Source organism: Leuresthes tenuis, unplaced genomic scaffold (assembly GCF_036924035.1).
Source record: "Leuresthes tenuis unplaced genomic scaffold, fLeuTen1.0.hap1 SCAF_4, whole genome shotgun sequence".
In the NCBI taxonomy this organism is placed as follows: domain Eukaryota; kingdom Metazoa; phylum Chordata; class Actinopteri; order Atheriniformes; family Atherinopsidae; genus Leuresthes; species Leuresthes tenuis.
In genome coordinates this window covers 35,792,652-35,936,830 of record NW_027325358.1, presented here as the reverse complement: position 1 = coordinate 35,936,830, position 144,179 = coordinate 35,792,652, and the positions used below count along the sequence as shown (strand labels likewise).

The 144,179-nt window shown below is 40.7% G+C and overlaps 4 protein-coding genes and 1 long non-coding RNA gene across 6 annotated transcripts; 2 read left to right on the top strand and 3 right to left on the bottom strand.

Annotated features, from left to right (window-relative positions):
* Nucleotides 1–7,024: 7,024 nt before the first annotated feature.
* Nucleotides 7,025–9,612, bottom strand: LOC140304843 (homeobox protein Nkx-2.5-like). The gene is made up of 2 exons (XM_072383633.1): nt 8,955–9,612; nt 7,025–7,777 (listed from the first exon to the last, which is right to left on the bottom strand). Exons 1-2 carry the CDS (start codon nt 9,379–9,381, stop codon nt 7,137–7,139), a joined length of 1,068 nt encoding a protein of 355 aa, XP_072239734.1. The 5' UTR covers nt 9,382–9,612; the 3' UTR covers nt 7,025–7,136.
* A 33,458-nt stretch (nt 9,613–43,070) lies between these two features.
* Nucleotides 43,071–50,190, top strand: LOC140304840 (aspartate aminotransferase, cytoplasmic-like). Its single transcript, XM_072383631.1, has 9 exons — nt 43,071–43,314; nt 44,986–45,167; nt 46,514–46,637; nt 46,776–46,888; nt 47,097–47,201; nt 47,333–47,483; nt 47,925–48,090; nt 48,396–48,538; nt 49,126–50,190. The coding sequence occupies exons 1-9, from the start codon at nt 43,206–43,208 to the stop codon at nt 49,263–49,265; spliced, it is 1,233 nt and encodes a 410-aa protein (XP_072239732.1). The 5' UTR covers nt 43,071–43,205; the 3' UTR covers nt 49,266–50,190.
* A 4,072-nt stretch (nt 50,191–54,262) lies between these two features.
* Nucleotides 54,263–77,230, bottom strand: LOC140304829 (metal transporter CNNM1-like). Of its 2 annotated transcripts, none has more exons than XM_072383610.1 (10): nt 75,653–77,230; nt 68,400–68,543; nt 68,150–68,290; nt 67,784–67,953; nt 67,577–67,667; nt 66,624–66,769; nt 63,698–63,977; nt 62,884–62,988; nt 59,889–59,993; nt 54,263–56,745 (listed from the first exon to the last, which is right to left on the bottom strand). In XM_072383610.1, the coding sequence occupies exons 1-10, from the start codon at nt 77,091–77,093 to the stop codon at nt 56,666–56,668; spliced, it is 2,703 nt and encodes a 900-aa protein (XP_072239711.1). In that variant the 5' UTR covers nt 77,094–77,230; the 3' UTR covers nt 54,263–56,665. The 2 variants fall into 2 exon arrangements, with proteins under 2 accessions (XP_072239711.1, XP_072239712.1); XM_072383611.1 differs by having other exon boundaries at nt 68,150–68,215.
* A 2,568-nt stretch (nt 77,231–79,798) lies between these two features.
* LOC140304846 (uncharacterized) lies at nt 79,799–85,494 on the bottom strand. Its single transcript, XR_011915297.1, has 4 exons — nt 81,547–85,494; nt 81,231–81,328; nt 80,928–81,135; nt 79,799–80,692 (listed from the first exon to the last, which is right to left on the bottom strand). It is a non-coding gene; the product is annotated as an uncharacterized lncRNA (long non-coding RNA).
* Nucleotides 85,495–91,939: 6,445 nt separating this feature from the next.
* Nucleotides 91,940–126,189, top strand: hoga1 (4-hydroxy-2-oxoglutarate aldolase 1). Its single transcript, XM_072383634.1, has 7 exons — nt 91,940–92,357; nt 93,440–93,568; nt 98,687–98,814; nt 99,506–99,640; nt 106,524–106,620; nt 124,626–124,759; nt 125,735–126,189. Exons 1-7 carry the CDS (start codon nt 92,144–92,146, stop codon nt 125,882–125,884), a joined length of 987 nt encoding a protein of 328 aa, XP_072239735.1. The 5' UTR covers nt 91,940–92,143; the 3' UTR covers nt 125,885–126,189.
* The last annotated feature ends 17,990 nt before the right edge of the window (nt 126,190–144,179 follow it).

Here is a 144,179-nt window from a genome sequence, read left to right as displayed (position 1 = left end):
CACAGAATTGCTTTGTCCATCCAAGCGTTAACTGCATTAATCACACTGAAATTAACTGATTTTGTGACAGAATGTCTCAGTGCTGTGTAAAAAAAATGCAGCCTTCAGTCATTTAGGAGGACCAGAGGTGCAGCTGTGGGGGTAAAAAAAAAAAAAAATAGAAGGCAAAAATTTGAAGTAGGTCAAATGTTTGAAATAGGGCTGAGGAAGTTTAGCCGTTATCTACCAATCTAAAAGCCTGTGAAGTGACCCCAGGCTTCCCCAGTATCAAGTGTCTTTGTGCAAGACACTGAGCCCAGGGAACACCTCGGATAAAAGCATGTTCCAATTTAATAAAGCTGCAGTAACTATATGTTGTATCACTCTACAAAACATCTTACACATTTCAATAATGCTGGTAGCTGAAATAACTGTAACATAAATTTCCAGGGTAAAAAAGAACTGTTTTTGCAAAAAGTACGCTACTGTGCAGTGTCCTGGCATCTGTCACACCTACAGAACTGAACTCGATCACATATCAAGTCTCATCAGTACATGGAGTAATGCGCTCTTGTCTGTGTATGCCTCCCTTTGTTATTGACTCATGTTGGTCTGAACAACCTTTGAGATACATATTACTGAGGTGTTGATCCCTGAGTCAGTTTTCTGCTGTTGCATATTCCTAAATTCACTTTGTTTTTTACAAAAAAATCTGTGTTCTGTCTCAAGTTAAAAATTATGTTAAAAGAGGATCAGGAGATCCTCTAGTGTGAGAAATGCTCTCCACCTCATAAATGTCCCAAAATAATCTCATTGTTTTTTGGTTATGTTTTCTTACACTTAGGGAAACCTTTATCATCAATGCAGCAGCACAAAGCAAATGTATCAATTTTAAACAACATCCAGAAGTAACATGATGCTCCAGTTAAACAAAAGACAAATCAGTTTTCCACAATAGGCCATATTTACCAAGGTTATCCACATGTTCAAAGACTTATGGCTTATTGATAAGTCAGCATGACTCATGATCACCTTGATGCTTATGTTTCTGATGTATTGTGTAAAACATATAAAAAACAGAATGAAATTATATCCTAAACCCATAGACTAATATTTTATTCACAATAAAACACAGAAAACATTTCAAATGCTGAAAGTCAGACATTTCTCATCTTACTATTTCATGGAAAGATTAACTCGTCCTACATTTAATGTCAGCAACACTTCTCCAAAACACATGTTCCAACTAATTAGGTTAGTTGGCAACTTCTGGATTAGTAACACGATTTTGAAATGGACAATTATGATGATGGATGATGAAATCAAAGATGGATGATGAAATCTTTTTGGAAATCATGTTTGCTGTGTCCTCCAGACTAGCAAGTCTTTCAAATGAAATGGTGATGAGTTGTTAGTTCAAACTCGTCCATATGGCCCATAACGATGTCCTGTAAAGAACTGTCCTCAGGTCGCACATCCTTGTAAAGTAATTATTGACTGAATCTGCTTACATCAACAAACAGAACTTTTTTGGGAAGGACAGTCTTGGACTAAAGAGGAGAGGGACCATCCAGCTTGTCGTCACCTTTCAATTCAAAGCCTGAATCTCTGATGGAATGCATGCTTATGGAACTGGAAATCTGCACATTTGGAGTCCCTCTATTGATATGAGCATATTGGTCATTTGTTCATGACCTACAAAAGCGTTTTAGTAAAGTGTTTCATGTTGATAACTGAATGTCACTCAGAAGTGAAACAGACATCGTCGTATCTCGGTCTTACACTTGTGTCATGAACACATCAGTGATAAAAAGCACTGTGTGTTATTGCACCATTCATTTCCCCCTCCTACATTTCTCCTTATGAGCATTTTCTGGTTTCATAATGGAAATACTTAAGGATGATGTATGCTGTAATGAGTTAATGCTCAAATGACTTGTTCTATCCTCCTAGCGCTTGCAGGGGCCTTACTTTACAGGGCGCTGTTATGGCTCATATTTAAGAGTAGGAATAGACTACTTAAATGATCTATTCAGTTGATCTAAGTATTTTTTTGGTTGGACTGATCTGCCTACTGTCCAGATCTTTCACCAACTGAAAACATTTCAAATACAACAAAGAAGACACAGGACTGCTGAGCGGCTAGAATACTTTATCAGACAAGAATGTGAGAATATTGCTCTCCCAAAGGTCCAGCAGCTGGTCTCCTCAGTTCCCAGATGTTCCCAGATGATGTTAAAAGAACAGTGGGAAACATGGACCTGTCCCAACTTTGAGATGTGATGCTGCCATCAAATTCCCACTGAGTTAATGGTTTTCATGAAATAGTAAAATGTCTCATTTGGTATATTTTCTTTCTTTGATTGTTGATAAAATGTTGATTTATAAGATTTGAAAATAATTGTATTCTGCTTTTATCTGCATTTCACAACATCTCCCAACTTTTTTGGAATTGGGGTTGTATAGGCTCACTACCCAATACTGTTTCACCACTCTGTGTCTGGGAGAGCATACTCTGTAACAGCCACTAATCAGTGGAATAGATTAACTGTTAATGGTCTCTAAAGTAGGTCTTTAAGCATTTTCAAAACTGACATCAAAGTCTCCTGAAGGAGGCTCAGTTCTGCACTCACCGACATGTTGTCCTCAGTGTTTGCTTTGTTTGACAAGGATATCCTTTTTTGTTCATTTTTGTATTGTTCTCTGTGTGTTGTGTATTTTCTTTCTCTTTCCCCCCTAATTTGTGATTGGTGTTTGCTTCGACAGCCATTTTGCTGTAATCTGGTATGTGTATGCATACATGCAACAAATGGTAACATTTATGTTTAAACTCTATGGTGCCCCTTTAAGCAAGCAAGTTTAAGTTTAAGTGAGAAAAATAATTAGATGGATAACATTGAATAGCTTCTGTGTGAAGATAAGAGTGACAAAAATACTGTATTTTGTTTGTGCAAAAAGACTCTATCTTCATGATGACTGCATCTACCCTCTGAGTACTGATGTGTAAATGCCAGCTGTGAATGTTTCAGGCATCAGAGTAATCTCCAAATGACAAATTCTACTTCTGCCTAATTATAAGCATTTATTGATATCCTGATCAAAGAGCAGAAATGTTAAAACAGACAAACAAAAAACAGACTTCTTGTGTTAGTAGAAGTTAGATCACTTCCAAACAGGAAAACTGAACTGGCAACCATGTGGAAAGTATTTATCACACATATGCACACAGTGCATGCTGCATGCAAACTTATAACTGGTGTGTGTGGTGAGCCAGAGTCATATGCATTGAGCTGTTTACTGGAAACTTAACAAATGAACAGTCTAGAACAAATAATGCACTTTGTAAACAAGAGTGGATTTGTGTGTGTGTGAAGGCTTTTAGACCTTCCAATTCTGCTGTCAGTCATGGTTCTGCTCAGGCAGTCGTTGTGCCTCCATTGTATAATCAGCAGATGGAGAGTTAAAAGAGAACCAAAGGAATTTATGTATTTCACTCCATGTTAAGTGCCTTTAAACAATGTCCCCTGTGAACTGAATTAAACTGCATTGTAGTGTAACAAAGTGTACTCCTGTAAACATGGTTTAATGCCGGTTTCACTTCACTCATGTTTAGCTCAGTTTTAGAACGTGGAATAAGATTTTACATCTAAAATGGGACCATCCCACCCGTTTCATTACAGAATATAAAGCAGGTGATATTATTTGTACAATGAGTAGATTTTCTTCCAGTATTTTCATTATTTATAATCCTTTTAACAGTGACAGTCAGAATGCTGGACATTTACTGAAGTATCGTTCATGTATGTTTTACTTAAAAATAAAGCGAGGACAAAAGATTTCCTCCACCACTAATCATGACTTATATGAGCTTTACTTTATTCAGACACTTCAAGTGGTATCTATATAGTTGTATTAATTATTTCGCACTGTACTAATTAAAGTACGACCTTAGTCTTACTGTGACTGCCTGAATGTTAAAGTTATGAATAGGTGTGACGGAAATCTCAAAATATTTAAGAACGTCATTTTAATGTGAATCATTGTCATTGTGGTGATTGTTGTGTGGTGACCCAGCAGTGACGCGTTTACCTGCCTGACGCCTCTATGTCTCGTCTTTATTTGCGTCCATCAGTGTGTGTCCCGCGGCCCGGCGGCTCTTCAGGGCGCAGAGCTTATCAGCTCTCCTTGTTTACCTCTCAGTGAATCCCCATTAGTGAGGTTCGCTGTGGTGGACTTTAAAGCTGTTTTGCCCCAAAACGGGGATCAGTGGGTACAGCCAAGGGCGTAAGTTTGGTCTTAGCTTTGGTAGGGTCACTTTTTTTTTTTTTTTTACCATCAATCCAGCATCTTACAGCAACTCTGCCACACAGCGCGTCTCTTCGTCTGGAGCGATGACGAGAGGGGCTTTAATACCATCATGTGCTGACCCTTCAGCCGACCAAATGGCAGCATATCCAACCTTGTTGCAGTACAGGTTACTCTGAACAATGCGACGAGACAGCACGTCGGAAAATAGTTCTCTACAAATGCTTCATGCTACGAATGAGTTTGTGAAAATGTTTATATTTAATGCATTTTTTAAAAATGTTAAATTAGGATATTATCAAAAATATTGGTAGGGACAACTCTGTCTTTCCCAAACTTTAGTTGTGACTTGTGCCTGTGGTCCCTATGCAAACTTACGCCCTTGCTCGGGCGGACACGTCCCAGTCTGACCGCAGAGACCGACAGACTCACCGCAAAACAGCACCTACCTGCATGGCTTTTTAAAAATCTTGTTGAACTTTTGACCGTTTGTGCAGATTTTAATTAGGCTGAGAAGAGTTAAAACGTGCATGTAAAATTATAAGAGATGAGGGTCAAACAATATTTCCTCTCTTTCAAATGTGTCCTAATGTTCTTTCCGAAGGAAAATTGATTATCATGTTTTTAAACGAGTGAAGTCATCCATCAGCTGCTGTTTAACCCATGTGAGCGCACAGTTCATGTCTGCAGGTTTCGGTGGTAAATGCTCCTGCTGTTTGCTCTAAGTCTTAGCTGCTGTTTCTCATAGGACATGAGTGTGTGGGTGTAATTATACAAGAATGATTTTGGGAAACCACTGTTCTCAGACCGGAGGAACAATTACGCGCAGAGAAAAACAGCAATTGCTGCTCTCTCAGTCCAATTTTCACACAACTTTCAGAACAATTTATCTTCTGAAGACTTATTTTAGCAAATAGCTGGACAGGTGTTTGGCCCATAAACGAGGAAGCGCGTGTTTGAGTTGAGTTTAGAATGAAATTGACTACAGTCGTCGTCTGCATTCTCACTTGTGCGTAATGGTTAATTACTGTAAAACCTGGGAGTTTTTTTTTCTCGGTGAACCATCATTGGAAGCCTTTCTAGAATAAAATATATTATCCTGTCAGTAATTTAAGGGACAATCAGCCTTCTTGATGATAAATCTATCGGATCATCGCAAAGTCCAGAGCGCAGACGGTGACGTTAATGCTTTTATTTATTTGTTTAGATTTTTTCCTTTTTTTAAGTAGTGAAATCCGTCAATGTCAGTAATAAGTCAGTTGTATGATTGTATCGACGATTTCTGATTTAACCCCTCTAAAAACAGAAAAATCCTCAAAATTTAGAGGCTGGACACTTTGGATATTTTGCTGTGTAAATTAGTGTTCATCAAATCATTTTCTGAACTAGATCAAGTTATTACTTTGGTGATAAATAATCTGAGGGTTAAATGCAAATTAAATTCAGGCCTTGTGCTCTTCTGAACAGAGCAAAAAAACTGGATATTTCTAAGATTTGTGTACACCTACTTTGACAAATAGGCCTGTGTCTTGACAAGGATACATGTTTTTTATTTGTTTTGAAACAATCTTCTCGAGACCTGTAAGACTTCTAGTGGATTTTCCGATGACCTGAAAGTAACGTGGGTTTGGGATAAAAATAACACCCTCACTCTGAAATAATAGGCAACAGGACACGAAGCTTATTCCCTTGTGCCTCTCAGGGCTCCCCTGTCCATTTTCCTCATCAGTATAAATGGTGAAACTTGTAGCAATAATACCCCCTTCTTTCAGACAAATGCCTCCCCGCTGCCAGCACCTCAAACCCGACAGCCCCTGAAGCCTCGCGGCTGGGGATCTTGCAGAGCTTTTCTCCCCGAACAAAAACAAAAAGAAAAGAAAAAAAAACTCCTGAAGGGGAACAAAAGTGTCCACATTTTTCCTGCGTGTCCCCTTCTATGCTCAGAATAACCCGCTGCCTGTCCCTCAAATGGGAATATTAGGACGTCAATCTAACGGCCCCTGTGAGCTTTTGTCTTTGCTGAGTACCCGGTTCTGCCTACCACACACCTTTTGTCCAACAATCCAATAAAAGCCATTATTCCAGCTCCCTAGCTCGGCTACAGCTCGTTCTTCGGGGGTATTTTAGGTGCTTAATCGTGTCCTTTAAAGGACGTCAAATAGAGAAAAACTTCCGCCTTTCACGTCGCCTGGCAGAGGGACAAAGAGTCCCTGTGGCCTGGCCTCCTCCACCAGTCTCCCTTAAAATGTTTATCTACGGAATTTATCTCAGAATTTTGTAAGGTGCATCTGATTAACAGGTAAATGTATTGTAATAATTTGGTTACAGTTCTGTGTCTGAGTATTTTATTTGATTTGCATTTGCACTAGTATCGTTCTTTCTCAACACCACACTGAATGTGTAACATGTAAAACAGAACTAAGTTAGAATCAACATGCACCGTCTTCATTTTATTTGGATAAATGTGAAATAGACTAAAACAACTCCCCGTTGAACAAAAAACATTTCAAAGCAACTCTGTCTCTCTAAAAACGTTGAACACAATCATTTAAAAAACAACGAACTGTCAAATGAAGGAGCGCACACACGTTTGATTTTTACGCTTCAGACAAAAATTAGCGCAAAAACATTGGACCAGAAAACGAAATTCTATCGGCCAGCGGCTGTGTTCAACAGACTATTCTGTCCATGATTCTTCCGAACGTGTCTGTAAGAAACACTGTTTTCTTTTTCCTTTTAATTTGATTTGTTTAGATATTTGGAGTAAGTGAACACACACTTCTAAAAAGGTTGAGGGTTGACCAAAAGTCATATAAGTCCGCGAAAATTAGTCTCGTTCGGTTTTGGTGAAGCTACCAGGCTCGGATCCCCTGCAAGGAGCCCTGGCAGGCTGTAACCGCTGTCCCCTGGTGTGTTTGGGCCTGCTGGGAGCCGCTGAGGCCGCTCACATTTCCCAAGTTCATGTTCATGAAGCCGTTGGGGTTGCTGGACGGAGGAAGAGCGGGTATGCTGGTGTACGTGCAGCTGTAGTTGGTATTATAAGCAGGGCTGCTATAAGTATAACCCGGGTATCCGTTATAACTGTACGGGCTGGAGCCGTACGGAGCACCGGCTGCGTAACTTTGCGATCCGCCCAGACACGGCTTCCCATCTCGAACCAGCACCGGCACGGCAACGCGCCGAGGCGGCGGAGGATGGTGCTGTCCTGCCGCTTCCAGAGACTTGTCCTGCCGCTGCCGTTTGCACTTATAGCGGCGGTTCTGGAACCAGATTTTCACCTGGTTCGAAGTGAGTTTGAGGGTGGTCGCCAGGTGCTCTCGCTCCGGGGCTGATAAGTAGCGCTGCTGCTTGAAACGCCGCTCCAACTCGAAGACCTGCGCTTGGGAGAAGAGCACCCTGGGTCTACGCCGACTTCTCTGCTTTTGCACCGGCCTCTCCGAGTCACCCTGCCCGCCCTCCGCTGCCTCCTCCCTCGGCACCAGCCCGCAGCTCTCTAGGCAGATTGGGAGAGTCAGATAAAAAAGGTTGATAAAAGAAAAAGGTAAAAGTAAATAAATCCACCTTTTTCTTAAATCTGTACATAACATTGAGGAAGTGTCATGCTTGAAGGGTTGGTTGTTTCAGTCATTTTGTGTCTCTGTTTCTGACTCCGGTAAAAGCTGAGATACAAACATCAAAGCAGGCTGACCTAAAGGGTAAAAAGATTTTGGTGAATGCATGTTTAATGTGTGTTGAGTTGTTGAACTTAGAAGGGCAAAGCAGCTCAGACGCTTATTCTTTGAGCAGTTTATGAATAATTATGTGTACCCTGTAGAGAAGAGTCGGGTCGCTGCCTCTGTTTATTAGCGCTACTTCTCGGTGTCACTTCTTTTACAAGCCTCTTTAAACTAATTGTCGGTTTATGGTCCACACATCATAACAGAACTTCCAAAAGCAGGCGCGCAGCTGAACCACTAGAAAGTGTTTGACATCTCCAGACTTTACTGGATTCGTCTCAGGCTTCCACCATTTGATAGCTTTTTATTGGAATAAAGTGGAGGAGAAGGAGCCGAGAACGGGCCTCCAGGGACCGATGGGCTCCTGAAAGAAATATCTGAAAATAATTTCTTACTTTGTTTAATACGATAACATTACACGCATTTACACTTTTGTTTTATTAAATTTTATTGAAATTTATTACATTTTTTAAATTTATCTTCAGCTTCAGCGAAACGATGAAAAAAAGACACTGAAAAAGTCGACAGAAAAAATACATAAATAACAAGAAACGTGTTCCTGCACGCTCACACTGTGCTTGAAGCTTTAATCTGTTCATTTTAGGCCACAAAGCTCCTTAAATTTGTATTTTTTTCATATCTAAAAGTAAACCTCAAACTGCGTAACAGCTGCATGACCTCAGTTTGACGAGTTCCTTTTGCGGCCAAGCAGGCATATCATTTAGTGACCGCTAAAAAAGAAGAAGAACAAGAAAACAACAGGAGGCCAACATGCAAAACAGTCAGTTGTATTTGTTACAATTGCACTTTACTTCATAATTCTTTTTCTGTTTTTGACCTTTCCTCTCATTTTGGATACAACGACGCCCTCTCCCTGAAACTCTCCCTCTCCGTTAAGCTCGCTCCCTGCGACCCTTTGTCCATCGCAGTATAGTAGCATGTGTATCAACTCACTGCTCTCTTGCTCCTCCATGTCGGCGGCCTCCAACTTGGTTCCCTGTAGACCAGGATGAACGTACATGTCCGGCGACAGGCTGGTGTCCCCGCGGTCCTCTTCCCGCACCGCCAGCGCGCTGAGGTAAGCCAGGTTGTCCTCACCATCCGAGAAAGAAGGGCTGTCCCGAGGCCCAGCGAGCATGCAAGACGGCGGGGTTTGGAAAAGCTGCTGCGGCTGCTGACTGGGAGGAGACCGAGCTAAGTGCTGCTGGGTGTGCAACCGGTGCGTGAGCACCAGGGACCCAGCCTGCTGCTGCTGCTGCTGCTGCTCCAGCTTGAGGATATCCTTGACAGAAAACGGCGTGGAGGTGAGCGGACTCTGCAGCATCATGTCATCCAGCTCCAGCTCTGCAGCTTCGAGGAAATGAAGCCCGCCGAGTAACATGCACTCCCCCTCTCCTTTTCCACTCTTCTTGTTAACAAATAATTCAGCTAGGAAGCCCTTTCTTTGGTAATTGGAGGTGCGTTAAGCCTCTGGAATCCCTCATTGCCATAAATCGCAGGGGAACATGGGTATTAGTGCCGGGTTTGTCCATGCAGGTCTCCTATCTGAAAGACAGAATGTGGGGCTCTGTAAGTGGAGTTTGGACCGGGCGAAGGAGCGCCTCAGCCTCTTTTGGTGTCGGGGGGAGGGGTGTGTGTGAAATGGAAAGTCGGTGTGGGCTGGAGGGGAAGCACTGGGAGAGAGAGGGGGAAGGTGGAGAGTCTGTGACGTAACTCCGTGAGTATTCATTTTATTTTTTGACATGTTATGCTATGGTGGACGGAGAACTGTCTGGATCCTTCACCCCCCCACTTTGTTTACTTGTTTGCTCTTTGCTTAAAACACCTTTTTCGAAGCAGAATTGCTGCAGGAAACGGTTCAACTGTCTTGTGTGACGGCAGATAAATGATTATTTACGTTACTTTAGCCTTTTTTGAAATTATGTTCATTATAGTTGTCATTATATCACTCTGGACACACTCTGTGTGGCGCTTGTATGATTTTTGTGCATAAATCCTTGTGCTGTCTGGAGAAGCATGCTGTGCCAGAGGTGACAACATGTCAGGGCAAAAGGCCAGGTCAAGTCAGAGGGGGATCCAGGGGTCTCGTGTTTTGGTAAAACCAGGTGTATTTTTTCCTGATTAATCATATAAGGAAACGCTTTGACTTGGGAACAGGGGGGTAAAATGTTCTACACACATTTGTGTTAAAGTGAACCAAGTTGATGAAAAAGACACGACATGTTGGATTTGAATCGGTTTATTACATTTCAAGTGCCTCGTAACCAAATGAAAATCTAAATTACAGAACGACGGCCGTTTACAGGCTTTTCTGGAACATCCCACAACACTGAACGTCTGAGCCTTTTCCTACTTTAAGGAGGAGGAGGAAAGTTTCCACAAATACTTGACGTCTGTCAGATGTTCATCTGTGTGTAGGATACAGAAATCTGTCCCATTAGCAGAGCTATAAAAATGTCTGCAGGACTTGTAAATCTGTCAGTCACTTCTGAATGACAAAGCTCCACCGCAGCACCAGAACCCTGCCCTGCTGTTTATTGCTGAGACCTCAGCAGCTATAAACCCTTCAGACCCAGAAGTCTACGTTGGGCTCACGCTCTCACACTGTCCCTGAACGGCTCGCTCTGCTGCAGCTGTGCTCGGTGTCCCTCGGTCCTCTTTATCTCGGGTGTTGTATTAATACCCGCTGTGGGCCGATAAGCAGGGCCCCCCGGGGCAATTAAAATTCCTCCAGGCAAACTGACTGACGTTTTTAGCGCGGCCTAATCTGCTCCTATCAGTTCCCCTTTCCGTTTTGCTGCGAGACCCCTCGCCTCCGTCACCCCTCCGCTCGTCCTGCAGGTTTTTCCTCTGTGGACACACGGCAGGTGCACGGTGCTCCGCACGGTGCTGGCTTTTTGCGCGTTCCCGGCAAAAAGCCAGTATCAGGTCATTGACTCGTTGGGCTAACGCTATTTTTCAGTCACATGACGCTACTTCACGGTGCTGTGAAAAAGTATTTGCCCCATTACAGATTTAATCTGTTTTTCCTTTTTTTTGTTAAACTTAAATGTTTCGAATAATCAAACAAAATTTGATATCAGAAAAAGATAACCTGAGTAAATACAAATATCGGGTTTCAAATGATGACTTTATTCATTAAGGGAAAAGCTATCCAAACTGACTTGGCCCTATAGTTTCCTCCTGAACCTAATAACTGCCATCAAACTCTTAGTGAGTCTTTTACATCGAGGAAATTGGCCCACTCTTCTTTGCAGATTCTTTGCAGATCTACATTTGAGTCCAAACTTTGACCACTCCATCACCATCGTTTTTTTTTTTTTGCCATTCAGGTGGACTTGCTGGTGTGCTTCGGATCTTTGTTCCTTTGTATAACCCAAGTGCGCTTGGGCTTCAGGTCAGGAACTGAGGCGCGGACATTCTCCCCCAGGATTTTCTGGTGAGCAGAATTAGTTACATCAGTTACGACACGTCGTCTTGGCGCTGAAGCAGCAAAGCAGCCTCAGACAATCACACTACCACCACCATGTTTGACTGTGATGTTTTTCTGAAATGCTTGTTTTTTTTTTTCGCCAGATGTAACGGGACGCATTTCCGAAAAGTTCCACTTTTATCTCGTCAGTCCACATAATATTTCTCCAAAGTCTTGGGGATCATCAAGATGTTTTTGTTTTTTTAACAAATGTGAAACGAGCCTTTGTGTTATTTTTGGTCAGCAGCAGTTTTCACTCTCCTGACGCCCAGTTTATTGTTGAATCATGAACACAAACCTTAACCGACGCAAGTGAGGCCTGCTGTGCTTTAGATGTTGTTCTGGGTTCTTTTGTGATCTTCTGGATGAGTCGTCGATGTGTTCGTGGAGTAATTCTGGCCCCTCGTGTTTTCTCCATATGTGGATGATGACTCTCACAATGGCTTTGAAACCCTTTCCAGACTGACAGATGTTCATGACTTTGTTTCTAATCTGTTCTTGAATTTCTTTACATTGAGATCTTTTATCTGACTTCGTGTTGTCAAACAGGTTCTATTTAAGTGATTTCTTGATTCTACGAGTCAGAACTGGACGTGGCTAGTGAAATTAAACTCAGCTTTCCAAAAAATGTGGTTAATCACATGTAGTTCATGATTTAACACGGAGGCAATTCTATTTTCACACGGCCAGTCTGGATAGCTTTTTTTCCGAATAAATGAAATCATCATTTGAAAACTGCTTTTTGACTTTACTCAGGTTTAACATGTTCAGCAGTTCGTCAGGTAAACGTATGCATATTATGCTACATCATATTGAACGTGTTCATTTGACGCTTAGAAACATTTGCGCGCCCACAGATCTTCATTAGCTGACATCCGCTGTGCTAAAAATAATGAAAAAGGGGCTAAAATGGTTAGTTTACGTGATAGTAATGACACTTAGCTGTATATCAACTGTATTTGTGCACTTTTCATGCAGTTCACTTACTAAATGTAACTGAAAATGGCTCTTTACAGACCTGGGCCCGGTCTGTAAGCAGCAGGTAGTAAACATCCTGCTGTGCAGCTCTGTGCTGGGAGCTGCAAACAGATAGATATATGTGAGGATGTCTCTGTAGACTCCACGGCGACTTTCTCCAATTGACTTTATATCATCATCAGCGCGTCCTCGTAAAAAAAGGCCAAGCAAGGCTGGATAGTGTTTAGACTGGTCCACTGCCGCCTCCATTCACTTTAAATAAGCATTAAATCCAATGACGCCAGACTGAGCGTTGTACAGAAGCCAACATTTCAGACGGAAAGAAAATAAATTCAATCGTGATAGAACATGGGTTGGTGGTTAGCACCGTTGCCTCACAGCAGAGGGTTCCAGGTTCAACTCCCGGCTGGTTCTTTCTGTGTATGCGCGGGTTCTCTCCGGGTACTCCGGCTTCCTCCTACATGCATGTCAGGTTAATTGGTGTCTCTAAGATTGTCCTTAGGAGTGTGTGTGTGTGTGTGTGGTCGTTGGTCTCGTTTGGCCCTGTGATGGACTGGCGACCTCTCCCCCCATGACTGCTGGGATAGGCTCCAGCCCGACCCGACCGACGGGTTAAGCGGGTATGGATTGGATAGCCATGTTGAAATTGAATAAATAAATAAAATGAAACCTTTTTCATGGAGCTGGAAGTCTGCAGTTCACGTTTAACCCGGTATGATTAGAGCGAGAACAGACTTTCAGGACTTAAGCACAGACAATAAAATGTTCAACCCAGAGCCCCTCGAATAAAGCAACATCTCGTGCTTATTCACCTCAAACGTTAGAATAAATTTAAAATAAATGTCATACAATACATTTCTTCAGCAGCAAACCACACAATTTGATTTTTAAAGATCCTGATTTAGCGGCAACTCCCAGATTAACAAACGTGCATGAATGCTTTACTTTTAATTTCGAAAAAAATCTCTGCAGTAGTATTTGGAAACTTTTTTTTCAATGTTCTACTAGATGTGGGGTCAGACAAAGATGCAGCTGTTTTCAGAAAATAAGCTCCCATAAATCTACGGCACTATGACCGGCAGCACTCAGTGCGAAGGAGCTCAGTACAGCAGATAATTGCAATCTTAGCAGAGTTGTAAGAGTGTGTTGGGTTAGGGTTAGGAAGGATTATTGCTTGTACACCCCGGGATTCCTGAGCTTTGATTTTCATGTGTGAAGATGTGCAGAAAATCCAATCTACTGCAATGTGAGTAAGATTCATGTCCATCTGGAGAAAGGAGGCTGAAAGGAAGACTTAGGCCTTTTAAGGGAGCTTCAGACTGGACGGAGGTCCCTTCCAGGGTGAATGAAAGCTTACATAATTTCATTACCCGTTTAAATGTTTTTTTTTTAATAGATAGAAAAGTCATTTGATCTCTGACAATGAGCAGAATTCAGCTTTTCTCTTTTCTGTACAGGAATCAGAGGATATTTACGGCCTCTCTGACAGTACTCATGTGCACAATTCACCAGAATGTACTGGGAACGAAATTGATCATGGACATTTGTTAGACTGCACACACACCACCGCCTGTCTTTGTGTTTGAATGTGTGTGTGTGTGTGTGTGTTACGTGGGGGTGACAAAAGGAAATGCTACACCTCTTGTCTGCTGTCAGTTGCGGCCCAGCGGAGGCGCCAGGCGGCTCTGGCTGGTTGGATGAAGAGAGAAAAGAGGAAAAGATAACCACAGCCTTCCCTTTCAATACGTTGTATTTCTACATGTGTATGAGTGCGTGCGTGCGCTTTCACGTGTTTGAAGGTTTTTAGACGGTTTCATGTGATGGCAGTGAATTACAGAAAAATGCTTTTAGTTTGATAAATTCAGACATAATTTTTACAGTTTCGACAGAAGAGGAATTTCTCAGAAACAAAGACCGCAAACTCCCATCAGCTGTAGCTGCAGGAGCCAGAATATGAAGGTTCAAAGTAAAAATCTTAATCTTTAATCTCTACGGACACAATATCTGCTCCCGATGTTCTATAAATAAACCAAAGCAGGCAATGAGATGAATTATCCCGGAAAATGTGAAGCAGTGGCAGGGATCTATGACTCAGGTAAATATTTCTCACAGCTCAATTTCACCTCATGAAAGGCGCTTTAAATTATTGCAGGTGCACTTTTGAATTGAACTTTTTTGTAAGATGATTTATCAAAAACAAATGACGCAAAGTTCTGCCGCCCCCTCAGATCCACTTCTTTTAAATGTGAAGACTGGATATAAAATCACACCTGCACCTAAATACACACACATCTAATGGATCTTCTCGCAGTTTGATCATTATAATGCTGTGATCTCACGTTGTGGCCGAAAAACTCAATACCTACAACTCTGCTGACTGCTGCAAGGGGCCGACATGAACTCAGTCCCATTTATCCGAAACTCTCAGAGGATCTTTATTTTTGGAGCGATAAGGAAAATGACAGCAGTCTTCTGTCTGCTCATAGAATTCTTTAAAGGGTGAAATAATTTTAAACACACACATGCACACAAAGAAATGTATAAATCTTTGTAGTGGACCTGATTGTCCCCTGATCGCATCCGACAGCGGTGCGTAAAAATTGGCGCGTCCAGGAGCCCTTGGCTTGGAAGTTGTTGGTGAGCGTGTGCACTCGCGCGTGCATGGTGTGTTTAGATAGCAGAGGCCTGCACTCAGTAATAGCTCCATTAAGCAGAGTGGAGGGACGCTATCTCAGTGATCCGTAACGTCTATGTCCGCCCGGCAGAACACAGCCAGTGGCTACACATCTCCCCAAAAACACGCCTGGATTTACCGTGCAAATAAACGGGGAAAACTCAAGCCCTCCACTACATTTTCTTCACCATGTCCAACATTTACAAGTAAAAACAAAAGAAAGACAGAAAGAACGCGCATTTGTTAATCGAAGCCCAATTTTTGCGCTAAAAAGTTATTTCTTGTGTGTGATAGTGATTCTAAACGTTGGACCTCCTCCCTGCAGATGTGTTTGGAACTCATTCAGGGCTCTGAGTCGTAAAAAGTGCGAGACAGGACTCTAAATCTCTCACACACGAGCCCAGATACCACGCATGACGCAACCGGCTGTGTTTAGGAACCCGCCCGGTCTGCTGTATAAATTGCGGCGTTGAATAGTTTACCTAATAGGACTTCTGTTTCTCGTTTTCTGTCACCCACCACGCCAGACTCCGCTGACAAACGACCAAGTTTTACCGGCAGAGGAATTTCTGATTAATGTGGGAAATGAAACAAGAGCGCAACTTATTTTTCCTCATAGCATGCAAATAGAGTAAATGCGCTCCACCCGTGACCATTAAGGCCGAGAGATTTGTATATAAACGCGTCAGGGCAGAGCGGGCGATGTCCTCTAGTGATATATGTGTGTTTTGTTATTTTGTTTCTCATATTGTTGCAGCATGAAGAAGGAATAAACCTGAGGGGGCGCAGGGAGAGAGACCCTCCGCCCCATAAGCTTTATCTACTCCTAAGCCTCCACTTCCATTGTTTTGCTGTGAAGGAAACAAGTCGTTACAGTCACGGTACTCTGATTTATTACTGTGTTGTTTCTCACCTCAAGTAGAAATTTCCAGAGAAGCTTCTGAGTCTAATTTAATATGAGGACCATGTAGATCCACAAACGCGGAACAATAAATGAGCTTTAAAGACTCTTTAGTCTTATCACACCGCAGGGATTCGTTTTGTCAGAGCTTTCAATGAGTGGAGCAGTTTTATGATGAATAATTTCCCCAGATAAACTCAGGTCATGTGATGATTCTTCTCGCCTCCTCTCAGAAGTCTGTCTTGTCTGTGTGTATAAACTGGGGGGCATTAGTGCCTCCATGAGGGGAGACAGACCATTCCATCATGTTGCAGACAGTCCGGATTCCCCTCCTGCACCATTAGACGCTCTTCAGCCCTTTTTCTCTCAGAGCTTCTCTTTTATCAGCTCTCTATCGGCTAAACAGCGTCCAGTCGGGCTGCTTAACAAACTGCCGAGGGTTTAAGCCATCAATCACCGCGGGCGGACTTCAGCCAGGTCGGCCTAGTCTCCGTCTCTCCGTCCGGGGAGTTCACGGACCAGGATTTCTGGACTGCGGCTTAAACTGTCACTTTCCTTAAGAAAGAAAAGTCTGAACTTTTCAGAACTTTATTAAACAAAATAGTTGAAACATAACTTTAAATGTCATCCTGACATGAACAAAGATGAACAAACATATTTTCAGAAATACATTTCAAGTCAGTTTTAAGCAGATCATTTCACCAACGTCTGTCCCATTCTCTGAAATAAAACTCTTCATGGAAGAATAGTTTCTTTTCGATCACTTAAACTGAGTCAGTTTATTAACACAACATACTTTTTTTACCTGATGTCCTCCAGGTCCGCAGCATCTCAGAATATGTCGTGAAGATTTTGTCTCTATAACAATAATTTCGGGGCCATGAACTCATGCAAGGGCGTAAGTTTGCATAGGGACCACAGGCACAAGCCACAACCAAAGTTTGGGAGAGACAGAGTTGCCCCTACCAATATTTTTTATAATATCCTAATATAACATTTAAAAAATGCATTAAATATAAAATTTTTCACAAACTCATTCGTAGTATTAAGCATTTGTAGAGAACTATTTTTCCGACGTGGCCTCTGGTCGCAGTGTTCAGAGTAACCTGTACTGCAGCAAGGTTGGATATGCTGCCATTTGATTGGCTGAAGGGTCAGCACATGACGGCATTAAAGCCTCTGTGTGGCACAGTTGCTGTAAAATGCTGGAGTGACAATAAAATATCAGATTGGCTGTTGCAGACAGGCTTAACGTCACAAAATCATGAAAGTAAATCCTCACATTAATATTTCATTTGGTCTCAACATTTTTGCAAGTGTTTCTGCTTTGTAAATAGAAAATGTCAATGAAAAAGAGAAGAACCGAGAAGTGTCCCTTGAACTCATCGCAGGTTTATTTCTTAAATAAAAAAGATCTCAAATACAAACACATTCCTTTCTCTGAAAAGGAGGTGAAATAAAACCATTGAACAACTGCTGAAACGTCTGTTTCAGATTTTAAAATCCTGGATGCAAAACGAATATTACAAAATTCATCAAAGTAGTGTCAGCTGTGGCCAAACGTTCCTGCCCTTTTTATGCGCTTTGATATCCTGTGCCTTTTTAAAAAAATCCTTGTAATGTGCCATTTAAAAACATTATTTATTTGATTTTCAAGCAAAAAGAAAGAAAGATTGGACGGAGGGCCTTCAGGGGTTTCGGGCCCCTCCGATATCTCCTGCTTTCTTGCAGGAGCTCCTGTTCAAAGATGCAGAGAAAGTTCCCTCTCACACGAGCTCGCCTGTCAGCCCTCATGAATTCACTCTGAATGAAAACAGAAAGAATTCTCTGCTACTTCTCAACCTAACCTGATCTCCGCTAATGCGCTGCTTTTTCGCGTGTCAGTCTAACGCATTTGAAAGCTGTCCCGTTGTTTTACTCTCACCCACAAACTGAAATACGTTTCTGTGGTTAAAGTTTCAAATATCACCAACATCTCCCATAATTTACATGTTTTTAACTCTAAATAAAATGAAACGCATCGCATTTGTTGCTAAAATAATCCAGAAATGCTGAGAATAAAAGTAGCACCTGTGTCTCAGCGTGTTTTATGTGTACAACATCAACTGGAACTCGGATCTCGTGAGGCAAAGTAGTGCTCATAAAGATCACATCATTCTCGCTGACCTGTCAGTTACCCCAGATCTGGTGGAAGACCAACTTGATTCCCAGCAGCGTCTTGGTGTTTAGTTGGAGGAAGAGTCTGTTTCCTGCAGGCCAAACACTGGCCGCCGCAGCCTGCGACATCCGGTGGGACGGACCTTCATCTGGCCGGACGGACACCGACTATAGATCATCAGGCCCCTGGACCGGGACGAGAGGCTCACATGTGGGTAGGGTCTGGTCCAGGGAGGAGGAGGGGGCTGCGGAGCAAGGGCCCCCTGCACCCCAGCCGCTTGGGAGTTTGTCATCATTTTACTCCCTTAAGGTGACAGCAGGGTTTGAGGATTGGGGGATGTTTATTGCCTATTTCCTAGGGAAGCTTTCTGCCACCAACTTTCACTTTCATTTTAACAGCACTGCTAAGACATCAGTGTGATCTCCTCACAAACGCCTCACCCACATTATGATGAAGGGGAGATAAAAAGCAAAAACAAATGCAGAAATGAAATGAGAATGAAAAGTGAACTGAATAAGTAACCAACTTTCTGGAGATCCTGAAATAATTCCCCCCAAACATGATTGCCAATATTATACTATCATTAATAGGCAATAAAGTTACAATGGAATCCAACAATATCATTTTTTAAAAGACACATTGCTTTGATATTTTTACATGCACACCACAAACCATAAAGACAGTCCATCACCTTTCATATTAAGGCTGTGATGTTACAGAAAACAAAATGTATCCAATGTGTCTATCATATCTACTCAAATGATAAAATAGAAAAGATGTTTTTGATGTGAGAAGAAGTGAAGAAACAGGTTCAGATGAAACTCTGTCTCAGTTAGAAGCGTCTCTCTGTGTGTGTTTGGATATTTAATTGTATGCACCTCAGTACCTTGGACTGGGTTAACCATGTATAATGTCTGTACAGTACGTGCATGTGTGTGTGTCAGCACATGTATGTGTGTTAGTCAGGGGTTGTGGGATAGAGTTTCCTCTGAAGTGAACTTGATGCTGTAACTCAGTCCAGCAAATCAGCTAATGAGCCAGTTGGACATGTAATTAGCTTTGGAAGACATGTAATGATACATACAGCCCTCCATCTGACACGTTATGTGTGCGCACGTGTGTGTGGTACATTGGTGTTTAACTGCAGGGAGACTTTTGGCAGTATCTTAGTGTTTGACCCCAGTACTCATTAGAATTAACAGGTGATTCTAAATTAACCACAGGAGTGAGTGGGAGTGTTGTTTGTCTCGTTGTGGCCCTGTGATGGACTGGCTAACTGTCCAGGCTCCTTAACATTACAATGCATTCATTTAGGAGATGCTTTTATCCTAAGGGGCTCAAAAACTTGTCAAGGGATATGCAGACTGGAGAAGTTGCGCATCAAAGCAGTGGCCTATGGATAGTGAAAAATTCTTGGTGCCAACATTTGGCCTTTCCTCATGACAATGTTGGACATTCAGTCTTAGTGAAATTAATTTAGAGGTACTATGTCTTTTTGGTGACCAAACTTTGGCATGGTGATTTTAAAAAAAAATATTTATTTGAAGATTTGTACAAAAAAGCTTATTCTGGCTTAAAATGGCAATAATGTTACCTTGTCTTGTATTGCTTTCACTTAAATATGAACAGCAAAGTTTTCAAGTGATTTTATCCATGATCAGAATGCATGTTGGCATTTGTGCATTTAAAATAATTGCATGGTATAGCAGTGAATAATTATCTATCTGATTAATTAAAGTTTTTATTTGTGACTATTTCCAAAAAACGATTCATGCCAGACCTGCACATTATGAAACTCCCCCAAGTAATTCACATACAAAACTGCCTCAGAGTGAGTTTATGTTTAGATAAACCTAGATATATATACTAGTAAAGTATTTTTAAAAAGTTGATTTTGATTTCTTTCAGTTCACGTCTTTACCTGTAAATTACCTCATCATGTTCTGTTTGGCTCTGGCTCAAACATGCGAAAAGTCATTTAAATGTAGATAGTCACATGTGATTTTTCTCTTCTATTTTCCTCTTTCAAGTTGTGCATGCAATGAGAAAGCATGAATTTCACTGTACTGCCTTGTGTACATGTGTGCACACATCCTCATCAGGCAACAGGCTGCCTGTGTGACCTTGTTGACCGGCGCTGGATTAAGCAGCTAATGTATCTTTGGCATGATTCTGCAGGTCTAATCATAGCAGAACTGAAGTGTCTGCTGCTGCGTACTCACGTACATCATTTGGATTTCTATCTTTGTGAGAACTCTTATGAAGATGGTAAAATTCCAAGTTCCAAGTCCTACAATCTAATAATAGCTTATTCATATACTTTTAAAATAATGTTTTAATTGCCTGACCTGCGGATTAGCCAAATTGTGCTCACTTCCCATGAAAGCCCTCACTGCCTTTGTCTAAAACTGAAATTGCTCCTCATGGTGACAGACATGCATGCATATTTTGAATGCAGTTTGAAGCTAGACAGGAGCCAGTAGTCTTGCTGTTCTGACGACCTGACATGTTTACCAGCAGTCAGTTGGTGGGACTTAAAGCGCACATTCATTGACATGATGCATTCCCCACAGGCCCAAACACTAATTTATCTGTAGATCCTTACATTGGTTTGTCCACACATGCATTGAGGGATACACAAACAAACAAACACATGCCATACTTCTGTCAATTCAGAGGATTCATCTCCTGATAAGTACCTCCACGATAACTATTACACGTCTAAACCTAAACAATACCCTAACTGTAACCCAATCCCAACCTCACCTTAACCCTTAACCCAGGCCTCAACCAGAAAATGAAGGATTTATGGGGACTAGCTTTTTGTCCCCAAAAGGAAGCTGGGTCCTTAGCATGTGACAGTGACAACAGATTGATATCCCCACATCATGAGTCAGACAACCACACAAAGTAACATTCCTCACAGTGAGTTCATCATCCACACCTTGAAATAGTCCCTGGCCTGACAAAGAAAGAATGACACACAAACCTCAGCAATGCAGCAGGGCTCACATCATGTACAGGCCTGTCCTCACTGCACCGTGTGTGGATGTGTGTGTGTGTGAGTGCTGGGCAACAGATCATAGGGCTGGGATAACCAACAACATTCTGTCTCTCGCTGCATCTTAGTGCCGACAGGAATGTCAGGAAGTGTTTGCTACCTTCTGATGCTATGATGTGACGGTATGTGGCACCCACAGTCACATTTTGTTCTGCCGCTCCGCTGTGATTTTGTAATCATCAATTTGCAGGATAGAAGAGGGTAAACATGTGAAGAGACAGTGGTTCTTGTTCACCACGCAGGCTGAGGTTTTCTTTAACCATCAGACCATCATGCTGTCAAAAGAGAGAACTTGGTTCTCATAGTTACGTCACATCATAGAAAGACTCTGAAGTGTACAAAAACAGAACAAGCTTCAATAACAAATATTTCAAAATGACAACCACCATTAAAACAGACATAACTACATTACTGTACTCTTTGAAATATTTTGTGTATTTGTGAGAACATTTTCCAGGGCAGCAAGCATCCAACATCCTGCTGTGTCCTTGAGCAAGACACCAAACCCTCTCAAAGACTACTAGTCCTGACCTCTGATCGTCATCTGGGGAAAACTCAGAATCCCCCCACAAGGCCAGCAAAAAATATCCCACTACTGTATGAATCTAACTCCTCCAGCAAATTCCACAGAAAAATATGCAATCACCCCCCTTGATCATCTGACTCAAACCCTCTCTCAGCATGTGTTCTTGTATTCTTCTGTATCATTTCACTGCCAACTTTCTGCTGTAGGAGAAACAAGTTGCAGAGTTTCCTGCTCCTCTGGACAAAGCATGAGTACCTGAGAGCTCAGCTGTTGCAGGATGTGGGAAACCGCAAGCCTCCCACAGGACCAAGGAGACACTCAGCCAGCAGGTGTGTTGCAGCAGGAAGGCTTTAGTGTTGATAGTATCCACGGTGTTTGTGCTGCTGCTCTTGAGATCAAGGAAGCATTTAAATTTTCTTCCCCCACATGGAATTTCACATGTGCTGCGTGCTGTACCAGTTATTTCTGAAACAAATCTGCAGTGGCGGTAAATATATCTTGTGAGGTCAAGGCTACAACAAGCAAATATTTTCTTTAATCTTAAAAGTTTTACTCAGTCTGTCTTTTTGATTATCACTCACTAGGATTAGCTGATGATTGGATGGATAGAAATGTATTTTTCTGTACTGATGAGTACAGAGTTGTCACAAAGTCTTGACATGTGGATGTATATGAAGATGAAAAAAAAAACATTTTAAGGAAATTGTATTTGTAACTAAATAACATATTTTGCATTTTGGGCCCAAACACTCCTTTGTACGAGGAGCTTGTTAAAAAGTCTTAAACATTGTTTGATTTATTTCTAATCATGACAACCTTATTTTTCCCTGTCATAAAATATCACTCAATGTGCACATTCTGCATTCCAGGGCAAGGAAAAAGCTCTGGATTACACAAATATAAGATATTTGTGTAATCCAGAGCTTTTTCCTATTTCACAAGGTCAGAACACCACAAACAGTAGCACGACAGGCATATGGAGGTGAAGGATGAAGAGTTTCCCTGATGTACCTGAAGTGCACACCGGGTGATTTCCGCTTGTGGTTTCAGATCAGGTTGTTTGTTATGATTCAAGCTTTGCTTCACAAGTTAAGAGTGATGTACTAATTATTCCACACAAAAAGAAATCTGTCTTACTTTTATCTTAAATCTCTGATTCTCCATTTCTGTCAGTGGAGATTTGAATGGAAAATCCAGGGTGGAGGGAGAATGAAGAAACAAACTTTCTCTGCAGACTTGTTGTGTGATAAGCAGGAAAGTAGCAACTAAATCTGGGCCTTCTCAAGCTTGTTTTGGGATATGAGAACATAAACACCAGTGATCAGTGGCGTGCTCCAGGATGTCTGTTATTATTTGTTGGCTTGACACAATTTAGATTTAGTTTGATGTTTATATTATGGGATCATTGAAAAAAATACGAGGCTAATCATAGAAATTGAAAATTAAGTAGATTTTTCAGTCTAAACTAAGTAACTTTCCAAAACATGTAGAACTGTTACTGTAGCTTTGACCTAACTCTAGTACAGTCTCACACAGCAACATATTTCCTGTTCGTCCCATGTCATCATGACTGTCTGGATATTTTTCTTCATATATGAGTTACTCTCTTTCTACATGGTTAACAGGTGACTTCCTGCAACATCTCTGCTGGACTGATGCTGTTCGTTCTGGTAAGAAACCCTTTTAAAGTTGTCTATTTACAGCCTTGTTGGTGTGAATGAAACCAGAAGCGTTGTGGTGCGCCCCCACGACCAGGACTGAGAGGTCAGGGAAGGGGTGCCTCTGTCACCAGCACAGAGATGGGAAACTATTATTGGAGCTATTGTGGAGTAGCTATAACTCATGTGAAAGGAAGTTGTCTTGTTGTGTATGTGTGTGTCTGCATGTACTAATGACTGTACGTTTACACAAATCTATCTATAGAGCCCATGTTTTTTGTGATTTATAGTGCTGCAGAGGCACTTTAAAACTCCCATGTATCCTCACTGCAGCAGCCTGAAACACACAAGTATGAGCTGAGACAAAAAATAATAATGATGTATAACTTCAGTTTCCTTTGTCCGATTGTTTTATTGGGTTCATCTTGAGCTTTAAAAGCTGTTAGTATCAATCTTTTAATGGGAAATGAAAGTATTAGCCACAAACATGAATGTGCATATAGAAAACGTATTAGCTTTCAGGCGTGTATTTAAGTGTTCACATGTAAGAGTGTGTGTGTGTGTGTGTGTGTGTATGCTCTTTTGTGGCCTTGTGACCTGCCAAGAAGTAAACAGTGTTTCAGAAGGATGAACTCAGGCTGTTGCTCTCTCCCCGTGTGGCGTCGTCATCAAAATGACAATCTGTTATTGGGATGAACTGCGTGGCTCCTCCATCACACGGCAGTGCTGTAAATAAAGAGCTGCCAGAGCAGAACTTTGGTCTCAGAGTGCTGTGGCTTTTTGACTAAAGATGCTTTTCCCAGTGATGTTTAAGGAGAGTAAACCACAAATTAAAAATGGGGAGTTTGAGACCATCATGTCTTGGAATAAACACACATATACATAAGGGCACATGCAGATTCACTGCAGAAACAAATCCTCTTCAAGTGCTCAGCAAAAGCATCACATCAGGCTCGTGTGGTAAACAGACCTTCAACCCAGAAAATTTACAATTGTGATCTTGTGCCATTGTGTATAAATAATACTCCACTTCAGGCCCAGTTAAGGAACCATTTATTTGCATTTTACATTTGCAATTCCATATTTCATTATGACATGCAATCATCCTTTAAATTGTCAGGGCTTAAACTCAAAGTTTGAGAGAATATAGGACAAAATCACTGTAGAAATAAAGAATACAAACAAATTCTCAGTAACAAGAGTATATACAGACATCTCTGGTGGTGATGTTTTAAAGTCCTTATAGTGCATGCGAACAAGAGTGAGATGACTTTTGCTGAATAACAGTGTTTCAGGTTTAGAGACATTTACACACATGCTTGAACACATACACTTATACACTAAGTTGCCGTCAGCAACTGGGAGATGCCTTGTCAGTTCCTCTAAGAAAGTCGACCTTAAGACCTAAAAATAGGAGCTGCTGTTCCAAGACTTCAGCCATCTTACACCACTGTAACCTTGATGACAACAGCCGGTTGACAAGGCAAGAATGAGGCCACAGACTTCATGCCAGTATCATATTCAATATGACATCTGCTCTTTTGTGGTGTAGATTTAATATATATATATATAAAGGCCTTTCTATGTGGAGTTTGGATCTTTCCCCAGTGTATTCTCTCCGGGTACTCCAGCTTTCTCACACTGCCAACAGCCTGGTTAATTGGGGACTCTAAAATTTAGTCTAAATTGACCCCAAGAGTGAGCGTGAGCATGGATGGTTGTCTCGTTTGCCTCTGTGTGGCCCTGAGATGGACTAGCGACCTGTCTAGGGTGTACAAGGCCTCTCGTCCAACAACAGCTGGGATAGGCTCCAGCCCCCCTACAACCATGAGTTAGATTAAGCAGGTATAGAAAATGGATGTATGGATGGAATAAACTGTTTAGTTTTGTAAGGAGTTTCAAACTGCAAAACTTTACTTAAAAAAAAATAAAAAAATCTTTCCCCACTCACCACATTCACCCCAGCCACACAGCCAACAATCCATCCTTGTCTCTTTTTTTCCCTTCCTGTCTCGTCTTTACTTTCAGGCTGAGGCCTGATGACAGCACAAGCCTCTGGTCAAACAAAGAGCAGACATGTTGCAGGTATCGGCTGTCAGTCAAGTTTCCTCCTACTTTGACCCCTGACCCTGTCTGCCACCTCAACCAGCACAGCTACCACCTCCTCCTCATGCTCACAGGTCCAGGTCTTGTTTGTTGTTTGTGTATGCAGTGACCTTCCTGTCAGAGGTTCTGCCAGACTTAAAGCATACAGAGAGGGAGGGCTGGCTGGCTATGAGACGTACAGCACATACACTTGCATGCAAACTCCAGCCTACACTTTTCATAAAGTCAGCTTTACAGTTTAGATTACTGTGTTGACAAGTTGTTGTGCGCACAAGGGACAGAGGAAGACAAGAGACATAGAATGCAGATGAACCAAATCCCATTAGCTGTCAATACAAGCCACAGACAGTCCAGGATGTGATCACCACATGTTTACACAGACATGCAGAGGCTTAGCCAGTTCACAAACATGTCACAGGCAGCTCTCTGTTTTCTATTAATTTGCAAGTTTTTTTCTATTTGTCTGACAGCAGAATCATCCGCATTTCTAATGAATAAACTATTACACAAATTAATATCTCAACTCTGAACATGACCATATTCAGGAAAAGGTTGGTTGACAATACTATTTACATGGCAGTGTCTTATTCGCAACATTTCTTAACTGGGGGAATATTAGAATATTGCTTAGCATGCAAAAAAAGTTTTTAAAAGTATAATTTTTCATGTAAAGGTCACCAAGGTAGCAGGAGTTGCATTTGAAAGTAAAAGGTTTTAGCTTAGCATCAGTCAACAAGGTAAATACAAGTGTAATAAAGATGTATAAAGAATTTGAAAGGTTCTGGCATTTAAAGGGGAAGTTCGTTTTTTTTAACCTGGACCTTATTTCTGGCATAAAATGCATTCATCTACTCACTGATAAGAGTTTGGTGAAAGTAGGTGTCCCTTCGGAAGATATTTAGATTACTCAAGATATCCATATAATGGCAGAAGGCATTGACAATACAGCTTCTAAATAATCAATCAATCAACATTTATTTATATAGCACCTTACAACAACCAGAGATTGACCAAAGTGCTTCACAATTCCAGAAATATATTTAAAAGTAGATAACATATAACACAAGACAACAAAAAGGTGAGCCACAGCTTCAGTGAAAAGCCTGTTTAAATAAGTATGTTTTTAATTTGACTCTGAGCTGAGGTAGGTCAGTGGTTGTAGTAAATCAGAGGGCAGTGTATTCCAAGATTTCGGACCTGCCGCTGCGAAAGATCGGTCACCCCACTGCTTACACCTGGACTGGGGAACCTTCAGTAGATGTTGACCAGCAGAGCGGAGAGCTCTGCCAGATTGGTGAAGCCTCAGGGTTTCACTTATGTAGGGGATGCAAAGCCATTAACTGCGTTAAAAACAAATAAGGTTTTAAACTGGATCCTAAATTTTACAGGTCGCCAGTGGAGGGAGTAAAGTACAGGTGTGTAATTTTTGGCTAAGTGCAATGTACAGTGTATTGCAGTAATCTAACCTTGAGCTAACGGCTTCACTCCGGTAAGGACGTCCATCGTACTCAAAGTTGTCGTCTATGTCATCAAAATCTGATAAATATCCTGCCATGTTGCTCAAAACTATCAGCAGCAAACTACATGCAAAATTAGCCGACTGTAACAGAGCACAGAGTAAATAAGCTGTGCTGCAGTAGCGCACGTCAATGACATTATCCCAGTAGACAAGTGTATAGAAAGCCCTCTATAAGCCCCCTGATAGCCGCCAATAACAACACAGCAGCTATGAGCTAACAGTGCAATAGTACACGTTCATTCATTAATTTATTTGTCTTGAAGTATTGGTGAAATAAAGACATAATGCCTTATTTAGAGGCTGTATTGTCAATGCCCTGTTCTCTCCCATTATGTGGATATACACGGATCTCAAGTAATCTAAATATCTTCCGAAGGACGTCAACTTTCACGAAATTGTTATCGGTGAGTAGATTAATGTATTTCGTCAGAAATAAGGGCCAGGTTTTAAAAAAAACAAAAAAAACAACAACTTCCCCTTTAAACCAACTGTGGTGCTACAAGTTGAATAAACTTGTAAAAATAACATCATACAGAAATGTAATGATTTGTGTTTATTCTTGGTTTAGCTTTTATGTTGGTGTCAAGGACAATTCAGATGAAATAAACCACTCCAAACCTTCAGCAAGGCTTTTTTTATTTGACTGGATTCTAGACTTCAGCTCCTCCCTATTGTCCAGATATGGTCCTTTCTGGTTTAAAGAAAAAAAAAAAAGCTATATGTTAAAAAGCAGCAGTCTAAAAGAGAAGTGATTTCACATTAGCTACATCTTACATGCAGTCCATGAGATGTTAATGCTTTTAAACAAATATAGTAACTGTTCTGGAGGCAACCAGGTAAACGGTAAGCAAGTTTTATTCTTAAAAACAAAAACCCAAAATATTACTGAAGTCCTCGCTTGACAACAGACTCAAAAACTTGGTCAGTGAGAAGACAAGATTGGCAAGTATCCAGGAGTTTCAGCGATCTAAAGATGCAAGAGTCAGATAAGGGATTTATACTCACCAGACCAGTGTAAAATGGGAGATTAGACTGTCCTTCCTGGTTCCTTCTAGGATCGGTGATTCAACTCCGGCTTGTCGAAGTGTCCTTGGGCAAGATGAACTGAATGTCTGTTGTCTACCTACTGTTGTCTACCTACGATGCATCCATTGTATGAATCTGTGAGAATGTAATAGGAATCACATAGCTGTATAGACAAAGACGTGCTGTGTGAGTAAATGGGTGAATGTGGCATGTAACGTTAAAAGCACTTTGAATGGTCAGCTAGATTAGAAAATCACTAAACAAGTACAGTCCAATTTACTATTTAAAGAAGACATACTTAGTAATCTCAATATTTCAATTTGAGAATCATAAACCTTAACAAAATAGTTAGCCAGTTGTACCACTGAGGACTACAAATGATCTTGTGGTGAGGAGACTGGAGCTTAATGCCAGGCACCACTACAGGTGAGTAGAATGAGCAATTAGCCACCAGCAGCCACACCAGGAAGCAGCACCGAAATCGGAAGCAACAAAATAAAAGCATTAATCAAAAACAGCAAATCCTGACAACAACAGAACTGCGGGACATATCATTATTCACTTTAACCCTTGAACTGTGGGCAGCATGGCTACTCAAGTGGCTGTGTATCTCTTTGTGACAGAATCTTGGCTCTGAAAAGACATAAAATAAGACAAAAATAAAAGTAAATAAGTCTTCATGATATGATGGATATGGGGACTCACTGTTGTCTCATGTCATCACTTGTGTTTAAACTTAAACTAGAATGGTCACCAAGGGCTAGAAGCTATCCAGTAAATAAACGAGATAAATAAGACAATAAATGCTGGAGTTGGAGGAGTGGGGAAAATGATGGTTTTTCCCTGTGGCTTTGGTGACAAAAAAAACAACAAATTTGAGTAAAACTTGAAAAAGAAATAAGTGAAGCCCTTCAGGACAGAAGTATTTGAGAATTTGATAGTTCTCATCACAGCTGTCTCAGTTTTATTCTGCACATGCTTTAGGAGCCACTTTGATCAGGGGGCTTAATAAAGTCCTGGTACACATATTCAATTCCTGGGATGTTAGAATTAGCAGTGAAGTAGCTCAACTAGTATGAGGTGAATCTGCCTTTTTTCATTCTCTCCATGTTGATCTCTTTCCTCCCCCCTCTCCTTTTCATGCTCACTGGGAAGAAATAATTTAACTTGGGATAATACAGCTGTCTTGACATAAAAATGTGAATCTGCCTGTTTCCTTGCTGCATCTGTTGAGCGTTTACATCTGTCTACATCTCTGTATGCATTTTCTTGCAGTATGGTACATTTGTAAAAGTGTTGTCAAGATGTTCGTGTGTCCTTTTGTGTTTCTTCAGGTGTGCATCAGAGCTTGTTTAAGAATGTGTTTGAATGTGTGTTTCTGAGCATGAGCAGAAAGAATCTAACACTAAGTAGCTGTCAGAGGAGCGCTGGTTATCATCTACCTCTGGGAGTCGGCTTGTCAACTTGTCCCACTGACTGCTCTCTCTCAGCCTAGCTTTGACTGGCCTAGGGCTGATTTACATTGGTGGGTGTGTGTGAGGGTGTGCGTGCATGTTTGTGTGTCCCGCTCCTGCTGGAGGCTCAACATATCTGATAATTACTGATCTGACAACAAATCCGCCTGATCCCTCAAATACCCACTGACCCCCTTCTCAGACATCCCCCACAGACACCGAAGAGCCTTCACTGCTAGCCACGTAATACATTACTATGGAAACACACGAGACCATGTTAGACCCCATCTCAACTTTTCCATACATGCACACACACTGACAGTCCCCCCTACCCCAGTTGTTGCCCATGTGAAACATCTGATGCTTTTAAAAGGTCTTTGAGGAACATTGTGTCTGCCTCCTATACACCCCTGTTAAATGCACAAACACACACACACACACACACGCACGCACAAACACACACACACACACACACACACACACACGCACGCACGCACAAACACACACACACACACACGCACACACACACGCATGCACACACACAACATCTGTCACTGCTATCCTTGGTGCAGGATAACAGTTGTTGACTGAGAATATGCAACTGTAGCAACTTTTGTTACTCCAGCTGGAGGAAATCAGATTATCTAACTGGTTGCCTTTCACTAATTATCATTATCATTTCCTTGTGTGGATGGCTTTAGGTGTTCAGTTTGTTTACGTGGGAAATGAGGTAGAGCTTTAAACAATGGGCAACTTATCACTCTTTACTCACAGTAAAGACAGTGTGACAGCTCCACCTGTTTAACCTGCTACATAACCTGCTATTTACACACATTGTTGCATGAAGGATGTGTTCTCATGTCATGACTAAACTAAAATTGATTCCAGTGTTACAACTCTTCAGCTGTGCATCCTATAAAAAGTAGCTGTACCTTTTCATTTATCGTCCTTTTGCTGACTTCTGTACTATATTCAAGTGTTATTTTCAAATTCAGGAATTCTTCACCATGTTACTGCTGCTCTTGCTCAAATAAGTAAAGATTTAGTTTACTTCACCACTTCTGATAAAGATGGATTAAGAAAGATGAACAAATTATTTCAGTAATTCTGTGAATAATTGTAATCTACAAATCTGAAAAAAGTAGATTACGTGGAAAATTCAGAGGTAAAAAACAGACAATGGAAAAGGGATTTCTGAAAGTTTACAGACATCAAATAAATGAGTTGCTGTGAGCAGTCTGGATGCTCCTTGTGCTCTTTGGTCCAGAGCACACATTCTTCCAACAAAGATCTGGAATACTGATGGGTCTGACCACAGTGCACGTTTCCACCGTGTGACGGTCCATCCCAGATGCCTCCGAGCCCAGAGAAGTGGACGCCGCCTCTGGACGAGGTTAACATCAGGCTTCTTTTCTGCACAGTAAAGCTTGTGAATGGAACTCTATATTGTAGTGCTTGACAAAGGTTTCCCACAGTAATCCCTATCAGTCCATGTGCTTCTATCAGCTGTTGATGAATGACGGTTCTTGATGCAGCGCCGTCTGAGGGGTCAGAGGTCACGGGGTCCAGCTTAGGCTTGTGCTCCTTGTCTGTCCTTTACACACTGAAATTCCTGGTTTAAAGATATTCTGCACTGTAGATGACAAATCTGCAAATTGCTTTTAAAATGTTTTCTTTTTTTGGATTTGTTGACAAACTGAAGATCCTCTTCACATCTTTGCTACTCAAAGACTCAGCCTTTCATGGATGTTGCTTTTGGACTGAATCAAGATAGCAATCACCTGTTGAAATTATATTATCATTTTGTTCTACCACATTATCAGTGTAAAACGTGCTCCTTCCAAATGCTTATGAAATGTGTTGCACCCTGAAATGTTAAAATTGATGTGTGTCATGAAAGGAAATATAGCTGACTAAACAAAACATGCAATACCTTGGGTTCATGCTGTCAGAGAATTACTGTGCTTTTTCCCAAAAGTTAATTTGCCTATTCCAAACCTGATTTAGATACAGATTTTAAATTGTTCACTATTGGTCTGTCCAGTAGGTATCTCCTGTTACTTGGTGTGCATCGAAACAGCTTTTCTTACTTTCAACACACCCTTGAAATATCTGAAAAGCCTCTGCTTGTAGTCAGCAGACGAGCAGCAGCAGAAGCCACAAAACGTCCATCATGTCAACAAATTGACTCAATCAGCTTCATCCAAGAGCTTTTGCACCTCACTCCTTTGAAATATAACACTGTTGGTGGTTCAGTGGGGTGTTTAAGTTTTTCTGACAGATTTTTTTTTCCAATCAAGAATAGAAGTAGGTGCAAGAGTGTGTTAGAGAGTCACACTTAAGCTGACACAAAAACATGCTACTTTAAGTACAACAGGGCTGGAAGTGGATGCTATACAGTAAAGTTGTGGCTATTCATCAAACACTTTAGATCTAACACAGAGTAAAGAGAGAAGGAAAGAGACACACCTGGATTTCTGCACATAGTTCAACAGCAAAAAGAGTGGAGTGGAGGCTGTCTATGTGTGTGTTTGAAAGAGTCACTATAACTGTATAAGTTCCAGATCTGACTTCAGGGTGATGAATATATATTGAGAGTAACTAAGTGCCCTCTAAAAATTATGAGGCACACATACATAACATTTACATTTACACTTGCGTTTAGTCATTTAGCAGATGCTTTTATCAAACGTGACTTACAAGTGAAGAACACCATTCAAGTTTCAGGTTAGTAAGAGTCCACAGCAGATATATGAACTACTAAATCTACAATTCTGTACAAAAGGGATGAGCAAACAAATTTTAATTCAGTTTTGTTTATACAGTGCCAAATCACGATAAATTCAATTAAATTCAATTCAATTTTATTTATATAGCGCCAGATTACAACAATTGTCATCTCAAGGCACTTAAGTAATATAGTCCAATTCAAGCCAATTGGAATTAAATTCATTGTAATCATAATCCAATTAATTCATATAGAGCCAATTCAAAAATTAATATCCTAGCTAAGGAAACCAACAGATTGCACCGAAACTTGTCTTCAGTCCAATCTCCCGTCCTGAGCGTGCCTGTGGCGACTGTGGAAAGGAACGACTCCCTTTTAACAGGAAGAAACCTCTGGCAGAACCAGACTCAGGAAGGGTGGCCATCCGCCTCGACCAGCTGGGGTTTGAGAAGACAGAAAAGAGGGAAAAGAGGGGGGAAAAAACACCGCAATGCCATTCAAAGGATATCTGTTGGAACAGGGAAACACAAGTTAATAACCACAATAATGTCACATGTACATAATTCAATTCAATTCAATTCAATTTTATTTATATAGCGCCAGATTACAACAATTGTCATCTCAAGGCACTTAAGTAATATAGTCCAATTCAAGCCAATTGGAATTCAATTCATTGTAATCATAATCCAATTAATTCATATAGAGCCAATTCAAAAAATTAATATCCTAGCTAAGGAAACCAACAGATTGCACCGAAGCGTGTCTTCAGTCCAATCTCCCGTCCTGAGAGTGCCTGAGGCAACTGTGGAAAGGAACGACTCCCTTTTAACAGGAAGAAACCTCTGGCAGAACCAGACTCAGGAAGGGTGGCCATCCGCCTCGACCAGCTGGGGTTAGAGAAGACAGAAAAGAGGGAAAAGAGGGGGGAAAAACACCATAATGCCATTCAAAGGATATCTGTTGGAACAGGGAAACATACGTTAATAATCACAATAATGTCACATGTACATAAAATCAATTGTGAAATTAAACAGGGGGAAAAAGAGAGCAAAGTGAGGAAAGATGTGACAGATGTCCCCCAGCAGTCTAAGCCTATAGCAGCTTAACTATGGGATGTTTCAGGATTACCTGAGCCATCCCTAACTATAAGCTTTATCGAAAAGGAAAGTTTTAAGCCTAATCTTAAAAGTGGAAAGGGTGTCTGCTTCCCGGACATTTAGTGGCAGCTTATTCCACAAGAGAGGCGCCTGATAACTGAAGGCTCTACCTCCCATTCTACTTTTAGAACCTCTGGGAACAACAAGTAAACCTGCAATTTGGGAGCAAAGTGCTCTGTTAGGAAAATATCTTACAATTAAATCTTTAAGATATGATGGAGCTCGGTCATTAAGAGCTTTATATGTGAGGAGAAGAATCTTAAATTCTATTCTGAATTTAACAGGGAGCCAATGAAGAGAAGCTAAAACTGGAGAAACATGATCTCTCCTGTTAGTTCTCATCAGAACTCTGGCTGCAGCATTTTGGATCAGCTGGAGGCTTTTCAGAGAATATGTGGGACAGCCCAATAATAAGGAATTACAGTAGTCCAGTCTTGAAGTAACAAATGTATAAACTAGTTTCTCTGCATCAGCCTGAGACAGGATGTTCCTGATTTTAGCAATATTACGAAGGTGAAAGAAGGCAGGGAGTTGATCTGAGATCTGCCTTTGACTGTGAGGTTACCAAATCAGCAGGTGATGCCGTACCTGATTATGCACTCTATTGTTGCCATCTGTAGAAAATAGCCATAATATTTCTACAGATGGCAAACAGCTGGAGTCGTCTCAGAAAATGGAGGTGCTGATGAACCCTGGTACAGACCATTTCCACCTGTGCGTGCCAGTTGAAGTCATGATCATTGTGCACACCAAGATATTTAAATTATGTGACCTGGCTGATGGAGTTACCATGTATGCTCATAGGACACCAACTGATTTGGGGTCCAGCAACATCTTCTTCTCCTTCTATTGTTTTTAACCAAGTCTTCAACCAAGACTTCTGAAACTTTGTTCAGCTTTTTTTTTAGCATGGTCAGCTATCTGCATTCTTCAAGATGTCATTTCAACTTCAAATTCCTTCATCCCATTTTTCCTGCTTCTTTCTGAATTTTTTCACTTTTTAAAAAAAAAATCTGTAAGTTTCTGCCTTCATCCAGTTCCTTTCAAAATCACTTTGCAGATCTTTTGCTTGAGCAAATAACTTTCTGCAAAATTTTCACTATTTTCAGCTTTTTTAGCATGGTCAGCTATCCCCATTCAGCTCATCAGCATTCTCACTGCTGTTTCGCAGGAACAGCTTTTTCTAGTTTTTCTTTATTCTTAGTTCTTCCATGCGTTTTTTTGAAGTTCTACTTCTGCATACTTTCACCGATTTTAATAATTTTGGTATCATAACGTTCAGCTCTATCAGGAGATTTATGCTATTATTTTTTTCACATTCTCCAACGAACTAGAATGTTTGGTCTGATGCAGCAGACAGCTTCAAGTGTGTTCATCTCACTGCCATTTAAAACATTTTCTCTTCACTGAAATGGAACTACATTACTGTGTTTCTCTAACCCTGCTGGTTCTTACAGTCTTCAAATTATTTTCCTCGCTTTGCAGTTTTCTCGCAGGAGGTCATTGTATACATCCAGCCATTTCTGCTGGTTTAACTGGGAGAGAGCTTGTTAAGCCGCAGCTGTTTACAAACATTCCTATCACTGTGATGATGTCTCTGTTCCACTCCCCTGCTACATATTACACTGCAGCCATTTTAACTGTTAGTCACTTGACTTTTTTTAGCATGGTCAGCTATCCCCATTCAACTTTTCAGCATTCTCACTGCTGTTTCACAGGAACAGCTTTTTATCAAGTTATTACATCTTAGTTCATCCATACGTTTTTTTAAGTTTGACAACTCCTGCATACTTTCACCGATTTCAATAAACTTTGGTATCATAACATTCAGCTCCTTCAGGAGATTTATGCTATTATTTTTGGTATTTCTGACTTTTATACTTTTTAAAATATTTAACTTTTATTCATTTTTTTCTGTCCATCAAATGAATGGAAAGTGCTATCAACTCTTCAAAAACTTTCCTATTGAAATGATAACTTCTGTAGGCTCATCAGCATGTAAGCAGAGGTGAGAATGCTGGTCATTGATGACAGTGCTACTCTTCCTGCTCTTGACAGGGGCATTGTTTTCTTCTCCACTTTCGTCATTGTAGAGTAGTTAGTGGTAACCTTCACGTAGTTGCGACACCTCCATTTAGGGGAAGATTCCATCTACTGGCGCAGCGACTTGCGCCACTATATATGACCGGCACGACACTGTGACATCATCTACACCCCTCGCGCAAGCCATCGCGGGAACCATGTGGCAACCTTAATGAGTTTAATTGGCACACGTACGTCACAACACTGTGGCTAGCTGCAGTACAAGCTAGCTGCTCCAGTGTGAAGGGGACTCTGCTGTCCTCCGACACAAAAGGCAGGGATGGACTGGGACCAAAAAACGGCCCTAGACTTTCCACCCCAAAAAGTGGGGGTTAGGGTGCTACGTTTTTTGCTTGCCATCTTTCTGTTGACAGACACCAATGTTATTCTTCTTTGTTGGCTTTTAGGCCTATGGAATAATGATTGTCCTATAAGCGCCACCTGTTAGTAGTTGATAGACCGAACATTTTGGTTATTGAGCAGGGCCGATGGCCGTAGACCGGACGGCCATTCTGGACTTTCCCAGAATGCACAGATTACCAGTCCGCCCCTGGGAGAAGGAGAGAAATCTGGTTGGAAATATTGGACCATTTGAAGTAAATACGGAACAATGGAGTTCATACACAGAAAGGTTTGAGTATTTTCCCCTTGCTAACAAAAATAGAATGGGAGGTAGAGCCTTCAGTTATCAGGCCCCTCTCTTGTGGAATAAGCTGCCAGTAAATGTCCGGGAAGCAGACACCCTTTCCACTTTTAAGATTAGGCTTAAAACTTTTCTTTTCGATAAAGCTTATAGTTAGGGATGGCTCAGGTAATCCTGAAACATCCCATAGTTAAGCTGCTATAGGCTTAGACTGCTGGGGGACCTCATCTGTCACACCTTTCCTCACTTTGCTCTCTTTTTCCCCCTGTTTAATTTCAAAATTGATTTTATGTACATGTGACATTATTGTGGTTATTAACGTTTCCCTGTTCCAACAGATATCCTTTGAATGGTGTTATGGTGTTTTTCCCCCCTCTTTTCCCTCTTTTCTGTCTTCTCAAACCCCAGCTGGTCGAGGCGGATGGCCACCCTTCCTGAGTCTGGTTCTGCCAGAGGTTTCTTCCTGTTAAAAGGGAGTCGTTCCTTTCCACAGTCCCTCAGGCTCAGGACGGGAGATTGGACTGAAGACAGGTTTCGGTGCAATCTGTTGGTTTCCTTAGCTAGGATATTAATTTTTTGAATTGGCTCTATATGAATGAATTGGATTATGATTACAATGAATTGAATTCCAATTGGCTTGAATTGGACTATATTACTTAAGTGCCTTGAGATGACAATTGTTGTAATCTGGCGCTATATAAATAAAATTGAATTGAATTGAATTGAAAATCAAAGCTGATGGTATTGTAATGTTTTTCAGTGTTATGGGAGGAAAAACATTCAACCCACTGCAGTCTAGTGCAACCTGTCAAGCCAGGAGACAAGTCCTATGATGAAATAGTGACAATATTAAAGGATCACTATTCACCGAAGCCACTGATCTTTGCAGAGAGATTCAGATTCCATAAAAGGAACCAAGAAGAGGGTGAATCTGTTTCACAGTTTGTAGCTGTACTGAAACAGTTATCTGAATATTGTGAATTTGGACTTTCACTCAGTGACACCATACATGACCAGCTGGTGTGCGGTCTACACAGTGAGGCTATTCAGAAACGGTTACTGACTGAAGCTAACCTGAGACTGGATAAGGCCATTGAGATCAGCATATCAATGGAGATGGCTGCCAGAGAAGCACAGTAGCAAATACATCAACCCATGTGCATAAGGTGTCCGCTGAATCCACCAAGAAAGCAGCACCTTGCCAGCTGTGCTGCTGTTGTGGGAAAGCAGAGCACCAGGCACCAGAGTGTTGGTGTAAGGACTTGGACTGTATCAGACGTTGTGTACAAAGAGAAATTGCAACACCTTGCTCTCCGAGAGACCAAGCTGAAGTAAAGGACATACACTGGTGAGCCTGTCCCAGTGTTAGGAGCTGTGAATGTGACAGTGGAATACAACAAGCAAAAAGAGACTCTTCCATTGTACATCATCTCAGGAAAATGTCCAGCTCTGCTAGGTGGCCAGTGGCTAAAAAAGATCAAGCTGAACTGGCAAGGAATGTTCATGGTTGTGAATGAAGTAACAAGCCCCCTGCAGTAGATCTTAAAGAAGCATCCCAAGGTTTTTTGTAATCATCTCAATGATTTGTAAGTCTGGAAAGACAAGTGAGAGTTTTTCAGACCATCTGTTGAGTACTTGGGACATGTGATTGACTGCACAGGCCTCCACTAGGCACCATCTAAGGTGAAGGCTATTGTGGAGGCGCCATCTCCCATAGATGTGAGTCAGCTGAGGTATTTCCTTGGCTTGCTGACATACTATGCAAGATTTGTGCAAGATGAACTGCTTAACAAAACATGGAAATGGACAGTCAAATGTGAGACGACTTTCAAAGACGTAAAGACAGCCCTCTGAGGGTCTTGCCCACTTTGACCCCAAATTGCCACTTCAACTGGCATGTGACGCCTCGCCTTATAGAGTGGGTGCGGTCCTGTCTCACATCATGCCATCTGGAGAAGAGAGACTGATTGCCTTTGCATCAAGGATGCTGAGCAAAGCGGAAAGCAATTACGCACAGATTGAGCGTGAAGCACTGTCTATAGTGTTAAGAATATAGTATAGAGTTAAGAAATTCCATCAGTATCTCTTCGGCAGGAAATTCACACTACTGACGAACCATCGACCTCTAACCTCCATCTTTGGTCCTCACACTGGCATTCCATCACTCGCAGCCAGCCGTATGCAGCGATGGGCTCTGTTGTTATCTGCTCACCAGTATGAGATCAAGTATATGATATCAGACCAATATCAGAATGCTGACGGGCTCTCAAGACTCCCTTTGACTGCCACACACTCTGAGCCCACACAAGCTGAGATATTTTACTTCAAGGATGTGACGGCTGCTCCAGTCACCTCAGTTCATGTGAAGAAACACTCACCCAGCTTGACACCCAGCTTTAAGCATTACATGGTGAGAGGAGATGAGCTTTCAGTTCAGTCTGGATGCTTATTGTGGGGCTACCGTGTCATCATTCCACCACCCCTAAGAGAAAAAGTGCTTGCAGAGCTGCATACTGGACACTGTGGTATGGTGCGGATGAAAGAAATTGCTTGCAGCTATTTCTGGTGGCTGGGACTGGATGCTGCTATAGAGGAGAAAGCAGAGTCCCGCTCTGACTGCCAGAAATTGAGAAACCTCTCACAGCTGGTGCTATTACATCTGTGGGAATGACCTGAAGAACCGTGGCAAAGAGTACACATAGACTTTGCTGGACCACTGGAGAACCACATGTTCTAGTAGTTCCACTTGGAAAAGAGTGGAAAAAGGAAGAAAGAGAGAAAAACAATGGAGGAGAAATTAATTATAAGTCCAGGTGGGCCCTGCTTTTCCATTGCAAATATGCAGATGCAACACAAAGAAGGCTGCACAGAGTGCAATCCATAGTGAAAGAGGGAACCGATGTAAGCTTTGGTCGCTTCAGTCGCTCCCTGCCAGGCGATTGCAGGCGACCACATGCGATTTTGTTGCTAATGGTGTGAGCACCCAGTTAGACAAGCTTTCTGTCATCTCTTTAAGTAGTCTTCAGGAATAGTTCTCCAGGCTTCTTGAAGGACATCTCAAAGCTCTTCTTTGGATGTTGGCTGCCTTTTGTTCCGTTCTCTGTCAAGATAATCCCACACTGCTTCAATAATGTTGAGGTCCGGGCTCTGGGGAGGATTCATCCCTCCATAAGACCTGTTGCCACTGATTTTCAGTCCACTTCTTGTGTCATTTGGCATAGCTCAGCCTTTTCTCCCTGTTTCCCTTCCTTAAGAATGGCTTCTTGACAGCCACCCTTCTATGGAGACCATTTCTGATGAGGCTTGGGCCAACAGTAGATGGATCAGCTGAAGGTCCAGATGCATCTCTCAGGTCCTGTGTCTGGTCTTTGCTGTTTTTTTTCTCCAATTTCTTAAGGACATCACTTTCAGATACTGTTCACCTGCTGTAGATAGTTTTTTAGGCCTGACACTCCTTCTTTTGTCCTCCACTTGTTCAGTTTTCTCAAATGTTTTAAGGACACTCTGAACATTGTGGTGAGATATGCCAAGTTTTCAACTAATAGCTCTTTGGGAATCACCTTGTTGCTGCAGAAATCCTAATGTCTGTCAAACTGTCTGTGTTATCTTTGGTGTTTTTCATAGATACAACTAAAGAAATGGGAACAAATGATGTGTCTTTGTGACAGGCTGCTCATAACGAAGTGCCTAAAGATCCAATTCAAAATGGCTTCTTAGCTAAGTTGTCTGTCATGTGTAGACGCAACACTGGTTCATCTCTTACGTTAGGTGCCTTTACTGCTTTAAAGATTCATAGGTTATGTTTAAAAGGGGCTTAACAATGAAAAAAACACATTCCTCTGAAAATGGTCAGATACAAGGACTGGACTGAAAATGAGTGACAAAGTAACCAATGTCCACAGAAAAATATATTAGTATTGCTCAAGACCACTATAAAAGATTTCAAAAACGTTTTTCATAGCATTTAAAGGACTGAGAACAAGTAGAAAAAGTAAAGAAGCACAAAGAATATGACCCATTAAAGTGTTGTATAGTGATTATAGGGTAAGAGGTGCTCTATGAGGAGGTGTGTCCTCAAGAGTTTCTTGAGTGCATGCATGCCCTGATAACATTTGGTAGCTCATCCCACCATCTTGGAACCACAAATAAGAATACTCTGGTCTGAGACTGCCTTGTGCAGTACCAATCAAGTTGAGTCAGTACCAACCAACATTCCTGGGAAAAACACTGGTCCAGAAAGAGCATAAGCCTATATGACTGACTTCAAATAGCTAGTTGTAGACCCTTAAGTCACTCTGTAGGCAGTATTAGATCTTTGACAGCCATTGGCCAATCAAGGTCAATGAGTAGTGGAGTGACGTGAGCTTTTTGGCTGATGGAACACCAGGCGTCCCACCTGCATTGCAATAGTAAAGACGAGCAATAGCCACGATCTGTTCTGGGAGCAAGTGATACTGAATCAGACGCTACCTGATTTTTTTCCTTTTGTGAAGTACAAAGGGACATGACTGAGAGACAGATGAGGCATGATCAGACAAGGATAATTGGTCGTCAATGATTACAGTCAGGTGTCTCGCAAATTATGTTTGTCAACTCTGTTGTCTGACATATCACAACATTTTTCCAGTCTTTAATATCAGCAATTAAAGATCACAGATATTAAACTATCTTTTATAATAAATTACACTTCCAATCTAATAATAAAAATGAAATGTGTGTGAGTGGGGTGAATGTGGCATGTAGTGAAGCGCTTTGAGTGGTCAGTTAGACTAGAAAAGCGCTGTACAAGTACAAGTCCATTTACCTTAGAGAAAATTTGATGTGAAATGACCAAATGAAAAGATAATAAAGACAGGAGTCACTGTGACGCTGAACATTCCTCTTTATGACCACACTGACCTCTTGTGTCCGACCACAGGTTCTGCTATGACATGTTGCATGATACAGATGTTCATTTGATAACGTTTCTGGGTTGGAGCCTTTCCCAGCTGCCATTGGGTGAGTGGCAGGGTACACCCTGGACAGGTCGCCAGTCCATCACAGGGCCACACAAAGACAAACAACCATCAATGCTCACACTCACTCCTAGGGACAACTTAGAGTTACCATACAACCTAACATGCATGTTTTTGGCTGGTGGGAGGAAGCTGGAGTCCCTGCTATTCACCACATCACTGTGCAGATAGAACGATAGAAACAGTAACTGTTATGGATTTCTATGTTATTGTTAGATTGTTTTCAACAATTTTTTCCTGAGCTTTTGATACAAGCATGCATCTGTATACACACAGCTGCACGTAGTTTCACAAAGTCAACACATGCACATCAAACATTCACATCCACAGTGTGCAGAGGCACGTTTCCCTTAAAAATGATATGTTAATTTTAAATGGCATTTTTTTTATCAGATATTGAACTTCTCATTGCATGATTTTTTATTGAGGATGTTGTTATTATACCAAAACAAAGACAATGCACATATTAGATGATTAATTAAAATTTCTACCAAAACAGCTTTGGCCCATATCTTAAGACTGGGTCATATCCAAAAGGTGATTATTTAGGTGATAATTTACATATGGATGATATTTGATCCATATGATATTTATTTAAGAGACCCATTTCTATTCACAGAAATATAATTTGATATTAAGGAACACTCATTTTATGTTCTTTGAATACATTTGCCAAAATGTTGCCTATTTTAGCTGACTACACCCTATGTAACCAAGTGACCATGAGCACACAGCATGTGTTCAAACACAGGCCCAACTGTATGTTGTTAGTCTGCATGAAACCAGGACTACCCTCTGATAGTGTCAAAGGTCCAATTTTTTATTTAAGCTCATAATGTTAGGCTATATAAAAAAAACCTGTTACGTAATAATGGTGTTATGCAATATTATACATTTTATATATTCAGTGGGACTTGAAAATAACTAGGTAATTTGCTTTTGTTGAAGTACTGTTCTTGAGACAAATATTAGGTTTTTTTGTCAGTTATTCACTTGTTTTACCCTCTGATATTACAATTCCAAAAGATATTTAGGAGACTGTATGAAAGCCAAATTGAAAACAGGAATTTAGTGATTTGTAAATCTCATAAAGAAATGTTTTATTACAATAAAACATGGAATACATTTAATATTTTGAAAACCAGACATTTTATGATTTCATGAAAAATATTAGCTCATCTTGATGGCTGTAACATGTCTGATAAAAGTTGGGACGGGTGACAAAAGGCTGAAAATATGAATTGTGTGAAAGAGAAACAGCTGGAGGAACATGTAACCGACCAGGTTAATTACCAACAGGTCAGCATGACTGGGTATAAAAAGAGAACCTTTGTACGACCACCATAGGCAACTGTCAAACCTAACAACGCAGCACGCTTTAGGCATTGTTTACAACTTGACCACAGTGCACGCCTGCAGGTTACTGGAGTACCCCCCCCCCCCCCCCCCCCCCCCCCCACACACACACACACACACATCAAATCGCCCCGTAATTCGCACCATGGTACCACCCACAGATGCAGATTAATGCTCTATCATGCAGAGAGGAAGTCACATGTACATGATTCAGAAACACTGCAGTCTTCTCTGGACTAAAGCTAATTTAAAATGGACTGAGGCAAAGTGGAAAACTGTTCTGAGGTCAGATTAATCAAAGCCTGAAATACTTTTTGGAAATCAGGTGTTGGACATCATTGAAAATTTAGGTCATAAGTCATCTGGTGACAGAAAAATACATGGTTATCTTTTTTTTTTCATCATGGGAAGTAAATAATTTAACTTTCAATGGGTCTTTTTTTTGTATAGCACATGAAATAAAAGAAAAACACTTTTTTTTTATGAGCTCTGATTGGCTGTTTCAGTACCCACGCCTGCGTTATGCGTCTTCCCATTGGTGGTCGAACTGACGCCTATATCATGCACGTTCTGAAACAGCTGGGTGAAGGTGAACCCGGTTTGTCTCTCTCTTCCTGCCCGTCGCCTGAAGTGCCCGCTCCCCGTTCACTCCTCCTGCCCCACACCGGTTACATTTGCTGTGCTCTGAGCCATGTCCCTGTTCAGCGAGGTCCCGCAGGCCCCCCCTGTAGCCGTCTTCAAACTGAGCGCCGACTTCAGAGAGGACAGCCACCCTCAGAAGGTGAACCTGGGAGTTGGAGGTAAGAGATTATAGCTGGCGGCTAATGCTAAAGCTAAGTCAGCTTGCCCCGGCAGTAACTTAGCCAGCAGAAACTTGTGCTTCCCGCTGTGTTTGCTATCCTAGCTGTGTGCTGGAGCGGTGATGGTGTCACCAAGCCACCATACAGCAGCAGCTCTTTGATTTGACCTTCGCTGCAAGCTAACTGTAAAGCTAACAAGCTGGTGCTAAAATGATTTCCTTCTCATTTTGACAGTGAACACTGTAGCTCACTGTAGATGTAAGTGCTAATATCTAACAATGACAGAACTCGCCTCGTAACTGCTCTTTTTTTCTTTTTAACACAACAATTACCCCTCGACGAGTTTAACAGGTTTCTGATGTTGTTCCAGCCTTTGTGTCCTTGAACACATAAGTTTCCATTATTAAAGTAATGTTGGTGTTTTGTGTCCCTCGGCGGGAGCATAAAGATTTGACTTTTATGTGTTTGCAGTTTAAAAGCAGCTGCTTTAGGATAAAATCTGATTCTCCCTATAGTTTTAATGCTGTCAGATCAGCTCATATATCAGATCATTATCAAATATCACAACATTTCATCATCATTCGAGCCCCTCTGATTCATCATTAGCTCCCCAGGCTTGCTGGAGACATTATCATTATTAAGTGCAAATGAATCCCTAGAATAATATTTTGACTAGTTTGGTTTTACATTGATTAAGCCAAAATCATTAGTAATATACATGCCATCAGAACTGAACATGCTGTGAGAGGTCAGTAGTATGTGGGTGTACACAACCAGCAATATATTGTGTGCAAAGTAATCGAACGTCTACTTGAAGTATCATCACAAAAGGTTCATATGTATAGATTTAGTTTCAGTCTTTGTGTTTGCTGCATCATCTTCTTTATTGCTTTAGAGTATAACTACCCGTATAGCGTTAACCTCGTCTAAAGAGGCACACGGGCTTACATTTTTGCAGCTTGTTGTCAAAACAAATGTGTGATCACTTGACCAGTTTGGCCTTGAAATGATCAGCCTCACCTGTCTGTTTGATAGCATGGCTGTGACGCAGTTCTAGGTAAATTATGTGTTTGTTATATGTAACTAATTTATCCCCTCGCAAATGTGCTTCCAGCTGATCCAGTAATTAAAAAGCACCAAAAGTACTTGACCTTTTAAATGTTTCCCCTTTGACTCTGATATTTGATTAAACTCTACACAAGCTTCAGTGCTGTATGAAGTAGCTTGAATTCTCAAGGAGTCAAACATGTGAAACACTCACTTTAGTCTGGCTAGTGTGAGTGACCCTCTGAGACTGTGATATCATATGACGTTAAATGCTAGGTCTCTGTTGAACTGTTTTTTTATTTTTATTGAAAGGTTGTATTGGTAGAACTATGAGATTTTGTCAGCATTCTTTAGAGTAATGAAAAGCAAAGAAAAAAACTGTTTTAAGTGCTGATTATTTGTCTGTTAACATGACATTGCAGGCTGAACTTCAGGCTGAAGGGTTTCATAGAACAATTTCTATAATATTGTAAAACAGGACACTGTCCTTTTCTACATTTAGATGATTTTAGTGAATCACAAAAGATTCAATGTTTTCTTTTGGTGTGATTGGATTTCAGTTTTTCTTGAGTAGAATGTAAGGCATGATTTATTGAGTGCTGTGCTACTTTGTGTCCCCTCCAGCTTACCGTACTGATGACAGCCAGCCATGGGTGCTGCCGGTAGTCAAGAAGGTGGAGCGGCTGATTGTGGAGGACAGTAGCCTGAACCATGAGTACCTGCCCATCCTCGGCCTGCCCGAGTTCCGCTCTGCTGCCTCTAAGGTCGCTCTGGGAGACGACAGCACTGCCATCAAGGAAAACAGGGTGAGATACACACTCACTTTGACTTTCTATCCACATTTTGGAGCTATGATTTCCTTTGAGTAGAATTGCATCAAAATAAGAATCATGTTTTATTCACCTTAAAGCAACAGAGCCACCCTCCTTGCCTCTTGACTGCAATACAGCTGCAGTTATCCAGGAGGGACGCTATCGTTTGGAGTCAGTGAGGCGTATTCAGTTGGTTGCAGTTTGTGCTGCTAGATGTAACTCCTTCATACACACTAGATATTTTTAGAAATCTGAAAATAAACAGCATTTGTGGTATGTCCAAAGGTTTGAGCAACCATTTCACTTACAATGTCAACTGAAGAAAGCTTATCGAGCTATATATAAATGTCAGTAAGAAATGACAGGGGCACTGTCTACATTACTTAAAACTTGGAATTGCAAACCTACTGTATATTAAAGGGGAATTATAATGGATCCCACAGAAAATACTTGGGAGCATATATTAGGAAAGTTCCTCGCATCACTTACCGGGGGCTCACACCAAAAGCATTGTGAGCGACCACAGCCGCTCACGACGCTCACAACCCGCCGCTTGTACTTCTTCTGCCGCCGGAAGCGGCCAAAGGGGCGGGGCTCATATGTATAGCAACTAGCATATATATATAATAATCCATCCATACATCGGTTCCCTCTTTCACCATGGATCGTACTCTTGGGCTGGCAGCCTTCTTTGTGTTTTTTGTGTTTGCGCTCTGCCGTTTTCCGCTTTTTTTCGCCTTTTTTTTCCGCCTTCGGAATCCAGATCGGCCCTAATTGGCTGTCGTCACGTCGCGTCACTGCTCATTTGCATAAAGTTGAGCCTTTCTTGAAGCTCACGAAGCTCATGAAGCTCACAACACGCCGCTCATCAACGCCAGCTTACATTGAAAATGAATGGCAGCTGGCCGCTCACGACTCTTTTGGTGTGAGCCCCCGGTAACTCCTCCTCTTCTGCTAAGCCCCGCCCACTCACACCCACCCTGCCAGATTGATGAAGCCAGCTTCTGGTGGACATGTTCTGTTGTCAGCTGTACTGAGGAGCTTTTGTAGCCCTCATCTGTTGTTCGTTTTCCCTTTCTGCCATATTGATTCCAGACTGGCTCTGAGGTAATATACTAATTTTATTGTGAAATAACATTTCTTATCTGGCAAACAAATCCCATCATATGGTCAATGTATGTTTTCTGAAATGTGACATTTCTTAATTTAATTGATTATTGATCTATTAATATCAGATTAGTGAGTGTGTTCCCTTCAGTAACGAATTATTTCACACTTTTTTTCCACTTGCTCTGTCTTCTGTGTTAGTGAGCAGCTTCTCCCTTTCTTTCCTTTCAAAGGTTGGAGGAGTCCAGGCTCTGGGTGGGACAGGGGCGTTGAGGATCGGGGCAGAGTTCTTGCGGCGGTGGTACAATGGCGTCAACAACACTGCCACACCTGTCTACGTCTCAGCACCCACATGGGGTTAGTACACAGCTGTAACATAGGAAACAACTTTGTTAGAATGGCTGCAGAAAAAAATGCTTATGGGATGAGGTGGGAGGTGATAATGACCTAAATAATATGTGTATGATTTAAATGACGGGTTGATTCTCATTGCAGAGAATCACAATAGTGTGTTTGCTGACGCTGGCTTCAAGGACATCCGCCCATACCATTACTGGGATGCTGCTAAGAGAGGCCTAGACCTCACTGGGTTTCTGGATGACCTGGAGGTGAGAAGAGCTCATTTTTTTTCCTAGGATTTTTTCATATTCACCATCATCAGGACTACAGTTTAATTTTTAATCTGCTTTAAGAAGTATTGTTTCTTGTATGTTCAGCTGAGTCTTTGGAAAATGGCATGAAGACTGTTTGCTTGAGGAAAAACAAAGTGAAATTGAAGTGAAATACAGATGTTTTTAACTCTTCCTCTGTCAACAGAAAGCTCCAGAACACTCCATCTTTGTCCTTCATGCCTGTGCACACAACCCCACCGGCACAGACCCAACCCAGGAGGAGTGGAAGCGCATCGCAGAGATCATGAAGGTGTCAAACAGATTCTCATATTTTGTTCTGTATTTAATGCACGTGTGTCCAAAAATGGACGAGGACACTCTGAAGTCATGCTTTTGTCTTTCTTTTTGCTCCTCTGTAATTTTCTCTCCATCCTTCTCCAGCGGAGAAAGTTGTTTGTGTTCTTCGACTCGGCTTACCAGGGTTTCGCCTCTGGCAGCCTGGAAAAAGACGCCTGGGCCATCCGTTTCTTTGTCTCAGAGGGCTTCGAGCTCTTTATTGCTCAGTCCTTCTCCAAAAACTTCGGCCTTTATAGTGAGTACTCACAGTGTGCAGGCTTGGATACTCATTTATCTAGTTGTGTGTGGTTTAGTGGGTAACATGGACCCAAGGTAGATTCATAATTGGTCTTGCTAAAAAGAAGACTCCTGCCACATACATTTCACATACATTCATTCTGACTGTGTTGGTTTTTTTTAACTGATATTTTATTCATTTTCTGAAGCAGTGAGTAAGCGCTTACTCAGAGCAGGGCAAATCAAAACCAAACATGAAACAGTACTGGGTCAGTACCATCTTTACAACGAAAGCCATTCTTACCCCACAGGCTTACCCCGCAGGCTCGGTGGTCTCTGTTATGTAATCAGTCCATTTAGTCAGTTTTTCAACATAATTCGATTTTTGAATCCTTACAATATGTGTGGGTCTCTTACTTCGTTTTAATGTAAGTCCTCTCTTCTTTGCGGCTGTTGTCAGATGAGAGAGTGGGAAACCTGACTGTGGTTGCCAAGGACACTGAGAACCTGACCCGCATCCTGTCCCAGATGGAGAAGATTGTGAGGACAACCTGGTCCAATCCACCATCTCAGGGAGCACGAATCGTCAGCAAAACCCTCAACACCCCCGAGCTGTTTGCAGAATGGTACGCCCCCAACATGTACACTTGTTGGGGCTGGACAGCACTGCATGACTTAGCTGATTATTTACCCCAAATGTGAACTCATGGCTCCTTTCAAACTGATATCACACTTTTCAGTGCCATGCTCAACCCTAAACATTCATGTTTTCACACGTCTTGAAACACTTGGCCTTTCACTTATTTTCTTCTAATGATACACAGCAAAAAGCATTTCAGGTTTTGTTAGTTAATTTCTTGCCCTGTTTCTGCTTCTTTTCTCTGATATGCTACTCTCTTTGCTATCCCCCCATCTTCCCACCACTCTGAAGGAAGGATAACGTGAAGACCATGGCAGATCGGGTCCTGTTGATGAGGGATCAGCTGAAAAGTAAGCTGGAAACTCTGGGCACACCAGGGACCTGGGATCACATCACTCAGCAGATCGGGATGTTCAGCTTCACTGGCCTGAACCGTGAGTCTAAAATAAACGCACACACATACACGCACACACACAGCGGAATGAAAATACTTGGATCATCTGAGCCATGTGAAGAATGGGACAAAACTGTCTGACAGGATGTCATAGACTTGTAACTGGCGTCTTACTTGTGAGGCTTTTATTACATTTACAGTAGGAAATGTATGTATTATTAACTTGAGAAAAGCTCTGCTTTACTTAAATCCACCTCAGTAGCCCCTTGTATTGCTGCTGAGCAAAGGAAGAGGCCACAAACTCTGTTTCAGACTGTGGACTCGTCAGACTTCTGTAAGATCAGGTCGCACTATCGTGTGATCTCAGTATCCAACGATAGTGCGATATTGAAAGTAATCGTAGAAATTGTAGCCAAAACTCTGAAAATGAACTGAATAAGTAAATGAAAGAACTCCCAAATTGTAGTTTCAGACAACTTTATCTGCTTGTTCACACTGCTTCACGATATCTTTCATCTTCCCCTGCAGTGTCTCATGGTCGTCATCTTTTATAACGTTTTTTCAGCGAACTGTTGTTGATGCGTGGAGCTCTGGTAGATGATAGATGTTTCTCATTACTCGTTGCAGCCAAACAGGTGGAGTACATGATCAAAGAGAAGCATGTGTACCTGATGGCCAGCGGTCGCATCAACATGTGTGGTCTGACCACCAAGAACATCGACTATATCGCTCAGTCCATCCACGAGGCCATCACCAAAATCCAGTAGAAGCCTGCCTTCGTCTGTCACTTTCTGCCACTGTGTGCCACTGTGTGCCACAGGGCGTACCATCATGTCTGTATCCCACCCATCCTCACTTACCCTCTCCTCTGACTTGTTAAATTGTTATAGTGATATCCAGTTGAACCAAGGGGAAGACAGATGTGTTTCTGTTTTCACATGTAGGCATAAACCTTTTGGGAGGTGCAATGATATTTAGGAGACACTTGAACACACAGCCAGTTGTTGCTGTCAAGAGAACTTAATAACCTGAAGCATAGAAGTTAAATGAAGTTAAATTATTGTTACAGGCCTGCAGGAAGAATTTTAGTAAAATAACGCTTCATCAAAAACTGTACTATCCAAGTAAGCTCATGTAAATAGATGTAATCGCACTCAGAAGTTTGACTATTTTCTGCTTAATTCCAGCTTTACTCCAGTTATATCAAATGATAAAACAAAATATTTAAACATAATAGATGACTGATATTTCAATCTATATTGCTCTATTTAAGCAGTAGCAAATTGTTTATATACGAATTGCTGCTTGGTTTTGATTTTATTGAAGATGTTAAAGAATAATAAAAAGTGCAGGTAATTTTCATGTCGACATCTAAAAAAGGCCATTAAGAGTTTATTGGATATCCTCTCTGTCATAATGGATGTGCCTGATGTTGTAGGGTTTGCCTTTTCTGACTTGTCTTAGTTTAACCATTTAAGCCACATTGTGTGCCATCAGTGAACAAAAATCACTTCTGTTATTTTCTTTCCACCCTGCAGTGCCCTTATCGTGTTTCAGAAATCTCATGTAAAGTGAGCTGCTCTTAGGAATCAATGATCACAGCTCAGAGCCTGCAGTTAGCCACACAGCCACCATTTCCACTTGTGGTGCTTGGAATGTGTATGTTCGTGCTGAAATAAATGATTAACCAGATGAACGAATCTCTGAATGTGTTTTTTCTTTTCTTTTTTTTTTCCCTCTTAACTTCTCTTTGGCCAAGGAGTGTCCAAAATATCCAAATCTCTAAACCCATTGGTCAGTGATTTGTAAAAAAAAAATGTCTGATCTGGATTTTGGGTTTTGGACTTTCTCTCTTCTGAGTGATTGAGCTGAAAGTGTTCGCTGCAAACATGAAGTTAAACAGGCAGAAACCCCAAGTTCTTAAATTGGATCCTAAATAAATGAGTTGCATTTAATCAACTTGTATGATTGGAATTGCAAAATGGATATAGCAGTTGTTAGTTGTTTCTGAGCAGTACAGTTACTGATAAAAATTTAGATTATTGCATTTCAAGTAGAAAGTGGAGATGAACATTCATTCTGTTGGCAGGAGATGTTACAGGTGTTTTTAATGAAGTGGCTGATGAGTGCATGAATCTCCAAAAACCTGAAAGTCAACTTTATATAAAACTAAGTACAATAAAACCACTGAATTTTATGGTAAAGTCAGGCGTGAGTGTGCTATAATATGTATATGTATAATATACATATGTGGCAACAACAAATAAACATGAAACAACAATGAAAATGAGTGTGTTAGAAGGATCAGTTGTTCGTGGGGTTTGTTGGCAGCAGGAACATTGTGGAACACTGTCACACATTTCCCTCATGTAAAATGAAAACTGCAGGCCCTTTAAATGAAACGTATTGTGGAACTTTGTATTATTGGATATCTTGATGCAAAATACCATCACATAGTTGCATTCTGCTTTACAAGTATTACATTTTCATATTTCCAAAATACATCTCTGCACACAGAGATGATCTCTTCATTACAAAGAATAGAACTGAAAACGATAGAAATTTCCATTGAGCAGTAGACATTATACTGGATCATAGCAGAAATAGGGTAAGAACAGAACTGATTGCAGACAGATACTCAAAGATCAAAAACATCCTGCAGCAGAATCCATCGCTGGTTTGACCTCAGAGGAAGATGCTGATTGGCCGTTGCTGGTGCTCCAATGCAGCAAAGTGACTCAGCAGGTCTGATGTATTATACCCAGAAGGGATGGTTCCTCTCCTCACCGCCAGTCACATTGGCCAATGAGCAGAGTTAGAAAGCACCCCTCTCACCCTTTATCCTCTCCTGCCTGTGATTGATTAATACTTGTGATTAAGAGACAGAACTACAAGGCAAGGGAAGTTGATGGCTAATATTTATTGCCAAAACTTTCTTTGAATTACTGATTGTCATCAAAAATTAAACTTAGACTGTTTCTCAGAGAATTCCTCAAACATGGAAAAATGGGGGAGCTATGAAAACCACTCAGACATATTGATATATTTAAGGCATTCAGTAAAAACTGCTCCTCAATATGACAAACCCAAATTATCACCTCACTGAGTCATGTTAATACAGTCAGAAAACTAAATAAAATGAATGATTTTAACCAGCTTTGCCTCAGAATGTGACAGCTTTTATCTAGACTTGAAACTTAAACCCTTTAAGAGGATTTCTAATGCCCATGCCCTCCCAATCCCCCTCTTCCCTTCTCTGCTCTCTCTTCTTCTAATTTGTTGCATTGGCACAAAACTCAGTGAGATGGAGTCGCACCCTTGAATATTGTCTCCTCACCACAAGGAAACACAAAAGGCACAGAGCTGTGCACAGACAAACAAGTGAATTCATCAGTTCAGCGGCAGCAGTGACTTCCCAGCTGATGTGACTGGATAAATATCCTGCACAGAGAGTGACAGGGTTTTATATTTTATGATTGCAACAATTAATTTTATGACAAGGCAAGGCAAGGCAAGTTTATTTGTAGAGCACAATTTGTACACAAGGCAATTCAAGGTGCTTTACAGCTACATAAAATCACAAGAAGGCAAATAAAATAATTTCATAAATATACATTTTTTTTTTAAATTAATTAATTAAAAGTGAAGAGTGCAGATAAAATACTTTCAGTTGTCATATGCACAGCTAAATAGACTGTTTTCAGCCTGGATTTAAACATTGTCAGAGTTGAGGCCTGTCTCACATCTTCTGGAAGACTGTTCCAGATTTTAGGAGCATAAAACTGAAATGCAGCCTCACCTTGTTTAGTCCTGACTCTGGGCACCAGCAGGAGACCCCTCCCCGAGGTTCTCAGAGTCTGAGTTGGTTCATATGGCTCTAACATGTCAGAGATGTACTTTGGCGCTAGACCATGAAGAGACTTGTTCATGAGCAGAACTGTTTTAAAGTCTATTCTCTGAGCGACAGGAAGCCAGTGCAGAGATCTGAGCACTAATGTGGTCGTATTTCCTGGTTCTAGTCTGGACTCGAGCAGCAGAATTCTGGATGTACTGCAGCTGTCTTACAGCCCGTTTAGTGAGCCCAGTGAGCAGGCTGTTACAGTAGTCTAACCTGCTGGAGAGAAATGCATGGATTAGTAAGTCTGGTTTAGACACTATTCCTTTGATTCTGGCAATGTTTTTTAGATGGTAAAAAGCTGCTGATGTTATTGATTTAATGTGGCTGTTAAAGTTCAGGTCTGAGTCCAATATTACCCCTAGATTTCTAATTTGATTATTAGGTTTTAGAGAGAGAGTCTCAAGGTGACTGATAACACTTTCTCTTTGTTTCTGTGGGCCACATACAATGATTTCAGTTTTGTCTGAGTTTAGCTGGAGAAACTTGTTTTGCATCCACACACTGATATGTTCGATGCAGTGACACAATGTATCTACAGGCCCGTGTTCTCCTGCCGTCAGTGATCTGAGTGTCATCTGCATAGTTGTGGGAGGACACATTATAGCTGCGTATTAGCTGGCCTAATGGGAGCATGTACAGATTGAACAGTAGTGGTCCCAGGATAGACCCCTGGGGAACTCCACAGGTAAAAGCTATTTGGTCTGAGACACAGTTACCAATTTCAACAAAATACTTCCTGTCCTCGAGATAGGACTTGAACCAGTTTAAAGCACTACCAGAGATTCCCACCCAGTCTTCTAACCTCTGTAATGAGATCTCATGGTCAATTGTGTCAAAGGCAGCGCTCAGGTCCAGCAGAACTAAGACTGAGACTTTGCCTGCGTCTGTGTTCAGGCGGATATCTTTTGTCACCTTGATCAGAGCTGCCTCAGTGCTGTGGTGGAGCATAAAGCCAGATTGGAAAGTATCAAAAGCATTGTTAAACAGGAGAAAGTCAGAAAGCTGTTGGTATACAACTTTTTCTAGGACTTTGCCTAAGAATGGCAGGTTTGATATGGGCCGGTAGTTGTTCAATGCTGTGGCATCAAGATTGCTCTTCTTTAGAAGAGGCTTAATTGCAGCAGTTTTTAAGGCCTTTGGAAATGTTCCAGTTTGAAGTGAGACGTTAACTAGATGAGCCAGTTGTGATAACAAACTGCTCAACACAGACTTTAGAAATCTAGCGGGCAACTTATCAAGGCAGCATGTCGATGAACTCAGACTGCAGATGATCTCTTCGACTGTTTTGTCAGTGACAGGTGTGGAATGTGTCAGCTCTAGGTGTCTAGCTGGCTGCAGAGTAGTTGTTTGTGTTGTAGGAATGATTGCATTTTTAATGCCTTGAACTTTGTCATTAAAGAATATTGCAAAGTCATTACCCTTAGATGTAGAAATGAGTTCTAAAGGCAGTGAAACTGGAGGGTTTGTTAATCTGTTTACTGTAGAAAACAGGACAGGAGAGTTATTACTGCAGTTTTTGATGATGTCAGTAAAATAACTCTCCCTTGTTCTTTGCAAAGTCTAGTTGAACACACATAGCTTTTCTTTGTAAACCTCATAATGAATCTGGAGTTTTGACTTGCGCCATTTCCATTTGGCTCTCCAGGACCTTTTCTGTGCCCCGACTGACTCTTCTCTTCTCCATGGTGCCTTTTGCCTACTTTTAACCATTCTAACCTTCAAGCATTAAAGAACTAACAGAGAACATCAGAGTCTGATGGACTTGACTTTAAACTGTCTGGTGTTAGGTGCTCTCAGTATTACTCATGTGGATTGCAGTTGGGAGTTTCAGGAAAAGAAGAGGTACAGCTTGGTATCTTACTGAGAACTTTAATTGTCAATATGGAAAAACAGTAACTAAATCAAAATAATGGTAGTTCAAATACAGGTCATGTAATCCATTTGGTTAAACTGATACGCTATTTGGACCACATTGTTAACATATACGTTGATGTTTTGTGAATGTTCAGTTTAGATAATATGAAACAAATTGAGTCTTATATTACATGTATAAGGGCCATTTTCCAGAAAATTGAGAAGTTTTCTAAAATGCATCAGAAACTCAAAACTGTAATTTGTTGATTGGTTTAAATCTTTACTGAAAAGACATGTCCAAAGGAAACTCAAAGGAAACTCACAACACATGCAAAAAAGTTGTTATAGAGGCAAAGGAAGACGTTTCTACAATATACATATTAAATTTGTTCTGAAGAATTCTACCTGGAGTCTTGGGAAATCTCAGTGTGGAAAGGCCAAGGACAGAAACCACTGTTGGATGGGCTTGGAGCCCTCAGGCAGCACTGCATGAGAAACCGTCAGGCCACCACATTTCTACATTTGCTTCTATTTAAAAATACCATGAAATTAGTCAACAAAGACATTGAAAATCATTCTTTGGACTATCTGCTAAAGCTTAAAAAGAATGAAAAAAATATAGATTTAAGTTGAAATTGCATTTTAGAAAACTTGCCAACTCCTTGAAATGTTTGCAGTTTCCAGATATTAAGGAGAAAGGATTCTGTATAGAGTCACTACGACCAGAAGCCCTGCTTCATTACACCTCTGATGAAGAATCAACAAAAATAATGACATTCATTCATAATCAAACTGTCTCTAATAAGAAAGGCTCAGGTCGAGTGATTATTATTTAGATTGATTTGCTGGTTATAAAACATGGGATGAATAAGTTTGAGATTTTCAAAATCTATATGCAAAAAGGAACCCCAAGCTCCAAACCTCAGTGTGATATCACTCGCAATAAAAAAGAATAAGGATGTTTTTTTTTTTTCAAGGTGTAAAATACAGAATGTCTGGAAATAAAAAATACAGAAAAAAAACAAAGAACCCCAAATCAGTGTGATGGTCCTGAATAAAAAAAAACGTTTCAAGTCAAGAGTTACACAGACATAAAGGAGAAAACTGTTTGTTTGGGAAGAAATCAAAGAAATACACCTTGCAAAACATTTTGCTGGCTGTTGGTTTAATGTGTCTGCAGCCCACATTTGACCGAGATTTACTGATTTGACTGAGATCTAACAAGGACACAAGTCGACAGGAGGCAGACAGCTAAGATCATACTATCCTCATCAAACTGAAAATAATCATGATTTCCAACCCAGCCAGAAATATGTGACCAGCTGGATATTTCAACAATAGATACAAACAGGTGACAAACCGCAGAAAAACCCAAACCTTTGACCTCTGCAGGGAGGGGGACTGCAGTGGTTCCATGCTCGGTGGAGCATTTTGGCGGGATGGTTTGGGTCCACTTCCACTGCTGTCACAATCACTTGATCTCAACTGAATGGAACACCTGTGGGATATTCAGTTAGAGAGTCCTCGCCACCATCAGCACAACAAATGGAGGGAATGTCCTTTGGAAAAATGGTGTCCATCCCTCCAGGAGACTTCTCCAGACTTCGCAGTACTGAACCTAATCTGTTGACATGTGGTGGACAAACAGCTTCTTTCACACTTTATATTGCTTTCTCCTTTGATTTGTCGCAGACCTCTAATTGAATCTTTTTACATACAAAGTCACTGATTTTCATTTGCAGCATGTCCACACTCTTTCAGATTTATGTTGCATTCAGGTGAAGAATGTGCACCCATCAAAATTTGAAAAGTTAAGAAATTTGAGAAAAGTGACTTCCAAACAATGTGAAAACAACTTTAGCTGATTAAAACAATTGAATTTCAAGGGATTTCAAGACTAAAGTTATAACTTATTAGTATGTATTGAGAATTGTGTAGGCTAACTTTTAAAATCAAATACGTCAACACAAAGTGACAAGTGGTCTTGTGCTGTGTACCAAACACTAACATCTTTGGCATCTTCCCTCCATTTCCTGTGAACTGACATTTCATTTAGCTCCATAAAGGAGTGATCATATGTGAGTAGCATATAAAAATCCATATTTTATCTTTTACATTCATAGTCAATCCTTATATGCAAGCATCAGTATGAAAACTCTGTAAAAGTGAAGATGAGAAGCTATGGTTTTATTCATATTGCCAAAGCTGCACCCGCAGTTTATTTTTTTGTGATGAATTCCAGTTCTCCACCCACGTGTGCAGCACATTCCTGGTTATGGGTCACTTTACAATCTCCGACAGTGCGGGTGAGTGTCGTGTGTTTTCAGATAAAACTCTGATAGCTGTAGTTCAGAAACCACATCGTCTTTACAAACAGCTTGAAGAAGCTTGATGGAGTGTTTCACATACACTCTGCTAGGTTTTCACCAGTGGCTGCTCTGAAATGTCCTCTGGAGTCTTGTCTCCTTCGCGAGATCTTTTCCTCTTCTTGTGGCCTGAGGAAACGACAAATTTTAACAGTTAAGGAAAAGCATGAATGAAAGTGTAACAATTTTTATGTCAGGTTCCACTGGCTACCATGATGGCTACAATGAGAAGAATTCCCAGCTCTAAATATCCTTATATTTTCCTCTCAGACATTCCATTTAATTTGTCTGTTCCACCGTGGTGCTCCCATGTTTTCACCTGTTTTGAACTAAGTTTGAATAGACAGAAGTTTGCTTAAACTCCTTGAAATTGTTTAGTGTGTGTGGGTGCATGTGGTGCTAATTTCTAACCATTTTCTAAATGATCTGCTTTAACGCTTTAATATTTTGCTCTACCATTCTTTAGTGACTATATATACTGAATATTATCAAAAGTCTGTGGTAGTAAACTAACCAAAACCATTTCTACCACTTGGTTTAGGTATATATGGCTGAAAGGAAGTGTATGATATGCTATTACTTTTTTAAAATGTAAATATTTCTGCCATAAAGTGTCATCCCATCCATTTGAACAAAAAAAACACTGACTCTGAAAATTATTGCCCCAATGAAATGAAAATTTTTTTTTATCTTTATTGTGTAGACATTTAAGAGCTGCAAAACTAGATTCAGTGTTCAATATAATCTCATGTGAGTTAGTAAAAGCAGATTTCCACAGGGAATGATGGGATTTATTGGTTTCTTTTTCACAGTCCAATCCATTTCTGTTCTGTTTGTTAGAAAAATCAATCTTAATGTTTTCTTACTTCCCAACTAACAAATTCACATAGCAATAGGGAGCAGGCCACTCGTGTGCTGGTATTTTGTCAGAGGTTCACAGTATTCTCATTTATTGAGGTGGTAAAGGATCCTTAGTTGGAACAATCTTGTTTTCACAATTATTATTCTGCACAATAGATGAAAAAACTGCTGTCTTCAGAAAATGTGCAAATATATTACATTATCAATTATCAAATCTTTTGCTTGAAAAATAAACACAACTTTGATGTTTAACTGCTATTACTGTGACTTGATTATATGTGTACAAAACAGCAAATACTTTTAAAAAAGTGTTTTTTAATGTTTATTGATTGAGCACTTAAAGGAGCAGTGTGTAAGAGCCTCTGTTCGTCAGATTCTGTCATTTCTGAGTGCGTTTGAACGGTATTCGCTAAATTCTGTAATTTACAATTGTGCGTGGAACGCAACACTCTATGCTACGGAGAAACTAGGTGGCCTGACGCTGCATGCAGCACACACTACCCAACACATCCATCACTCAAATGTGTCACAATGTCTTCTCCATCAAGTGAAACCACCTTCTGAAATTCTGAGGTTACTTTTAGAGATGTTACATTTGGTTAGATATTCTGTGAAAAGATAACTTTCAGTGAATGTCACTGTTAGTTGTTCTGCATTATATTAGTGTTTTGTGGACCCCAGGTAGCTACCTGTGTGGTAATAAAAGCTAATATTAGCTACGTAAGGCTAAAGGCTGTTTGTATTTAGTCTGATAGAGGGATAGCATTAGCAGGAAACACGTTTTTCTCACAGTTCGCATAGTGTAACACTGGAATGGGAGATGGAGGTAAGAGAGAGAGGGAGAGGAGGAGGAAGAGGAGGCAGAGCTGCTGGAGCAGGCAGGGCGAGGAGAGGGAGAGGCAGGACGAACACAGCCGCTGCCTCACGTGAAAAGGAGGAGAAGATTGAAGATGATCACCGTAACATGACGCCGAGTAATTTCTGTCCAGCTAACAAAGCAACTTAGTAGTTTTGGTGCATAAACTCACGTGAATCAACAGTTTTCAACAGGGACACGGAGAAAACGTTTCATTTGTTTTATCAGATCAGCTGATAACATGCACGGGCTACAGCCACCAAACAACATTTATCATTTACATTAGTAACACTGAGCTGAATTACCTTTCCAGCAGAAAAGAGGCAACTTTGGTGTCACTTTTAAAGCCTTTCTCCCCTGCCAGCGATCTCCATTTGGGAAAGACGACGCTGATATTTACTCACATTTCACCCCATCTTCTGTCTCTAATCCTTTTGGACTCGTCATGTTGTCGTTTCTTTGATGACGACTCGTGGTCTTTAGAGGTTTGTTTTGCAGAACAGTCAGTGTGGCCCGTCATGTTTATTCAGATAACTTCACAGAATTGAAAAACTTCCAAAATATATTTTCCTCGTCTCCTTCTTCTTCGTCTTCTACAACGTCTCATCCGGTGTCTTCGTCTGCAAAGTAGCGGCGAATCGCGCTTGCACCACCCTTTTTCCCTTCTAGGCCACTGTAATCAATATGGCGACGCAAGTGGTGTCCTTCTGGGTAAGCCTTTGTGTAGAGCGGGGCGTGATATATGTAAATAAAAAGGCAAAATTGAAAGTAATAAAAACGTAACGACTCGTTTCTTAGTGTGATTATATAACATAGTTATATGTATTATATTCAATTTCTGTTAATAAATCACCATAATTATTACACACTGCCCCTTTAAAGTGCTTTATAGCCATTCCAGACTGAAATTAACAGAATTAAATTGCTGGCTGGCAAATTGGAAATCCACTCAAAAATGTATATTTGCTTGACTGTGCACTGTTATATCTGTATGTATAGCGACGGAATTTAAGCTCTGTGGGCTAATCCATACATTGAAAGAGCAAAGAGAACTGCAGTGGAGTTTTTCAGAAACTCCAGAAGAATATTAAGTAGGAAAGTCCAAAACACATATACATGTTTGAATAGTAGGTTTGGTGAATGTGTGCTTGTGTTTGCGTGCGTGTGTACGTATGTGTGCATCTATATTGTTTGTAGTGTTTATGTGGTTGAGTTTACATGTGAATCAAAGCTAATGAGAGAGAGAGTTATACAATAGATTAATGAATAGGTGGCTTGTTTGTGTGTGTTTCTGTTTTTATGTCACTGTGAGGACTTAAACTGACTGCACAACAACCCTTGGGGACCTACTGTCACCATGGAGACCAAAATGAGGTCTTGGCTACTTTTTGTGGGTTAAGACTCTCTTTTAATGTTAAGTTTATAATTAGGTTGAGTTTATGACTTGGGTTATATCTACAGGATAGGCAGCCATGGAGTCTCACTGAGGTGACCTCAGAGGTATATAGAAACAAACATTTGTGTGTGTGAGAGAGTAAAAGAGAAAGAGACTGACTAAGTTTGAGCAGCAGTTTCTTGCCCAGTGTGTCTTCTGAGCCACTCAGCGATAGACTGCTGATGAAAGGGGACGTGTCCGTTTCCATGGGAACAGAGGCCATGTCTGAGAAAAAGAGAGGAAGAAAGATTTTCCTGATCCTGTCAGCTTAAGTTTCTGTTGGAGGACAAATTAGATTCCTGTGTGACTCTTAGCTAAGCTTGAGATCAACTGAAGACATCTCACAAACAAGCAACTTTTTGGCTGCTTGATGAAAATAATTTTACTTGCATTTATTTGACTGCAGGTTGTGACAAACTGTGCTCATGTTAAATACCCATTGGAAACACAAAACACATCTATAGGGTTCTTTGTATAGACAGAAAGTAGTCTTAAAGTAGAGAAAGCAGTTTTAAACTACAAACAAAATTTTGATTTAGAAAAATTAACTATGATTTAATGCTGTCCACAAATGCTTTTTTTTTCCATTCTTAAACAAAGACAGACATCTAAAACATATACTTTAATATATGACTATATTGCAATGAATGTATCACAGAACTGAAAGTTCTGAACACAAACCTTTCCTGTCATTTGAAGTACTGAGTGAGAAAAACCAAAGCTGCCTTTGTGTTTGCTTTATGGCTTTGCTGTTATAACCTCTCAGGCAAATATCTATATCTCAGACATGAGCACAGTACAGAAACTAAAATATAATGACAAAACAAGAAGAGGGTAATCAAACAGTGCGGGTCTCAGTCCACAGTCATGTACAATTCAAATTAGGAAACAAGACTCAGGGCATTTTTGTTCTTTACGAGGCAGAGAATTAGAAAATATTTTAAGTTCATTCTTCCACCCACTGAAATCCAGCTCAGTTTTTGCATATTTTTGATTATGGCTCAAAATGCCAGCTGGAAAGATCAAGTTGAGGGTGCAGCAATACATTTTAAGAGAGAAGCTATTTTTGTCATGATTTGTGGAGCTTGGTTTTTCCATGTTTTGTCTTTATCTAGTTTTCTTATTTGGTATTAGTCATTCGCTATTGTGATTCTTTGCTGTTCTAGTTTTGATTTGTCTTTTGTTCTTAGTTATTGGTCTATTCTATCAGGGTTCTTTAGTTAGCCTCAGTTCTGTTTTCTGCTCAACTTTCCCTCTCAGTTTCTCTCAGTTCCCTGGTCATTACCTCCACTGCCACATCTGTGTTCAATGTTCTCAGCTGCACAGTCTCTCCACAGTATATATTCCCCAAGGTTTCTTTTAGTCCTTGCCAGATCCTCGCCGTATCACTTAATAGATTTTGCTGTCATTCGTGTCCGTGTTCCTCCTCTCGACCTTGTCTTCAGTCTGATACTGTTCATCCTTAGGTCTTCTTTCATCAGGTATTTGTTGTTTGGATTTCTGGCTCAGTCGTGCCTTTTGTTACAGTTTAAATAAATCAGTTTAGTTTCTCTTCTACCGCCTGCCTCTGAGTCTGCATTTTAGGTCCCTCTCATCCTCCATCACCTGTGACAGAAACGGATTTCATAGATTTCATTGAACAAATTCTCTGTCTCTCTATGTAACTGTGTTGACTGCAGTAGCAGTAGTGTTTATCAGCCCGATGGGCCTGTTCTATCACAGCCACACCATCTCAGGTGTCGGTGTAGCATCTCAGCCACACCGACACCATGAAGTCTTTTCTTTGGCAGCATACCTGCTCCTTAAAAAGCCCCTGCATAAACAGAACAACGATGTCTGTTTTTATTTCTCATTTCTCAGCCAACTCTGTAAATGTGTACTATATATAGTTGAATGACTACATCTCTGATATCTTCTATGCTTTTCTCTGCCATACATTGAAGTTTCAGGCACCATCGTGTTTTATATCTTTCTTGCTCCACTTCTGCAAGTTCTGTCCATTTAATGATGGCTACAACAAGAAGAATTCCCAGCTCTAAATATCCTTATATTTTCCTCTCAGACATTCTATTTAATTTGTCTGCTCCCATGTTTCCACCTGTTTTGAACTAAGTTTGAATAGACAGAAGTTTGCTTAAACTCCTTGAAATTGTTTAGTGTGTGTGGGTGCATGTGGTGCTAATTTCTAACCATTTTCTAAATGATCTGCTTTAACGCTTTAATGTTTTGCTCTACCAATCTTTAGTGACTATATATAGTGAATATTATCAAAAGTTTGTGGTAGTAAACTTACCAAAACCATTTCTACCACTTGGTTTAGGTATATAAGGCTTAAAGGAAGTGTATGATATGTACGACGGAGTATTAGGGCCACATTTAAAAAAATACATTTCTTTTGGAATTAATTACGAGATTAAAGTCGTTATTAAATTTGGCGAGAATTAATTACGAGATTAAAGTCGTTATTAAATATGCTGAGCTAGACAAGTAGCTATCAGAGCGAAGTCTCAACTGAGCTGCAAGTGGAGGAGAAGCTCACTTGCCAATGAAGCTGATAGCTCTAAGAGCACTAGCCTTGATAGGCCTGGGGACAAGGTTATCTCTGGGAGCTGCTTCCGCTCGCATTGGGATCCAAGTGCCATGGCCTTCTGCTTGGCTTTCCTTCTACTGTTAGCTCAGAGCTCCAAGAACAAGTTGTTTCATAGTTCCTGTTTCACCAGAAGCAAGCGAGCAAACTTTTTGCTGCCTTTCATAGCTACCAGAGTGCCATGGCTCCTTGCACAACCTTGCTTCTGCAGTGTTAATCACAGAACCAACTAACCTCTCCTCACTTATCATTGAATATGCTTCTAAAAGCTCATACAAATTAGCTTTACAGCTGCACACCGCAAGTAGTAAGGATTGGTTGGTGCTGGTTCGGCTGTCATACCTCACCCTTCTGAGACTTTCAGTTGTGCTCTGCAGATTCAAAGCAGAAGCTGATGATATGTCTTATAACAATTTAAAAAATGTTGTAAAAACATGATAAGGTTACAGGTATAGAAGTTGTGCTCTCTCCTTTTCTGTGTCGGACTTATCTGTAAGCAGGTTTAACAATGAATGAGGTAAGACAAACCAGCTTGTGTATCAGTCTCAGATCTGTCTTCTCGGATGTAGGGAATCTCATCCATCCTGAGGAACACTGAATCACTGGGACTCTTCTGGCCATCAGACTTACTCCCTGTAGACAACACACACAGCAACACATGTAATCACAATATATCCATTTTCATACATACACTGGGGTCCTGAAATGTTTTAGAGAGCAGTGGCATGTGAGAATACAAATGCCTGCAACATTCGCTTTGGACTTTCTGTGGAGGTTTTCCACCCAGCCCTCTAGTAAAATCTCAAGAGCATAAGAAGAAGAGACTATCTACATATTTCGGAGCATTTTCTGTCATTGTGTAAGGGAGTAGCTGTATGTGCTGGTGAGAGTCTGTATGTGCTTGTGTGAACAGTAAATGTGGAAAAAGACCAGATCAAACTGTTTGCACTTGCTCCTAAACATCTCTGGTGTTTGTCTGTGAAACCAGCTTAGGTTCCAGATATTGCATGTGTGATGTGAAACTGTTTGGAATTGTTTGTATTTTTCTATGTCTTCTGTAATCATATAATTTTTGGTTTTGAACAGTTTGAACACCACGTTGGGCTTTGGTAAAACTTTCACTTTTTTGATTATTTTCATACCCGCTTTATACACTTTAGGGTCACTCTATTAATATTCATCCTGAATATTAAGCCTTAATGGATTGAAAAAGAAATCATTCTCATGCACCAGTTTGTTTGTCTACCTTGGATTACTCACATCATCTCTTACTGACACCTGTCTAAGCTCTAAGCCTGCTTTATTAACGTCACCACTGGTCTGCATGTCTATGGACACTTACGGACAATGCGGTTCTTCTCATTCAGCAGGGAGGTGCTGTGTGGGACACTGGACTGCTGTCCTCTGGTCCGGGCTGAGGTAGGCCTGCTGGGCTCCCTGGGCGGAGGCATGAGGGTGGTGGTGGTGTGCTCAGGGGGCAAGAGCATGGTGGTGTGGTCTGTGGCTGAAGGCTCTGGGGTCAGGGTGTTGCTCTCTGTCAAGTGAGTGTCAGCATCAGGTGTCTGAGGGGAGCTGTCCATTCTGGTGGCTGTTAATGCGTTCTGGTAGTGACTCCGGGTGATCTGACACACAAGAGCAAGGAATTCTGGGGATATGGTTTGGAGTCATTCTGATCTTCAAGTTGATTTGAAAGGATTTATCTCAAAATCTATCATTGGTATGTTTATATGAAAAATTTGTAGATGTTTCTCTTCATTATGGGGACACAAACCATAGGTGTTCAATTTACTGTGAAACTAATACTTCTCTTTCATTTTCCCTGATTCCTTATATTTACACACAGTAATATTGTCTTTCTTTTCCATCATTTGAACAATAAACAAGTACAGAAATGAATAACAAAGAAAGTAAGAAAAAGCCACTCAGGTTGACAACATGGTTGACAACACAGGTTTTCTGTGTGTCAATGACAATGGTAATATCAGCAGGTTGTTCCAAGATACCATATCTCAAAACCAACTGACCAGGTTACAAAAAAAAAATGTAACAACTTTTTCTCAGTCTCTGGCTTTTAATAAAGCGCAATCCCCTTAAATTTAATCATCAATCTTTATTTCAGATGTCCACATAAAAACTTAATTGAGGCCATTAATGGTTCTCACTGCATTCTTAGCACTTCCATCAGTCCACAATTCCACATCTACCTACCTTTTAGGTAACAGGCAATGCAGTCCATAATGAGTCCATACTGTGTTTATTCTAAATACATCTGTACAGTATTTGGACCCTAACATCAACCTCTGATGAAGTCATCACAGAAAGACTCCCAAACAGCATAAATAATCAAACTCAATCATAGCTAGATTTGACCTTTAGATAAACTCCCAGTGAGTTCAAATCAACGTAGCCTGATTATAAATTCACAACAATCAAATAGTAGTGTCTTTGGTGAAGAATTTAAATGTCTCTGCTCTTGGAGTTGATCTTCTACACCTTTATCAGAGTTAAAATATATACTCCTCTTGGTGCTACAATACAAATTCTATACAGTTAAATGTAACCTGTAAGTGAGTTGATTTTTAAATTGATCCTTTAACAGTATAAACGTTCTTCACAGTTCTTCAAAGACTTCACAGTTGCCATATCAGGGGTCTTGCAGTTTACTTTTGTCAAATGAGCTCACATTATGATAAGAGATTACATGCTCCTGAGTGAGATCAGACAATCTCCATGATTTATACAGCCATGTGAACCTCAGTCATGTTACACTGATATTGATCACGCTAAACACAGCCAAATGTGCCAACATGGAGACATCGTTATATCTGTCATTATCCCAGAAACCATCTGCACTCTAAACTTATCACAACAACAGCTTTGCTACTACAGGTGGAAAAAATCCTCAGCACCCAAAATCTGGATGTTTCTTCATTGTTATACATGAAAATAACTAAACTGTTGACTGTAGGGACTGCTGAGATAGGCTCCAGCCCACCCGCTACCCGACCGACAGATTGACGGTATAGAAAATGGATGGATGGATGTTGACCGTAGAGTACTTGCTTTAATTCAATAAAATCTACATGTTGTAGCTACCTGCAACAAAGTTCAGTGAATTCCAAAATATAATTCAGCTTGGAAACATTCCTGAACACAGATTGTAGTAGGCACTACTTGTTTATGTCACGATCATGCTTGGCTGTGGTGTTATTTTGGTTTCTGGACCTTAGGCAGGGCTGGGCAGGTTTCCAGGAAGTCCGGGGCGGAGTCTGGATCGCTCGTGCTTTCACACTGTTCCTCATCTGTCCTCATCAAGATGTCCTCTTAAGGATCTGCAGGAGCAACCAGTCTTCGCCAGATTATCTCACTAACTCAGTGATAATTAGGCCAATTCCTGTGCTCCTTCACGATTTTTACTTTTGAGTACTTAACTTGCCTTCCTGCAGGGATGGACTGGGACCGAAAAACAGCCCAGGACTTTCCCCAACAAATAGTGGGGGTTAGGGTGCTACGTTTTCTGCTTGCCATCTTTCTGCCACTTGTTGGAAGTTGATAGACTGAAAATTTTGGTTATTGAACAGGGCCGATGGCCGTAGACCAGACGGCTGTTCTGGACTTTTCCACAATGCACACATTACCAGTCCGCCTTTGCCTTCCTGTGTTCCTCAGTGCTGATTCATTTGTCGTTCTCCTCACTCTGGATTCCCTAGCTAAAGTCTTTGCATTCACTGGTGGACTCCGTAACACCTTCCTGCTTCATGTACCTGCCTGCTCGCCCCACCACTGACTCAGACCCACTGCACCACAGCCAGCATCCTCTACTCTACTCTGGACACCTGCTTGGACTCAGTAAGAACAGATCATTACCTTTTCCTGGATAAATCACTCTCTCGGATCAACACTAACAGCCTCCCTCCTCTCTGAGTTTCCCAATTACCCAGATCCTCACCTTTTGCTTCCCACATCACCTACCTGTGAATAAACTTCGTCTTTTACTAAAACTTTGTGTCAGTGTCTGCTCTTGGGTTCTTTTGTGAGTCGGCTAGGCACATAGCCGACAGTTTCTCCAACTCCAGATGATGTACTCCAGAAAGTCCTTTAGATTTGACCCACACTGACTGCACTCTCTTGACGAATTAAGAGTGATAGTGGGTGTTCCCTGCATTCAAAGTGTGTATACATACTCTCTACAATACTATCTCAAAAGATGATAATGAAAGATGAAAGCAACATTTTAACTGTTAATAGTAGTGACTTTTAAGGGGAACCTTGATCATTTGAAGGTGTGTCAGCTGTCTGACTGAGTAGTCTGGCAGGTAGACATTGCCTCCCCCATTCAGTTGGCCCAAGCTTCCTCCGTACAGCATTGGCTCAGAGCGGTCCAAGCCACTGCTGCGAGAGGGGGACCTATGGACTGCAGGGGAAATATTTCATCAAACATGTTTACAAGGACAGACAAAAACTGACTCTGTTAGTAAAATCCTGAATGAGCTGAGAGATGCCTCTTCGTGTACCCCAGCTTAATTCAACCATCTGAAGCTGGAGTCTTTAATTTACTCACTGCATGAAGCACTTTATTGCAACAACTGAGAGACCATATAGGATAGAGAAAATAGTGCATATAAAACCATTTTGTGCAAATCTAAGTGAATAGAAAGCCCTCTATAAGCCCCCTGAATAGCCGCCAATAACAACAACATTGCAGCTATGAACTAACAGTGCAATAGTACGTGTTCATTCATTCATTCGTCTTAAAGTATTGGTGAAATAAAGACAGATAATGCCTTATTTAGAGGCTGCATCGTCTAAGCCCCGTTCACTCCGTTATATGGATCTCGAGGAATCTAAATATCTTCCGAAGGATGCCAACTTTCACCAAACTGCTCTCGGTGAGTAGATGAACATATTTCATGCCAGAAATAAGGTCTAGGTTTAAAAATACCGGAGTTCCCCTATAATAGATAAATGTGGAAACTAAAAAATGAAAATGGAAATAAAATGTGGAAAACGGTAAGTAAAAAATAAATCTATAGATATATGGAAAATGGAAAAACATGTATCTAATTATTTTTTTCCTCATATATTTATTTATTTTTGATAGTGACAGTTTTGGTCCTCGATAGTAGAGAGAAGGGAGGTTTGGTTTGAAGTATGTTTTTGGAAGGGCCTAATGAGAATATAGAGCAAGTTAAAGGTGTACTGTATGTATGTAAGTATGTACCGGCTGGCATGATGGCAGGTACCCCAAAGTAAGAAAAAGCTCCATTCTCAAACTTCAGCGCCTCCTTACCAAACTCCACCTCAACTCGACCCTGAAATACATTATGTGGCATACATTATTATTGCAGTATGTTTTTCATTGCATCAAGTTCTCATCATCATCAAGGCTACTTATGGCCCTGTTGAAGGGTGAGAGTGTTGCTGATACCTGCAGTACTAAGATGAAGTAATCCACAGGCTTGTTGCGTTGGAACAGGAAATGCTGCGGGGCTTGTTTGTTTTTCTCATCAAACTTGAGTTCTTGAACCACACTGGGATGTTTGATCAGTCTCAGTAAGATCTTCTCTGAGATGTGAGCTGGTTTGAAAGGCTCCACCTCTGATTGAAGGAGAAGGTTGAAAAGAGTAAGAACACAGAGAAAGACAATGACGCTTTGCACAGGGGATTTACATGATCAGGTGAAAAGTTATATGTTGCAAATATTCTAGTTACAAGTACAAAAATCAAGAGGCTTGATTGTTTTTTATTTCTAAGTACTAAGTAAACGTCTAGTCTAAAGCTGATTGGCTGGTACCTGTGGAGAGGAAGCGGTGCGTTGCCAGGAGGAGTTGAGGAGAAATCATTACTTTCATCTCGTTTTCTGAAAGTTTGAAGATGGAAAAGTCCTGCTGCTTCCGTTCATGGTGAGAGACACGTCGCTTTGTGCGATTATCAGCTGAGACATATATCAACACACGCTATGAGTGTAAAATCATCCACCACTCATTAATACTCAATCACAAATACCTTGACCAACACGTGCATGTGTGTGTCTGCATACATACTGTACAGGTCTGTCTCATCCAGGATCTCCGACTTGATGATTTCCTCGATGACATCTTCGAGTGTGACAATGCCCATCACCTCATAGAATGGGTCACCCTCGCCTTCGTTGTTCACACGCTGTACAATGGCGAGGTGGGACTTTCCTAGAAAGGGTCAACAAGAAGTCCATAATCAGTTGATTAGTAGTAGGCACATAAAACATAAGTGCAGGAGTTTTCCATTATTATAAGGACTCTCTTCTTTGTAAATACTGGAACTGAAAACCCAGTTAAACAATGCGAATCCCCATTTCTAAGATTAACCAGATTTAGAGTTTACAGTCTTTTCTGCAAGTCTAAACAATGTGCTATCTTGTCTTGTACAACTATCATACAAACTTCTACAGTTTAAGGTGCCTGTAAAATAGTCCAAACTAAGATAATACAACAGGCAACATGACAAGTGTTAAAACTGAGAAATATGATTTTTTTTTTCCTTGAGAAATTATATATTTGTTTAGACTTTGATGCCATCAGCACATTTAAAAAATGTGAGACAGGGTGATTTTTACCTCTATGTTGTGTACATCTTCCTTTAATAACTGTTCTGTTAAAAACAAGTTCTGAAAGTGACATGTTTTCTGTTTTTCTTAGCAAAAGGTTTGCTCTGCTTGACAGTTCAGCTTTTCTGTTTCAGAGTTTGGCAGGTCTGAACTGCAGGCAGGCCAGTCAAGGTGACATGGCTCTGTGGAGCCTCTGCTGAGAATGAACCCTAGAGACACGTATTTCTTTATGCATGACCTCTGTATCAGCTTTGTGTTCAGTATGACCACATATACTCATTATATACATTATATTATATACATTATGGTAAAATAAGGAAGGTGGAGGTAATGAGTGTTCACCCCACAGGATGTCCATGAGAAGATTAGAGTAATGATGAAAGAAGGTGATAATTCAGAAATATGACACTGGGCCTGTCCTGAGAGGGCCAAAGTCAAACTTACACCTTTTCAAAAACGCAAGTAGGTTAGAAAAATACACAGATAAATTCTGTTATTGATTTATATTGGTGTATATGATTAAGTAAAGTAAGTAAGAAAAATAAGAAGAGGAGTGTAATTAGGAGGAAGTCTGTTAATGAATAAAAGGCGAAGCCCTGAGGAAGCTCATCAGTCAACCCCTGGGTTATTTCACTGCATTTTCTGCCTGTATTTTTTATATTGGCTAAATAAATACACCCTGCTTGCACTTTGCTGTCTTTAGATCATTTTTGTCTCCTGGTCCTACATTTACCACTGATACAAGTGGAAAATAATTTTTGAGTATTTTTTTAACCTAAATTGTTCCTGTGATCCAGACTGAATAAGGTGATCAAGAGAAAATTATTGCTCTCCAATACCATTACGTTGTAATTTAGTGCTGCCTATGGGGCTAAAAACTGTGGCCATTGCGTATTTTTTTTCAGCCTTGTTCCTTACAAACAGAAATTCCTCTGCTTTCTTAATCATATCATATAATGGAGATTATGAAGCCTCCAATTTCTATGCATTCTTTTATGTTAAGCAACCCTATTCTAAAATTGTTGAACCACTTGCTCATACAGTGTTTCACAGACTGGTCAACTCTTTTGAGACTCTGTCTCGTTGGAAATTCTTTCCATATTCTGGTCAGTAATAATGTTTCTGACCCGTAGCCAATTGACCCAATAAATGGTAAAATGTTCCACGAGGTGTTTGATGTACATATATTTTTAAAAAACTCTTAACATTTCTCAATCTTCCATATTTTTTCATTACTAATTTTTAAATAAAATAGAGTTTAAATGAGCTACAAATCATTTAATTATATTTGTATTTCTATCTTTTACAAATGTGTCCCAACTGTTTCCGAAATATTGATGCACAAGGAATGCATTTTTTTCTTATATAAAACCTTTATACAAATTGACCTTTCTATTTCCTTTTGTGTTTTGTTATTTTTATGTTTTAACAGAAGCAAGTGGACTGACTTTATGTGTTTGAAATTTTTTTTTTTCAGGCCTCTCAGAGTCTTCAACATCTTTCAAGTTGCAGCAGTTTATTGATTATTTTTGTTACATTTCTGGATCTTTCTTCTTATATTTGTTTTCCTTTACACACTGTATACACTGTAGTTAATAAAACATGATAACCTGAATATACCTATCTTGTAGAATGGTATTATATTGTCAGATAAGATACATATATTTGGCCTATGCATTTAATTGGAGTAACACTGCGTTCCCTCTCCTGTGCTTATGACTCATTTTGAGTATGAGTGGGTTGTGTGCGCTCTGATATTCAGTCAGTGAAACAACAGCAGGACTTGAATGGAGTGGGTATAACAGCGTAGAAGATTCAGTACAATTCATCAACAGAAAACAGCTAAACTCTTGGGGCATTTACAAAGATAAATTAAACAATTGAGGGCCACATATTGAAAAAATAAAAAGTGCTTCAGTAGCAGATTTTTACTAAAGAGCTAAATGAAGGGAAGTCTTTAGGCTGACAGGATGTGTAATCGTAGTTATTAAATTCTGATTTGCAAAAAAAAAAGGAAATCTTTGAATGTCTGAGGATCAACATAGTCACTCAGAATATCTCTACTTCTACACTCCCTGCCTGACAGGTTTTACCTTGGAAGCACACGGATGCACATATAGTCACACACTCTCATAAATGCATAATTTTGGCAGTTGTAGTGGCACTCTGTTTTATTCAAATTCCTTCTGAAGTCAGTCTAACAACCAGTATTTGAAATGCAAGTGAGACCAGATATTCTTCTTTTAAAACTTTTACTTACAAAAAAAACTACATAAGATACATACACCCACTCAGTTACAAGTGACAGAATCTTTTACCAGAAGCTTAAAGTACAGAAATCCTTTTACAACATCTGCATTACTAACTTATGAATTCTTTTAACAAATGCAATCATTATGAATTTTGATTTAATTATTTTCACTATTTTGATCCAAATCAAAATGAATACAGCAGTTTGGCACTCACCTGCACTTTGGTCATTTCTTTGACAAAAAGTGTTTAACCTAAAAATAACCAAAACCAGACTCTGTGGGCTATATCTTATTTTGATCTATCATTAACTACTCTGGTAACTTCTGATCATGACGGTCAGCTTTAAAGGATGCCCTATTTCAGAGAATTTCTTTGCTCCATATACGTGGCAGTTAAATATTTACTTGCAAAGCAGAGAAAAAATTTATGTGGGGGCTTCTTGGCTCTGACCTCAACACTCCAGGCAGCAAACACTGAAGCTCAGAGAAGGGGATGAGGCAGTGATGCCAGTGAAAAAGCAGGACAACGGGGTGAGCTGGGCACTGGATTGGTGATGCAGAGAGTTGGGCAAAATACGTTAACATTTCAGCTCAAATGTTTACATTGACATTCAGATTGCATTTAGATGCTTTTATTCAAAGCGACTTACAAGAAAAGAGGAGAATTAACAATTAAGTATATTTTAAAGAACAATTTACAATAAACAGATTGGGGGGGTTCCAAGTGGTACTTGAAGATAGAGAGATGTGCCTCTGCTCTGGTAGCACTTGATAGGTCATTCCATCCATGGGGGACCAAGAGATGAGGACAGTCTGGAGGGCTGTGCTCGTAGGAGAGCGAGGACAGACAATGTTTCTTGGAGGAACAAAGGAATCTAGGGGTAACACAGGTCTGAATGAGAGCATTGAGATAGGTCGAAGCAGACCCGGATATCACGTTGTGGGCTAGCATTACTGATTTTAATTTGATGCAAGCAGCAACAGGTAGCCAGTGTAGCTCAATGAACAGAGGGGTGAGGGGTACCCTTTTTGGGAGAACAAAAGCCAGACATGCTGCTGCGTGGTGGACCATCTGTAGTTGTTTTATCACACAAGCTGGGAGAGCCAATTTTGACAGAGCTGTTGGGCTGTATGGTTTGCTTGGCTGGGAGGATCAGCAGTTCTGTTTTAGAGAAGTTCAGTTGAAGGTGATGCTCTCTCATCCATGCAGATATGTCAGCTGTCTGAGATTTACACCAAGACCGTTGAGTCGCCCACTGGAAATGACAAAGAGTTGAGTATCACCTGAGTAAAAGTGATACCAAAAGCTTTGTAAGTAGATGATTATGCCTAACAAGGTGGTGTACTTGGGAAGGGAAGGGGCCCCAACACAGAGCCTTGGGGGACCCTGTGTCCAGACAGTGAATTACCGATGTTTATCCAAACCAGAACACTTGGAACGATCACCAAGTGTCGTAGGATTCAAACCAAGAGTTTGAGGACAAAGGATTGACCTCCAGCTCTGGCTTGTTTTAAGGCTTCCGCCACAGACAATAGAGCCATTTCAGTGGAGTGGCCACTTTTAAAACCAGACTAGTATGGATCAAGGAGGTCGCTCTGTGAAAGGACTTCTGTGACCTATTTGCAGACAGTGCCCTTTCGATAATCTTAGAGAGGACAGGAAGGAGCAATACCTGCTGTGTACCACGTGAATGTGTGCAAGGGGAGGCTTTCTTGGCAGCAGTGTTACTTGCGCCTGTTTGAAGGCCGTAGGAAATGTTCCTGAGGCCAGTGAGGTGTTCAGCACGTGTGACTGCTGGCACAGTGGTCAGAGCAACAGCTTGGAGGAGGTTTGTTGAAATGGAGTCTAGAGTGCATGTAGTAGGTTGGCTACCTGGTAAGAGTTTGAACACGTCCTAAGACTTCTGCATGTGGAGTTTGTTGCACCCTAAGCCAGAGGAGACCGAGAGGGACATGAAGGACTACTACATGTTGGAGGTTTGATAAGGCCCTTGACCAGAGGACACAGATTGTGCCCGAGTAGTTCAGTGAATTGACTACTGATGGCTGCCACTTTGTCTGTAAAGAATGAGGCAAATTAGTCAGCTATGAGATTGGAAGCTGGAGGAGAATGTGAAGCTAAGAGTAGACCTTTGAAGGTAGAGAATAGTTTCCATGAATCAGTGGCACTGTGAATCTTGTCATCGTAAAAATCCTTCTTTGCAGCAGTGATACTGCATGAGAAGGAACACAGTAGTGACCAGAGGTTTGCTAGGTCAGAAAGAGTTTTGGTCTTGTTCCATCTCCTTTTAGCGGCTCTCATGCAACGGACTGACCGTTAGTGTGTCTGTGGTACAGTTTTGAGCGAGGATGAAATCAAGGTCTTTCCCAGCCTTCTGAGTTGAGGGGGCTGCAGATCTGTTGTAGTTTGAAGGAATGCAACAGAGGTAAGAGGCCTGCAAAGTTTGGATTATCTTAGTGTATGATCATGTCACAGAGGACAAGGGGGGCAGTAATGCTCAGGGATAGAGGATAGCGGGGTGTCTAGATCGTCTAGAAAATCCCCCAGTTGTCCTTGTGGATAATATATAACAACCACATAGATTTTGACAAGAGCTGTCACCATGATGGCATGGTATTCGAAAGAATTATACGTAACTGACAGTAGATCTGAGACTATTACTATTGTTTGGAAATTACTTATCCGGCCTCCATGTCCAAATGAACATGAAGTATGGGTGAATGTGAAGTTGGTGGAAAGCCAGGATGTCTAGAGACAAGTGGTTAACATAGGCAGCAATGAAATCTGCTTTGTTCTCGTGGATTGGCAGTTCCACAGCCCGACAGTGAGGGAGGCTCCTGTAAGTGTGGTTCGTCATATGTAGCGGAGGTTAGCCAGGTTATGTCGCCTTATGACAGCTTCAGCAGTTGCCTTAACTGTATATATATATATATAGATATATATATCTATATATATATATATGGCTTTATAAGTTGATTGCACCCAGCTGAGACCACCCTACGGCACACCAACAAAGGTATTCCCCAGTAAAGGGAGTGACTTGGCAGTTTACAGCTCTGATTGTTTTTGGATGGCCCAAACGTGGTAACAGTTGCTATCAATAATGGGTTTCAAGTGAATTCAAAACAGGTTATTTGATTCAAGGACAAGTCAGAAACTCACAATTTTGAAACACAGGCAGTTTTTCATCCATTTTGTGAGTTTAATGATATCTTAGTTATGATAAACTAACCAGGAGGCTGATGTGATCAGCTTTTCATAAAGTGATTAATATGTCACAGCTAGCTGACAGGGTGACAAGTTATTACCTATTCTGTTCTTTGTGACACCAAGTTATGATCTGTAGACTGATTTTAGTTTGACAATGGTCAAGAAAAAGAATGCATGTTGTGGGATTTTATACAGGACAGAAGTAAAAAAGTCAATATAATTTGATATGTAACCAGAAACTGTACATCTGTGTTTTTTGTTTTTTTTTTGTTTGTTTTTTCTGAAACCTTCTCTGTCAGCATTAGCTACTGCAGGAGTCTGGCTAGAATGAATGAAAGGGACTGCATTTTTCTACTGCAGTGCCTAAAATCGTTGCTACAGAGGGAGAAAGATCAGGAGGGGCACAGAGAGTGAAAGAAAGCAGCACATGGAGCGAGACAGAGGCAAAACCTGTGTTCATAATCCTGTGGCTGCATAGAAATAATCTTATCCACGTCCTTCTGTGGCCCAGTGAAACAAAGTGTGTTCATTCTACAATTGTGATAAATCTAATATTCTTAAGTCCACATGTGCACATACAGAGAGCCCATTTAAAACTAGCAAGAGGAAAGAAGATCATCCAGTGCGTAAGAAAAAATACTGCTGCTCTCAAGTAAAGGATTACATGTTTCACAGGTCTTGAACATCATTCCATCCTTTGATTTATAAAAAAAAATATTTAAAAGACAATAGTACTACACTTGAGAAACATGTTAAAAAATAATGTAAATCTGCAATGTAAATACTGTGATATTGTGAAACTAAGTTTTCTCTTTACAATGTCAGAAAATAAGCAAAAATATAATTGAAAGAACTGTCAAATAAACAGAGGTTGTCTTGGTCAAGGTGTCCTCTGTTTATTTCCCTCTCCTCCTGTCCACAAACCCATAAAAACCCCCAACACAAACAGCTTATTATGCAGTGTCCAAGCAGAAAGTGACAAGCAGCCAGGTCTTTGATTGGCCAATCTGAACCCCACCCACTTTAAATTCACAAAAAAAATGTTGACTTGAAATGATTGAAATTAAAAGTGGATTTAGGAAATTATGTGCAAATGACCACTGTATGTGTGTGTGTCTGAGCAGGATTTGAGTCAATAAAATGAATGATTCTGAATATTCACATGAAAGTGATTGGACAAACAGTGCTATAAAGTTAACAGACTGCACATCTCGCTTCCTGTAGTGCTCACACTGGGATGCTCCTCACCTTTCTTAAACTCCTCCAGCATTGCATCCAGTTTCGTGTCGTTGAAGACGCAGTGCAGTGGGTGTTTATAGAACTGCGTTATCGTCTTCAGTGGGGTGCAGTCGTCCGGGTCCACGAACGCCAGGTCCTTCACAAACAAGATGTCCACAATGTTGGATCTTTCGTTCTCGAACACTGGTATCCTCGTGTATCCGCTCTGCATGATCTCAGACATGGTGTTGAAGTCCAGCATCACGTCCGAAGCCAGCATGAAGCAGTCGGTCAGCGGCGTCAGAACGTCCTCCACGGTTTTAGTGCGAAGTTCGAGTGCTCCCTGTATGATATTGAGCTCTTCCTTAACTAGGTCATGGTACGGGTCGGTGACTCGTAGCATCTCCAGGAGTTTCTCTCTTGTGTAGAAGTTGGAGATCTCCTGGTTGAGGATGAGATCCAGCAGCTTGCTTATGGGATATGAGATGGGGAAGGAGAGCACCATCAGCAGCCGTGTCACCCAGATGGTTTTGGAAGCGATGGCTAGACCGTGGCGCGATGCCACCGAGTGCGGAAGAATTTCCCCAACGAAGAAGATGCCAAAAGCACAGATAACCGTGGACAGCCAGGTCATGCCCAATATCTGGCACATCCACACGGCCAGTGAGGCGTTGATGATGGCGTTCCCCAGTAGTAAAGTGCACAGGACGTAGTTACCGTGCCGACGCACAGACTCGATTTTCCGCGCGTAGTTCTGCTCCGTGTCTGTGCCGCTGTTCTGAAGGACTTGTAGCTCCACTGGGTCCAGCGCCAACAGGCTCAAGTTCAGCCCGCTGAACAGAGCTGACAGCCCGAGCAAAAGTACTGAGACCAGCACCTGCAGCCAGAGCTCCGGGACAGCAGAGCGCTCCGTCACAGCCACCCAGAAATCCTTTGTCCGATAGTGCTCCCACTTGGATCCGTCAAAGGCGCACATAGAGTAGTATTTGATCTTCTCACCCCTTCGAAGATCTTTGGCCAGCAGTTCGACTAGCACAGAGTTCTGACTGGAGGCAGACTTAAAGGAGCCTAAAACCTCTATGTCGGACGTCCTGGCGTTTTTGTCCATGCACATATTTCTTTTGGGATGAACTTGTCCCTCTCGCCCGGGACTGGGCTCTTCGATAAATGCAATCCAGGGTGCGGCATTGTTGGCACGGGTCCCCGCTGTGCGGTTGAGTCTCTGCGGGGAGGTGGAGTAGTAAACCCGCAGCATGAAACGGGTCCCCTCGGTGGCTTTCAGCACCCCGTCCTCCACGGACAGCTCCGCACCGGTGTCCTCCGGACGAAAGCCGAGCAAACAAAATGCTGGGGCAGGAAGTAGCGAGCATAAGCAAAGGCCAGTCAGCAGCAGGCGGGACGGAGTGAGCGGAGCCCCACAGGAGAGCAGAGCTCTGGCTCGGTACCGCGATGCCGCATCCTCCGCAGCCATGATGCGGTATGAGAAGCTCGCTCAGTGAAGGGATCCAGGGTCACGTGGTGCTGCCTGGTTCCGGTCCATGTAGGAGAAGGAGGGACCATCGGCGATCTGTGCTGATTATGACGATCTTACATGAAGAGATGCGCCCTCAGTGCCATGACGTAACTTTCTAATAATAGCCTAGAGCTTATCACATGAACATTACTGTTGTTCTATGACTTTGCATTCTGAAATACTTAAACTGGTGACACTTCTCATCACCCCAGCAGTCTTTACCACCTTGGTGGCTGAAACTGCGGGGCGAATAATTTTCTGACATCGACTTTTCAATAAAAGTTCCTCCGATGTGCTAATAAGCTGTCCTCACAATCTTATATTCACACATTTCCTTTTTAACTGAAAATTTGCGGGGGAATAGTGCTGCACCTCTATACATTATGCAAAGTACCAGTCAAAAGTTTAGTGAAAATGGCCTTGAAGTGGGTTGGGGTTTACAACCTGATTCTCTGTCAGAACGTGGTTGCAAAGCTTAAACTTTTTCAGTTTACTGATACTGTATATTTTTGATGATATGTGTGCGTGTGTATTCAAATTACAAAACAGGGAACACAGGACCGAGTATTTCACTACAGTTTGACAGTGAAGACCAGACTTTTGTCCACACATAATACAAGGTGTTGTGCCACCAAAGCTTGACCAAAGACAAGAGAAAACCTTGTAGCAGCTGTGAAGCATAGTGGAAATGTTGTGATTTGGGGTTGCTGGATTGCCTCAGGGACTTTATGTCACTGATTCAACTCTGAATTTTTGCGTCCTATGTAAGAGTGCTTGGAGCTAACATGAAGGCATTTGTCAGAGATGAAGCTGAATAAAGTTAATCTTTAAACATGATACAAGCATCAGCACACCAACAAATTTGCTACTGAAAATTTTGAGAGGGCTTTTTCATACCAGAGAGCCCTAGAAATCCTTTAACTGAAGAAACTGTCTGAAGTTTATATCTCAGGCAAGTGGAGAAACATGCCAAATGCTCAAAGAAAATGACTTTTTGCAATTACGCAGTACATGTAATGCACAGTTTTTCCACAGAATAAAGCATCTATTGATGTTTTTGTTGGATAAAAGATTGAAAAAGCTCAATTTACTTGTGGTTGTGTTAAAGTGAAGTCACCTTTCCTCACTTTGCTCTCTTTTTCCCCCTGTTTAATTTCTCAATTGATTTTATGTACATGTGACATTATTGTGGTTATTAACTTGTGTTTCCCTGTTCCAACAGGTATCCTTTGAATGGTGTTATGGTGTTTTTCCCCCTCTTTTCCCTCTTTTCTGTCTTCTCAAACCCCAGCTGGTCGAGGCGGATGGCCACCCTTCTTGAGTCTGGTTCTGCCAGAGGTTTCTTCCTGTTAAAAGGGAGTCGTTCCTTTCCACAGTCGCCACAGGCACGCTCAGGACGGGAGATTGGACTGAAGACACGTTTCGGTCCAATCTGTTGGTTTCCTTTGATAGGATATTATTTTTTTAATTGGCTCTATATGAATTAATTGGATTATGATTACAATTAATTGAATTCCAATTGGCTTGAATTGGACTATATTACTTAAGTGCCTTGAGATGACAATTGTTGTAATCTGGCGTTATATAAATAAAATTTAATTGAACCTATATCCACTCTGTGAAACAGTATCAAAGTATAAATGGATGGTCATAGTTTTGTTTTTTTCCAATGTAAGAACAGTATTACCTGAACACACAGAATCGGATCAGAACATTCAACAGTGACAACAAGCAGATGAACAATTGACAAATCTCTTATTCTTTCTCATATACTAGCATTCCTCTTTTATCTAAAGCCTGAAACTGATATTTATTCACAAAATACTTATGATTTTGAGATTAATTGGTGTAAATTTAGCTAAAAGTGTTTGAAAATGTGGTTAAAATATTTCTACCAGTGTTTTTTATTTTCTTTTTTTATTTGTTTTTACCATGCTGTAGGAATTTGCTTCATTCAGCCTAAAGAACATTGGTAATGTCCCACTTTGTTGTTTGATGAGAAGACCTAGCCTTCAGTCCATGTTCAAGTTAAAGTTTGATTGATGGGGCTGAGCTCATGTCTTGTTCAGTTAAATTAAATTAAATAAAATGAAATTCGATTCAATTGAGTATAATAAAGTTAAACTAATTTCAAATCACTTCAATTTAGCTTAATTCGGTTTTATTTCTCTAACACCAATTTAGACAAAAGTCGTCTCAAAAACCAGGAAAGGCGGCCAATTGCTTTGACTGGCTGGGGGTTAAGAGGACAGGAAAGAGGTGCGAACAACAAGCACAGAACATAACACCAGACCAGGGATACCTGCAGAGAAAGAGAAGCACAAGTTAATGACAACATTAATGTCATATGTACATAGAGAAAAAAGATAACAGAGTGAGAAGAGGTGTATCATGGGAGGTCCCCCAGCAATCTAGGCCTATAGCAGCATAGCTATGGAGGGTTTCAGGGTCACCTGAGCTATCCTCAATAATAAGATTTATCAGTAACTCTTTCTTTTACAGTCCACTAATTACCATGTCATTACCTAATAAGTACTCTGCAAGTTTCATTGTATTACTATGTAATAAAAACTCATTTTATTGTGTAATTACAATCAAATTACTGTTTAACAGTACCTAAATTACCCACTATTTAACAATGGATAATGCAATAAATTGCCACATATTATCAGTTACACTGCATTATTTTGCAATTAGCCACTAATTGATTACTTACCCCCTTGTGATCAGGTATCAGGATCAGTTAACAGGACGCCTATTAGTTGTTCACTCTACAAATCTGATCTTTATCTTTAAAATGGACAGAAGAAAGCCATTGTTGAAAGAAAGCCATAAGAAGTTCAATGTAGGTTTGCCATAAGCCATTTAAGGAACACAGCAAACGTGGAAGAAACTGCTCTGCTCAGATTAGACCAAATTTAACTTTTTGACCTACTGTTTGGTGGGAAACTAGCACTGCACACGTTCAACAAACCATCCCCACAATGAAACATTGTGGTGGCAGCATCATTTAAAAAAAATGGAAATAAAGATTCTGACAGACATGCAGATAGTATCTTATCATTTAAACTAGAGACTGAATTTTACACTTTATAATGTCTTTAAATAAGTGTCGTAGAAGGCCAGGCCTATGCTCTTTTGCAAGTCAGTGGTTCCACTCTATGCACCTTAGGTTCATCCTCAAGGCCTTCTCCGTCAGATTTCCTCTGTATCGGTAGATGTCCTCTTTATAATTTCGCCATGCTCATTCAAAGTGCTGTGTATGAGCACCACTGCCAGGATAAACAAAATGTCTTTGGTGATTAACCTGATAGTGAATAGATCCATCACGTGACAAACCATCGTATGCACCCCAGTAGTCACTGATCATTGAACTTCCAGGTTTGGCATGCTTTCTTATTGGAAGGAATCTCCTCCTGGATCGATTTTTCACAAGTTTTAATATAGGTAGCCTTTGGGAGTTTTTCACTTCTAGAAGTCCAAATATCCAAGAACATCCTCTCCAGATGAGTCCATGTTGCACACGTCCATACTGAACAATAAACAAAAATCTTTTCCTAAAAAGAGACGATGACCACTGATGGTTAGTCAATACAGATCAAGATCTTTGTAGAAGTTCAATGTTTCTTACGGGCCCTGTAATGTTTACAGGCTGCATGACATACCTACAACACCACAATTTTTATGGCTTTACATTTTTAACTCAGCCATCTTATGAAATGTTTGCAGACAAAACTCAATAAACAACTGTAAATAATCCAGTAATACTAACATATTGAAGTAAAACTTTACCTTTCTTTTGTGTCTGAATTTGCTTTCATCTATTGCCACAAAAGCCCCTCTTCCATCAATTTGCATTTTTCTTCGTCTCTCCAGTCGCCTTACTGCCACAGAACAGATTTTCCGCAGAAGTGTAGTCACTCTCGTCAGAGATTTGCTGCTGCCAGTCACCCCATCCTCTATCATATCCACCTGTCTCCTTCTCAACCCCTGTGACAGACTGGTACAAAACATGAAAATTACTGATGCTACTATTTGACAAAATAAAAAATACATGTGCAGAGTGAGTCTGACAGTGCATAAAGTTTATTATACCTGTGCATAATGTTCATCCATGAGGGAGATCTTGAGAAAATTGACCCCTGGCAGATCAAGTGATGCCTCTGCCTCTGTGGTTCGTCTTTCTGCGGCTCCTGAATCACATAACATACTGTAGTTAAGTAACAGGAAAATCCTCCTTCTCTCCAGGAGATTGAGACTTGTGGAAAGCATTGCAGTTTGTCCTATGATTCACTCATATTTGCTCAGAAAGACTTCATTTCTATTAACTATGTAACAGAATTAAATGGTTTTATTTTCTACAGCAAAGCTTAATGTGATTGTCTAGTTGACAATGATGCTTTTTACTTACCATCTATATACATTCTTTGTTGTGTTTGTTTTTGTCAATTTCGTTCTGGAATTGCATACCAGGCGTTGTTTTTTCCTGGCCAACAGTTTTCCTGCCTGCAGCCATCCTACCAAATGTTTACCCCGTGTGCAGTCTTCTGAAGAAGAATTCTTGTCAGAGTCATTATTCTAAAGAGGGTGAACATTTGAAACATATTCAGTTATTATTGCTATTATTTATTATCATTGTTGGGATATGACTTAACTGTATGTAATTTAGATTAAAATAATATTGTGCCTACTGCTTAAATAATGTTCTTAATTTTGCTATGGAATGATGCACAATCTGGGTATAGTGCATTAGAGACACTGCAAAAACACTCTGTAACATAATATTAAACTACTGTCATAATATTACATGACTGCAGACGTTTTTATGTCTTTAAGACATAAAGTCATGTGAAACAATTGAAAGGAATTAGCACACAGATACATCCAGTGATGTAATCTAACCTGAACTAAGAAAAAGGGGAAAAAGCACAGCCTTTTCAAAATTTATGATTTCAAATAGTGACTGAACCAAGTAATTGGCAACGATTAAAAATGGTGTATATAATTATTTAAATAGGAGTACTTACCATACTGTCTCACTGCTTTTATACAAAATCTAGCAAGACATATGAAATCTCGCATTAAGCCTCTGGTAGGGTCACCCAAGGCAAACAGATCCTAGATGAGGGACCAGACAAAGAACAGCTCATAAGACCCTCATGATTGAAAAGATAACTGGATCACGTTATCTTATCGTTATCACCGGGTCACTGGGTCCTCCACCTGGAGCCAGGCCTGGGGGTGGGGCCCAGCAGCGAGTGCCTGGTGGCCGGGTCTGTGCAAATGGGGCATGGTCGGGCACAGCCCGAAAATACGACGTGGGTCCCCCTTTCAACGGGCTCACCACCTGTGGGAGGGGCCAAGGGGCTCAGGTGCAATGTGAGCTGGGTAGCAGCTGAAGGCAGAGACCTTGGCGGTCTGATCCTCGGCCACTGAAGCTGGCTCTTGGGAAGTGGAACGTCACCTCTCTGTTGGGGAAGGAGTCTGAGCTGGTGCGAGAGGTTGAGCAGTTCCAGCTAGATATGGTCGGACTCACCTCGACGCACGGCTTGAGCTCTGGAACCAGTCTGCTTGAGAGGGGTTGGCCATTTTCCTCGAAGCTCTGGATGTTGTAGGTCTGTCTTGGCTGACTGGCAGATCGGGTTGGTGGTCCCCCTCTTTAAAAGCTCTGGAACCAGTCTGCTTGAGAGGGGTTGGACTCTCTTTCACTCTGGTGTTGCCCATGGTGACAGGCGCAGAGCAGGTGTGGGCATATTCATTGCCCCTCGGCTGTGTGCCTGTACATTGGAGTTTCCCCCGGTGGATGAGAGGGTAGCATCCCTCTGCCTTCGGGTGGGGGGATGGGACCTGACTGTTGTTTTTGCTTATGCACCAAATGGCAGGGGAAGGCGTTCCACCGTGTCCCTTGGAGGAGTCCTGTGGGGGGTGCTCCGGGAGTATGGAGTCCCCTTGATAGGGGCTGTTCAATCTCTGTATGACCGGTGTCAGAGTAGTAAGTCCACAGTAAGTCCAGTGTTTCCAGTGAGGGTTGGACTCCGTCAGGACTGCCCTTTGTCACCGATTCTGTTCATAATTTTTCATGGACAGAATTTCTAGGCACAGCCAGGGTGTTGAGGAAGTCCGATTCGGTGACCTCAGAATCGTGTCTCTGCTTTTTGCAGATAATGTGGTTCTGCTAGCGTCGTCGGGCCGTGACCTTCAGCTCTCACTGCAGCCGAGTGTGAAGCGGCTGGGATGAAAATCAGCACCTCCAAATCTGAGACCATGGTCTTCAGCCAGAAAAGGATGGAATGCCCTCTCCGGGTCGGGAATAAGATCTTTCCTCAAGTGGAGGACTTCAAGTATCTTGGGGTCTTGTTCACGAGTGAGGGACGAATGGAACGGGAGATTGACAGGTGGATCGGTGTGGCATCCGCAATGATGCGGGCACTGCACCGGCTCGTCGTGGTGAAGAAGGAGCTGAGCCAGAAGGCAAAGCTCTCGATTTACCGGTCAGTCTATGTTCCTACCCTCACCTATGGTCACAAGCTGTGGGTAGTGACCGACAGAAAGAGATTGTGGATATAAGTGGCCGGAATGGGCTTCCTCCGCAGGGTGTCTGGGCTCTCCCTTAGAGATAGGGTGAGAAGCTCGGTCGGAGGGGCCCCGAGTAGAGCTGCTGCTCCTCCGCATCGAGAGGAGTCAGATGAGGTGGCTCGGGCATCTGGTTAGGATGCCTCCTGGACGCCTCCCTGGTGAGGTGTTCCGGGCACGTCCCACTGGGAGGAGACCCAAGGGAAGACCCAGGACACGTTGGAGAGACTATGTCTCTTGGCTGGCCTGGGAACGCCTCGGTGTCCTCCCGGAAGAAAGTGACCAGGGGCAGGGATGTCTGGGTTTCTCTGCTCAAGCTGCTGACCCCGCGACCCGATCCACGGAGAAGTGGTAGATGATGGATGAATGGATAATGAATTTAACAGAGAGCCAATAAAGCTAAAGCAAGCTAAAATCTCACCTGCTAGTTCTCATTAGAACTCTGGCTGCAAGATCAGCCGGTGGCTTTTTAAAGAATTTTTTGGACAGCTCAATAATAAAAAATTACAGTAGACCATTCTTGAAGTAACAAATGTATGAAGCAGTTTTTCTGCATTACTCTAACACAGGATGCTCCTGATATTGGCAATATTATGAAGGTGAAAGAAGGCAGTCCTAGAAACCTGTTTTATATGTGAGTTAAAGGACAGATCCTGGTAAAAAATAACTCCAAGGTTCCTCACTGTCGTACTGGAAGCCAAGGAAATGCCATCTAGAGTAACTATATTGCTTTACAGTGTCTTCCTGAGGCTATAAGATCGAAAAACAACTTCCAACTGACTGTTTTCTCTTGCTTTGTATATAAATACAGCAGAGTATCATCTGCATAGCAATGGGAATTTATGCTATGCTATCTAATAATATTACGTAATGGAAGCATGTAGGAAGTGAAAAGTATTGGCTTAGGCCCAGAATCTTGAGGATCTTCATGACTAATTCTGGTGCACGAGGAAAATTCTTTGTTTACATGGCCAAACTGGAATTTATCTGATAAAAATGGTTTAAACCAGCCTAATGCAGTTCCCTTTTCTGTAATAGAATGTTGTGATTGAGTGAATCAAATGCCGCACTGAGATCCCACAGGACAATGAAAGATATCTTAGATATACTTAATCTAAAAAATCTAAATCAGTGTTTTCTGTGCAACACGTTGAGAATAGCAGATGAGGCTCCTTATTGTGTTGGCTGCATGTATCTATATATATCAGTGCTGGTTTTCTGTGCCTCATCTCTTCACCACCACACAACCGCAACAGTAAGATCTGATCAGACATGGACCAAATGGACCAGTTTTTCGCCAGAATAGTTCCAAATCGTTCACTTAGCGGTAAAGTCATTCTTTGACAAAATAAATTAATCCTATTCACCATGGACATGCCTGAGAGTGGCTGGTGAACTTATGGAGATGCTGCGGGTTAGACTGTGGCTCCTCTTATCTTCGGATTTGGCAGAGGTGGAAGAGAAAGCTAGGGTGGTTTGCAGTGCAGCTCTGGCAGAGATCTTTAATGTGGAGCCTGTTGTGTCGCCGCTTTGTTCTCCTGTGTTCTTGCTGCGTGGCTCTCCTGTCTGTGTATGGTCGGGTGTGGCTTGCTTGGAGGTCTGGTTGGACGCCCCTTTCTCAGCCTCCAAGGGGATTGACCGTGATGCTTCCTTAAATCCGCCATCTAGCAAAGGACGCTCCAGAGCTACAGGCTGTATTTGTCTGAACCACAGCAGAAGTTGGATTGAGGAGAGGAGATTATCACCTTTTGAGTTTTTTTTTTGCTGGAAGGCAGCCAAGACAGAACAGGACCAGTTCCTTAAATAGACTCCAAGGGTCTTCACCTTGCCTCGTCAGCTATGATTAAGCCAACAGCCACATCCGAGCCAAAGTCAGCAATTTCATGGGCCACAGACTTCAGTACGTGAGTCTCAACAGAGACTTTGTTACAGTCGCTGCTTCAGCCAGGTCCCGTGTCATCACTGCAGCCACTGCTTCAGCTTGAGCCTTCATCAGAGTCCCCTGTGCCCTGACCTACAGAGCTCCAGCCACTCATGATGCTACCTGAACCTCAGATGAGTTAGGATGAAGAGCAAGCATGATGAATCCTGTTGATCATCATGATCATGATCATAACTCTCGTATCCAACATTATAGTATCAACCAACCAGATTGGTTCTGATGATGAGCCTACGCAGCTTGGCAGAGCCCATTTAACATCTGCTGAAAGCTTGAAGAGACAACAGTCTGGTGAGCAGCTGCATTGTGGAAATCATGGTAATCTGGTAACTGACATCCATGTCCACTGCCCTGCGTCGCCAAAAGAGGGGGTTCATCAGCAAATCTGGGAGTAAGACTCAAGTTAAGGCCATCATAAATTATCAAAGACATATTGCTGTTATTTCTGGTGCAGTGGCTAACTTTCTTGACATTGAAGTAGCTACTGACACAGGTATACCTTTCCAGGAATGAAATTCTCCCATAAATACAAATTCTTTGGATGGGTGGCTCCTGGCCCAAGTTATTAAGTCCACTGCGCCATTAAAGGTAACCACATCCAGAGACCATTTAGAAACTATAAAATCCCGTCTGTTTCCTTCACCCGAGTCACCTTTAGTCCTTGGTCATCCTTGGCCCAGATCTCACAATCCTCATATGAACTGGGAGACTGGTCAAAATTGCAGCCAGTGCTAATTTCCATGGTTCTTGTTTATAGTCCGCTGTTTGGTTAGGAAACAAACCAAAGATACAGTCATCAAAATTGAGGCCCATTTCTTGGCAGAAGACATGTTTTTTTTTCAGACTTTCCCACAGTGTAGTTATCTGGCATGGAATCTTGAGTAAGATATAACCTGTGAGCACAGTCCTGCAGTCACAAACAATGCAACTAGATGCAGCAATTCACCCACTGAGAAATCCTGAGGCTGCCCTGCAGAACCAGTTTCTCTCTAGCGAAACTCAAGTTGATCAATTCCTATCTCAGATCAACAAAGTCCCAGGTGCGCCTCAGCATCCTGGCTGCAATCATCGGGTATTAGTCATACGACAAGGTGATAAAGAACATTGCAGCAAGTACAGTCAGGAAAATGAAACTGCAACTTGACAAAGACAGTGACTTTTTTATTCGATGGCCTCAAATCTGTTGAAAAAAATCAACAACTATGTATTTATTGTAATAAAATATAAATATAGTTTTCACTTTAATATCTCTTCAGTATTATTCAGTGCTGAATCTTAAAACTTGATAAGTTACTTGTTTTTTAGCTGCAATTCAGAGGCATCTGTTTAATCAAGGCCTTTATCAAAATCAGCCATTAGTTATGATGTAAGCATCAGGGGGACATCTTATCTTATTATTTGGAGGATCAAAGCAGCATACAAGGACAAACTCTCACCAGTGCATGCACGTGCACACACACGCACACACGTATTTACTAGGGCTGGGCAAATATTAAATTCTTTAATCGCGTTAATCGCATGATTTCCTGTGATTAATCACAATCAATTGCGTTGTTATACGCAAAATCCAATAAAGAATTCAAAAGTAGCATATAACACACTTTTATTGGAACTGTACAGTCATATGATCGAAGTACTCCGGTGATAAGACAATTAAACGTTGCAGTGCTTACATATAACTTTGACACTGTCGACCGCGTCATCTGGAAGAAGTTTGAAATGAAAATGGTCGTGTAAAAGTTCCGTTTGTTTAGTCCACTTCATCCGTCATTCTTTTTTTTTATGACTGTTTGCTGTGAGCGCTGCAGCAGAAAGCAACATACTAGGCTCGCTCACAATGAACTTTTTCAAAATAAAAGCCGATGAGAAACAGACTTTTACAATAAAACTAATAAATAATAAAAACTACATTAATGGGAGACAAATAATTGTCGGCGATAATGAATTCATTAGTTAACGCAAAAATAACGTGTTAATATGCCCAGCCCTAGTATTTATATATATTCAAGTCTGTTAAAAGAGGCCACAAGCCTACCTCAAATAGCTACCTATATATTACTGACAGCAACGTTGCTTTTGTGTTTGACAGTCACACTCTCTACATCTACAGTCAGTCAATTCCTGTAGCAAACAGCTTTAAAACATGTGCACCTGCAGCCAAATCCAGTCTTTAAACCCACTCTTTGCTGTATTTCTCCACAAAATCATCAGCATTGTTAGGAAACTAGATACTTTATTTAATTTGTCTCAGATTCTGCTATACAGGAGGACAAACTTATGCTCATTTAAATAAGAAGAGGATTATTTAGGGGAAGTCTAAACAACAATTCCATTTCAGCAATTAAAATATATATATATATATAAACAGAACTGAGGATCTCTACAAGCAACTTTTGGGGAAGTTGAGAAAACACAGGTACAACTTGCAATACGTCTCTATTCTCGCTCCACACCTCCTGCTCACAACACTGAACAAAAATCCAGGTGAATTCAATGAAGAGGGAAAATATCTGAGGGGATTTAGTCACTACTCCCCTAAATCATTACAGTTATTATATCTGAACATGAAAATAACATTAACTTAAACTTAAGTAAAACATTTTTTATTTTTATTTATATCTTGAGTCAGTTTTATTTATTGAGAATTAACAATCATTCCAGCAAAGTTGAGCTCAAAAAGGCTGTCTTATAAACCCTCTGAAATCGTGCACTATGCCCATTAAGTCAAAGTTGATCTAAACAAGCTGAGTGCAGAAAATGGGAACACGATTGAATTTGTCACAAAGTTGCTGCAATTAGAATATTTTCCACACGGTGGCAGTGGCGTAAAGCCCCAGATCCTGCAAGCACAAGCGCCATAAAGATGCACCACTCAGGACAGGTGTCTATTTGTTTGCTCACAGCTCATTGAGGTCATCTTTCATGATTAAGTGAGATGAAAGTGTATGCGTCATTTTATTTCAAACAGCAGTGGAGCAACTTTTCTACATGCCACTTATCCTGTCTATGGTGTTCATCTTGCAGATTTAAACCATTGTTTTGTCTGTTGATGTTACCAACACAATGGACTAGACCATTTCAAACTGAGATGTTTCATAATATGAGACTGTCAAACTAACAATTAACTCACAAAAAGTTTTGTTAAGCCGACAGCAATGAACCACTCACAGGCCAGCCGATTTGACTGTTATCAATCTATTCAACGGACGTTATCAGCACACATCAGTCCCATTTATATGTGCTAGTAGGGGCCTACAAAACCTACTGCCCTACCAGTAGGAGGGCTGTTATCAACCATTTCTATCAGTGGGCCATTATTTCAGTGAGCCAGTACGGGGAGCACTAGCTGAGCCACTTCATGGGGAGGGCATCAAAAAATGGAAAAAGTACAGAAGAAGAGTAAACATTTTCTATATTCGCTTAATCCATCAGTCAGGTCGCGGGGGGGCTGAAGCCTATCCCAGCAGTCATCAGGCAAGAGGCAGGGTACACCCTGGGCAGGTCACCAGTCCATCACAGGGCCACAGAGAGACAGAAAACCATGCATGCTCACTCCTAGGGACAATTTTAGAGTCACAAATTAACCTAACATGCATGTTTTTGAACAGTGGGAGGAAGCCAGAGTACCCAGAGAGAACCCACACATATGCAGGAAGAACATGCAAACTCCACACAGAAAGGCCCCAGGTGGAGATCAAACCTGGAACCCTCTTGCTGTGAGGCGACAGTGCTAACCACCACACCACTGTGCAGCCCAGAAGAGTAAACATCAATTTAAAAAAGGAAAAAGTGTTTGAGCATGTTCAGTCTACAATGAAACGAATGCATCAGTTGTCGTTATTAAGTCCCATTAAAGTGATTGCCACTACAATAATAATAGCTTGCATTAGCGTAAAGACATTTTTTTTTTATCAGGTTGCCAGATCTCGCTCCCGTCTTTTACGTTTAGCTTGCCTAATAGCATATTTGTAGCACTGTGGTTGTTGACCTAATAGAGGCAGACTGGTCATGTAATGCATAAAAAACGCAGGTACTAGTGAACCTGGCAACCACTCCTCGCAGGTTAAAGAGCCACTTTCCCAAAAACATGACTCCTATTTAAGTATGTATAAATCATTTAGATTTTACATCTGGAATGTGTTAACAAACCACTTTTCATATCACATCGACTGGTTGTCCATTCAAGCCGACATAAACATATACATATACATATGTCTATCTGGTTATATGTGTATTTGATTTGATGGAAGAAGTTCGGCCGATTAATATAGGGATGAACGAGTAATAGTATTATACTAGTGAATATTGCAGACAAATAACATACACATACATATGTCTGTCTTAACAGAAGATGTATAGCAGGGGCAGGGCAGGATATTCGAGGTGCTGAGAGTGCTACCTGTTGAAGAATGATCTTTATTGTTATTATTTATTATTTTTGTGGTGCATGACTTGACTGCAGGCTGCATATGTTTTAGTGTTAGGCAAAATAGGGCGAGTGCCCTGCCGTGGGGGTGTGGGATGTTGACACGTCCATATCCATGCCCATTCCCATGCCCAGAAGCCCATTGTCACCCACCTACGTAAAATAAAGCAAAAACACTAGCCCAAATCCAAAATTATGAACATGATTGGGAAAATCATCAATCCCTTGAAGGTTCTTTCTGACAAAAAAGGAAAAAAAATCCAAAGACTTGATTTCATCCAGGCTAGACAATCAAATGGTCTTAGAAACTACATCTGAAAGAGGCTGACACCAAACAGACATGAAAATGACTTTGTTTTAGGACAAAATTAAAGCCATTTTTGAAAAGACCTTGACCTGGTGAGTAACATATGTCAGTGTGAAGATTATGAATCAGTCCTGCCTTGAAATATTGACCTCTGAACGTTGACCTCAATGCAATTAGGATGGCTTGTTAATCATTAACAGAAGAGGCTGCAGATATGGGACAAACTGTTATAGAGAGCTCTTGACTTCAGCTATGTGACTATACCCATATGGGTATAGCCATAGACATATATATGTATATATATCTATGGGTATAGACACCAAGTTGGGGGCGCTATCAAATCTGGTAAAAAATTAATTTTCACCAATTTCACAATTGCATTTTTAAAATCTGATCACATGAATGTGTTTTCCGCCCCTTTAAGTATCTCTATGTACTCTCAATTTAGTATTTACCACTCCAAATGATAAGAAATACCACCATTTTTAAAAGAAACTGCAATTCCCTTGTGCCGTGTATTGTCACCGATACAAATTAGCGCCATATTTGTAGTTCTTTCAAGTTTCTAAAGTAGGGTTTTAAAAACATATATTTACTGAATATATAAAATATCTAGTGAAGCCGAATTAGTAATTACACTTCATCTATATGATTGATGCTTTAAAAGATGTAAAGATGTTGGTTTATGTTATATATTCTAACTGTTATTGTAGAAATGTCGTTTTCGGTTAGCAGCTTCTTCCGTTTTGCAAAGTAGGGTTGTGAAAACATACATCTAGTAAATATATCAAATAGCCAGTTGGACTGAACTCGTAATTACACTTCATCTAGATGAGCAATACAAAGAAAATTAAATAAGTTTATTTCAGATACTTTTAGAGCCGCACCATGTAACATCATACAAAATCGACGTCGTACTCGTAGTACTTCCGGTTTGCAAAAAAGGGTTGTTTATAGGTCACATAATAATTATATATAGCTACGCACGAAATATATACGCAAAATTTGTAAACACATTTTTACTCCAATACGATTCAGAACCTACGACATGATCAAATAATATATTTACGATGAATATATTATGAGACATACACTTTGAATAAATAAAGTTGAAAAAACAAACATAAAAAAAGCACATGCCTAAAAAACGAACCTTCTCCCCCTACTGGCTCAATGAAATAATGGCCCACTGATAGAAATGGTTGATAACAGCATCCTGACCCCACCAGTCGCTTTATTAGGCCCCTACTAGCCCATATAAATGGGACTGATGTGTGCTGATAACGTCAATAGACTGTTAATAGTCGAATCGGATGCACGGGCCAAAGGCATAGGACCTTTCTTCATAACTGTTCAATGTTTTCATCATTTGGTCCACAGCTCTTAATCTACTGGTTTCTGTGGTGAAGGCAGAGTTTTGGATGGAACAGAAACCACGCAGCTCACTGAGGATTCACTCCCGCACATTATCGTACTGGATGAACCCTTTTCGACCCGTTGCGGAGCTGAGGCAGCACAAAGCCGCGCTAAGATGTTGGTGGTAGTTTTAAACAGATGGCAGGGTGATAAGTTGGTCTGATTCGAGTCTTTTGTGAGAGTAGAAGGGACACCAGACCTTACGCACCCAACAGAATACGGGGTAGCTTCAGCCACTCGATAATATTTGAAGAGGTGGGTTAGTGATTAACTGAACTTGGTCGCAGCAGCAGCAGAGTTCCCAGCACACAGACAGAACGCTCCTCCGCCAGTCTGTCCGCTTCACCATGCTGTGTGTCCGGACTTGGAGAGGTCTGACTTCCCTCTGCAGAGCAGTTCACTTGAGATCATGGAAACGGACACAGAGTCATGCCGCAGCTGCCCGGCTGGATCTCAGCGGTATTTATCCGCCGATTGCTACTCCTTTCACCGCTAAGGAAGACGTGGACTATGAGAAACTGGAGGAAAACCTCCAGAAATATGCGAAGATACCATTTAAAGGTCAGACAATAGATATATAGTCCTAGTTTACGAACCTAACAATGGGTTGTGCGGGATCAGTGTAGTCTGCACTGGACGGGCCTCCAAAAATAATGGTTCATCCAAAGGCCGAGACTTTCTACAGTGAATTAGATTCGGATAGACCCCAAATGACCCACCCAAACAGAGCAGTTTGCATTAGGCTGGTAAAAAGGTCAATTCATTCGCAAATGAATAAACATGTTTACCATTTTTTCTTCTTATCAACCTCATATTTATAGCCGTTTGCTTAGGGATCAGACAGACAGGACAAAGTTCAACACGCTCGAAAAAACGTAAACTCACCTCACAGATCTGCTGATAATGTCATGTCGCCCCCTTCTGTTCATTTACTGCTACTGTAGCTAAAACTGCGGCATGTGTGCAGTACTACATCTGATCCTGTAGCAGCAAAATAGCTGCTTGTTTGTGACTGTGCATCATACTCTTTTATTTACAACGCTTATATTTTATGTTACTACTGCTTTAATTACTAATATACCTTGTGGCATAATGTGTACCAGATGATCCATGTTTCCTCCTCAGCTAAGCGGATCTCAGCTTGTATTCTTTCTTGTGATGAAGTGTTGACATAACGTGAATTATATTAAAGTTCAATAAAGTACTTGAATCAATCAATTAATCAGTCAACACTTTGACCATTGTTACTATTGATGCCCGTGTTTTTAAAGCTTTTGTCCGTGCCGCCATTACAGCAGCTTCACATGGTGCTGAACCATTCTTACTGTTATTAAGAAAGCCAAACCTATTACTATACACAATGGTGGAGTCTCGTTGTCATGTGGTATTTTACGATTGAAGAAAATGAATGCACTGGTTCTATGTCTCCCTCATAAGGTTTCACTGCACAGTCAGTGTTGTTGGGAATGACTGTAGGGCAGAAGAGGGCCCGAAGCATAGTGCATTTATAACACAGATTAAAAAGCCAGTGTATAGATGAACTGTCAAAGTGAAGTACTTGTGACTTTCTTACTCTTATCCAAACAGAATGAATTTGTCTGCAAAGATAACAAACACAGAAATGATGTGTTTTGGTGTTGTAGGTCTGGTGGTTCAGGGCTCCAACGGTGAATATCCATACCTGACAGAAGAGGAGCAGGTGGAGGTGGTGAGGACGGTCCGACGATCGCTGCCGGTGGAAAAACTGCTGATGGCTGGGTCAGGCTGTGAATGTAGGTGTGAGTGTGTGTGGAGTCAGTAAATACTACAACAATCAGCAGGTCAGGTGTTTTTTTTCAATTGGTTCAATGATAAAAAACAAAAGAAAAGACAGTGGCAATAACACCATTTCTGTTGGTAAAATCTCTGCGTGTCTGGATCTGTTCTCACAAGTTTACCCATATGAAGAGCAAAGCCCCCTTCACTTTCCCTGAGACAGCCTGAATTAAGTAAAATTTGTTCAGAGATACAAACATCTGGATTTGAATTATATTGGAAGATTTGGTAGAATACCAACTTGAGGGGTACATATGAGGACTTGTCAAACCTGGATCTACTTTCATGCTTTTCTGATATGGTTTTTATATTTCATATTTTATAATGACCTTGATTTAAGGTTGATTGTGGAGGCATTTTAGTTTTCATCTGCTGATGACTAAAGTTAGATGGAGGCTCAGCAGTTCAGCAGTATCTAATGCGCAGAGATCATTTGCCTCATGTTGCCTCAAGTTTCCTCTGCCTCCTTCGTCCTCTACTTGAAAAACCTTGTGGGTTCTTACTTCATCAGTTATTTCACATACAGAGTATATTTATAGATACAGTATGTCTATTCAGTCTTACATGGGCATTTATGGATATGTTTTGGCTTTATTTAAGTTTGATACTCCACATTTGTAACTTCTTTACATTAGGCCAGTGGCACATATGGCAGCTCAATTACATGCCAATCTTTAAATGTTCACATTTAACAAAAACGCTAAAGTGAAAAGTAAAAAAATTGAATAACTTGAATATTTTTTTTTAGCTCACAATGTTCAAATCACACATCAGTCAAGTTTTAGAGGAAATCTCACTCTTGCATCAAATAAATCTCTTGCAGCTCTTTTTGTTGGTCTTTCTAAGGTGATGCGTCTTGAAGGGTTTTGCCGCATTTGCTTGGATGGAATTGGATGCTTAAAATTGATGTCAGTTACTTCAGAAGCAGACATAGCGATGTAACAGCTGATAATGTTAAATCAGAACCTGACTTGCTAATTTTGTCCACTAAAGTTTGGTTCTGGGACCCGTTTTGCTTAAAACCTACATGGTTTATTTAACTGAATGAAATGTTTAGATCTTTGTTGAAAAACCTAAACTACCCTAAATAAATTACTGTGAATGAATAACTATAGAATGCACCTGAATATAAGCCGCACCTTCTAATTTCAAAAAGAAAATCCATTTTGTATTTGTATAGTCCGCACCGAATTATAAGCTGCGGGTGTCCACATTGTAATATGAGATATTTACACAGAAAGATGTAACACGTGAGGATTTTTAAACTTTTAATTAAATCGGTATGGTAACATAAACAATTACATAATGCAAATGCTTTTTTTCCCGAACACTGCCTGTAACACAGATGGTTTTAACTTAAAAACCTATCGGTAATCCACAAATACATGGTGTAAAAGCTTTTTTGCCGAACAGTGCCTGTAACACGGCTGGTAAAAAAAAAAGTAGCCTACCAGGAAAAGTCATTGATCGCCTTCTTCATCTTCCTGTTGTACACTAAAACCATCAAAGTCATCTTCTTCAGTGTCCAAATTGACCAGCCTCAGAACTTTGTCACTCACGTCAGTCTCTTTGTTGTCGCTCTCACAATCTCATTTTTTATCTAAAAGCTGCATCATATGCATTTCTTAGTTTGTTTTCCATGTTGAGGGTGAGTACAAATGACTGATTTACAATAATTTAGCAGTGTAAGTGTGTTTGCTTTATCATACAATTTCAGTGGACCACTGTGAACTATCCATTAATTTTATTGGTCTAATGTTATGAGGCAAAATGTTTTTGGCAGCAAAAAAAACCATACATTAGCTGCACCGTATTAAAAGCTGCGGTGCTCAAAACCTGGGAAAAAAGTTGCAGCTTATAGAATTTATGGTACTGATTATGAGAATCCAAGTTACAGAGTATAAGTATCTTTGAATTAATAAGGATGAGCAGGAGACTCTCTGATGAAAGAAGGTCAAAGAGAAGTTTATTCTGTTTATTCTGTGGGAAATATTTCTATCAGTCTTGGATTATTGTGATGTTTTTATGCCTTCATTCCTTATCCTTCAAACTCTTGGATATTCTTAATCCATTGTTTTTTTTTTTCATGAAGATTTTCCAGCTCAACAGCTTTCTCCTCATCATCGTGAGCTGTATGCAGATGTTGTCCCACCCTTCTTGTCTGTAAGACATAATGGACTCCGAGGTTTTATTCATCAAGTCTTACTTTTTTCTAACACTGCAGTACTTTGCTCCCATCTTTTGATTTGGCTCCTTATAGGACAAAATCCATTGATCATGTTACAGGTGCTGGCTCCAGTTTTGCTCACAGCGCAGCAGAAACTTAGAAGACTGACTTTTATACAAAGTTTTATTTAAGTTAACCTACTTCCAGCCATTCTTGTTTAAGTTGTTAGTTTTGTCCAAACTTTTAATTGCTTTTTATTATCATCCATGGCTAGAGGAGAAGGAGGAATTGGACCCAAATGCAGGACTTACAGGTAGGAGGGAGGCAGGTGAACAGTGACTTTATCGCAAGAACTAACTAAATGCACTGTCAAAAAAATCAATATAGTAATTGATGACTAATAAGAAAATAGAAACCAAACCAAAAAAAAAAAACAGCCATGAGGCTGAGCAGGCAGGAGGGGCCACTTCGCCAAGAGGGGATCTCTCAGGTGGCCAACCAGGAGGCTGGTTACACAGGGAGCCCCCTGGGGACCAGGCTGGAGGCCAGTAGAGCAGAGCAGGCTCAACTGGGCAGCCTTCAGGTCCAGAAATTAAGCTGGCAAGGCAGGCACAGGGGCTGCAGCTGGGGAGTCGCCTGTAGGACCCATAACTGGTGGGACACTTGCAGGTTCAAAGGCAGGTATAGGAATAAGAGCTGGTTGGATATCTACAGGCACAGTCGCTAGTGTAGTGCATGCAGGAGCCTGCATGCTCAGAGACATGGTTACTAAGATGGGCCCTCTTGGGCCCCACCCTCAGGGATTTGGATTAGAGAGACAATGATATTGGGAAACCAATAGGTAGGGCTCTGGTTCTGGTTTGACACCTGCAGACCCTAGAGCAGGAATAGGAACAAGGGCAATGTCTACAAACTCAAGCGTTGAACATGGCTTTGGGGAACATGGCTTTGGGGAACTTGGCTCTAGACTCGGGCAGGGGCTATTGTGTGGGCTCTGGCATGGGTGCTTGTTGTGGCTCTGAACTGCACCTTTGCTTGGATCATGTTTTCGGTAACTCTATGGCTTAATCTTGATTCTCCCCCAAGATAGTTAGGAGCAGAGGCAGAATCTGTAGTGGGGTCAAACTCCTCATCAGCTCTTTGTCCAGGTTCAGGAGCATGTCCTTCCGATGGGGCTTACAGGCTGCAAACTCTCCTTGAGTTCTTTAAATTATTCTCAAGTTCTCAGCTATTTGTGGTATGAGCTGCAGACTGGGTTTGGAGGATGAAGTCTTTTCAACGAGGGAATAAACAAACAGTCTTTGGGTAACGTCCATGTTGTCAGAGATTGCAGTTGAACTTTGTTACCTCTCAAAGTGGGGCTGGGTAGCCTGCTTTGTCCAACTCTGTCCAGATCTTACTGTCACAATCCCTGGCTAGAGGAGAAGGAGGAAGATGACCCAAACACAAGACTTACAGGCAAGAGTATGACAGATGAAGAAACAGTAACTTTATTGAAAGGGCTAACCAAAGGCACTACCAAGGACAGGAAAAGCAAAACAGGAATTATGAACTAATGACAAAACACACGTCTGGTGTAGACAACTGATTGACTGAAAACGAGGGATAACATAGGAAGGAACCACAGCAGAATATACATAAGGGGGAAATCTATAAAATTAAAGAGGAGGCGAGTGCAAGTGAAAAACTGGTGACAACAACATAAACAAGAACAAGACAAAGACAAAACCAAGAGATAAGGTCAAAACCAGAACACCTTAATTGTCTTTTAATTTTCATTCATTTTTCTTTATATGCTTTTATTTTTATTCTCTATCCAAGTTTTATTGTGAATGAAGCTTATATACCTGAATGTCTTATGAGTTTGAACAAAGTTTGAAGGGATAGGTGAATAAACAAGCTGATGTATCCATTATGAGAACGCACTAGTGTTTTCAAAAAAATGATATGAAGTGACTCTGAAACTGTGTAGCTTTTTAGATTCTCATTTGCAGTAATACTGGTATTAACAGTGCTGTCACAGCAGATGGAACAACATCTGTTAATTTGTGAATAGATCTTTAATCTTTAAGGGAAAATATATAATTATTACCAAAAATAATAATTTAACATCAAAAAATGAGAGGTTAAAAGAAAAGTGATAGAATGATTAGTTGAGGAATTTTCTACAAATCTAATTTTATCAAGGGACATCCAAAGAATGACAACTATAATCTGTTTCGACACCAACATTAGAGGAACCTGTGAAATTTGTCTTTAGATACTTTACTTTTATTTGTTTGTTGCACATTCATTGACCTGAATGTGCCCTGGAGCACTCTGAGTTAAAGATACCACACTTCAGAACTTTAGTTTCCAGCCCTGCACTACAACATTTTGCTTTGATGGCGTCATTGTTGTCTCTTCAACATGACAAAAAAAAAAAGCCACGTGCATGGCTGTACATGTGCAGGGCTCACACAGAGGTTTGATTTTAAGACAGTGGTGTCACATCACACAACTGTAAGGACAGCCAGTGAGCAAAACACTTTCCAAATTCTCTAGTGTAGCTTTTGAAAAAAAAGCAGAAGTGAAACTAAAGTTTCCCTGAAGTTATTATTTTTTGCTTTGGACTAAAGGCTGTTACACAGGCCTGTCTTTTCTTACAGGTTCAGGTGGACCTGAAGCATCAATCGTCAACAGTCACCTTACCTACTGGATCATGCTCCGCTTAGCTTAAGTGCTAAATTGATGTTGAAATAAAAGTTCCCACAAACAGCTGTCAAAAGATAATCCTAAAAGGAGATAGGCAGATGAGAGCTTCCAAAAATTCTCAGAGCAAAACTGTTGCGATTAAAAAAAAAGAAAAAAAAGACAAATGTTCTTTCAAAGTACAGTAAAAGTGTTTTCTGCTTCTTATCATGTTCAGCCACCAGAGCCACGGTTCGGCTCACAGAGAAGATGGTGTCAGCTGGAGCCGATGCCGTCCTCGTCGTAAACCCCTGTTTCTACAAGGGCAAGATGGACAGCCGTACTCTGATTAATCACTTCACAAAGGTCAGCTGACAGTGCAGGAGTACAGACACACACACACACATTTCTAATTCCATTCTTGTGACATAACCCTAGTGGACATATTTCATTGGTTAACCCTCACTCCTGATACCAGTGATTCCTAATCAGAGACCTAAAGCCAAGTTTTAATCCTCAAACTGTTCTTTCAACAAACAAGAAATAATAGGGACAAAAATCTAAGTCTGTTTTCTACACCAGCAGTTTACAGCCATTTGAACTGAGGACAGTTAAAGATTGCTGCATGATTGATCTTCTTTTACTGTGAGCATTTTAATATGATCTGTCACATGAATGAAAAAGTAAATTTTTTCATTACATTTAAACGTGGAGACCAGTGTAAATTTTTCTTCCTCATTATTAACTGTAGTGAGGCTTTGAACTAGCAAGTACAAAACACTCCACTTGGCTTAATATCAGTTATAGCAAAACTAAGTTCTAGTCAGAGGAGTGTGAGGACACTTGGAGAAGACAGACAGAGACAAAACTAACTAACCAGGCTGTGAATCTAATGTCAGCCTCGTAGTCAGTCCCCTGTTGCTTACCTTTACATTCAGCATTTATAACACTGGCCACCAAAATTTCTCATTTGTGTGAGCCTGACCTGAACTTCTAAAATGTAAATAGGGTGGAGATTTTAACGGGTACTTTATACGAGGTGTCACCTATCCTGCAGGTGGCGGACAGCAGCCCAGTACCGGTGGTTTTATACAACGTTCCAGCCAACACAGGGCTGGAGCTGCCGCTGGATGCTGTGGTGGAGCTTTCTCAGCACCCGAACATCCTAGGCCTTAAAGACAGCGGAGGAGATGTAAGCATGCTGCTAGCACCTTATTTTTCTTTTCCTCGTGTGTTATAAAGAAATCATTTTAACCTGTCACTGCAATGTGAGTGTCTATTATATACATGTGAACGTTTGATAATAAAAACACCCAAAAATATGGATCAGAATTGAGTGACACCACATTTTTGCGTCTCAGTTGGCTGAGTATAAAGGGACCTGTAACAAAGAGAAACTAGGTGCCTTTAAATCAAGCATCATATTTTCAGTTTGAAAATCACAGCTGGAAACACCAAAAAACTAAACTACTAAGGAAAATAACCAAAACCAGACTGTACATTATCAAGAAACTGAATCAGAGAGACGGGGAAAACCATGCATATTTTGGATGGAGGATCTGACAATGACTGAAAAGAACTGGGAGACTAAATACTGTGGGGAGAGCGATTAGTGAGAAGGTACAGCTGAGGATAATTAATACAGGTGAAGAGAGGAGCTGATGACTGGCAGGAGGGAACTGAGGAAAGGTGAGGAAATGGCAAGGCTAAACTAACTGGAGACTAAACACACTAACCAGAAAAACACAAAAAATACATGGATCGTGACAGTGAGCGCTGCATTTATTCATTCAAGTGTTTGAAGGTAGCTGATAATAAACAAGGGAAGATAATTTCTCAAGCCACAATGGAGATGACACCTCGCTGTCACGACCCGGCAGGACACAGATGCAGGGATTTTCAAATAACAAAGTAGTCTTTATTTTCACTACTATAAATCTCCAAGACAGAGAAATAGATATAGAATATGAAAATATCTAACACACTGCTTCCAATAAATACAGAGGAAGAAGTGTGGCTATAAAAATGATCAAAATAATAATCACTCCACTCGAGGAGGAAAGCAAAAAAACTATAAACTTTAAATCCCTCCTGAAAACTGGAGTCACTATGAAATGTAACCAAAACAAAAATCACTCCGAACAGAGGAAACAAAAGGCTATGAAATCTTAAAAGAGCTAACGAAATCACTAAATGATGCAAAAACTTACAAATGAAAATCACTCTGGAGGAGGAAAAAGGAGCAGAACACAAACGGCTATGAATGAAGGCTTGGAAATAATGTGGAAAAGCAAGGATGATAACAAGCACACTGGCACAGAACAAAGGGAGACGCAGACTATAAGTACACATGGAGGGAAGTGGGGAACAGGTGGAGACAATCAGGAATCAGGGAAGACAATTATACTGGTGACACACGAGGCAGGGTAAGTGACCTAAAACAAGAGGAGAGTTACTATTTCAAAATAAAACAGGAAATGACAAGACAAAAAGACCAGACAAAATAGAACAAACGCAATGACTTCACGGCGATGTGACACTCGCATTAATAAACAAAAAGATAAAGATAAAAAAAAACAGCCCACATGTCTGAATTAATTGGTGTCTGTGTGAACAATTAAGCCAAATTCAAGTAATGTGGAAAACCATTTAAACTCCATTTTTTACGACTAGTAAGTGTGCATGGTTGTGTGTATGGATGGGAATTGTTAAGAATTCAGCAATTCCGGTTCCATTATTGATATCGCAGTTGGACGGGTCATAGGAATGGAGTCTTTCATTAATAATATTACTAGTGTTGTTGTTATTAATAATTGCTCTGCTCAGACTCATGGGAGATGTGCTTGTTTCCTGTCGTTTCCATAGCGATAGCAGCACGCCAGAGAAATTTATATTATAATTTTTTTTCAGCGTGAGTGTGTGAGACTTGAGAGCCCTGTTACAAACAGCAGGACCTGGATGTTTTATGTTACCTGGGACTTTTGAGATGGAAGACGCTGTGCCACAAGCTCCCCCGCAGGGGTTGCCACCATTGCTTAGCAGCGTGTGAAAGACTACATCCATGCAAAGTAATTGCATGCTGTGTGGTCAAATGTTTCAGCATGTTGGAGGTATTCCCCTCTTTGATGTGATCAAAGCCCTGCACGTGTTGCAACTGGCCCTGGTATTGTTGTTTTTGGTGAAATATAACCAAACTTTGGAACGCTTCTGCCTTGACGCCATGTTGGAAAAATTCTGAGCCAAACTACGAAGCGTGCACATGACGTCATTGCGCAAATGCGTCAGACAGTGGCAGAACCTATAAACGGGATCGTTAGGCAGGCAGAGTAACGATTCCACGGAATCGAACTACTGGGACTGGGAACTACTCCCTGACAGAGCCCCCATAGAGCCCCACAGGGGCAACAGCCCACCGACCCCGCCAGGCCCCTGACATCCAGACACGGGTCGTGCATTGGACCCAGGCCCCAAGAGCCTCACAAACCCCCTGGCAGAGGCCCCACCCAATACCCAAGAGGGCCAGGTGCCCTAGACAGCCACACAGTGGTCCAGCGCATGCCCCAGCGCCCCTGGCCAAGTGCCCCGGCAGTCAAGATGTGCCCACAGGTGGGTGAAGCTGCGAGCAGGGGGGAGAGGCAACGCTCCTCCCCCCATCAGGATCAGCACAAGCAGGCCAGAGGACATCAAGGCCCAGGCCCAGGCCCAGTCACCACATAAATCAGATAAGGAAAAAAAAAGAAGATGAAAATAGAAAAATAAAATAAATAAACACACACTTGCACAGCACACGCATCCGCTCATGTTCCCCCGCTCTCAACTCCACTGTGGTGTGGCGCAGCGGGCACACCAGGGGACCAGCAGCCCCCCAGCCACCACAGACCCCGAACCAGCAGAATAACTCCTCCTCCCGGCCTCTCCCGCCCCAGGCAGCAACCAGGCACCAGGGGTGTAGGAAGACTCCTCCCCTCCCCTTCTGGCTCTTCAATATTTTCTAATAGTGAGCGATTAAAATTGAGGGGCAGCCAACCTTGTAGAACTGGGAGCGCGGCCCTCTGGGCAGCCTACATACCCAAAGAGCCCCACCCACCAGATGCCACTCAGTGCAACCACCCCCCCAAGACCTAACGTGTGTGTGTGTGTGTCTGATAAGTAGTGATGTCTAAGGTGTAATAAAAATAGGGAAGTGCAGAGTGCAGCAAAGGGGACCACCTATGTGGCCCCATCCACTACACCCCACAGAACACACACGCCTCCAAAACCCTTCGTGTGTGAGTGTGTGCTGTGTACAGGACTCAGAAGGGAGAGAGGTATGGAATATACACTGGGGGAGAGAAGCGCCCCCGGAGAGCGCAGCCAGAGACTGGCTGCAATAGGCACCCCCCTTTCCTGGGACCTGCCACAGGGCAGGAGGGCCTGATGTCCACCAGGTCCGGGGTGCGACCATAAATTGGATTAAGTGGGTACAAACAAAGGATGGATGGATTTTACAACTAGCAAAGTTAGCCTTTTGTAAAAACATTCTATAATCGCATATTTGTTGAAGTATTGACTGATTGCCAGTTACTTCTGCAGAGACTGACGAGTGCAGACTGTTGAGGAACCTAAAAATACTCAAGTGTGTGTAGTTTTATTGTGAGGGCTGATTGTATTGTAGTGTAGCGTTATGTGCTGGAAAGAAGGACAGTGTGCTTTTGTCGAGCTCTTAATGCCTTTTTGTCTGTGTAGGAAGTGTTTGTAAGAAGTTGCAAATGGATTTCTGATTTGGGAAATAACATGTTTGTCCACTTGCTGGGAGACAGGAGTGTGGGTGTAGTTCAAGTACAGAGTCGCACTGCTCAGTTGTGGGCGTGATGAGGACAAACACAGAAAACAAGTGATTATAGGTCAGTTTCAGGAAAGCACAGAACTTGTAGAAAGATTATTTCGAAGATGAAGGGAACCATTTCTTCAAGTTAGCCAGCTTCTGCCTCACAAATTTAATAACATTTTTATTTAACTATTTACTTATAAATGATGTTCTAAGCATGGTTTTAATCTTCTGACAAATAGTTAATTTCCTACAAACTCTGATGTGGAAGCGGTTGTTAAAGAAATGTGTCTCACAGCAGCCTTAAACTGCATAGAACCTGTAGTGTTTCCTTTAGTAAAAGATAGGCTTCCTTCCTTTTCCTCCTGATAGTAAAACATTTTCATTGGAGTAGCTTGACTGATCAAGTTTTAGCATGTGCAGGTTCACTAATGCTCCAAACATAGAATTTCTTTTAAGTATATTCTTCAAAGGCAGTTGTTTTGAGAGTTTTTTTTTGAGTGCTTGTTGTAGAACCAGCAGCAAAAATATTATAAATGACAACATTAAAATGTGCGTTACTGTTTGGGATGCAACTGACTTTGCAGCACATATTTTCACTGCACAGCAACCATATTATCAGCATGTCAGTGAATATGGTGGTTGCACTTTGCATTATAGCTAAGTAATAAGATGGAAGTAATGGGGTAGATATCTTGTAATAGAGACGTAATAATTAGGTAATTATCATGAAAATACAAAGTAATAACCAGATAATAGCCAATCAATAATTCTGGGAATACTAGGGTAGTAATTATCACACATGTAAAGTTATATAGGTAATTAGGCTCCAATAACCTAGAATAATGTTGAGAAACACAATTTAAATATAAAAGCAAAACCACCTGGTAATAGTATAATAATCTGAAAATTAGCAAATGATAAAATGGTGATATTGGTTCCATATTTTGATTTATCATGGTCATATGATTTTGATAATAACCTAATAATTATTATGTAATACAGAATACTTTAAAAATAGTTTGGACAAGAATCAGCCAACCTGCCTTGATATAAGTTAGGTATGGTAATTACCATATTATATTACTGATTTAAGTTATTTGTAAGTGAAGATGAAAGAAATGTTATGTTTTTGGCTGCAACCTATAACCTGGAAACACCTATGGTAATATATGAGGTTAAACTCTAGATCAGGGCTGCATATTGACCAATTACCTTTTATCTTTAAACCAAATACCTAGAGGTATAATGATTACCTGGAAACATGTATGGTAAATTCACTGTAATAACCATGAATCAAGGCTACACGATGAAGTCTATGTTTATTTTTATTTTAATGCTAATATTGCATTAAATCCAGCTTTGGGGCATAATAAATAACTTGGAAACATTATGCATTTATTGAACTTTAGCAGTTTCCCTTAACCTTGAAAAATAATTAAACTAGAAATTGCACCAAATAAATGGATAAATATGAACTGAACTTAGCATGCCGCATCCTGGCAGAGAGCAAAACAAAAACATAATTGTGATAAGGATTGAGGCATAATAATGAAATAAGTAATTAATATAGTACCAAGTTTTCATAAGCCCTGGAAGCCATACATAATACTCATGCTTAATACCCAGTTATTACATATTCAGTTACAAGTTTTACATAAAAACATATTTGTAATTTTCCCATACGAGTAGAAGAGCCCCAAATTAGACACCAGACTTAACTCCACTCAAGATAAGGAAGTGAGTTGGGGCAAAGTCGCGTTTGTCGGTAGGTCTTTTAAAAAAAGTAAAAAAAAATGTTTGGACAAATAATCGTTAATTGATAATTTCTATGATTCAATTCAACAACTTTCTTCTTACCAATCTTGGTGCTTGCATCTGGATGTGGGGGTTAACATATCACAGTGAGCACACTTTTTAAAACACTGACATATTATAGAGCTTCTGGCATGGCAGCAAAGACTTGCCACATAATTTAGGTTTTTCTGTTTGTTATAAAGTGATGATAACTGCAGCTTAAACAACAAGCTATTTGATAGACCTAGAAGGTCTCAAGAGATTCTGAATCCCATTTTTCCTTAATTAAGTGGTTTTTTTTGTGTGTGCATACTTGTTATTTGTTTCAGCTTTTTTGTGTGCATTTTAAAGGTCAGTGAAATGTGTAAAAACATACCATCTGCTTTGAGCTTTTGAGTCTCTCCTCTGCTCTAAGCTGATGGCTTTGACCGTAATGCTTCAGTTCAGACCTGTAGGTGGTGTCATTGCATGCTTTGTCCATCTTCATACTTTTTAGCCATTTGGCATTTTTTAATCTTTTTTTGTAACAACTGAAAACAATGGATAGTAGTGAACCCTTTTTTCATTTATTGTATATGATAATATTATCATATATACAAGACCCTGTGTATGCATAATTTGTTGAGTTGAGGGTTAAATTTCTGTGTGCTCTCAACTTGCACAATGCAGGGTCATGACAATAATGAGACTTAAAGAAATAAAAGCTAATGAGTGTTTCTGTCACCCAGGAGACGGTAGTCTTACTGCAGTGTTATTTTTGCCATCAAGGAGCTATATCTTAATAGCCAGAGTGCTTAAGCTTTGAGGAGGCCAGCATGAGCTCCTATAACCTGATTGACTGACTGATCAATTACAGTCCTGTGTGTTTGAAAGGAATAATATGGGGGAAATGATTGACAGGCGGTGGCTGAAAATAGACCCTCCTTGGTACCACTGATGGCGACTGAAACAGGATTCTGTGGGTTTTCCCAGAGGAGCCTTCAGTGAAGGTGTCTTCTTATGCTCTTTTTGAACATTTGAGGTTTATTAGAAATTCTGTGCATCATATTTGGATTGACAAAAGAGAATTAACAGAGGCAAGACAAAGTAGGGAGCTGATATTCATGAGATGTTATTCATAAGCCTCTCCCACTCACCCCATTCCTCTTATCTTGTGAAGTTGATTCCTCCCTTTATTCTCACTGGGGACTTATTTGTTTTTCTCACTTTCTCCTCCTCCCTCTTCTGTTTTGGTTCTTGAATGAGCAACTCGTTTAGAAACCACCCCTCAGTGAGGAAATGATGCTTGTCTCATTTGAGTGATTTGTTTACCCTGTGAGATGTTGAGCTGTTGTCTCTTGCGACGGCCTCCCCTGGGACTAAAATACTCAGCTAGATATTAGCACTGGCAGCAGGGAGTAGTGCTGATGATGAAACGGTTCCGTTTTTGACTTTCTTCTCCTTTCTCTGTCTCCTTTTACATGTTTCTCAGGTCACACGGATTGGTCTGATTGTTCACAAAACAAAGGCAGAGGATTTCCAGGTTTTAGCAGGCTCAGCTGGGTTTCTAATGGCTGCCTATTGTGTCGGTAAGAAGCCCTAAAACAGTGCTGCTGTTTTTCGCAGGAAGCCACTAGCAACAGTTTTTCACCCAGGACCAAAGTAAAGAAAGTCCTCACTACACAATCCCAAGTGTAAAGAGATTCCTCCATTAGTTATATATGTCTTATTGCTAACAGATCATCAACAAGGAACAAGCTACCAGATATCACACATGTATTCATATCCCATAAAATTCAGATCACAAATTGATTAAAGTTTCAGTCTTACTCCACAATTCACAAAAAAAAATATTCAGGAGCTATTTTCTAATGCATAATGTATGTGTTTCTACATTGTTTTCTAAAATAAATCCAAAGTCACTGGATAAAATAGTATTTTAAAAAATCTCAAATACCTGCAAATTGTCAAATTATTTTACCTTGGCCCACATCCTGGAAAAAAATATTGTCAGATTTTATTCATGAAGTCCTATCTCATAAATCACACTATGCCCTTGGGGCTTCACAGTCTGTAAAACAACTTTTACCTACTAGTCTTAGTCCTACAGTCAGACCTGAGCCAGACAACCTCTTCTGCACTACTACAACCAGCAGACGATTAACACAGCTTGGCCAGAGGGAGAGAGATCGGAGAGATCAAGTTAAATCTCCTCGATGATCTACATTCTGGATTGAAGTACTCTGTGGGTGCAAGCAGTAACATAAGCCCACTAGCTAACTTTTGCAGCACTGGTGTGATCAGTCCCCCACTAAGGTCAGTCCACCTCTGGTTCTTCTCAACTTACAAACTTATACCTCTACAAACTTTTCTCTGATAAATGATTTCTTTGATGTCTATCAGGCTCATAACTTTAAGGCCGTTGTTTAGTTTATACATTTACATTTCTTTACAATAATTTCTGCGGGGATCCATATTTTTATTGTAAAATAAGTTCCAGATCTCTCCCATATATGATAAGCAGTCTCTCCCTCCAGTTTTTGGTTCTCTACCAGAAGCCTGGGAGCTTGAGGGTTCGACACAGTGTCTTAGCTGTTCCTAGAACTGTACTAATCTGGACAGAGATCTCTGCTGTAGTTCCTGGGATCTGTTGGAGCCACTCTCCCAGATTCAGGGTCATGGCTCTGTGTGCTCCAGTTACCACTAACACCAATGTTGTCCTTAATTCAGTCCTTGGTATTTTTGAGCTTCATAGGTTCCTCCTTCTTCATGTTGCTGTCACTTGGAATTGCTACATCTATCACGACTGCCTTCTTCTGTAGTTTGTAAAACACCACAATGTCCGGTTGGTTAGCCATCACCAGTTTATCAGTCGGAATCTGGTAGTCCCACTGGATCTTAGCTCTGTCATTCTCCCCTAACTTGGGAGATGTCTTCCATTATGACTTTCACACTTCCAATCCATACCCTTCACAGATGTTCCTGTACACCAGTGTTTCTCAATTCCGGTCCTCATGACCCACTGCCCTGCATGGTGATTAGCTTGTCATCAAGCTCTGCAGTGGCCTGATAAGGAGCCATTCATTTGAGTCAGGTGTGGTGGAGGAGGGAAACATCGAAAACATGCAGGGCACTGTGTCATGAGGACCGGAATTGAGAAACACTGCTGTACACTATTCCTGCCACTTGGGCAGAACCTGCCTGCTTCTTATACCCTGCTACTCTGTGCTGGATTGTCTTGGAGGCCACTTTTCACACTTTTCTAGCTACTTCTAGGATTTCTCAATATAATCCCTTTTTTCAGTCTGTCAGTTTTACATGCTGTACAGAGGGTTATCGTTCAATAATTGTTCATCTTCCTCCACTCATTCTCTGGGGTTCAGCTGCCTTAGGGACTCCCTTAGAACTTCATCACTAGGTTACATCTTCCTGATGTATTCCTGAATCTTTATTGTTTCATCCTGGATAATGGCTCTGTATCAGAAAACTGGCAGGGCATATGTGTTGATGGCTCAGATTTTCTTCTTCCCATTCAGCTGAATCTTCAGGACCTGCCTCATTCTTTGTAGGTACTTGGTTGTGGCCGACTTCCTTGTGGTCTCTTCTAGGTTGCCATTGACCTGTGGAAACCCACAATGTTTATAGCTGTCTTGAACATCTGCTATGGTGCCTCCTGGTAGTTCAACACCTTTAGTTCTGATCAACCTGCCTCTCTTTGATATCATTTGACCACATTTATATAGTCTGAATGACATTCCAATGTCCTTGTTTTATATTCTGGTGAGTTGTATCAGTGAGTTGATATCTCGCACAGTTCTGGCATACAGCTTGATGTTGTCCATGTAGAGGAGGTGGCTAATGATTTCTCCACTTTGGAACTGGATTCCATAGCCACTCTTTGTGATTATGTGGCTGAGGGGATTTAGGCTAATGTACAACAGCAGTGGTGACAGAGCATCTCCTTGGTAGATTCCGCACTTAATGTCAACTTGTGCACTTGGTTTGAAATTGGCTTCAAGGTTTGTCTTCCATAGTCCCATTGAGTTCCTGATGAAGGCTCTTCATGTACTGTTGATGAAGAAGAGTTTCAAGTATTAAAATATCCATGCATTTGGCATTGAGTCATAGGTTGTCTTGTAGTCAATCCAAGCGGTGCACAGATTTGTATGTCTGATCCTACAGTCTCGAATGACGATTCTGTTGATCAGTGGCTGGTGAGTGGCTCCTTTAATATTACTCCCAATGCCCTATTGGGCCTTTCTCATATCATGTAGCCATGTGCCCACTCACTTTATCTGATATGGTGCCTGAGAGGAGCTACCATGTTGTAAAGAGAGGTTATTGGCAGGTAGTTGAATGGAATCACCCGCCTCTGAGAAACTTTCATTATCACGACTATACTATATTGGGTTAAACACTCTGTGTGTCAGGGCCTCGAGTACATAGGACACAGATGCAGGGTCGAGTTCAAAGTCAAGTTTATTTATACACAGCAGGTTGAGGAAATGCAGGCAGAGCAAACAAAGGGGCTGTGAAAATCCTGAGCACTCTCCTCAATAACTATGGTTGAGGCGAGTGCAGCTGTGAAAGTTATCAAACCAAAACCTCTCCATTCTAGGATTAAAACCAAAACAGGCTATGAAAAGATAGCAAAATAAACTTTCATGCTCTCCTAATGAGGCGGACCTAAACAAAAGACGCTCTCTCAATAACGGAGGCGCTATGAACTTAATTAACTGTGAGCACTCCTTTAACGGAGGCGTGATAGATCTTAAAGAACAAAACACAAATCGCTCCACCAGGTTTCTTTGAAACATTAAACCAAAATCTCTCAAAAAAAAAAAACCCAGAGGAACAGAAGCAGGCTATAGAACTTACCGTTGCATAAACTAGGTCTAAAGAATAAATTATCAAGAAACAAAGGATACGCTCTGCAGGAGGATCGCTTTACTGCAGGCTCAAGGATTCTGTGGATAACTGTGGAGCAAGACGCGAGCGTGAGGCTCATGATCGGAGGCAACACACTGGCACAAGGCAAGGGAGACGCAGACTATTTGAGCACATGAGGAGCCATGGGGAACAAGTGGAAACACTTTGGGAATCAGGGAAAATAATCAGACGCTTGACACAGGAGGAAGGGCAAGATACCTGAAACAAGAAGGAAGTTAATATTTCAAAATAAAACAGGAAATAACAAGAAAAGACATGAATCAAAGCATAGGCTGTGACACTGTGTGAGCCCCATCTATTAGCAGCTGGTTCATTTGTGTGTGTCAGTGTTCTGGGTGCCGTCCAAATTTTCAAACATGAGATACATCTTTGGACGTCTGATGGTCATTGGCTTTTGTTCAAGTAGACCGATGTGGTCAGCAATCAGAATTACTTGCCACGGAACATTGGTATTATGTGATGCCTTCTTTTCCCATATACTTTTACAGTATTGTTCAGTCCCAGCTCTGGGTGGGTTTGTTCTTATCAAATTACCCTGCATGCCACTGAGAGTACACTTTGGATGGTTTGGTGGAGAACATCTAATTCTCTAATGTACCTTCTCAGGTGAGTAGCAAAAGCTCTGAGTCCTTTTTTTTCCCACTTCCCACTGCTTCAAGTATGGACAGTTTGTTGTATTTCTTAGGAAAGTATTTCTTCATTTCACTTATCTGCCAATCTGGTAGGTGGAGCTAATCTTCAACCCTGTGATTTAATCTTCAATTAAATCTCAGTGGATGAATATTACACCCTGCTATATTCTAGAAAAAGGTAACCTACTAAATAGGTAAAAATTAAATTAAATTAAGTGTGTTCTGATTGGTGAGATTCCCAACCCTAATAAGACAGCATCAACCATTCTAGTTTGCTCTGGTGGAGTTTCATAAAAAGAAGAAAAATTAAATTCATTGTATGCATCAACCAAATGTAGGATGAGTACTCAACATTTTCCTTATGGTTTTTATTGAGATGACAGATGCTTAGCTGACATAAAGATTGACTGATGCAAGATTAGATCTGTGGTTGTTTTTTACATTGTTAGACTGTTTTCTATCTGAACATTATTTCTTTGTTAGTGGCTGCAAATTAATATAATAATAATTTCCTAATGACTGTGCTTGGTAAATAATAGTTATTAAAAGAAGAAAAAAAACAATGCTCAGAACCAGGGACTAAACCATTAAATGTGCAATGAATGCAACTACATCAGATCCTGGCATATTGTTTATGTGTAGCACAAGACAAGTCATATCATAAAACTTGAGCATCAAATGTGACTTCAGAGCTACTTGTAAATGGGGGAGGACTCTAGATTTTGATCACAATTTATGGGCGAGTGTCCTGACTTACAACTACCTCTGGAGTGAAACCGAAGTGAAAAAATGTCACAGTTCACAGGGGTACGTCAGCACTGCTAAATGGACACACGGGGCTAGGATTTTGAAGATTTAGAAAATTTCATATGTAGTGTATCTTTTCTCAAGTTGGTGAGACTAAAACCATATTGTTGTGAGGCAGCCTGGAAACAGATGATTACCCACCTCCAACATTCAGGTTTTTCTTCCCTTGTGTATGCCACCTGTACACAAGAGACAACCAGCAAGTTAATTGTCCCTTTTAACCAGGCTATTCTTAGATTTTTTTTTGTTAAATGGGGCTTTCTTTCAGTAAGAATGCAAGTTCTCTTTAATTTATCTTGGCCATCTTAGTTTGTCAGACGCATACAGTGTGCTGTCTGCCTATATGCAGAAAATAGTTCTGGAAATAGGCACCAGTATGATGCTCAGCAACCTAATGACTCATGTTCTCTTATAGCCAAATCTGTCAAACTCATACAGTCTCTGTTCTTTGATCCCTGACACATTCTCATCTCCATGACTATATACATAACATTCAAGCGATTGTGAGACTGACACAGGTAACGCAGAGCAAGGTAGCACAGAGTGATTGATATGATAATGTATCCATGCTGTGAGTGTGTGCCTAAGTTATGATAATTGAATATATCCCCTTAACAATCCACATGATGATCCTGTTGCAAGCAGATTTTTAATCTAGCAGTGTTTCAAGCTTTGATGGTAAAAGCAAGACTGCTGACACACAACTACACTCCACACTCAGAAATTTCTAGGATGTGCAGACTTCATCAGTTCAAGTTTGCTGAAAAGTCAGATGGAAGGTCTTACATTGAAGCATAATTATCTGACCTTTTTATAGTAATAAAATGTTCATGTTTCACCATTTAGGGTGATGTTCACATTTGAATTGGCATGGCAATTCTCATGAGTCAATATTTTATTTGCAATAGAAAATATAAAACCTATCAAATGTTGAAAGTGAGACATTTTACTATTTCATGAAATATATGATAGCATCTTAAAATTGATGGCTGCACCATGTCTCAAAAAAATTGGGTAAGGTCCATGTTTTCTACTGTGTAGTCATAAATATGGTAAACTTTTTTAACAACAGTTTTAAACATCTGGGAACTGAGGAGACCAGCTGCTTGACCTTTTGCAGAGGAATGTTGTCCCATTCTTGTCTGATAAAGGATTCTAGCTGCTCAAAAGTCCTGTTTTTTTTAATGATGTTTTTATATATTTTCCTTATTGTACTGTATCTTCTATCAGTAGTACCAAATATGGCCATTACTGCACTGGGCATATTTTAGGGTATATTTTAGCAAGTCTGGCTTTGGAGTAGTAGATGTGATGTAAGATCTTAAACTGTATTATGCTTAATCTGGCACATGAAGAGCTGTCATTCACTCTTAGTAAAGCGCTGTCCCAAATATCTTCTTCCAAGTCCGCTCCCAGCTCATCAACCCAAGCTGCCTTGATCTTTGCAAGAGTTGTATTTTTAAAAGAGGATATACAGTTATTTATTCTTGAAATAAGTCCTTTAAAGCTGAAGGTATTTTAAAACAGATCATTTAAACCAGAAGGTGATGGTAAATATGGAAAATTGGGGTCATGATGTTGAAGGAAGTGGCGGACTTGGAAATAACGAAACAGGCTAGACCAAGGGAGGCCAAATTTATGCGATGAGTCATCAAAGCTAGCAAAAATACTGTTTATATACATATCTTTAAATTTGTAAATGCCTTAGGTTTGCCAGAGAGCAAATTTGGAGTCTAATCTAGCTGGAAGGAAAAGATGATTATTGTGTATGGGACTTATATGGAGAAGATTATTGAACCCGAAGCTATGTCTAAGTTGAAACCATATTTTGAGGGTATTTATGACTACTGGATTGTTGATGTATTGAGAAGTAGAGATGGGAAGGCTGGAGGTGACCAGGGCTCTGAGAGAGGTTGAAGTGCAAGATGCAGCTTCAAAATGGCACCAGTCCGTATCAGGAGTGTGGAGCATGATTTTTTGAACATTTGAGGCCCAATAATAATGGCAAAGATTTGGGAGAGCGAGGCCACCCTGCATTTTAGGCCTCTGCAACAGTTCTAGCCGTATTCTAGGTTTCTACCCCTCCCATATAAATGAAGTGAAGACCTTATCAATAGATTTGAAGAAAGATTTAGGGAGATAAAGTGGAATACACTGAAACAGATAAACAAATTTAGGGAGTACATTCATTTTTATACAGTTCACTTTTCCTGTTTTCCCTTTGTTCAAGTCTGATTTGACTTTCTCAAATAGCAGACAGAAGTTTTCCTGGTAAAGCTTCTGCATGTCCCTTGTGATGTTAATGCCCAGATATCTAAAGCCATTTCTAGACATCTGGAACGGCAGAGCATTGTCCTGTATTTGAAGAGCCAAGTCATTAACAGGATAACATTCAATTTTACTAAAGTTCAATTTGTACCCAGAAAAAGCACCAAATCTTCTCAAAGCATGAATAAAATGGGGGGGTGCTTCAAACAGGGTCCGATACATACATTAATAAATCATCTGTGTACAGAGATACTCTATGCTCTTCCCCTCCCCCATGGATTCCACTTAATGAGGGTAATGATTTGAGTGCAATGGACAAGGTCTCTATGGCCAGGGCAAATAGCAGTGGGCTGATAGGACAGCCCTGACGGGTGCCTCTTGACAGCTGAAAATACTGAGAACGCTTACCATTTGTAATTACTGAGGCTTTGGGTGAGGTATATAAGAGTTTAATCCATGAAATTAAATTAGGACCATACCCAAATTTCTTTAAGCATGTAAATTAATATCCCCATTCTACCCTATCAAAGGCTCTCTCTGCATCTAGCGTGATTACCACCTCTGGGACTGTACTGGATGCAGGAGAGTGAATAATATTTAATAGCTGGCAGATATTTGTAAATGAATGACGCCCCAAAATAAAATCAGTGTGGTCAGCAGAAATCACGTCATATATTGTGGCTTCTAAACGTAAGGCAAGGGCCTTGGCCAAAATCTTCACGTCACAGTTTAAAAGGGAGATGGGTCGATAAGAGCCACATTCCTATTCTTTACCTGGCTTAAGCAAGAGGGTAATTGATGCTTCAGTCAGTGTCTGAGGAAGGGATTCATAAGACAATGAGTCATTAAACATATCAAGTAAGATTGTAGACAGTTTACTAGAGAACTTTTTTATAGAACTCTGCAGGGTACCCATCAGGGCCAGGCATCTTGCCATTCTGCATTGCCTTAATTGTATTAATGATTTCCATAGATTTTAGTGGGAGCTCAGTCTCAGTCTTGTGTGTTGTTTTTATAGAAGGAGCTTGGAGATCATTGAAAAAATGTTCCATGTCAGAGCTATCATTTGTTATCACTGACGTATACAGATTTGAGTAAAACGAGGTGAATGTTTCGTTAATTTCTTCTGGGTCAATAGTTAGTTCACCATCATCTTTTCGTATTTGTGGAATCTGTTGGGACATAGAACGGCACTTAAGTTGGTGTGCTGATAGCCATCCAGCTTTGTCGCCATGCTCATAGACATACCCCCGTGATTTTCATAGGAGACGTTATGTCTTTTCAGTTGATGACAAATTATATTGTGTTTAGAGGTCCAGCTTCTTTTTATGTAATTCAGGGGAGGGAGACGTGGAGTACTGAGAATCCACCATAGCTATTGCTTTAATGAGCTCCCCTTGTTTTGTTCTTTTCATTTTTACTTGTTTTAGCGGAATAAAGTTCTTTCTCATCAGAACTCTGGCTGCAGCATTTTGGATCAGCTGAAGGCTTTTCATTATGAGTCATATTGAGGGTTATATTCAAAGGACTTATAAGACGGTTTCAGTCGAAGGACTTGTTGCCATTGATGCTGTAACTCTGTCAACAAAATAATCAACCTGTATAGGAGCAAAGTCAAGGTTGATGCTTTCTGTTGTATTGGTCACGGCACTGAAGAAAGTAATACTGTAATTGAGTCTTGAAACTTGAATGCAGCATTCTGTGATAGACACATAGAGTACTTTAATGAAAGTTCCTTTCAGAAATTTGCAGAAATTGTGTGCAATTAAAAAACTCAAAGGGTATTAGAAAATGGTCAGATAAGACAGGGTTAAGAGGAAATTCTGTTAACTGTTCACTCTCAATGCCATAAGTCAGCACAAGATCAAGGTTATGATTAAGGCAGTGAGTAGGCCTGTGAACACTTTGAGAAAATCCAATTGAATCTAATATCGAAGTAAAGTCGATATTTAGGCTGTCATTTTCAAAATCTACATGAATATTAAAGTCACCCACTACACTCTAAAATAAAAAAAATCTAAATGAAAAGAATTCAGTGGTAACATGATCCTCCTGCTGCAGCCAGGTTTCTGTAAGACAAAATATGTCACTAAGCCGAGTGGACATAGTCATTATGTGGGTTTGGCTCTGCATCCTGGTCATAACCCTGGGTTGGATGGCTAATAAGTTTGTCCATATACACCTATACAGTATATCTATATATATCCCAGAGTGTAATAAATGCCATCTTTCCTAATCAAACCAGGTTCTCCCCAGAAAGATTTCCAATCATCTATGTAGCCCTTGTTGTTTGCTGGACACCATCTAGACAGCCAGTGGTTGAAGGATGACATCCGGCTGAACATGTCGCCACTGGTCAGATTTGGCAGGAGTCCAGAGAAAACTACAGAGTACAGCAATGTTATGACAAAGTTAAATATACATATACATGTTTTATATAACAATATTAGTGACTTTCATTTGAAAGTCACATCATTCTCCTTCTGGAAGTCATGTGTGAAAAGGCATTTTAACTATGGTCGATGGTGTCTCTAGTGCTTCCTTTCTGACTATGGAACTGCCAATTATCAGTGTGTTGCTATATTGGGAAAAGTGACTAGAAACGTGGACTGGTTGGTGATAAATCTTGGGCTTTATTTTGGGGCTATGCCTCATCGCCTCATCTCATCCCCCATCTGACCCACGGTCCTGGCTGCGCAGGATCCACTGGAGTCCAGATGCCAGCGTCACCCTAAATGTAATTGAAAGACCACCCACTAACCTGATGGGACTCCACACATGCAGCTGAGTGCTCTGTTGGTACTGGGAGTTGACTTTTAATGAGCCTTGCCCCAAACACGCTTTGTTTATTGCATGACAGAAGAGGGACATGCACTTTCTTGCGACACAAATTCTCATTGGCTGCTTTTGTAGCCTGTGGACATGACATGAAAGCTAGTCTAGAGTGAGGTGTCAATCAAAAGCAAAGAAAGCGGGCTATATTTTTTAAGTCTTATATCAACATCGTTACATGGAGAGTGTTAGGCATGTAACAGACTTATGAAAGAAAATAAATGAAAGATCAGGCACACCTGCCAGCGCATTGGCAAGGCAAGGCAAGGCAAGTTTATTTGTATAGCACAATTCAACAACAAGGTGATTCAAAGTGCTTCACAGAGACATTAAAACAGAAGAAATAAAAAGCATGATTTGAAATTTAAACAAAAGAAGGAAATAAGAACAATAGATAAAATCAGAAAAAAATGATATATATGAAAGATAAAATCAATAGTTAAAACATGATTCCGTTTTGAAACTCAAGCTTATTCAAATGCAGCTGAAAATAGGTGTGTCTTCAACCTGGACTTAAATACACTGAGTGTTTCAGCTGATCTGAGGCTTTCTGGGAGTTTGTTCCAGACATGTAGAGCATAGAAGCTGAATGCAGCTTCTCCATGTCTGGTTTTGACTCTGGGAACTGATAAAAAACTGGATCCAGATGACCTGAGGGGTCTGGAAGGTTCATAGTGGGTCAGGAGGTCACTGATGTATTTTGACATCCTTGACCATTCAGAGCTTTATAGACCAGCATCAGAACTTTAAAGTCTATCCTCTGATGGACAGGCAGCGTAAAGACTTCAGAGCTGGACTGATGTGGTCCACTTTTTTGGTCTTAGTGAGGACTCGAGCAGCTGAGTTCTGGATGAGCTGCAGTTGTCTAACTGACTTTTTAGGCAGACCTGTAAAGATGCTATTACAATAATCAAGCCTACTAAAGATGAATGCATGGACTAGTTTTTCCAGGTCCTGCTGAGACATCAGATCTTTTAGCCTTGATATATTCTTAAGGTGATAGTAGGCTGACTTTGTTATTGCCTTAATGTGTTTGTCCAAATTTAGGTCTGAGTCCATCACTACACCCAGATTTCTGGCCTGGTTGGTCGTTTTTAGATTTATAGATTGAAGCTCTGTGGTGACTTTCAATCGTTTATCTTTGGCTCCAAAGACAATTACCTCAGTTTTGTTTTTGTTTAGCTGGAGGAAGTTGTGGCACATCCAGTCATTAATCTCCTCAATGCATTTTACAAGGGCCTGTACAGGCCCTCTGTCTCCTGGTGACATTGTTATATACATCTGTGTGTCATCTGCATAGCTATGGTAGTTTATTTGGTTGTTTTTTATAATCTGTGCCAGTGGGAGCATGTAGATGTTAAACAGAAGAGGTCCCAGGATGGAACATTGGGGAACTCCACATGTGATTCTTGTCTGCTCAGATGTAAAGTTACTTATTGACACAAAGTACTTCCTGTTCTCTAAGTATGTTTTGAACCAATTTAGTACAGTTCCGGAAAGACCAGCCCAGTTCTCCAGTTGTTTGAGTAATATATTGTGGTCAACTGTATCAAAGGCAGCACTGAGATCCAGTAAAACTAAGACTGACATTTTTCCACTGTCTGTATTCAGACATATGTCATTAAACACTTTGGTCAGAGCAGTCTCAGTGCTGTGGTGCTGTCTAAAGCCTGACTGGAAGGTATCATAGCAGTTATTTTGTGTTAAAAAGTAATTAAGCTGTTGAAAAACCGCTTTTTCAATGATCTTACTTATAAATGGGAGATTTGAGATGGGCCTGTAGTTGTTCATTTGCGTCTTGTCAAGATTGTCCTTTTTCAGCAGAGGTTTAATTACAGCTGTTTTTAGTGGCTCTGGAAACACACCTGACGTTAAGGACAAGTTCACAATCAGTAACAGGTCTGACTCCAAAATCTTTGAGACCCCTTTGAAAGAACCTGTTGGTAGGATGTCTAAACAGCAAGAGGAGGAGTTCAGCTGACGTAAGATGCCCTCCAGGTCTTTACTGTTAATGTGTTGAAATAGTGTCATGGTGTTTAAACCGGTTTTCGGTGGACACAGTACATATGCTGAACCTGCTGCTGATGTACCAACTGCTTGTCTAATATTTTGGACTTTGTCTATGAAGAATTTGGCAAAGTCATTGCAGGCCATGGTGGAATGGAATTCATTTGCCACTGACACAGGAGGGTTTGTTAGCCTGTCAACTGTAGCAAATAAGGTCCGAGCATTATGACTGTTTTTGGTGATGATGTCAGAGAAGTAGGATTTCCTTGCATTCCTCAGTTGTAAATTATAAGAGTGAAGTTTCTCTTTATAGATGTCATAATGAACCTGGAGATTTGTTTTTCTCCATCTGCGCTCAGCTTTCCGACACTCTCTTTTCCCATTTTTCACCAGTGTGGAATTTCGCCATGGAGACTTCTTCCTTCCAGAGATAACCTTCACCTTAATGGGAGCAATAGTATCCATAACATTTAACATTTTAGTATTGAACCTACTGACAAGCTCGCTGACTGAACCCCCGGACAGGGCAGGTGTTAAAGAGAAAACCTGGTTAAAGATCTTACTACTGTTTTCAGTTATACACCGTTTTGAGATCACTGCTGTTGAGACATTTGTGTGCACTGAAATCGTACTCTCAAAGAAAACACAGGAATGGTCAGACAGGCCCACATCAGACACAGTAATCTTTGAAATGCTTAGACCCTTGGAGATCACTAAGTCTAGAGTGTGCCCCCTATTGTGCGTGGGCTCTGTTATATGCTGAGTCAGCCCAAAGTTGTCCAGAGTGTTACTCAGGTCTTTAGTCCCTCTGTCCTGAGGATTGTCCATATGGATGTTAAAATCACCAACAATAATTATACAGTCAAAATCAACACAGATCATAGACAGCAGTTCACTGAGGTCTTCAGAAAAATCTGCACAGTATTTCGGGGGCCTGTAAATATTCAGAAACAGGACTCTGGGTGAGGCCTTCAGCTGTATAGCCATATATTCAAAGGACTGAAAACTTCCAGGAGATAACTGCTTACATTGAAAGGATTCATTGAATAAGACTGCGACCCCTCCTCCTCTCCTGCTCACTCTGGCCTCGCTGATAAAACTGTAACCAGGAGGGGTTGACTCAATAAGAACAGCAGCACTGTTATTTTGTTCCAACCAAGTTTCAGTTAAAAACATAAAATCCAGGGTGTGCTCAGTGATAAAATCATTAATTAAGAATGTTTTCCCAGCTAAAGACCTAACATTTAATAAAGCCAACTTAAGTGTTTTATAGGTATTATTTGCCCCCTTGTGTTTGGGTGCAGTCTGTGGCACACAAGGTATGTTTACTTTATTTAAAGATCTTTTTTAGTGCAACTCTCTGTGTTTTGACTGGGTCACATTTCTCCTTCTGTCACCTAAAAGTACAGAAATTTTAAAATCTTCTAATAAACAGGGTCCCAGCTTGTTCTGGGAAAAGTCACGACTGTCAGAATCCACACAGCTTGGACCCCTCACACATCACACATCAGACTGCGGAGACAGTACATGGTGGCAGTGTGAAGGGACAGAAGGGGGTGGGGCTGGGCTCCGTCGCTTCGGCTGCTCTAGTAGGGGCGGGGCTCGGCGGGGAACCTTTGGCCGCTTTGGTTGGGGGTTTATGGGGGATAAAAAGGGATTGGGCTGGGGGGTAGATCTAAGCCCAGCATTGACCCGCTCCATCATCTCCTCAGTGAATTTCAGGTGAGGGGAGGAGGAGGGAGAAAGGGAGGGTGAGGAGCACAATGACCTGTCAGGGGTTTGGGGGGCTGGGGAAGGTCCTGGTCCTGGTCCTGGTCCCTGGTCCTGGTCATTAGTGCTGTTGAGAGGGTTTGGGGCAAATAAAGACCTCTCTTCTTGCCTCTGATGTCTCTCCTTTCCAAAGTTCCTCTTGGGTGGGGGCAGATGGAGTTCCTCCTCAAGGTTTCTGCTGGGATTTGTTTGTTCCTCTCTCTGAGATAACTCCTTGTTTATCTCAGCCTTGGCCCCGAGCACAGATGGATGACGTATGAAATAAAACATGTTGGAGGTGAACAGTTTCACCCCTGACTTGTTAAAATTAAATTCATTTGCCTTAAAAAGATGCCTGCGTTCCCAAAAAATGTTAAAATTATTCATAAAATGCACTGAGTGGTCAGCACATGCCAATAAAAGCCATTTATTCAGTGCCAGCAACCTGCTGAATCTTTCCTCTCCTCCTCGGACTGGTGGTACAGGTCCACTGATGAATACAGCTGCATTCAGCGAGCTCACTGTGTTTAATAATCCAATGAAGTCCCGTTTCAGAACCTCGGATTGTTGCTTGGACACATCGTTTGACCCTGTATGTAGAACGATGTTTGTCACAGTTGGATATTCATGTGCAATTCCAAGAATTCTCTCCTTTAGATCGTTAACCATATCCAGAGGAAAGCAGAGGACTTTAGTGTTCTTACCGCACATCCTTTGAACATCATTTACGGCAGAGTCACCCACAATCAGAGTTTGAGGCCCAGCCTTTAGCTTTCCCTGTGGCCTTTTACTTTCCAACAGGTTTTCAGTCCTTGCCTTGCTGCTTTGGGATGGATGGTCGTCCAATAGAGATCCAGAGTCCTTCGATAGTGGAGCAAATCTGTTCTGAAGTTTCACACTCGGTTGTTGTGGAGGTTTGTTGTTAACCTTCCCATTCACAGATGTCCAGTCCTGTTTCCTCCCATGTACAGGGGTAGAAGAGCTCCTCTGCCTCGTAGGGAGTGAAGGCCAGTCAGTTTCTCGTCCTCCCACTTTCAGGAGACATGATTTACTCTTTGGTTTTGCACCGAGACAGTTCCAGGGAGGATTATTATTAGCTGATTTATTATAATGCACAGAGTCTACTTTCTTGGTTGTGTTATCTGTGCTCCTTAGCTGTGTGTTAGCTTGCTCATCTCCGCTGTTTTGAATCAATGGCAAGGTTGTTTCATTTCCACATAATCCATTTACCTCCACATTTACTTCTAAGCGATGAATTTTTGTCTCCAGTACTGCAATCTTCTGCAGGAGGCTGTAGTAGTCATCTGTGGAGAAGGGAGGCATCTTGTTGCTAGTTAGCCTAACGGTTAGCACCTTTCCAGGCTATTTAGCTTTAGCTGAGTGCTAGGTGCCCGGACACTGTAAATCAGGCTTCAGCTGTGTGTAGGCCACGCACACGGAGTTGCTGGCTCGTCAGATAAGTTGTAAAAAGAATAAAAAATTATTAAAAATTATTTTGAAAGTCTTGGTTCACTTAAAAGAAAAAGAAAAGAATTATATCCAAGACTTGTGGAAAGAAATAGAATGATTTAACAGCAAATTAAGCAGTAAGCAGCAGGAGGAAGCGGAGACGCGTCTGCACTCTTTAGAAGCAGGAAGTAAAGAGTGGAAATCTGTGGGAATTTATTGAAGAAATCTTTACTGAACTGGACTTAAAAAAAACCCAAAAAAACTGATAAATGTTGTTGATTAACCAGGAAAACGTTTTAGGCTTTTTGCCTCAATAATGACTTTTTTTCATTTTGATTGCTGTTGTCATTGAATACACCTCCTGTGGTCAGCATATTGTGAAATTCTATGCATGAATTGAATCATAAAAGCCTCAGCTCTCCAGCAGTATATTGCATGTCTACATACTTACACGTTACTTGTGTACACTGAATCTGAAGAAAACAGACTATTGATGAGCCAGAAGAATTTTAAATGTAAATGGATCTTCCTCATTTGCTTTCGGATTCTTTGAATGTTAAAACAGAGTAAATTCTGAAGATGGTCAGGGAGGAACTGATTAACTGATAAAAAGTATTTTTAAAAAAGTTTTATCAGAGCCAGAGAGCAACTTAAATCCAGTTATTCAGGTTCATGCTAATACATCCTGTGCTGTAACGGGAAACGAGCTGCACATGAGTCATTGGTGAACTACAGACTGTCAACAGGTCTCAGTGCTAATTTGAGCTGCATCTGGCAGACTGCTTTTATAATCATTGAAATGGCTGCACTTTTGTTCATAGAGCAGCGCAGAATCAGGATGTCACGTGATTAGTGCAATTTCGACCACATGTAAATTTTCCCACATTTAATGGTAAATGGACTGTACTTGCATAGCGTTTTTCTAGTCAAGCTGACCACTCAAAGTGCTTTAACTCTACACGCCACATTCACTCACACAGCACATCTTAGTCCACATCTTAGAGACCCAGCTCTTTAGAGCATCTCCTACCCTAGCCCTTACCCTGTACTCTCCCCCCCAACCCCCCCCCCCCCCCCCCCCCCCCCCCCACTGCACTTTCTTTTTCTGTACTTCCCTCTATGCCTGCACTCTATTTCTACACAGTGGTTTTCTTTCTGTCTAGCTGATTGTTAGCTTTGATGTTAGCTGTAATGTTATATCCTCATTTGTAAGTCGCCTGGATAAAAGTGTCTGCTAAATGCATAAACATAAACATTATGTTTTTTTTTGTTACTCATCTTGTAAGTAGAGGAGAGACTGCACAAAAAAGCCAGCACTCTTTGAAGACTTGGTGCGACACTTTTCCCCGAAGGCAGGTCCAAATCATTGGGATCAACTGAAAGCATTATGTGAAAACAAGCCCTTGACATTGGAATTATCTGAACTTTTCAGATTGGTACTGTTGAGCCAGAGCAACGAAAGACAAACTTGTTCTCACCTTAGCTGTGCTCTAATTCAGGGGCTGCATGTTTAGAAGGATGCAGACGGTACTTTAGGCACCCAGCACTTTTCCTTGGGGACACGGGCCCTAAGCTCTCAGAGCAAAACTGAAGGCAAATCTCTTTTAAAAAAAGACGTGGACACAAGCACTACAAATACATTCATCTGAAATCACAACACAGAGATCTGTAACATAGATGTATGGTAGTTTTGTCAGATTATGCCACGATGTTAAATTGTGTTATTATTTCATTAGAGCAGAGCAGCAGTCCAAATTGCTCCAATTATAGCCACTGGTTGATACTTAGTCTTAAAGAGCTACTTTTCATTTATTATTGTAGACTTGTTTCACCATCTGAACACAGAAACAAATAAGTTTGTCAATGAGAGAAGCAATTATTGGTAATTCAGCTGTACTAGTATTCAGTATATGTGAGCACACAGAGTTGGAAAGCAACAGCTCACAGGTATTACAGGAAATGCAGCAGTCTGTTTTACAAAAGTTGGATTTTAAACATTTTAAAATTCTATACACAATGACATGTCATACTGTTAATAACCTGCTACTTGGCAAAATGTTTTTCTATCTATCTCTGAAATATACATGCAAGAAAAAATGGCATCATGAAGCCATGCAGCCCACTGATCTGACAGGAAAAAAGTTTGTTTTTGCATTGACAGCTGAAATGGAAAAAGAGTAATGGATGGCTTTATGTAAAAACAATAAACTTCATGGCTGACAAATAATCAGCAAAAGACATCTCTCCACCCCTCTCGTTTGAACACTGACTTCTCCTCACAGATTTTACATTTTTAAACAACTCATACTAAATGTATGTTCAGAGAAATAAAAAATTTAAATATGGATTGTGAGGACAATTGCTTCAATATATTGGAGATTTGTTGTCTTTGTTGTAATAATCTTTTGGTTTTGGATCCTTCATTACAAAGAAACCCAAAGATATTGAAAGACGGCAGGTTCATATTTTTCTGTAAAAGGTTATTTGATGGTCCTCAACAATTTCGGAAACTTTAATTGATCATTGAGACTGTGGGAGAATACTATTAAATTTATACTTTCGTAAAGTCCTGTTTAAGATAAATGAAATTAAAAGCTGTGATGGACTGGCGACCTGTCCAGGGTGTACCCCGCCTTTCGCCCGTTGACTGTTGGGATAGGCTCCAGCCCCCCCACTACCTGACCACGGATTGACTGTATAGAAAATGGATAGATGGATGGAAATTAAAAGCTAAAAATGTTTCAACTTGAAAGGTTAAACTGGGTCATTGTAAAATATTTGTCAGCTTAAAGAGAGAAAAACAAATGCTGCTAAATTAAAATATCTGTATATATAGTATATATGAATATAAACATCTAGTATATTTAAATTGATTCTTGAGTGTTGTTGTGTGTGTCTAGGTGCTGTAGGTGGTGTGTGCGCGCTGGCTAATGTGCTGGGTCAGGAGCTCTGTGAGCTGGAGCGTCTGTGTATGTCCGGGCGTTGGGAGGAAGCCAGAGTCCTGCAGCAGCGGCTCATTGAGCCCAATGCAGCTGTGAGTTCCGTCGGCTGCACACTTTTATCCATCACGCCATGAAACAGCCACACTTGAGACACCAACGGGAGGGTTGATCACTTCATAAAGTTAAAACTGTTCAGGAGCCTGAAATGCTTGTGATGTTAAAACTTGGGCCATAGCAATCCTGATTTTCTTTTGTATGGTACACATAATTTGATTTTGAACCAAAAAAAACTTAGCTGTTCTCTGTGAAATATATAACATCTTATACAAACAGAAGAAAGGCCATCTGCCACTGAAAATTAGATCTACGAATGAAACTGGGTTGAAGTCTTTTAGACTGAAAAGAAAGTCTGTCATAATCTCCACTTGTACTTAAGTTAGACATTGCCTAAATAAGTTTACTACAGGCAGCAGTATATGACATCTATATATATATATATGTGTATATATGTGTCTATGTATATGACAGTCTCCAGCACCATCTCCCGTGACCCTGACTTGGTGAGTATAGAAAAAGAATGGATCTGTTAGTGATATACTGCATAAAACTAAAAAACTATATGAAAGAGAAGAGGCTGCTTCATGGTTTGGTAGCTAGAGTTCAAACTTTCCTCAGTTTTAGAAACAGTAAGTAAATACAAAAAATGACAGTTTTGTTTAAGTTATGGGGTTTTGGTGTTGATCTCCAAGTTAAATTCACAAAGGTAACATCAGTGCGTGTGAATGAATTGGTGCTTAGTGTGCCTTAGGCTCAAAACATATTCATTAAGGTCACTGCTGTACCAGCACAGCAGCACACACACACACACACACACACACACACACACACTGCATTGGGGAGATCCATCTTCACTCCACTGTGAAGTCACATGGGGTGCAGATGTTGTTCAGCAGGTAAATACTAATCACAAATGTGTCTGAATTTTAACTTCATTATTCCTGCTGCTGAGAGCCAACGATGCACTTAATATTGGGGGGTGGATATTGATTGAAGCTTTTTGTTGCTAGGTGACCAGAAAGTTGGGAGTTCCTGCCCTCAAGCAGGTGATGGAATGGTTTGGTTTCCATGGCGGTGCCTGTCGATCACCTCTTCAGCCGCTCACAGAGGCAGAGATTCAGCAGCTGAGACGGGACTTCTCCAGCAATGGATGGATGTGAGGGGACCCACGCTGAGTGTGTGTGTGTGTGTGTGGCTTGTTAGGTAGAGTACCTCTTAACCGTTCTCCCTGTCAAAAGCCCTTCTATTTGAATTAACTGGCCAGGAAATTTCATTCACATCTTTTAAGTGTTTTAGGCTGACCAACAATCCAATATTAAAAACGCTACAGAGATAGAATTTTGTTCCTTATTTGTGTATATTAAGATTTACAATAAAAACTGTAGAATCTGAAAAAAATCCTTATTTTCTATTGATTTTTTGTGCTTACAATTAGTTTACTTTACATGAAATGACTGTTAAATCTTTGAATTCTTCCTCATGCTGTTGCTACTAAAAAAAGTAGTTACAAAAAGAGAAGTTACACTATATACTCTATGCTATGCTTATTTCAGCAATAAAATTGCATTTTACAGAAGTAATAATTGTTTTGCCTTAATTTCAAGTGTGAGGAAAAAAGACAATTCAATTCAATTTTATTTATATAGCGCCAGATTACAACAATTGTCATCTCAAGGCACTTAAGTAATATAGTCCAATTCAAGCCAATTGGAATTCAATTCATTGTAATCATAATCCGATTAATTCATATAGAGCCAATTCAAAAAATTAATATCCTAGCTAAGGAAACCAACAGATTGCACCGAAACTTGTCTTCAGTCCAATCTCCCGTCCTGAGCGTGCCTGAGGCGACTGTGGAAAGGAACGACTCCCTTTTAACAGGAAGAAACCTCTGGCAGAACCAGAACCAGGAAGGGTGGCCATCCGCCTCGACCAGCTGGGGTTTGAGAAGACAGAAAAGACTGCAGGTTTGGGAGCGAAGTCTATCTTACAATGAGATATTTAAGATATGATGGAGCTCGGTCATTAAGAGCTTTATATATGAGGAGAAGAATCTTAAATTGTATTCTGACTTTAACAGGGAGCCAATGAAGAGAAGCTAAAACTGGAGAAACATGATCTCTCCTGTTAGTTCTCATCAGAACTCTGGCTGCAGCATTTTGGATCAGCTGGAGGCTTTTCAGAGAATATGTGGGACAGCCCAATAATAAGGAATTACAGTAGTCCAATCCTGAAGTAACAAATGCATGAACTAGTTTCTCTGCATCACCCTGAGACAGGATGTTCCTGATTCTAGCAATATTACGAAGGTGAAAGAAGGCAGTCCTAGAAACCAGTTTTATATGTGCGTCAAATGATAAATTCTGGTCAAAAATAACTCCAAGGTTCCTCGCTGTAGAACTAGAAGCCAAAGAAATACCATCTAGAGTAACTATATAACTAGACAATTTCTCCCTGAAGCGCTCAGGTCCAAAGAGAACAACTTCAGTTTTGTCTGAATTTAAAAGCAGACAGTTCTGAGTCATCCAGGTCTTTATGTCTTTAAAACAGGCTTGTGAACTAGTTGTAATGTTATACAGGAATGAAACACGAATGAAAACACACTTAAAAAGTGGAGTGACAGACACAGAGCTTTAAGCTGGGATGCTGCTGTCTGTCCCCTCTTCTCAACCTGTGATCTCAGTGATGAACATCTTTTTCACTGTTTCAGTAAGTGGATGTGTGGGGTGAGGTAACACAAAAAGGGTTAGTTGTCTTATAGTCCATCAAAACAACAGAGTTGGCATGTCACGGTTGGTGGAGATTAGAGGACCCAAATGTAAACATGGACTTTAGGCAGGAGGTTGTTGGACAACTTAAATTCAATTTATTTTGAGACAGTAACAAAAAGCTCAGACAAGCCAAAACACCAAAACCCTAACCTGGTAAAACAAAACTTAAGGACTGAAATAACACAACTAAGACAATTGACATGATGTAGAAAAGACAAGGTAAACAAGATGAGATAATGGCAAAGATCCGGAAATAACTAAGAGAAAACAGGGATCTTAAATACTGTGGTTGAGCTGATTAGTGAGTGACAGCAGCTGAGGAATAATACACAGGTGACAGGTGTGGCAGTGGAGCTAATGACCAGAAAAGGAGGGAACTGAGAAAACAATGGTTGAACTGCGGCAAGATAAGACTAATCTGACTCAAAGTAAAAAAATCAAGGACAAAAACATGAGAGCAACTGTAAACTAAAGACGAGACTTACTACAAACTAAACTTAAACAAAGTGCCAACTAAGACTGCAATATGTTGTTTACTTCCGCCGTGTTTGCAGTGTCATACTGTATGTTCTGTTTGCTTCTGGTGGTAAATACCGGGTGATTATACATTATTTATTTAGACTTTGATCATTTGATTTTTGGGTCATTTAACTTGTGAAGAATAAGTTAATAAGTAAAATATGGTGCAGAAGCCAAGAAGGGCCATGGATTTTTTTTCTATGCACTGTTATCTCGTTATAACAACTTATTATTTCGTTATCTCGATATAACAAAAATCGTTTTCTCATGATCCATCCATTTTCTATACCCACTTAATCCGTCGGTGTCATGGGGGGCTGGAGCCTATCCCAGCGGTCATCGGGCGAGAGGCAGGGTACACCCTGAACAGGTGGTTTTCTCATGATAACGAATTAATTCATATTGTTCGTCTTGATTTCAACTCTCAAGAGCTGCCACGAACGGCTTCCGTACATCTGCTAATTGGTAGCCCCTAAACAAACCCAGTCAAGTACACAAACTAACGTAAAGTGTAACTGTGTAAGTGTAGGTTACAGCTACTACAGACATTATAAAGAGTAGACGCCGCATTGGCTGCTGGAGCGTGGGAAATACGGCCGCCATCTTGGACCGGTCATCCTACCCATAGACAGTGGAGTATTCAAGATGGCAGAGCACTGTATTCCTGTGCAAATCGGCGGACGATTGCGAACAGGGTTCGGGGGATTACTTTTCACAAGGAAGATTCAACATTATTATTGGTTGTATTTTGTAAATAGAATATTATTGTACTGTATTTATGTCCATCACTGAAATCGTAGACAGCAAACGTTTAGCTAGGCTGTGGTTATAGCCGATGCTCACCCGGCTATTAGGCCAACTGAGACTTTATAAATCATATATTCCATAACACAGGCTTAGTTTACAACTGACACAAGAATGCTATTGTAGAAATAATGCAAATATTGCATATATAACATTGACCAGCAAATTTTACACTGGTGACACAGGCTGTATTATTCAAGTTTGTATATAACCTTACACATACACACTTTAGAGTGGTAAAGCTCTGTGTGAAATTTTCTGTTGTACAAAGCAGGCCTATGGAGAGAAGGAAGTCGAGCAAATACTAAGTTTGCATGTTGAACATACAGTTTAGAAATAGGTACTCTGTTTTCTGTATATTTTGAATAGATGAGTATTGATTTAAACTATCTGATACCTAATGAAACACTGTAATGATAGTAGGGCTGAGTGACTTTATCGATAGCGCGATATATATAGATATTTTGTTTCCCGATAAAGTATCAGTTTTTTTCTTTTTTTAGCAAACTTTATTCAAAAGTCAGATGTTACAATTAGTAACAGAAAAAAAACAGAACATTAACATAATACAAAACAATGCCAGGGGGGTCACATTATACAAAACAGTGATACATTAGTTCATAAAAATGTTATATAAAGTGCATAGCTCAGTGGTTTTGATGGCTTTTCTGTTTATAGACTGTAGGATTGTTGTAATGTATTGAATTAGCTCCTTCTCAAAAATGTAAAAAGATGGTTTGTGATTAGAGAATTTGGATTTGTGTATATGGTATTTAGCAAGTAAAACAAGCAGGTTGATGATGTAATATTCACAACAGAAACATGAGTCATAAACATAAACATGCGTACACTGAAGACATGTTTGTTTGTTTCTGTATGTCTGGCGGTGTTGTCCTTCCGGTTCAAAGGACGGACCACCAGTCCAATCAACGACGATTCATGTCAAATCACACTTACCCTTTAAAATCTTTCATAAAATGATGTGTATTAAATTGTATCGAATTGAATGGTATAAAATCGTATCGAATCGTTGGCTGAATGCCGGGTATCGTATCTTATTGTGAGATTAGTGTATCGCTACAGCTCTAAATGATAGTGATTTAGATTCCATCACAAGGCACAGTGAAGGTGCTGAGAGGGTGATTCACCAAGCTTCAGTAAGGCAAGCTCCAAAGACGTCGACAGTCACCTACATCGTCCGGGAAGAACAGAGAATGTTTTTCAGCTTGGGGAACACATTGAGGAGACACAGTTTGACTACACCACATTGCCAAACTCACCTCTGTTGACCTGCAGAAAGGGAGCACAAGAAAGAAGCTCTGCAAACAGTCCTCTTTCAGGGCTTTTAGCTAATTAAAACTTTCATGAGCAACTTTGTGTAAATATGGTTTGGGGTGGGGTGGTGTCATGTTCTTGTGTTTAACTTGAAAATTTACATTTTTTTAAAGATTTCTCTATCATCTATCTGTCTGTCTTCATTTTTTCTGTTATATACAGATTTTCATTTATTTCTGAGAGCGATCTTACAGAGAGAGAGAGAGAGAGAGAGAGAGAGAGTAATTAAATAACAATTAATGTAAATAGTTCAATGTAATTGTATTATAATTTAATTGTATTTTGGTATGTTTTGCTTTTGGCAACAATGGTTGATACCATCCATGCCAATAAAGCCAATTTGAATCAATCTTAATATAGATTTAATTTTTTTCTGAGATATATGTGTCATTCCCACCTGACAACCATATAGTCTCAGCACGAATCTCAGACTGTCTCTCTGACATATCAAAATGGATGAAAGCCCATCACCTCCAACTTAAAAAAACTGAACTGCTTTGTCTTCCCAGCCAAACCAACCATACACCACAGTATCTGCATCCAAACTGAATCCCTATCTCTTGCTCCATCAAAGGTTGCTAGAAACTTGGGTGTTGTGATTGATGACCAACTAACCTTCAAAGATCACGTTACCTCGGTTGCTCGTTCATGACGCTTTGCATTACTAAATATAAGAAAGATCAGACCATACCTAACCCAACATGCCACCCAACTCCTGGTGCAGGCCATGGTCATCTCCCGCCTTGACTACTGCAATGCTCTCCTAACTGGTCTCCCAGCCTGTACTATGAAACCTCTGCAGATGGTCCAGAACGCAGCGGCGCGTCTGGTCTTCGATCAGCCTAAAAGAGCACACATCACCCCTCTGTTCATTGAACTCCACTGGCTACCGCATCAAATTCAAGTCACTGATGTTAGCTTACAAAGTGCTTAATGGAACAGCTCCCATCTAATTGAATGTTCTTGCAAAGGCTTATGTCACAACTCAGTCCCTCTGTTCGTCCCAGGATTGTCGTCTAGCAGTGCCTACACCACACCTAAGACAATCCAAACTCTTTTCATGTGTCGTTCCACGATGGTAGAATGACCCACCGAGCACTACCAGAACAGGGTAGACGTCTATCTTCAAAAAACTCTTGAAGACCCAGCTCTTCAGAGAGCATCTCCTATCCTAGCACTTACCTTGTACTTCCCTACCCCCTCTATCTCTGCACTTTATCTTTCTGTACTTTCCTCTATGCCTGCACTCTATCTCTACTCTGTCACCTCTAACAGAGTCTGACTAGTGGTTTCCTTCTATGTAGTTTATTGTTAGCTTGTTTATATAACTTGTTATATCTTCATTTGTAAGTCGCTAAATGCTAAATGCGTCTGTTTATGCATAAACATAACATAAACATATATATATATATATATATATATTTTTAAATATAACTTCTGACTCTTGTGTTTTATCTTATATGTAGATGTATAATGTATTATTGTTTCTTCATTATAGTGTTGTGACTTTTTGGAGTTCAATTTACCTATTATGCTATACTCAGTAGTTAAAGATGAGAAGTCACGAAGTATCAAAAGATGAGACAGATTCAGCTGGTTCGCGGTCCAATGATGGTTTATTGCAGAGTTACAAAGCGCATGTGTCTAATGTGTGTTGCGGGGTGACTGTGTGAGGATTAGCCGTGGCGGTCACTATAATAGCTAAATAGCTGAATTGTACACAACCTGCTTCTACTTCTCTATCATATATTAGTGTGTTTATATAGGTGTGTGTGTGTATATTATATATCGTGTCTTTTGCAGAATAGCCTACCTATCATACATATCACATACCAGAATATTCTATTACTGTTAAGCCTTCTATGAATATTAAGATATACCAAATCATGTGTCCAGTATCACGCCAACATGTATGACGTTTGCAGAAAAAACCCTGTGAAAATCAGTTTTGTATTCAGCGAGTTATGATTGATTATATGCGCTGACACTTCATTGTGCCAGCCAGACAGATTACACTGAGTGTAGCGGGTGACCGGTCCAAGACGGTGGCCCAACGGCTCATCAGCGCCAATAGGCACTAGCGGTCGATGCAGCGTCTATTCTTTATATGTCTATGACAACTACAGCCAGTGGCTACGGAAGCCGTTCGTGGCAGCTCTTGTAGGTTGAAATCAGGAGTATCACATTAACCAGCGCTCAATCATCAAATTATCACACGAAATTAAAAGTCGAGAAAACGATTTTTGTTATATTGAGATAACGAAATAATAAGTCCTTTTTTTTTTGCGACTTTGAAATAACAAGTCGTTATCACTGTCAGGAACCGGCAGGACACAGGACACAGATGCAGGATCGATTTCAGAATAAGATTGTTTATTATAAATAAACTCTCTTAACAGGTCTCCGAACAGAGAAAATAATCACTATGAAAATTACTATGGCACTGATCACTATAACTATAGTTGTGACAGATGCCGGTGTAAAACTTAATCAAAAGAAACAGTCTCTCCACTCTAGGAGGAAAACGAAAATTCTATAAAAGAATATTACTTTAAATTTCGCACTCTCTTCTAAAGAGGTGAACAAAGAAAATCTCTCCTTCTATTGGAGGCACTACAAGATTAAACAAAGAACAGAAAAAGAGCTTCCACTCCTATAATGGAGGAGCTACGAAACATTACAACAAAAAACTCTCGAAAAGAGGAAACCAAAAATGACTATGAAAATTTATTCAAAAGCTAAGCTGAGGTAATCACAAAAACATTTACCAAAAGAAACTCTGAAGGAGAAACGCTCGACTTCAGGAATCCACCAATGGGTCAAAACACAAGGTACCACAATGGTCAAGAATCTGGGTATTTTCAGAACAACAAGGGATATTCGGAGGCTAGGATGAAGACTGTAAGGTACAACACACTGACAACGAGACAAGGGAAGACAAAGACTATATACACATGAGGATCCAAGAGGACCAGGTAGAAACACTTGGGTAATCAGGGGAGACACGCAGACACAGGACACGGGAGGAAGAGCAAGTTAACTGAAACGAGAAGAGAAGTTCATTTTCAAAATAAAACCAGAAATGACGAGACAAGTTATAAAACTAAAAGTATACAGGAATCATGACAATCACAAGATAGTGGTGCATAAAAAAAGTAATCCCTTCTTGGCTTCTGTAGTAAAAGTCAGAAGAAATACAGAATTTTACTTTAACGTATAAGATACATATTTTGTCAACCTATGATATCATGCGTTTACACTAGAGCCCTGCGTGGGACTGTTTTCTTCACTCCTACCCACTCCCGCAATGTGTATGTCCACTCCCCCCGCACCCACAAAACTTTGAGAATTTATCATCGCCCTCGGTGAAACACCTGCCGCAGAAACAGAGGTATAAAACAAACCGTCTGACTTCTGAATCCTGTGTGTGCCTTGAAATATGACAGTTTTGCTTGATGGCACGCTGAACAGACTGATTCAAAATCCATAATATCACTTGTGGGAGGGACACTAGTAGGATCAACACTTCCCCTTGATGCAGATCCTCTAGTTTCCCAACTGTGCAGATGTGGTGGATGTCATCTGCACAGAGTAGCTACGTCTGGAGTGATCAGGTGAGAAGCATTTAAAGCAGAGGTTCTTGTCACGGCAATGAATGAGTGCAGAATGGTTCGCATCGCCACAGACAGCACATAGTAGTTTATTCAGTCCCTCAGTCCTGGGGGCTTTCACTCTAGGCTGCCTGGTGGTAATAGCTCGGGTTGGAGTAGATCTCTCCAGCAGAACTTTCTCCAGAATGCTAATAACACGCTCAAGAGCTGCTAAGTCTAGTGACTTGGGTGTGTGAGACTCTTTTGATTCAGGCAGAGGTACCACAGTGTGAAGCACCTTAGCTTTGTTCGCATACATATTGTCACAGGGCTTCCAACTCACAGCAGCAGCAGCACCCCTCAAACCTCTCTGTGTGGTACTCATCCAGCACATCCTGAACCTCCACCGCAGTCCACTTACCAATTTTTTTTTACCTGAAAGTCATGGCAAGCTCTTTGGAGGGACAATTCTTTATAAACATATGTGTCACTTCCAGGTCGGGGCAGTGTACTTCCTTGCCCTGTTCTTTGAGACGGTCAGCAGTGACACCTGCAGCTTGGTTGAGCCTCAGCCAGTAGTCATATGCATCCTCATTACTCTTTGGGATTGTAGTGTAAAAGTCTGCTAAAGGGAGAGGAGAACGGGACGGCAGCAAAATGTTTATGGAGGAGAGCATAAATGGCATCTGGGTTCAGAGTCACATCAATGCCACTGTTTCTCATTCCAAACTTCACAACATCTTTAACTCGACCCCTGAGGTGATTTTCTCTAGCTGCTGCTCTGATTTGGTATTTGTCCTCTTTATGTAACCCTTCATCAGATCTTCCCACACAGTGTCAGAGTTATCTCCTCTGAAGGTTGGAGGCTCTTTCACCTTCCTGTGAGGCACTAGTTGGACTTGTGACAGTTCCATACTATGTGCAGACATGTTAGTGGGGGCACTGTGTACAGTTGGGGTGCTTGGTGTGGGTGTACTATGTGTTGAGCCGAAGCGTGCAACTATACTATCCGCCAGCTGCTGACCAACATGTTGAATTATGTCACTCATTTGACTGACTACATCAGGTGAAGGTGAAACAGGGTTTGTGTGAATGTTGCAGTATCCTGCCTGCTGAGTGTAGGTTCAGTGTAATGGCTCTGAGAAGGAACCCTGTCTCCACTGACTGAAGCGGTCCCAGCTAGAACCAGCTCATCCCCCATCACATGAACAACACTCCCCTGAACAGGACTATTAAACTGCAACACCATACCTCTGCCCCTACCTCTACCAAGAAAAAGATGCATACTAGCATTCCCTTGTATGTAGCTCATTCTTTTGATATCCCACTCAACAAGGACCCATGAAACAAAACAAAAACAGAAAATTGAATAATAACACAAAAAGACTGGTTGGGCAACAACAAGCACCAGTTACACCATACACTGGTAGATTCAATTCAATTAAATTCAATTCAATTTTATTTATATAGCGCCAGATTACAACAATTGTCATCTCAAGGCACTTAAGTAATATAGTCCAATTCAAGCCAATTGGAATTCAATTCATTGTAATCATAATCCAATTAATTCATATAGAGCCAATTCAAAAAATTAATATCCTAGCTAAGGAAACCAACAGATTGCACCGAAGCATGTCTTCAGTCCAATCTCCCGTCCTGAGCGAGCCTGAGGCAACTGTGGAAAGGAACGACTCCCTTTTAACAGGAAGAAACCTCTGGCAGAACCAGACTCAGGAAGGGTGGCCATCCGCCTCGACCAGCTGGGGTTCGAGAAGACAGAGAAGAGGGAAAAGAGGGGGGAAAAACACCATAACACCATTCAAAGGATACCTGTTGGAACAGGGAAACATACGTTAATAATCACAATAATGTCACATGTACATAAAATCAATTTTGAAATTAAACAGGGGGAAAAAGAGAGCAAAGTGAGGAAAGGTGTGACAGATGAGGTCCCCCAGCAGTCTAAGCCTATAGCAGCTTAACTATGGGATGTTTCAGGATTACCTGAGCCATCCCTAACTATAATATAGATACGCTGTCCACCTGAAAGCGCAAGGTAGAAGCTGTCCAGGAAGATGATCACAGGACTTTTGAGGCTGAAGAGCCAACTCCAGATCGACGAGTCACGGTATCAATGTTATGGATCACAGCTATCTGGGAGATGCAGCTCCACACTACTGTTACTTCTACAGATGACGACCGGTTGGATTATTGGGTGTTTATTAGACTATGCAACACAGCATACAACACCACAGCGGTGTGGGAAAATAAGCGCCACAGTCTCGGGACAATCCAAACAACACCACAGTGAATTCCTCTATTCTCTGTGCATTTAACAAGCAAATTAAATACAGAAACCCGTTCATATAAAATAAAAACATATCCTAGTGTGATTGTATAGTGCATTTGTTACTCCATAAATCATCTTTCATTAAATTCAAAACTAGATTAACAAATGTAAGCTATTTATCTGGACAACCAAAAAGGCTGCTCATATAGACCGACTCACAGAACAAAACATAATAAAAAACCATACAACAGTACACAAAACATTACCTGCAACACAGCATACAACACCACAGCGGTGTGGGAAAATTTGCGCCACAAAATTTGGATTGTCTCGGGACAATCCAAACAACACCTGACACGAGGGAAAACATTTAAGCTAGTTTAGCAACATTAACAACTCTCTAAACATAGTGTTATAATTGGCTTTGATCTTAGACATTATAAATTCATATTCTGTATTTTCCTAAATAACCTATGTTCCTAGCTGGTACTTTTCCACTCTGCTCATACTGCACAACAGATGACCTTAAATGGTCCAAGACCTTAGAATGACATAAACATCAGACAACAGGGTCAGACAAAACATCTCTATTAGGGCAGATAGGGCTGGTACAGTAGATCCGAGCCTAAAAACAGCACACACACACACATTGTTTATCACATCCAAAGAACACAACAAGGACAGCGGTTGGCCTGATCATGCCACTGAAGACTGGCCAATTATACTCTGACAAGTGTGAAAACAACTTCTGTGAGATAAAGCTGAATATAAATATGACATGTTTCCGGATATCGGGGCTCGGCCTGACGGATTTCCTGCGGGAGCTCTGGCACTCCGAGTCCAGCGCTGCAATATACTTTACATGTGACCACTAATAAATACTTTTTTAATAAACGATTTCTCCAGCTTGTTCTTGAGCTTCCAATGAAAAAAACGGGCTAACAATAGTTTTATGGTCCAACAACTCACAGTAAGCGCTCAAAACAGTTAGCATAAGTCACAGTGAGTACATGACACAGCAAAATATAAAGTATAAACATCTGAAACGTAATATAAAATAATTAATTATCCTGGACCAAGCAAGACGACGTCTTACCACAGTGAATTCCTCTATTATCTGCGCAATACCCAAACCAACCACTGCGCCAATAGATGGCATGTTGCACTTCTTTTGCCTTAATTTAATAGGCACAAATCTACTCGGTTACACACGGACAGTTGAGAAACTTCTCCAAATGTAAGACTTGCCTTGCTTTGTCTTTGTGCTGTAAAGACCTTCTTTGAGCTTCCTTTCAACATCATTTATTGACATCCTGTCGCTAGGCTACGTCCAGATCCCTCAGTGTTTTTTTTAGCCACCCGCTCCCGCGTGATGGCTGAGTTGGCGGGACCCAATGCAGCCCTCTACTTTACTCCTTGTTTAGTACTTTCTACCTTATAAAATCCAAAAGTATGTAGAGTTGTTTATTTGAACTAAAATAAGGTGACCAGACGTCCCCGATTTCCGGTGACAGGCCCCGTTTTGGGTCCCCTAAAATGTCCCCGATTTTGACACTGAATGGGGGGAAATGCGCGCAGACTCAAAGTAACACCAGTTATTACGGTAGCCATTTGACGCATCACCAGAGACAACATCATATGATGTACAGACAGCAGCGTCGACAACAACAATCAGAGGCGGCAAAAAGGAAAGAAAAGGAGACCAGCAGCCAATAAATGGTTTGTTGTGTACTAACTTATTTATTTTGTGTGAACTGGCAGTAGACTTGGCTGTCAGTGTGCGCACACGCGTGTGCGTGTGTGTGAAGTGATGTAACATTAAGTATGATTGTTTTTCTGAAATGAAGACCTAACGTAACGTTTTAAAAGTCAGTGAAAGTTAACATTATGACACTGTTTTCATATCTGTCATTAGTGATGCTGTAATGTTAACATTAGCATGAGATTACCAGGTGATGACATGTTTTTCTCATGTTCTCCTCTGCTCTTATTCTACCCAGGCTCCTGAGGTGGAGGTGGATGAATGAGGAGGTCACTGTAATGTCACTAATTTTTTTGATTACCACCTTTGTGTAATAAATATCAGTTCAGTATTCAGCTGTGAGTTGAAACTTCTGACCAAAAAATCCATCCTAACTTATTTTGATATTTTTGTCTTCTTCTGTGGATGGATGGTTGATTGCAACTTTTTGTGTAATAAAAGCTGGTTAAAATACATGAAAAAGTACATGTCCCTGTTTTTTATTTCATAATGCTAAAAATTTAATGATTTTTCTCCGCCGCATTGAAAATGTCCCCGATTTTTACTTCAGAAAACTGGTCACCTCAAACTAAAATTACCATTTTTCTGCTTAAACATATTCGTATGTAATAGTTCATGTGTATCTGATTAACTGGGTGCCCAGTCAACAGTATAGGTTGGTGGCTTTTTTAACTCAAATACAGGCATGATAAAGGTTCTAAGAGAAGCTTTAGATCAACCACAGGTCAGTGGGAGGCAGAGCTGTAGGTCACAGCCACAGTTTGCAGCAGAATGTCAGAGAACTCTTTGATGTGAAAAAGTTAAAAAACATAATTACAGTAATTAAAGCCAAGAGTAGCAGGTAGCCATGGCAATGAAAGCCTTTGGCTTTTCTGTTTCTTTGCTTTTATCTTACCAAGAGTCCAATTAGCACCTTTCTTAGCTAGAGATATTTTCAGAACTGCCCACCAGATCATAAAGAAAGGATGTGTTTTCCTCCCTTCCTGCGTGACAAGGACACATCACAGGGTGGAAGCTGTCAGTATTAAAAGTTCAAATTATTCAGTTCTAAGTCAATGACATATTTTTCTTTCAAAGACATTTTGTGCTTATAAAATTCTTTAATGTTGACCTGTTAAATGTTCTGTGATTTAACATTTTAAAATGAATTGTTGAATTCAGATTCATTCACTGTAGCATACATACATTATTGTGATGCACTGACTTGTCAAACTTTGTGATTGTTGGCTGCATTCAAGGCCATCACGGAGGTCACATCGTCTGTGTTTTCGAGAATGTGGAAGCTTTCACAACATGTTGTGATGTTTAAGTTTCAGTTTTCAGTGGAAATCTTTTGACAGTATTCATTGTCTACATCAGCACTTGTGAATTCAGACCTCTGCTCCAGTATGTCATTTTTTGTGGGGGATACAGCCTTTTAACTTTATGCATTTTAATGGAATGGCTGAATGATAATAATCACAACTGCCACATTTCACAACCAAATCAAAGAAGTCTTATGTAATCAACTTGGTTTTCAGTGGACTGTTTTCTTTTCATGCTTCTGTTTTAGTCTTTCATTTGAAATATTTGATCATTTTTCAAAACAAAGTCTCATTTTATACCTTATTTGTGGTGAGTTTTCTTTCTTTGAACAAAATGCACAAGGATCTGTGTGAAATTTAGAGATGAGTTTGGTTTTACAGTAGTGAGGGAGCATGGAGTTTTTGAAGAGTCAAATAGACAGAAGATAATTTATCTTCGTCTACATTTTCCATACTTGGTTCTTGGAGGAACACCAGAGAAAATTTGATAAACTAGACCATGTGATGGTAAAATTTCTGTCTCAGGACTGACAGACTCTCCAATCCACATTAACCATTTGTATCACCCAGACACGCTAATTGTTACACATCTAAAGGTATAAATGCTCTGTATTTCTTTTGTCTGTATCTTTTCATACCATTGCCGCTGAATGGTGTGGACTGATCTTTTTCCTTGCAACGAAGAATAAAAACTTAGCCGGCCGGCAGAAAAAGTAAGTTTCTCTATTTCATTGCTCATCAGAGGTATTAGGAAGGAAGCGATTGAAAACTTCCATAACAACCACAACTGTGTTGTCCAAACATACATCTCTGAACCTTGATTTTGTCCTGCCAGTAACTAAGGAAAGTTCAGTTTTACATGATGGAGAAATTTACATGTCCTGGAATAAAACATGGAAAAAAAATCTCACATATGAGTACTTCACCATGACATAAAACACGTGGAACCTAGCATTGATTGAAACTACGCTGTTTGAAGGAAATAATTTCCAGTAATATCTCTATTTAGGAAGTCACACACGTTTTCTGTGGTGTTTGTGTTGGATTGTTGCTGTAATCCAACTTTGACATCTGGAGATTTTATGTGCTTAAATTAGCAAAAACCAAAACTTTATAAAAAAGGTTTCATCAGTGTGTGTTTGAATGCAGGAGCATAAGAAAACTTAGGAAAATAATCTTTTTATACATGTTTTGCAGATGTGGTATGAACGTTTTGCAACATGCCAATTAAATATGTCCTTCATTTTTAAAAATGCAATCTTACAATCATTGTTTCTTTCCAGTGTCATTCTGAAGCGTACACTTGTCATTTCTTGGAAACAGGAGATAAATTCACAACAACTTGAAAAACATCAGATGTACAGTATTATCACCTCAAAAATGTGTTAAATGTTTAGGAAACAGTTGTAGATTTCCATTTGAGCTCAGAGCACTCTTACTCTGAAGTCATGTTCATTCCATATGAGTTTACATAATGAGACTAGACTTGTTGATAACTCGTTTTCAGTCCTCACACAGTAAATAGGCTCAGTTTGAATGTATAAAATACATTGCATTCAGGGGTTTGTTAATTCCACCCTTCCCTGTATAAAATAGGAAGGTTATTTCAAAATATGGGTCAATAGGTGTTTTTTTTAAAAGATCACAATTGCAGGTTGCGGCTCAGACCTTGTCTGATTTGAAAGACATTCCAACCATGAGTTCATCTTAATTAACCTATTCAAGGATTTCTGATACTATTAGTTCAATTCTTTTCATTACTTGTCTGTAAACACTGCTCCCTAGGGCGGTCAAAGCGCTACAGATGTTTGTGAAAGACCAAAAATAAAGAAAAATCTCATAGAAATTTTAAAGATAAATGTCATAACTGTATGACTCTGTGGCATTGAAATCTTTCATTCTTTTCAGAGACAAGATGATGAAGACACTTCAGGTTAAACATATCGCTCAGTCCATAATAATCTCTTATGTCTTTCTTATTATTTCTGTTAAATGCTGACCCATGTTGCTTTAAGGTATCTCGGAGCACAGTTGAAACATTCCATGGAGTTTTGTCTTTTACAACATTTTGTTACTTGGACCGAAAGAAAACAAGGTACGTGGTTTCCTTCACCTGTGTTGTAGTTGCAGTGGCATTAAAGGACCACATGGAGGCAACACGCCCCTCTGTGCGGCCTCTGCACTGCCTGCTCTGAATCAAGGGCATCCCTTTAATCTCTGTTAGAGGATCTTGGACCCACAGGGTGAGCGATGCCCATGCTCCCAGGGCACCCAGTGAGAGGGGGCCAATCTGTCTCACTCATGCTCCTGATTTGCAGAAGTGGCAAGTTAGCAAAGCTGCCCTCTGTGCTGCAGCATCACAGGAATGAGGGTGGCACTAACACTGAGTGACACAGAGAAAACATCATGTCCAAACCTCCCCACACACCCTTCCCCCTCTTGCCTCCTCTGCACCTCCACATCCCTCCACACCTGACAGTTTGTCCTGTCCACCATTCTTCTATTCTCCCAGGTTCTTCCTTCCTGTCTCCTCTCTTTCACACTCTGGATAGTGGGATAACCTCTCAGTGTAGTGTAATATGTAATGCTCAGTCCCCCTCTCCCTCTTTGTTTCTTCCCCTCTCTCCCCCATCCAACACTCTGATTAAAACCAGGCTTAAGGGATTCCCAGATTTCCCTCCCCTCCCCCATTTTTCCTTTCCCATCTCTCCCTCCTCCCCACCCTCTTCTCTTTCCTTCCTTTCCTGTGGTTGGCTGCTGCCTCACACCACTCTGTATCCCTCACCCTCTGTGACTATAGCCCCACTATGACAGCTCAAAGTGTCTTTTGCTCCTTATGAGAACAGTAGCTTTACTGAGGAAAAACTCAACTTTTGAATGATGGTGATGGAGCCAGGGGCTCTGGAAGCAAGCTCTCTTTTGTTTAAAATCCACACCGTAATTATCTGATTTACATGGCATTGTGGCTGATGTGTTGTATCACCAAATATTACTGGTAACAGCAAAGCATGTCAAGATGCCTCTGTTTGCTATCTGGTTAACCAGCATTCATGAACAGAATTAACTGTCTGACATTAAAATATAAAATTTCTGAATCATGTATACACAAATGTCTATCGTACACGAATGTACACTGAATGTGAACTGTTTATTTTATTAGAAACATTAGAATTTAGAATTAGAAACATGAGCTACAACGTTTCAGGAGTGAAATGATCCTTTATTACAATAAACTGACACACTGTCCTGTCCTGCTGCTTGTGTTTCACCATGTGTCACCATGCATGTGAAATAGTCTTCAGCTGATGCACAACATGCTTCTGTTTGAGTTGAATTTTCATGTTTGCTCCCAGAAACAGGCCCAACTGACAGTCACTGCACTGTTGGTTTTTGACCTATTAATGGGATTTGTTGACTATGAGAGAAAAGAAAGCAAAGCAGCAGCTTATCTGAAACTTTCTGCCCTGTCTGTGATCAGAGAAAAGGGAGTTTGTTATTTCTATAATTTTCTTCTTCCGGTGTAACAGTGTGGATCAGTATCTTTAAAAAATACACGTCTACATGTAGTAGAAATTTACGTGTTTATCTCATTTTAATATTAGATAAACTTGGTGGTTTTGTTTTACTCTGTTCTCTGCAGATGCTTACAGATCAGCTCACTACTCTTCCCTCTCTCCTCTTAGGAAGACAGAGGGAATAAAAACATGAGACGCCGATATGAGGGAGGCATGGAAGAAAAAGCACAGGGCAGATGGAAAGAGATCAAGGATGATGAAGGCTGAATGCAGCACATGCAGTCTTTTTAAACCAAAGGTTGATGTGACAAATACAATGACACCTTTTTTTTTCTTAAAGGCAAATTAGTGCTGTGACCCTCCAACCACCAGAAAACCAGAACTCAGGAAGTATATACACTGCTCAAAAAAATAACACTTCCTAGATTTCAATTAATATTCCAGTTGAATGCATTGAGGACAAGATCAATGATCAATGTCAATCAAAATTATTATCCCATGGAGATCCAACTTCAGTGTGTGTGGCCTCCACGTGCCTGTATGACCTCCCTATAACGCCTGGGCATGCTCCTAATGCTCTCCTAAGGGATCTCCTCCCAGACCTGGATTAAAGTATCAGTCAACTCCTGGACAGTCTGTGGTTCAATGTGGCGTTGGTGGATGGAACGAGACATGATGTCCCAGATGTGCTCGATTGGATTCAGGTCTGGGGAACAAGCAGGCCAGTCCATAGCATCAATGCCTTCATCATGCAGGAACTGCTGACACACTTCCGCCACAGGAGGTCTAGGAACCGAATTAACCCAGGGCCCACTGCACCAGCATATGTTCTCACAATGGGTCTGAGGGTCTCATCCTAATGGCAGTCAGGGTACCTCTGGCTGTGCAGTCCTCCAAAGGAATGCCTCCCCACACCATTACTGACCCACTGCCAACCCGGTCATGTTGGAGGATGTTGCAGGCAGCAGAACGTTCTCCACGGCGTCTCCAGACTCTGTCACATGTGCTCAGTGTGAACCTGCTCTCATCCGTGAAGAGCACAGAGCGCCAATGGCCAATCTGCCAATCTTGGTGTTCTCTGGCAAATGCCAATCGCCCTGCACGGTGTTGGGCTGTCAGCACAAGCCCCATTTGTGGACGTCGGGTCCTCATACCACCCTCATGGAGTTTGAGCAGAAACATGCAGATTAGTGGCCTGCTGGAGGTCATTTTGCAGGGCTCTGGCAGCGCTCCTTCTGTTCCTCCTTGCACAAAGGAGGAGGTCTGTTCCATTATCACAACAATAGGTGAAACTGATTCACAATCAGTCAATGTGTCTACATGATGAGATTAACTGGATTATAGCTACAGTTGGGTTCTGCTCCTTATCTGAGGGTAATTATCCTTGGATATATGACGGTGAATGAATGGAATCACTGGCACAAAGCAGGTCATACCCCGGTACGATAGGTGGCGCTGTCCCCATTTCAGCTATCGCTAATAGAGCCACTTCCTGTTGACGTCTTCACCACCAACAACAACAAACTCAGGCATTCAGAAAGATGGCGAACGCAGAGCGAGATGAA

Coding starts and splice junctions, on each gene's coding strand:
- LOC140304843 (XM_072383633.1), bottom strand. CDS start 9,381: ATGTTACTCGGCGGGCTTCATTTCCTCGAAGCTGCAGAGCTGGAGCTG. Junction 7,778..8,954: donor CATGGAGGAGCAAGAGAGCA/GTGAGTTGATAC, acceptor CAATCTGCCTAG/AGAGCTGCGGGCTGGTGCCG.
- LOC140304840 (XM_072383631.1), top strand. CDS start 43,206: ATGTCCCTGTTCAGCGAGGTCCCGCAGGCCCCCCCTGTAGCCGTCTTC. Junction 45,168..46,513: donor CTGCCATCAAGGAAAACAGG/GTGAGATACACA, acceptor TTCCTTTCAAAG/GTTGGAGGAGTCCAGGCTCT. Junction 48,539..49,125: donor CAGCTTCACTGGCCTGAACC/GTGAGTCTAAAA, acceptor TACTCGTTGCAG/CCAAACAGGTGGAGTACATG.
- LOC140304829 (XM_072383610.1), bottom strand. CDS start 77,093: ATGGCTGCGGAGGATGCGGCATCGCGGTACCGAGCCAGAGCTCTGCTC. Junction 62,989..63,697: donor TGAGAAGAACCGCATTGTCC/GTAAGTGTCCAT, acceptor TGTTGTCTACAG/GGAGTAAGTCTGATGGCCAG. Junction 56,746..59,888: donor GAAACTGCTGCTCAAACTTA/GTCAGTCTCTTT, acceptor TCGTTTCCTCAG/GCCACAAGAAGAGGAAAAGA.
- hoga1 (XM_072383634.1), top strand. CDS start 92,144: ATGCTGTGTGTCCGGACTTGGAGAGGTCTGACTTCCCTCTGCAGAGCA. Junction 92,358..93,439: donor TGCGAAGATACCATTTAAAG/GTCAGACAATAG, acceptor TTGGTGTTGTAG/GTCTGGTGGTTCAGGGCTCC. Junction 99,641..106,523: donor TTAAAGACAGCGGAGGAGAT/GTAAGCATGCTG, acceptor CATGTTTCTCAG/GTCACACGGATTGGTCTGAT.